At 38.3% G+C, this 144,179-nt stretch overlaps 2 protein-coding genes across 2 annotated transcripts; both read right to left on the reverse strand.

Moving 5' to 3' along the window:
* Positions 1–347: 347 nt before the first annotated feature.
* Positions 348–76,848, reverse strand: col11a1b (collagen, type XI, alpha 1b). Its single transcript, XM_057334854.1, has 67 exons — positions 76,507–76,848; positions 68,309–68,473; positions 66,557–66,770; positions 65,083–65,245; positions 52,802–52,927; positions 50,221–50,319; positions 47,935–48,015; positions 44,268–44,573; positions 42,957–43,016; positions 42,485–42,526; positions 42,265–42,327; positions 40,652–40,726; positions 40,152–40,235; positions 38,319–38,375; positions 37,709–37,762; positions 37,399–37,452; positions 36,856–36,909; positions 36,381–36,434; positions 35,579–35,632; positions 35,419–35,463; positions 33,813–33,866; positions 33,688–33,732; positions 32,639–32,692; positions 31,590–31,634; positions 31,029–31,082; positions 30,680–30,724; positions 30,301–30,354; positions 30,168–30,212; positions 29,127–29,180; positions 28,925–29,032; positions 28,554–28,607; positions 27,736–27,789; positions 27,458–27,502; positions 27,318–27,371; positions 27,175–27,219; positions 27,030–27,083; positions 26,790–26,843; positions 26,299–26,352; positions 26,049–26,156; positions 25,820–25,909; positions 23,978–24,031; positions 21,065–21,172; positions 18,930–19,037; positions 18,329–18,382; positions 18,032–18,085; positions 16,704–16,811; positions 14,458–14,511; positions 14,287–14,340; positions 14,147–14,200; positions 13,956–14,009; positions 12,582–12,689; positions 12,446–12,499; positions 12,156–12,209; positions 12,003–12,056; positions 9,498–9,551; positions 8,684–8,791; positions 8,469–8,522; positions 8,328–8,381; positions 7,263–7,370; positions 3,751–3,804; positions 3,619–3,654; positions 3,484–3,537; positions 3,107–3,356; positions 2,818–2,930; positions 2,648–2,716; positions 2,262–2,495; positions 348–1,988 (listed from the first exon to the last, which is right to left on the reverse strand). The coding sequence occupies exons 1-67, from the start codon at positions 76,619–76,621 to the stop codon at positions 1,842–1,844; spliced, it is 5,442 nt and encodes a 1,813-aa protein (XP_057190837.1). The 5' UTR covers positions 76,622–76,848; the 3' UTR covers positions 348–1,841.
* Positions 76,849–87,846: 10,998 nt separating this feature from the next.
* Positions 87,847–90,201, reverse strand: amy2a (amylase alpha 2A). The gene is made up of 10 exons (XM_057334388.1): positions 90,034–90,201; positions 89,769–89,915; positions 89,484–89,681; positions 89,169–89,399; positions 88,945–89,078; positions 88,743–88,865; positions 88,563–88,662; positions 88,351–88,472; positions 88,144–88,269; positions 87,847–88,036 (listed from the first exon to the last, which is right to left on the reverse strand). The coding sequence occupies exons 1-10, from the start codon at positions 90,199–90,201 to the stop codon at positions 87,847–87,849; spliced, it is 1,539 nt and encodes a 512-aa protein (XP_057190371.1).
* Positions 90,202–144,179: the final 53,978 nt, after the last annotated feature.

Consider the following 144,179-nt stretch of genomic DNA (forward strand, 5'->3'; position numbering starts at 1 on the left):
CCAGACATGGATTAGCTTAAACCAGGACTAAGCCTTAGTTAAATTAGGATATTTAAGTCATTTTTAAAAACATAATTTACAAAAAAAACATTACTGGTGTACATCTTGAGACAAAACAATCACACTTATATATTTTAAGAAATGTCATTGCAAGTTGTTTTCGATCAAGAAACTTCTAACATTTAAGTTAGTCTGGGACTAGGTTTAAACCCTGTCAGGGAAACCGCCCCTAAATGATACAGTTGAAGATGTTACTGCATTAATAAAACCACTTCTAACTAAACACATTTCCATCCCTCTCTATTAATTTAGAGCAAAACTGAAACAGAGCAAATTATCAACTGGAAACGTACCAATCATTTATTCCACATCTTACATAAATTATAAGTATGTTACACAGATATGCGTTGTGAGTCTACTGTCATATATTTGAAGGGTTTTCAAAGACACAGAACACAATGGACGAAAAAAGCAAGCCATAAAAAAACAGCTCACATACCCGCACAAACCTGAGCACATTTTTACCACAGAAAGTTTTAAATATGAAGCTCTAAAATGCAGGCTTTAAAACAAACAGCATAGCAAAAAGCATGAATGAATCACACAGGAATGATTCACACTAAGAGTAAACAAATATCACTTTGAATACAATACTGTCCAGAACTCATATCTAATACCGATAAAAAGTTGATGAAGCACCTCAGAACTGTTTCTATTTTTAAGGAATTAATTATAGCACAAATAACCAAACAAAAAGGTTAACAAACCCATTTTATTTAAAATATTCCGGTCTCAAATATATAAACTTGATCATCCAACCAAGGCTCTGTATGTACAGGGTTGAACATCTTTGAATTTGACACTTTACGACACTGAGGTATACTGTGAAGAAATTCAATCAGACATCATGTTACTCTTCATCAAGTTTCTTTTGTATTGTGGAGTTATTGATTACCACAGCATCATTGCTACCACTTGTGAACATCAAACGCTAGTGGAAATCTGCAGACTTCAAAGAGACAACACAGTTCCTTCATTCTACATTAGACACAGCTAAATACCCATAAATTCCTGGATAGAGTGGAGACTCCTAGTGCTTCAATGGGTCAATATTTACAAAAACAGATGCTTTATTATTACAAAAATGGATGGTTTGAAATGCTTGCTTTTATTAAGTTGACAGGGACACCTTGTTAAGAATGCTGTTTTACTGATCGTTTCCAAACACGAAAACAGATACCCAGAGAAGTCTCTTTAAGGATATCAAATATTTCTTCAAATCAATTCTGATACATGCAAGGTTTTAAAGGCAAAAAGAACAGTATTGTACAAAATAATAATTACAGTTTTAGCAAAAATGCACTTTTTTTAATAGCACCATAGGTGTTTGGGTGTTTACAACAAGAGCACACCACCGTGGTTGTCTTTCACCGAGCAGCACCAAGAGGAAGATCCATAAGGAATATAGGAACTAGAAGTAGGATTGGGAATTAAATCAGGATTAAGGGTTTTTAAAAAAGTGGTGCTGATATCAAGGTTGGAACGGAATCAAAAAGTGGTGAATAAAAATGGGTTTGGAAATGGGGAAAAGAAATCCTACAGGTTCTAGGTTGGATGATGTGGTGAGAAGATAAAGGAATGAAACCTCTTTCTTCTCCTAATAGTGCGCCACGGTCCACCAGACAGTTCAAGTCCTCTCTCACAATTTTACAAGGGTTTCAAATGCTCAATGAACATTTCAGATTACACAGTGAGGGTGCTGGTGTGTATTTGTGGCGCAAGAAAGGGGTGGGAGGCTCTTGGCTGGCCGCGCTCCTTGACCTTGGCCGTGGTGGTGTCCTTTAGCCGAGGAAGCAGACAGGGCCTACCTCAAAACCAAACCTATGATTAGCATCCCCAAAGTCATTTAACATGACGTCGATGATGGGCACCTGGTCGATGCGAGGAGTGTTAATTTCCATCACGGACTTAGAATATCCCTGCCTCATCTGAAACAAAGAGAACACATATCAGAGGAGAAGACATATTAGTGACCACAGTTTTATATAAAGACTATAAATTTCATGTGCAATTTTAACATCAATTTAAAATGTAAATTCTGTATCACTGGGAAAATTCAGGTCACCTAATCTAAATATAGCCATCAAGGTATATGCAAGTATTTGGATTATTTAAAGCCACACTTAAAAATGGATGAATGTCACCGCATTGGCTAGAAATAATGAGTAAGTGAAGTGTGTTCTGGGAAGGAGCCGCCTCACCGAGCAGCCGTCTGAAAGAGCCTTGATGAAGGGGTTGTTGTCATAGGACATTTCCTCATCATTAGAGCCCAGGAAACGCAGCGCCTTGTCATAGCTGTCGGCCTTGGCGTCATACCAAGCCACAGACTGATGGCATATGTAAGTAAAGTTCTGCCGGGCAGAAGAGCTGAGCAACTTGAGGAACGTCATCTGGACCGAGTTGATGGAGCTCTCCTCGACATCCACATAGGACAGCTGGGGCAGAGAAAAAACATCATCAAACATCATCTCGCTTATAATATTGGATAAACTATTTTCACTTTCTGCAGCAGAGACCCCAAACCAAGCTGCTGAGCTTTAATTCAAACTTTAGGAACTCTAAAAAGGAAACGAGACGAAGCACGTACGATTTTTCCACGCTTGAATTCACTGAACCAAGATCCGGGCGACTCCTTTGGCCAGTTTGATATTCTAACCTAAAACAAAAGGAAATTTTGTTCAAACAACTCACTGTGATGAGAAAGTGATTTTATATGCAACTGATCATGAGATTTAACAGAAGAAGTGTTTCTCTCACCCCCGAGGACTTCTTATCGGGGTAGATGCAGGTTTCTCCTCCCGCTGTGAAATTACAGTACACTTTGAAGGCATCTCCTGTGCATCCCATATTGGGATCGATCCAGTATTGTCCTACAGTAAAAACAAGCAAGTTAAGAAAACAATAAAGAGAAAAGTTATGTATTTATCTGCCCTATGGTTGACTATCAACGTCAGTTTACACTTATTTTTTTTTCAAATGCTCAAATAAGTTGATTCCTGCCTTCGCTATAGCAAAGTAAACTCATAGACACAAAACTTTCTCCCACCATCTGGGAAGTCTGGCTGGCTGAGCTGCAGGTCCTTGCAGGTTCTGGCTGGGTTGTCCTGGGTTCCCAATGGGAACTTCATGAGTTCAATGTCTTGCTTCAGGTTGTTGAGGGAGCCAAACACATCCTCCATTCCCCCCATGCCATAGTCCATCACTCCCTCTGCATCGTCACCCTGCATGTCAGGTGACCTCCTCGATTTTTTATTGGCTTGGATGGGGAGGGACTGGATGATGTCAGCAGCTGGACCCTAGGTGATAGACAATTGAAGATAAATCAACATTGGGTCGGTCTCAAATGTACAGTAAACACACTTAGGAAAAGTTCATATGATTTCCAGCAGTGCTCTTGACTACTAAACATAATGTGTCTCTTACCGGAGGTCCTGGTGGTCCAATCAAACCAGGCTCTCCCTTCTGACCAGCTGCACCCTGTGAACACGGAGAACATGGTGATTAACTGAGACATAATTACTACCTCATTATGGAGCTATGGGGAGATTTAGTACTTACATATGATCCTTTGGATCCCTTTTGTCCTTGAGTGCCCTGAAAAAAGAAGAAAACAAGGAACCCAATTAAGAAAATGTTATGGTGGTGAAAAGTACAATATAATCACAGTGCTAGATTAAAGGAACATCTTACAGGAATACCAGGAGGACCTGGGGGACCAAGTGGACCAGAAGCACCGATAGGACCCTGAAATCAATAAATAATAACGCATTGGGTTATACTGTAATACTCTATGTTAAGTCTGCAGTATATCATTAACAAAAAGCCAATACGAGTTATTTTGAGATCAATTTAGTAGACATTTTAGTCTCTACTGTAGGATGTCCATTAACTGTCTCATATGTGATCATCGAACCAAGGTAGGGCTGTGCCGATAAACGATATCATATCGAATCGCGATAGAATGTATTTCAAAAACGATGATAAGCTATTGGCATTTTGACTCGATATGGATTAATTTTACAGTTTACAATTTTACATTTTAACAGAACGCAGAAATAAACACAACAACAGTCAGTCAGCGTGCAGCTTTTATCATTCGCGTAAAAGTACAAAGTCCATTTCATACTGCACTTGGCAAAGAAAACTCGACATGAGGAGGAAAACATTACTGGAAGCGGAAACAAAGGTGAAACTAACCTCGAGTTGTCATCGCGCGGTTTATCAAGTGTCTTGTAATTTTTTTTCGCAATCGCCGGTTAAACAAAACAAACTTGAGGCGCAATTGCAAGCGAGTTACTTCGAAACTCAAGCACAAACGTTTTTATATCCATCGTTAACATATCTGCTAACATGAGCTGGTGCATATGAAACAAAACAGCGCTGCCCTGTACAGATTAGAGATGTAATGAAGTGAGTTTGTGTGCACATTAAAATATTGAACCTTGTATGTAAGATGCTTGCATGATTAAAGAAATGTACTACAGTTTATGTGAGATGTCTTTAAGGTTCACTGAATACATTGAAAGAATCTCACTACTCGAGCAAGACTTTATTGCAGCGTTATGTATGTGCGCAGGTGCTGAGCCAATAGCGTTCGAATGTACACAGTAACGGAGCCCTTTCATTGGTTGAATGTACTGAATGAACACTCCCTTTACTTAACGAGTCAATTGAGTCAAAATGAGACTGAATGAACTGGTACATGTTGTTTATGGCCTAATATCCTCTGTGTTGCAAAAGTGCATTAATTGAATTGAATTTTAACTGGTTAAAGGTTAACTTTTGCTAATAAACTGTATTTAAAATAGATTATTTTAAATACAGTTTTTTAATTAATTATGTATCGAAATAAATATCGTTATCGATCACTATAGAAAAAAACTATCGAGTTTACTTTTTTGCCATATCTCCCAGCCCTAAACCAAGGTTATTATAGTTTATAAAAACTAAAACTATTAGAACATTTCTGCTGAAATCAAATAAAATATGATCTCAAATTTAAACGAAAATTAGAAATGTTCCCACAGCAATAAATAGGTTTTAAGGTTTTAATAATAGGTAATAAGTTTAAGTTGTGTCACTAAAATTACTAACTGAAAACAAATGAAAACTAAAGTAAATTAAAAGCTTTATAAACTAAACAAAACAATACAATAACAAAACGTACAAATGAAAACCGAGAATATAAAATGAAAAGCCAATTAATTAAGCTACAATAAAACTTAAAACAAAACAATAACTCCGCCTTGAACAATATCCTTTTTACATGTTCAGAGCATTATTATGAGAAAAATCTTTCTCGTATGATAAATAATGTATTTTAGGACATTATCATTTCTGTTTTGGAGAATTAGTAATCAATGTATTCATCAGTCACAATGACGATACGACTAAGTGTTTACTTGTAATCAAAGCATCATGTTGAACAGAAACATCATAGAGCTAAATCACAGTGTGTGTAAAGAGCATTCACTCACAGAATCACCCTTTCCTCCAGCCAGTCCCTGAGGACCCTGCAGTCCCCTGTCACCTTTCTCTCCTGACTCACCAGAAGGACCGATAAGACCAATCAGACCTGGGTGACCCTGGAAAACAACAGTAAAACCTTTCAATTGAAGCTACTGTACTGGTGAAGGACACAATTCATTTTGACAAATTTCAATTGTGTCAAAATAGTCCTACTAAAACTAACAATAGTTCAAAGGCTAAAATATGACAATCAGTACATCATACACCAGTAAAATGACTCATTTGACAAACAACCATACAGTATGTGTAATGATGAGAAAGAAACAAAAGCACAATGCTACAATACAATTGATTGTTAAGGCCTGCAATAGAATAACCATTTTAACAGCTGATTTATACAGTCACAGCTAGTTGCATCTCCACAATATGAATACATAATACAGTCTGGCACCTGACCAGGTGTCCCATCATGAAACAGATTTATGGAGGTATAGTGCATTGATTATTGTATTGCTGGCACAGTAAGAGTTTAATCACTGTCTGACACTGTATTTAATCCAGCACTAAGAGGCTGTTTATACCTTGTCATTATATGAAATAGAGATGCCAATAAAGTCAACTGCTCTCTCAAACTTTCAACTGAGCTCAGCATTAATGCACATAAAAGCACTTCCATACAGTTGGATCCTTTCAAAAAAGCTGTTTAAACTGTACCACCCTAGAGTTTATGACAGAACTGTGAAGATATTCTTGAGTCTTGACATATACAGTACTTATAAAATCATTTTAAGATGCATATAGACTTATTTACCGAAATGATCAATTGACATATTNGCTGAGCCAATAGCGTTCGAATGTACACAGTAACGGAGCCCTTTCATTGGTTGAATGTACTGAATGAACACTCCCTTTACTTAACGAGTCAATTGAGTCAAAATGAGACTGAATGAACTGGTACATGTTGTTTATGGCCTAATATCCTCTGTGTTGCAAAAGTGCATTAATTAAATTGAATTTTAACTGGTTAAAGGTTAACTTTTGCTAATAAACTGTATTTAAAATAGATTATTTTAAATACAGTTTTTTAATTAATTATGTATCGAAATAAATATCGTTATCGATCACTATAGAAAAAAACTATCGAGTTTACTTTTTTGCCATATCACCCAGCCCTAAACCAAGGTTATTATAGTTTATAAAAACTAAAACTATTAGAACATTTCTGCTGAAATCAAATAAAATATGATCTCAAATTTAAACGAAAATTAGAAATGTTCCCACAGCAATAAATAGGTTTTAAGGTTTTAATAATAGGTAATAAGTTTAAGTTGTGTCACTAAAATTACTAACTGAAAACAAATGAAAACTAAAGTAAATTAAAAGCTTTATAAACTAAACAAAACAATACAATAACAAAACGTACAAATGAAAACCGAGAATATAAAATGAAAAGCCAATTAATTAAGCTACAATAAAACTTAAAACAAAACAATAACTCCGCCTTGAACAATATCCTTTTTACATGTTCAGAGCATTATTATGAGAAAAATCTTTCTCGTATGATAAATAATGTATTTTAGGACATTATCATTTCTGTTTTGGAGAATTAGTAATCAATGTATTCATCAGTCACAATGACGATACGACTAAGTGTTTACTTGTAATCAAAGCATCATGTTGAACAGAAACATCATAGAGCTAAATCACAGTGTGTGTAAAGAGCATTCACTCACAGAATCACCCTTTCCTCCAGCCAGTCCCTGAGGACCCTGCAGTCCCCTGTCACCTTTCTCTCCTGACTCACCAGAAGGACCGATAAGACCAATCAGACCTGGGTGACCCTGGAAAACAACAGTAAAACCTTTCAATTGAAGCTACTGTACTGGTGAAGGACACAATTCATTTTGACAAATTTCAATTGTGTCAAAATAGTCCTACTAAAACTAACAATAGTTCAAAGGCTAAAATATGACAATCAGTACATCATACACCAGTAAAATGACTCATTTGACAAACAACCATACAGTATGTGTAATGATGAGAAAGAAACAAAAGCACAATGCTACAATACAATTGATTGTTAAGGCCTGCAATAGAATAACCATTTTAACAGCTGATTTATACAGTCACAGCTAGTTGCATCTCCACAATATGAATACATAATACAGTCTGGCACCTGACCAGGTGTCCCATCATGAAACAGATTTATGGAGGTATAGTGCATTGATTATTGTATTGCTGGCACAGTAAGAGTTTAATCACTGTCTGACACTGTATTTAATCCAGCACTAAGAGGCTGTTTATACCTTGTCATTATATGAAATAGAGATGCCAATAAAGTCAACTGCTCTCTCAAACTTTCAACTGAGCTCAGCATTAATGCACATAAAAGCACTTCCATACAGTTGGATCCTTTCAAAAAAGCTGTTTAAACTGTACCACCCTAGAGTTTATGACAGAACTGTGAAGATATTCTTGAGTCTTGACATATACAGTACTTATAAAATCATTTTAAGATGCATATAGACTTATTTACCGAAATGATCAATTGACATATTGTTTGAATAACTGTACTCTATGTATTAAGATATGAATCTGATCTTTAATTCAGTAACACCTCTATAACGATTGTAGTTTCTTTGTACTTTATCATTGATATTTATTTCCATTTTATTTCTATAAAAAACACCAGAGGACTGTAAAACATCGCGAACAACAGCAGCAGCATTGATCCTTGATTTCAAGTGCTTTATTCACCTTTTACATTTAAGAGACACAGAAGATTTGTTACAGCATACCTTCTCACCCTTAGTACCAGGATCACCCTTCAAACCCGGAAGACCAGGAGGACCCTAAACATTGTCGAAACAGATACATGTTGTCATTTCTCAGCTCCAACATTAATCTGAGTAAACAAAACGATACAGTTATTCTCTTACCAGTGGCCCAGGAGGACCATCTCGGCCAGCGGCACCAGGAAGTCCCTGCTCACCCTGAGACAAAAAAAAAAAACAATAACCACAGCAAATATTAGTACACTGTACACAGATTCAAATTAAACTAAACGGGATGATTAAAAGTCAAATGTCCATGTGCACAATTTTGTTAACATCAAATAATTACACAGACTGTTTGGATAAAACCAGGAGCATACCACAGGCCCAGGGATACCACGTAACCCCTCAGCACCAGACTTTCCAGGAGGTCCCTGCGGGCCCACAGGCCCAGTTTTGCCCACTAGTCCCTCTGCTCCTGCTTCTCCCTGTGTGAAAATAAAAAAAGCAAGGCATAATATACAGTCAATCTGTCATCATTACAAAATAAACAGCATGATCACAACCCCTGGCACAGAAAAGCTACCCAATGAATATAAATCTGAGAATAAACCATTGATTTACGTTTATTATGTGAGAACAGAGCGCTGAGTGAGAACACTTTAATTAGCACAGATGTTATAAATTTAGCAGGGGTTTTGCAAAAATATTTGAATGCAGAATGAAGCGACAAATGAAAATGTTTGGCAAACTTTTCATATTACATTTTTGGTTTGATAAACATGCAGAATCTGTGTAAGGGTCTAGTGTCTATATATCTCTTGTCTGTAGCTTTGAAACCGAGCTTTTGAATGCAATTTGTCGTCTGTCTAAAAGAGCAACGTTGATGTCCACGTCAGGATGGCTAACATGTCGTGTGATCAGATAAAATAATACCATTGGATCAACAAATCTTTTTGAAGAACTAAAGCTTTAAACGTAAGATAGATTTCCTGTCACTTCCAAGGACTGAACCTGAAGTCCGGGATTAACTTGTTTTGGCATCCAATTAGGCTTTGTTGGGGTGAAATCTTGAAATTTGGGATTTTGAAACACTCTTTCTGCTGAATGTAATCTCTCTCAACACTAAGACAACAAATCAACAGCTTGATGTTCGTTAAGCTTGTTGTTTTAAATAACTGATAATAGTCTTACCTTTGCACCCTTCTCTCCTTGTCTGCCTTCTGTACCCGCTGGGCCAGCAGGACCCTTGAGGAAAAGAAAAAAGACAATCAATAAAACAGTGTAACGAAAGGTCGCCCGACCTTTTTATGGGTCTTGTACAATTCTGTGGTGCTATTACTGTGGTCATATTTATTTTCATGTAGCATCAATGTTTTAGTGTATATTTAGCTCAAGTACATTTTGAGATGATATCATTAATTACGATATAGTGGTATATTGCAAATAAACAAAACCTGTTTACATTTTCACGTATTATAAAATTATCATATTATTGTCACTGTCAGAAAATTCTAGAAATTTCTGTGGCACAGGGAAGGTGGGATGAAGCGTCTGGAACTTGGTTCGTGAGGACAGTATTAGTCATAAAAGACAAAAACGATCAAATGTACACTTCCGAAGTTTTGGACCACTCATTTTTAGTAACTGTTATGTTAAACTGTTGTTTTGAGCTCAGTGTTGTGCCAGTACCTTGTAATATCTGCGTACGAGTAATAATACCAAAATATATAAATGTGTGAAAATATTTTTTATTGCAAAGCTGTGTAGGACAAGAACTATATCTTGTATCTTATTTCTCTTACCCCATAAGCCCCATGACTACATTTAGATACATGCTTAAAGAAAAACAAAGCTATATTTTCCACAAGTAATTCTCAATATCTTATGCAGTCTGCTTTCGTTTTAAAGACATTATGAGATTTGCTTTCTTGTAAAACATGACAAGGAAACTGATTTAGAAAAATAGAGATTATTTCGCAGGGTATGATACAACATATCTCACAGCACCACAATTACTCATAAAAGTTATGAACAATTATATACTCATATCACATGTTTTTATCTGCCTCCAGATTTACTACGATAACAACAGGGCAGCACGCTTTCTCTTTTCACTCAGTTCTCTTTACACATCAGCCGTCTATAACAGCACATTTTTTGCAGGCAGCTTACAGGCATCCTCCAAGGCACAAGACATGCCACACGTAAACATGTTTTTCCTAACATCTATTTTAAATCTGTTATGAAGTCTATGTTTAGACCAGCTCATCTATTCGATTCAGAATAGTTCTCTTCAGAGGTAGCAGCAGTAATGGCTAATGGTGTGGGAAGACGTCCAGATACCAAACATTACCATCTCCACCTTTGTGAACACTATTACTATGATTATTTAGATAAATCGGAGCTCAACTAGTGAAACTGATGTATTTGATAGCAGTGTAGGCACAAACACAGAGCAGGCCGAAATGTTCCCTGAAGCCCACAATCAATATGGGTGTGCACATTTACATTCAGCACACAGAAAAGCTGAGCTCTGGTGTGAATGAATCAGTTTCGCACACAGACCAATTTCAAGTTGTAAGCAAGTCGGGTAAAAATGGAAAGCCCTGTAATGCATTTTTATTGCTATTAGCTCACGGCTCTGCTGCTACGGGAAAATTCAATATTTCAGACTAAAAGCCGAATGTGTCCATACATTAAAAGCATCTCAATTTGCTTCCTGGCAAACACATGGCGATAACCCTCACTTTAGAAAAGCATTTAGACCAACGTTTGAAGTCAACCGTAAAATGAAATCTGTTTAGAATCCATCTTAACCAGAAGTAAAAATTCAATTCTTGAGAAGAATATTTCATTATTGGCACCGTGTTGTACAAATGCTAGTTGTGTAAAAACCAGGAAACCTGTGATGGTTTTCACATTAAATGCATCGGAACACAGAACCTAAGAGAGTAATCTATTCTGAGTCAAGACTTGAGAATGACACCACGGTTGACAATGACAACTTCATTTCCTTTTGGCTATCAGCCTGCTGTCATTCAAGCAACTTTGGTCAATATTCTATTACAGAACTGTCTAAATGTCAACTTCAGCTCTTGCCCTTAAGGAATGCAAGCGGATATGAGGCCTTTTTTTCGACATTGGTTTGATGCTATGCAGATATTCTCAGACACACCGTGCATTCTTTACACACTTGGGAACAATTTGCAGTGGGAAACGAAGTCACAATAAAATCCTGACTATGCTGTGCTTTTAAAGATTTATTGTTTGTGCAGTTCAGACGTGTTAAAAATAAATTTGATCCTCACAAAATATACTTTAATGGAGACCCGTAAACTCTTTTGAAAATGTGTGACTCAGCAGACTAGAAGGACTAACAAAGAGGCGATTTTTACATTTTCAGAAGAAATGTGATTGTAGCTTGAATGGGCAAAACAATGTGGTTGCCAGTTTTTTTCTATGTGACTGCCAAAGTGTTTTGAGGCTATTTTACTTTGTTTAATTTTCACGTGTGTGTGCTATGGTGTCCTGGTGGTTGTTAGTTAGTCATGCTATTCTAGTTTCTACATAGTGCCTTTAATAGTGTTTGTTCCAGTCCTGAATCCCAAGTGGTGCTACGGATGCTTGTCTCAGCAAACACCTTTAATAAATGAAAATGAACAAAATATCTGCTGGATAACAGGTTCAGACACTCACTCGCTTTCCGGGGGGTCCTGGAGGACCGGCTTCACCAGATGGACCGGGTGGACCCTGTGATGTGAATTCAGCACATTAAGTATCACACTGAGAAACTTTCATTATGGTTTGAACATAAAATATGATCCTCAGTATGAGTTCATTATCACTCACAGGCTGACCGGCCTCTCCATCATCTCCCTTGTCTCCAGGAAGACCATCAAGTCCCTGTGTGAAACAATTCCACTATAACATAACCTAAAAGCTCTGTATCATTTGTAAACACAAAAATGAGTTAATCTCTGACGCTTTTACAGTATACTGCATTATTAACCCATAAACATAAAGGCAGGCACTTATTAATGAATAGTTCCTCATACATTTGTTATGACAAGAGCACTACTGAAAATGCATAGAGTTAAAGCATAATATCTTGTGTCTGAAAGTCCTAACAAAGCACTTACACCAACGCCCGGCTCACCGGGTGGACCTGAATCTCCAGGGAAGCCATTAGGTCCCTACAATGAAAATTAAAAGAATGAGCAATTATTCCAAAGTATCACTTTAGTTTACAGTTATGACATTTTTTCTGGGACTCACTGGGTTTCCTTTAGGGCCGTCATCTCCAGGAGGTCCTCTTGCACCGGCAGGTCCTGCAGCTCCAGGAGGACCAGCTTCTCCTTTCTCTCCAAGTTCACCTTTGGGTCCCTACAAAAGAATCCAACAACTACTGTACCTTCATGCTGTTTTCCTCCTATAATTATGCTCATTAATACCTGTGTAGTTCACAGTTAGAGCTAATGTAATGTTCAACTCAAAAGGTTGATTCACTTTATGGCCATCACACTTTATAGGTAATGGTTAAGGTTGTATATTCCATAAAGGTTAAACTGTTAAATGCTATAGTACACTGCTGTTCTTCAGTATTCCTTATACAATTTTATATTTGTATAAAATACAAATGTTTGACTAACACAGTCAAAAGAAGACTACCCACTATTCTAATCACTATATAAGGCTCAGATGAGTGTAAAAAATTCTTCAGCCCTTTACCTAGCAAAAATCACTTGGAATACCTGGAAAAGTAATGAAACTCTTCTAAACTAGGCACATGACATGTCATTCATGTCTGTAGAATGCAAGGGTGAGTTGTTTAATGTTTATGTTTAAAGGCATAGTTCACCTAAAAATGAGGATCATTTAATTATTTACTCAGCCTAATGTCATTCCAATCCTTTGGAATCCGTTTCATTCTTCTGCAGAACACAAAAAAAAGATATTTTGAAGACCATTGGTCACCAAACAAAATTGGTCCCCATTGACTTTCATTGTATAGACACAAAACCACTAAGACATTTCTGAAAATATCTTCTTTTGTGTTCCACAAAAAAAAAGAGTCACCGGTTTTAAACAACAAGAGGTTGAATCATTGACGACCGAATTGTTTTTTTTCAGCATTCCTTTATGGATGCTAGCAAACCACTAACCCTAAGCATAAGCAAAAACTAAAAAAAACACTAAACACAAGGTGTATGTGTAAGCAGAAAGCTACGACAATGAGAGTCCTTTTAGTCTGAAAACACACTCTGACAAACAGACAAACATCAGCATTTAAGATGCTGATATCACATAAACAGGCATGTGCGGCGGGCAGTAAACGCAATAATGTCCCAGGGTGAAGAAGGATGATGACAAGAGCTGCCATCTGAAATGCAAGTCATGTTCACCTCAGCATATATGAGCTAAAGGAAACTATTCACTTGTCCTTGAAAAATGAGAACAAATAGAATTAATTCACCACCAAGGACCTTAACAACCCTGACCTCTCTGTCCTAATAATATGTTTATGGTAATGAACATTTTGTAAGCAAACAAGCATTTCTGAAGTTACAGTGTATTTTCAATAGATAAGATGCAAGTCAGATACATCTGCTGAGCACTCGGGAACCATGCTTAACACAACCACATACTTACTCCTGTACCGGACTCTCCAGGTGGTCCTGGGTTACCTGCCTCACCAGTTTCACCCTAAAGGCAACAGACATGTTAACATAGTCATAAAAGAAATCAGTTGTACTCGATCATCAGTACAATAACTATACAGTTTATGTATATTCATAAAACGAACAAAACTATTTAAGATATCCATCTCAAAGCTTTCACACCTTTTCGCCATTTCCACCCATTGAACCGATACCGCCGGGAGGGCCAGGAGCGCCCTGTCAAACAAAAAATGCAATTGAGAACGGTCTGATTGACTCTGATGTTTCTATGTGTAACACAGTATATATTGTGGTTAACTCACATCTGCTCCGCTAGGGCCTTGAGGACCTCTGGGACCCGGAGGACCAGGTGGACCCTGTTAGACAAACATTAGAAACAGATCAACAATTTGAGACAGAAACTTCAGCACCAGCGCAAACTTGATTTGAAAAGTTATTATACTGTAGAGAATGTAGGGTAACTATGAACTCACCATTGCGCCAACATCTCCATTCTCTCCCTTCTCACCGGGCGGGCCTGGCAAACCCTAAAAGAAAGCAAATGTAAATCTATTATCCAGTAAATTATTTTTTTAATCTGGTAAAATATTTACAGTTATCTTTTACAATCTGAAGATGCAAAAAGAAAAGGTTCCAAGTTTTAGTTACAAAAAAGGACACAATGTTTTCTCTAACCCAATGAACAACATGATGATTTCTAATAACAATCAGTCTCACAGTACTGGATATGAATTTACAGCTTTGAGTGTAAACACTATTAATCATATAACAATATTTTGTAATTAGCACTAGAAGGAATCTCATGCTAATTATCACATTTGCATTTGGGTGCTTATGAATGTGAGTGTGACCCTGATGCTGCGTTGAAAATATGCGACACAAAAAGAGGCAAAGCTTGGCAAGCACTTCATTTTGCAAAGTAATTGTGCATGACTAAAAGGGTTCAAGAGTTATTCAGATAATTATCACCCAACAATACCGACACGCACATCTCTGTTGTTCACAGTCGACGTATTATCTGCTTAGAAAGCTGTTCTGGGGCACCAGAAAGGCTCTTTTGTACCAGATAAAGCACATCTTGCTCCATATTTGTTAAGCTGTTGTGATAAAATGTAACTTTTAATTTTACCAACAGTCTGCAGAGTCGGGGAGGTCAATAAGTTATATTTACAGTCCCTTTTGAAATCATAATGAAATGTCTCCGTTGCGCTATCTGCTCATTATTAAGTTATTTGAAACTTGAGAGAAAACAAATTACTGCAGGATGGTTCATTTCCTTGCATTAAAAATCATTATCAAGGAGGATCAGTCAGAGGCACTTAGCTATTGAACAAGGAGACGCTGAGCAAAAACAATTATCACAGTCGGGATGAATCACTATTGCTATTACTTTTGATTAGCAGTCAATTGCTCTGAGTGACTTCGTGGTATTGCTGTGCTCAGTAACAGCCCCATTCTCAGTTGATATTCGCTCTCTTATTATTCCATTAAAGGTAAAGTGTGTCATTTCACCCATCTGAGTTTAATACGCACAGGCACCTATAAGTAAGCCATAGACAGGAAGATTTTCCTAAAAAGATCTTCATAGACTGGTGCAGGGATGACATACTTTTGTAGGCCAGTCGGAAGTCCCTCGACCGAAAGCCTATGCATTTTTGCTTAACAAATGTTTATAATGTCAGATTAACACAATATTCGCTATGTTTAAAGCCGAAATGCAATTGGCAGAAGGAAAAAGCTAACACAAGGCTATAAACAGACTACACTATAGTCGCTCGATATCAACGTCTACCCCACCAAGCCAACCAAGTTTAATGTCATAGAATATGGTTAACAAAACCCTCTTAATATTTTTACTTATTATAGACATTTAACCAAAAAACCATAAAAAAATCCATTGACTTTGGTGCGATGGAACCAGAAGGGCTAAAATGCTAACTCGCTTCTGGGTTTTGCATACAAAAATAAGTCATTCCCAAACAAAATGGCTGCTGCTCTCCATGTTATCCAGATTATGTTTTTTCATTGGTTTTGTCAATAACCAAATTTTTCTATAAATCATAGAAACAAGTACTTAAAGGCAGGGTGTCCGATTTCTCTTAGCCATTGTTGAGGTTCAAATCACCAAAACAGACACACCCCTACCCCCATCTTTAGCTTTCGTCAGCGTTCGGCTCGACTAATGTCCGTCCTGTGCACTGTACACCTTACTGGTGATTGGCTACAATCGGCCCAACTTTGTCTAAACAAGTGTAATTCGGAAATCGGACACCCCGCATTTAATGTATATAATTCTATAAACAAATTAAGACTAAAATAACTAGTTATGAATAGTAAATGACAGTAACTTATCAACTGTTGGACCGCTACTCAACAAGACATCAAAGTGTGGTTAGCCAAAAGAAACTTACAGACACAGATGCAGTACATACTTTATCACAGAAACATTTAGGTGTTAAGTTCTTTAAAAATAATTTATATTTTCATTATATGATTTTGCAAAAAAATATCAATTAGAAAATGTACCATATACTGTAGAGATTCAAAACCTGACTGAAATTAGTTAAAGATGGCTGTTGCTCTTCTTGCTCAACTATCTTTCCACTCTTTTAATTAGTTAATGTACATGTAAGATCCATAATACTGTACTGTAGATGAGCCTGAATGTGTAACACCACATAAATCGCATAACCATAAAGTGTAGAGATGATCACTGTACCTGCAATCCGATGGGACCGGGAAGACCTGGGAAACCACGAGGACCCTCATCTCCCTTCTGTCCAAACATTCCCTGCTGACCTCTGGGACCTGACTCTCCATCACTTCCCTACCCAAGACAACAAAATCAGACAGATATAACATAACCTTCAGAATGAGAGATGACATAAAACAAAGACACAAGCATAAAGTAACAACATCAAAACATAATGTGCCAGACATAAAGGGTGGTACTGTCTGGAATCTGGATATTCAAAAGAGTCCATGAACGCTGACCCTACTGTAGTTTCTCATATATCTCAGTCTGACAAGCATGAGAATGAGATCTTCTCAAAAAAAGAGTTTGAGAAGTTGAAAAGATGTGAAGGGGGTGACAGTGTGCTGACTGCTCTACAGTCAGTGGAAAGGACATGTGCTACTTGACAAACAGCCATTTTTACAGTTCAAACGGACACTGAACGAAGACTCATTAAAGAGATGTGTCATAATAGCACAGCCTGTGAAGAATATCTTTTGATCATCAGACTGATAGGTCGGGGCAGGAAATGATGGGAGAGTTTGTATTGGAGACTATGAGGAGATGAAGTATTGATTCATCTACAGCAGCGGTTCTCCAACGGGGGACACAGAGACATAGTAAGGAGGGCATGTACGTATATGTTACCAGTTCCATATTTTTTTTATTCCAATTATATTATTCATATTATTAAAAAGACTTATTGATAAAAAAACAAATACAAAAATCCAAAATTTAGTCTTTAAGTAAAACATCTGAACATCCTCCAAGAATCTTCCTCACATAGCTGCACAGAATAGGTGTAATTATCAGCTTTTAGAGGGCTAATGAGGAGGATGCATCAAAGAAACGGCGAGGCCCAGCTGCGAGAGTTCTGCTCGAGTCAAAAACTTGAAATAATCAACTATGTGCCACCTGGCCTAGACTACACGCTCGCTTCATCAACACAGCGGGCCGCTCAACGCAGACCAAACTGAGCGATAGTAAGCACTTACTCATTTCACATACACGTATCCAAAGCAGCTTACAGTATCCTTGTTACAGGGACAATCCCCTTGGAGCAACCTCAACCTGTAGTTACGTAAGTGCCTTGCTCAATAATGGTGGTTCATGTATTGGACCCTTGTGGAATTCAAAGCTACAACCCTTAAGGTCTTAGCAAATTGTTAACCACCAGGTCTTACAAGCTCTGCGTAAACAGATACTGTCAGGTATGGCCTATCAGGAGGACAACTGTATAGCACGTGTGAAATTGACTGCACTTACAGTGAAGTGAATATGATAAATGGTCAAATTGGACACTGAGTACTTACAGCAGGACCTGGAGCTCCAATGACACCCTGAGGACCCGATGGACCTGGGGGACCCTAAAGCAACGGACAAAAAAACAAGATCAAGAACTGATCCTCAAGTTCTTTAATATACACACCACAAAGAGTAACAAAAAATGCTGAATTTAGTAAAAATTGAATTTGTCAAATTTCAGTTGTCCAATTGAAGTTAATAGTCAAATCAAAGTATGAGTCATACTTGAGTGTAAAAATAACAAATAATTTGAAGTCTGCTGAAACTGAAATATTTTCCATGAATTGTACAAAAAAGTAACTCACGTGTTCGCCTTTGTCACCTTTGCCTCCCTTCTGACCCGGCTCACCGACCTCTCCCTGTGAAAATTACAATTTTAAACAATTGCTTTTCAATACTCGTTTCACTTCAAGTCCTGTTTAAAACTCTTTCTGTGTGCCCGGTCATCAAAAATTTTCAAGGTCACTTTAGCCTCAACAGCACAGTAAACAGTACTCCTAAGAATTTCATTTGAACAGTAAAACCAAGACCTTAGGGTGTGTTTGCAATTAATTGATTACTTGGCCCCTCCGACACCGTTGGCGCTAAAGCCGAAAAGAATAATGTGTCTTGGGACGTGATGAGGATGCAAAAAAGCTGCTCTACATTTAACAGGGAGCTAATAGATTCTGGAATACATTACTGACAATTCAGTTTCTTAGCCCTGAGCTTCTAAAGCATGTTTGTTGATTTTGATGTGCATGTGTGGTACTGTGCAAGCGTACATGAAGCAAAAATAGTCTATGCACACAGCACTCGTTGTGTTATGTTATAGTGATAAAAATGAACTCCGTCTGTAGCATCATTACACATGCACAGAGATGGGATCATTTTTAAGAGGCAAACAGTAGGAATAAAGTACCGCACCTTGTCACCATCCTCTCCAGGTGGTCCCTGAGGTCCGGCTGAGCCCGGGAGACCAACTGGACCTTGGATGCCATCTCGACCAGCGGGACCAGTAGGTCCTTTTTCACCCTGTACAAATGTAAGAAAAATATGTTTTGCATAAATGACTATTAAAAGAAGCAAATTAAGAACCTACTAACACCTCTGCATAAAAATCTATGAAAAAATGTTGTAATTGAAACCAAGCAGACGAGTATGGCCGGCAAACAATTGATCTTGGCTGATCAAAGGGTGAAGTAATTAAAAAGAAGTGTTTGTTAGGTTGCTGTGTAAAACTCCCCAAGCTATTGATGTGTTTATTGAAAAGATAAATTGTAATGAACTTAAACTCTCTCCCTGTGGCCCATTTTCCCCACCAGAATCTCCAGACTGTCAGGGTGGGGGTAGAGGATGCCAGAACCCAAGCGCAGGCAGAAAGATGGACACAGGAACTTTATTACAAATAAACACAAAACAAAACCCACAAGGGGGCAAACGACAGTAACAGGAGAAATGATAACTAAAACTCGACAGAACATAGGTTAACTGAAAAGTGAACCAAAACTAAAACAACACTTGACACGAACTATAAACATACACTTACTAAGACTAGGCTTGACTTGACCGAATTATCACAGTCCAAGAAATGATGAAACGTCATGCATTCCATACACGCAAAACAAACCAGCACAAGACAGCAAACACAAGGGAATTATAAAGGGAACCAAATCAAGAGGGGAACAGGTGTGGGGCATGAAATAATTAACAATCAATAATGAGGAAACGAGAGGGCGGGGACAAAGACAAGACCGGAGAGAGCGCATGCTATGTCAACCAACAATAACATGCCTCTCTCCACACAAAACAAGTGGTTCGCCATGATCCTGCCACAAGATCAAGAAAGACATCACAAGATGAGGCAGAATCATGACACCAGACATTAGTGCATTGCTTAACCTATGTATCAACATATCTGATAAAAGCTCAGTTGTGGTTAGGTTAAAATAAATTAGGACACCTTGTACCATTTTTCTCTTTCACAAAGGTTTTCCAGAATTTAATTTTAATTCTTAGTCTCGACAAAGGCTGTCAACGTTAACGCGTTAACGTATGCGGTTTTTATTATTTTTATTAACGTGTTCAAATATTTAACGCAATGAACGCAGCATCCGTTTATTTCGTCATCCTTTGTCTAGTGTTACATTATATAATCACGCTCTTATTTATGTAAAGGCCTTTAAACCATTTAAGCGCAATTTGAAACAGTTGCCTTGACCCGTTCAGTATAGATAGACAACTTCTAGCCGTGGGATGCGGCAGAATACAACGCGACAGCGGTCCCGTCTGGTGTATACAGTCGCGGGCTAAAGGCTGCGTCAGTGAATCTCTGTTAGACAGCGCATCAGTATTAAGTTCTCTTTCATGCTTGAATGAACAAAAACACACAAGATTATGCCAGAAAGTCTGTTTTGTCTAGCATTTTCATAAACACAGATTTCAACGTGTTAGATAAAATCCTAAATGAATGCAAAGAGTTGTGAAAATAGGAGAGGGCGTCAGATCTGCGTAGAGCGGCAGCTCTTTAAGGTGACGCAATCTTAAACCTGCTGCTAGGACTCCTGTCACTAATGTTAATCAAAGAACAAAAGAAAAGAGGAATTCAATGTGTTTTGTAGCTTTAATTCAGTATTTAATTTAGTATATATCATTAAAGACTGTAATGTGTTTGAGAACTCAATTCAATTTCTGTATATTTCCTACCTGTTAGACACGATAGCTCTCAATTATACTGTACTTCAATGTTGAACGGCTATAATTAATGTTAAAATAAAGAAAACATTTTTTAATAGAGACATCAGTTGCAGTACTATCAGAATGTTGCCTTTCATTCATAAAATGTTGTTTTTAAAGAAATCTATTGTTTCTACATTAATTTGGAGATTAAATGTGAAATTATTAGAATGTAAAAGTATATTTAAAAACATTATTATTGTTATGTGCGATTAATCGTGATTAATCACAGAAAAACTGTGTGATTAATCAGATTAATTTTTTAATCGATTGACAGCACTAGTCGCAACAAACAAGCTTGCATTATTTATGTTCAGACAACTCACCGGACCACCTTTCTCTCCAGCGGGTCCTGGGGGTCCCTGAGGGCCATTACGTCCTGTTAGACCGATGGGTCCTCCCGGTCCAGCTGGTCCTCTCTCTCCTGGAGAACCCTGTGACAAACATAACTCATCATAATCAGTAATTAAAGGCATAGTTCACCCAAAAATGAACATTCTGTCATCATTATCTTTGTTATGTATAACACAAAAGGAGATATTTTTAAGAATTTGGGAAGAAAGCAGTTTGGGGCACCATTGACTACCATAGTAGATTTTTGTCCTATTATAGTAGTCAATGGTGCCCCAGAACTCTTTGGTTACTAACATTCTTCCAAATATCTTTTTTTGTGTTCAGCGGAACAAAGATATTTATACAGGCTTGAAACAACATGAGGTTGAGTAAATTATGACAGAATGTTTAATTTTGGATGAACTATCCCTTTAAATCTGATAACAACAGTACCATAAATGAGCCTTTCTTTGTTCAGATCACTTTTAAAAAGTACTTTTCAAGCTGGTCCAGGTAATGTTCATGAGTGTTTTCAATAGTAAACAGCCTTGAAAACTGATGAGTGCTGTTTTTTCCACAAATGGTTCATCTTCTCCTATTATACTGCGATTCTTGAAACCAAATTACATTAATTCATTAATAAGCTAGTCTTTTTTGTATTAAACGAATCCGATACAGACTTTAGTCTCTTCAGTAAAAAGAGTTTCACCAACAAACATATGTTACAACCACGGAATAGATGTTCTGTCAATCTGTTTGTTTTGTCAGACTGATGGGTACAGAGAGACTCGCACCTGTCCAGATTGAAAGAAGGATCTCTAAGGGTCTGAATTCTGGTTTGAAACCAGCATAAAGTGTGCATCATCTTCAGAAACGGTCCATTAGTGCTATTAGCGTGGAAGGAACAGTACTAAAGAGAGCTCTCAGAGAGAGAGAGAGAGAGAGGGAGACGTATTTACGGTTTAATTAAAGGTAATCCAGTTGCTTCCACATGCTAAAACATACAAACATCATCCGGCTGCATTAGTCATCGGTGATAACACCTTCAAATATAATAAGGCCAAGGTTGCTGTGCCCCACACAGCAGCACTATTGTTTCCTACATACAGATCTTTTTTCGAAGAGACAACCCAAGACAGGACCAATCACAATGTGTAATTTACAATGTGAATCTAGGTGGATTGTAAAATGATCAGTGACATCGGTTTTCCATTTCGCTTTTGTAAAAAACTTTAAGGCAAATAAATGTTTTTTTTCTTGCAAATTTTTGTGATGCCCGGTATTAAAAATTCAGTTCAGATGTCGTGTACTGTAATCCAGCATTAAGACTAACACAACACATTATGTCCAGTCAGAAAGGCTAATACCAAACTGACACAACATACACACACGAGTCACTGCTCATCCAACATGCCACCACAAACATCCTGGCAAACAAACTCCACAAACAGACTCAACTCTTTGTTAGAAGGTTCTCAGAGGAGATGTGCGCCGCGGCCTGTTACTCAACTCAGACACCTGGCAGGAGGTCTACTTAGGCAAAGATAACAGCGCTGATTGGCGTGGGTGGGCCACAGACTCGAAAACCTTCTGATTTCAGATTTTTCTAGCCGGGCTCTACAGATGCCTTTATACAAGAGAGACAACGAATCCCTGAAGCGATCTTCCTCCAGCTGAAAGGAGTTTCACATACGCACAGCTGAAGCTTTGATGGTTAAGCTGTACCACTGTGCCTTTGCTGCATTATGAGCGCTGACAGAAGACACAGCAGATACTTTCAGAGAAGATCTCACTTCTTTACAGAATGTAGCTCTTATGGATTTAATTTACTTTTTACAAACACCATGATTGTGTTAATGTCAACTATTAACGCAAATTTTGTTCAGCAAACATAATTAACTTTACAGTATATTGTATATTTCATTTCACACTATAAACTGCCATACATTTGCAGCAGAAAAAAAATGAAATAAAAAACAAATTTATTATTTATAGGTAAGTGTTTAAGTACAATTATCACTTTTGTTTCATTCTTTGAACTAGTGACAACATTTCTACAAAATTACAAATAAAAATGTTTTTTTATTTGCAGAAAATCGAAACTGGAACTATTCAAGAAATGTTTGCAGATCTTGAATACTGCAAAGAAAACAAGTTCATATCCATGTTTAAAAAACACAGTACTAATGTTTTACATGTATTTTAGGATCAGTTCAAAATGAATATGGAATAAGCCTCATTTTCCACAACTTTCATGTGTCTTTTATTTCATTCCATAGATTTGTTTCAGTTGAAATCCACCAGACGCTGGACTTGAATGACCACAATAGATGCAATAATGTTTATTACAGGCAAACCTGGAGTGATCTCTTTATTTGATCTATGGCTGTATATTTTCATTCATTTTATTTTGCTTCTATTCACTTGCACTATTGTACAGTATATTTCCTTTGTTGTTGTTTACTCCATAATACATTCATTATTCATAATCACACAAAGTATACTTTATGATATTCCACTGAATTAACTTATAATTAATTCCCTGAACCTCAGTGTCTGTGTTTGTCTGCTCCACTCAGGGTGCATGAAATGGAAATTGCCCACCGGGGATCAATAACGTCAAGTTTTTTCTGTCTTAATGTATATGACACTAAATGTAATTTCCTAGCATACTCACGTATGATTCAAATGTAATTGTGGTCTTACTGATTTGGCCTGACTCACAGACTGCGTGGGATCCGATCACACACTGCAAACTTGGCTCTCATTGCCACCATTACCGATCATTAAAATCGCCACCTGCTGACTAAGCCCCATCCAGAATTTGCCTGATGTCACTTTAGTAATAAAGAAAAAGTCAGCCGATTGACCATTTGCATAGTTTCCATGGTAACGCAGGTACTTACAAAGGGACCGGGTGGACCCTGTGGACCCTCGCCTCCCTTCAGGCCAGCTGGTCCCTGTGTGTGTGTGAGACAGAGAAAAAATGAGAGACAGTGAGGTTGAATTCAGTAAACACTAAAGCAGCCCCATGTTCCCCAGTGAGAGCAGTGCTGCAGTATCTGTCACAGTGGCATCTGAAAGTCTGTGTGTGCGTGCGCATGTGTTGGTGCTAGTGTTTATAAAACTGGCAAACGCACTATTCCCTACATCAGAAAGTGAGCATGTGGTGCCAGGAACGTCTCAAAATCACTTGCCATCAAGGCACAATGTGAGTCATTAAAACTGAAAGTAAACATCAAAACAAATGACAACAAAATCAACTGTATCTGACTTAAATCATTTTGCCGTTGTGGTTAAATATCACTTTGAGTCACAATCTCACAATGATTAACTGAAGAGACAGCTAATGGGAATCGATCAATCAAAGCTAACGCTATTTCTTAAACTAAAAGCATAAAATAATATATTCTGTCCAATGTAAATATTAATAGTAAAGGAAAAACTGCTTTGAGTTGCCCAGCTGTGACGTTAATAGGCCTATAGAATACTGAATCAGAGCTGCGAACTACAATAAATATGTCAAACTGAATCTCTGATCCAAAAGCAGGCCAGATCTATACTGAAGTGCTCAGCACAAACAGTGAGTTTACACCTCAGGTTGTTTATCATCTAAAGGGACTTTTACTTCATCATTTACTCACCTTCGAGTTGTTCCAAATCTGTATAAATTCCTATGTTCTGATGAACACAGAGAAAGATATTTGAAAGAATGCTTAAAACCAGACAGATCTTGCCCCCCAATGACTACCATAGTAGGAAAAAATACAATGGTAGTCAAAAGTGACCCAGAACTGTTTGCTGTCCTACATTCTGTAAAATGTCTTCTTTTGTGTTCTACAGAACAAAATAAATGATAAAGTAATTTTTCCTACTATGGGAGTCAATAGGGGGCAAGATCTGTCTGGTTATAAGCATTCTTCCAAATATCTTTCTATGTGTTCATCAGAACAAAGGAATTTATACAGATTTGGAACAACTCGAAGGAGTAAATGATGACAGAATTTTCATTTTTGGGTGAAGTATCCCTTTAAACTCCTGAAGTGCGTGCTCATGTGTGTACAGGTCAGTTCAGCACATAGCCTGCTTATGCAATCCCAATACAGTGGCTTAAACCCACTGATATAGAGAGTGCACACGTGTGTTAAATGTGTTGACAATACATGTCTGTGTGGATGTCTACATGAATGTCATTTATATCACATGATCTCCATAAGCCCTGAGTCTTATTCAGTTGTTAAGTGGTGACGTGAGGAATACTGAACTTCCGGTTCCAAGCATCTATTCATTTCAAGCAGGACTGCAGCTTAAACAGCTGTTAATGAGCACTGTTTACTCATCGCATATTTAAGCGGAGCATTAATTAACTCACTGTATACACTACAGTCTCCAGGCTTACGGAATCTCTGACGTCAATATTTGAAAAAAACTATGAAAAATAAATCACTGACTGGCCATGTGGGATTTCGTTACGAAGATAAAGGTTAGGATCGTGGTTTACAGCTCGCCATGAGCGTACAGTATATTAGCATTTTTTGTTGTTTGCCTGTAGCATCTTATTGAGCGTTTGGACCCGGAAACAGTATATGACCTTCCATATATGGTGGTGCGTTACGTCAGACTAAACAACCGAATAGTGATGACTGTGGCCGCTGCTGAGACATTCATCCAGTGTGAGCATTTGCAAGAACACCAGGCAGCTAATGGCCATTTGGCAAGGTACGTAACATTAACTTGTTTGTTCTTACCGCTGCACCAGGAAGACCCCTTTGTCCTGGAAACCCTTTCAGCCCGGCAGGACCTGGCTTCCCAGAAAGCCCCATAGGGCCTGGATCACCCTTCAAGGAAAGACACAATAACAATTAGCCTTTTGACTTCAAACAACCAACCTCTACAGTTACTGTTTGTACGCCTTTTTGACTGTAGAATAGGCACATTCTGCTCAAAAGTAGGATGAAAATGTTTAACAAACTCTACCTTTCCACCTTCTCTGCCAGCAGCGCCAGGAAGACCTTGCTCTCCAGGGGGCCCTGGTGATCCGGGATGGCCTCTCTCTCCAACAGGACCGGTTTCTCCCGTAGGGCCCTTTAATATTTCAAAATCAACAGTTATGAATAAACACCAGCTTTTCATGTCAAACTTTGGGCCAACTTCATTTGGCCAACTTTTATTAAAGCAATGTGCTGTTATGTTCTACTTGTATAATACAGTAATCGTTGTAGTTTACCTGTGGGCCAACAACACCTCCAGGTCCAGGAGGTCCAGTCTTTCCTTGGAAACCCTGTGGTGAGGGTTAACATAGTCTTTGTGAATTTACTTTTGCAATTTATTGGAGTAATCACATATCTGGAAGTTAAACTAGAACTGTATGAATGGACTCCTAAGAACATCCAAACAGTACTGGAAATGTCAGCACATAAAACTGTCTACAATGTAAGAGTTTCCATCATTTTAGTTTCATCATCCATTTTCATTAAATTAACCAAAGAAAACTTGAGTATTGTTATCTTGAAAACCAAGAAAGGTTCAAAAATAGTGAGGACTCAATCTATTGGACATTCTTTGATTAGAAACAGACACAAAAGCTTGCCAAGAACAGTGTGATTCCTTGACAATGTCGGCAGCAAAAATGTAATATCACATAAAAACTGTCGACAACATATTTTCAACACCTTTTTACTCCAAACAAATCATTTGTGAGGACAAAAAGATACTCACAGTCTCTCCTCGCTGCCCTGGGTGACCGGGCAATCCATCCTTTCCAGGAGGTCCCTGACGGATAACAAGACATCTTATCTTACTTCTCACACGACAGAGATGCTTTGATAGATTAAACCTTTCCCCTAAATTTAAGACCAGTTTTTGTTTTGTTGTTTAACAGATCTGGCAAAAACAGTCCAAGGGTAATTAACAACAATGAAGTTATCAAACAGTTATGAAACTGATGATATCACATACAGGTGGGCCTTTAGGGCCTGGTAATCCAACAGGGCCCTGAGGTCCTTGGGGTCCCTACAAAAAGGAAAAAAAGTTGATATAAGATGCAGTGAAATATTTTTGTTACGTAAAATGTGTGACAAGAAATAATTTAATCATCACTCACTCTCTCTCCAGGACCACCAGGTGGTCCGTCATTTCCAGATGTCCCCTAAGAAAAGAAAGACAGTTGACGATTCCTGTTGTAAGAATGCATTCACAGAAAACTGAGAGAAATGGAATTGTGAATCATGATTGATGAACTCTGACCTTTGCTCCAGGTTTCCCGGTTGGACCTCTGGCACCTCTTCCACCACGGGGACCCTGACAACACGACATGAAAACAACTGTGTATGTAGACAGAATAATTGTTTTTTATTTCAAAGCTTCGAAGTTGTTCTCTGACATACCGTTGGACCTCGCTGTCCTCTTGGACCAGCTTTGCCAGCAATACCCTGCAAAACCAACCCAAAAAGATGTCAGAGCTGTACATCTATTAAACCTCACTGGTGTAAGTAAAACTGCTGAGTCACTCAAGTAGTCTGGCAAGCTAACATTTAAAAAAAGATATACTACAGTAAAAGCTACATTTTATGTAACGATTCAATAACATACTATACTTTCTTCAGAGGTAAATGTTTTAGTGGAGGTTTTGAACAATACATTACATTGAATTGAACATACATACCCGTCCTCCTTTCTCTCCATTGGCTCCAGGGAATCCAGGGAAGCCATTAGAGCCCTGCGGATGAAGACAGATCATTAGATCTTTCCTGTAGCTCAGTGGTTAGAGCATGACACTAGCAATGCCAAGGTGGGTTCGATTCCAGGGATTGAACGTCCTCAGAAACAAATGTAAAGTATCATGCAATGTAAGTCGCTTTGGATAAAAGCGTCTGCCAAATGCATAAATGTCAAATGTCAACGTAGACACTTTTCAGCTACAACACGTCAAAAACATCCAATATCTGTCCCCACATGTTAACCCAAAAGAGACGTTTGTCTTTGATCAAAAGTGTGGTTGTGTCGAAAAACAGAGGGCGTCCTTGAAGAGTAATTCCACAATGTTGAATGCTAATGCTAACAATGTGCAGGTGATACTCATGGATCTAGAGTTGGTAAACAGGAGGGGTGAGTGCTTGTTAGCCCAAAGACAGCAGATGAAATTGAAGGTCACATTATTTGTGTAAAGCAAAGAAGGGCACGCACCCAGCTTAACAAGGGATACACATCAGTAATTTATTTCACGGGCCAGTCGACTGCCCGAGATAATGACACAAGTCAAACAGACAACTGCAAATACACACAACAAAAATTAAACACTGAGGGGTTGACAGAGCCCTGAAAAGGCCTGAGAGGATGTCAAAACACCAGCAATGCCCAACAAAAAGGGAAAAGAATAGGAAACGGTTAAATGCCCTCATAAAGCAGAGGTGAAACAAATAAGATAGTAGAGACCTAAATGATTTTAGTTATAATATAAGTGAAAATATTTCAATGACTTACTTTAGGACCTTGTCTTCCTATGTATCCAGGCAATCCTGGAACTCCAAGTTTTCCCTACAAAATGAAACAAGAAGAAACTCTACAAAGGTCTGCATAGCTCAGGCACTATACAAAAACAAGTATTTCACCACCCTGAACAAATTACAAAATCATATGAAAGCTGTAATGAAATATTTGGCTGACCTTTAGAAAAAGTCTGCAGAACTCACTTATGAGTTATGACTCTATATCTTATGTCATTTCTGTTTTAATTCATGCAATAATAATGTATGACATGCTAAAAGGAAAGGAGTGTTGGCTCTTTCCAGCGCTGATCGTTTTATAAGCACTTTTCCATGACATTCAACATGACCGTGTTTTTTGAAACCTACCTTTTCTCCAGCCGTGCCCATGGGTCCAGCCTCTCCATTGGGACCTGATTTACCTTTCGGGCCCTCTGGTCCGTCTTCTCCCCTGGAGCCCAGCACACCAAACTCTCCCTAAACATCAACAACAATGTACACATACTGAACTCAAACCGAAATAGGTAAACCTTAAATCGAAAAATAATAAAAACATGTCCTTTTTACACACCTTGTCACCCTTGATGCCCATGTCACCTTTAAACCCAGGAAAACCATCCTCTCCCTAAAATCAATAGAAAACAGATCATTTATTTATAAACCTAAAAAAGGTCTTCAAAACCTAAAACCTAAAAAAGTACTTCACAAGAACATTAAATGGCTTTTTCAGCTCACTGCTGACATCTAGTGTTCATGTAAAATTCTTGCTCACACTGGCACTGAAATAAAATTAAATCACAGGTATGACTGCCAAAATATTTATATAACAAGCAATGAAATGGTTCTTGATTTTTAGTGTCGAATTTGAGACACAATATTTCATAACTGCGACATCACATTTTGAACATTAAAACTTTTGGTGTTGATTCTTGAGTGTAAGAAATGCTGACACCTGGTGGTCACTGCAGAGATTACAGCCAGAAGCGCAACAGCCTCTCTCAACGCTAATTCTACCACAGGTGATGAATACAATGCTGGTATGTTTTCTGCTTATAACAAATTGGGTTATTGCAGAAACAATGTTCTTTGACCTAAGATGTAATAATAGGCGTGAAAATAATTTACTCAGGAGTTGGTAAACAAGTACAATATAAGGAGTAAGTTCTTGGCATTTATACCTGAGCTGCCCACCTTAGTTTTTTTTATTTGTAATAAATGATTGAAGAATTTGGCAGATCCTCAGCTCCTGTGGCCTCATGGGATAGAATAATGCCCATGCAATGCATGCTGAGAAAGTTTGCCGCAAGCAGTAGACCATCCGGTCCATCCGATTTTTTGCATACTGAGGTTTTGAAAATGCTACTCATTACGCATATTGATTTCATACAATATAGCATGAAAGTAGGTGATTCTGGATACAGGGTAGCTGATTTTACATCATTATATAATAGAGCTCTGCGGTGATGTACTTATTAAAGACATTACAGTGCAGACAGTCAATGGCTTTCTACTCGCAGAGCTGTTGGCCTGTCATCTGTGTTCCTCATTTCAGAAACAGACTAAACAGCTCCCAAATGGAGACTAAACAGAATAAACAGAGTAGTTTGCTCACCTTTTCACCTTTGTGGCCCTTCAAGCCGCGGACCCCCTCTGCACCCTATATTAGACAGAACAACGAAAAAGGTGTAGTGAACAAAACCAGAGCACGACATGTTGAAGTGATGAAGGGAATACAGACTGTTTACCTTTACACCTCGGGGGCCGGGATAGCCAATGGACCCCTGGGGGCCTGGGTGACCCTGCAAGTAGGGAGTAAAAATAATATAACTAAAACAACTCAAATTAAATTCTCCTCTATTAAAATAATGTGCCACTTAAACTTTAAGTCTTGATAAAAGACAGAAACAGCTTTAATTGTGCTAGCAAAATTTCTTCATTTTGGAGCTGTCAGTCTTTAACCGACTTTCCGTTCCATCAGCACATTCTGTACAGAGCTTCGCTGGGCTTTTAGACAGCTGCAAAATAACACCTTAAGGGTGTTCAGTGGCTTTGCACTTGAAATGTGGTCAATAACTGGAACTCAGAGCGACAATTAATTTTGGGACACGCTAAAAATATACTCACAGCTGCTCCCTTCTCGCCCGCAGGACCTTCTTTTCCAGGATGACCCTGTTCAGGGATCACAAACAAAAGCATCGTTATTTTGAGTGCCTGCAATACTCTGTGTTCTTCTTTACATAACAAAGTCTGTAAACTTCAGCTGTTTATCATCTATGGATAGTGTTGATTTGATCATTTCACAGCAGAAACACACTGAAACGCAATGTGATATCCTTTTTTCCTTCGAAACACTGAAATCTGATTCAACTTATATATTAAGCTCTTAACTCATTTTTAAATGTATGATATGTATTCTAAAACTTTTACAAAGTGATTTAGAAGAGGTGGGAATAAAACAAAATAATCCACTTACAGGAGGCCCATCTGCCCCACCCAGCCCTTGCAGCCCCTGTTTCCCACCGGGACCCTTTGAGAAGGAGAGAAAGCAACGGTTAAAGCAAGAAACGGAGGAAAAAAGAAAAAGAGGGCTGACAAACGCTCACAATTAAGGTGGCAATTACTGGTGTGCCCTCGCGATTCATTGGGCAGCTTTTATAAGCAGCCCAATCCTAAAGCACTTCATTATCTTGGTTTTCCTCTCAAAAGAGATCTAATCATACGTCTGGAAACACTCTACCGCTCCACTCCTGGAGTCACATTTCAAACTCTCTGGCCTCTTTCCAGAAGCCTTGACAAAACGCTTGTCTGAGAGACTAACCAATGACAGTTATGTGTGTAAGCATATCTCCTGCTTGTTGAAGCATTAGCCAGTCTTTATGTGTGTGCTTGTGTGGGGTTTTCCTCAAATCAGCAGTGATCTTCTAGCAACCTACAGCCTGGAAACTGAAGAGTCTGCTGAATCGTTTATAGGGTTAGGGCAGCAATGCGCCGTCTGTAATAACAAAGAGGGCGGCCGACTCTCATTCAAACTCACTTTCTCTCCAGGTGGACCGATCGGGCCTTGAGGACCAGGCAGACCCTGAAAGACAAGATTTCCGAAGTCAGATATACTGCGGTGATGAAAATACAACATGGAGTTTTCAGGGGTGAGGAAATCTGATAGTAAAGATTATATTGGAAAAAGCTGAGCGAGCACCACTCAGTCAAATCTGAGAAGGAATGTCAAACAGGAAACATGTTCATGTGTGTGACTCGTGCGAATCCTGTAGGTTACAACAGTGCTAAAGGCCCCGCAGTGTGAAGGGCCCTTTAATAACCAAATAGCAACTTTAGTAGGGATAGTTCACCCAAAAATGAAAATTCTCTCATCATTTATTCACCCTCTTGTCATTTCAAACATGCATCACTTCCTTTCTTCCGCAGAACACAAAAGAAGATATTCGGAAGAATGTTGGTTGCCGAACAGCGCCGGCACCCATTCACTTCTGTTGTATGGACACAAAAACCAATGCAAGTGAATGGGTGCCAATTAACATCATTCTTCAAAATATCTTCTTTTGTGTTCTGCGTAAGAAAGAAAGTCATACAGGTTTGAAATGACATGAGGGTGAGTAAATGATGACAGAACAAACACAACAAAAAAAATACTTCAAGGTAGGCGAAAAAAACTTGCTATTCAGCAACTATTTGTAAATGGTAACAAATATTACTATTGCCGTCATAGCTACATCTGTAGCCCCATGATGATGGAAATTTTTTTAATTTTCCTTAAGCAGGCATTTACCCCATTGTACCCTACTTTCAAAAATGTGGAAACAGATGAATGCTTCTAGCTCTGCAGCTTTCGTCACTTAATTTTTTTGGCCGCTTAACACTGTCTCTTTCATTCACTGGCAGTTCATTAAGTTTTACATTAACTGAATTCAAGAGAAAAAGTGGAAAACAAAACACAAAAAGCATTCAAATCTAAAAGGAGAAATATTTGATGAGAAAAACACATCAGGGCCTTTTGAAACAAACAGAGATATATCAGACGGATATACGGATACATATAGAAAATGTGACACATGGGATGATACTCACGTGTGGACCGGGGTTACCCTGTTGCCCAGGGGGTCCAGGTTCTCCTTGAGGACCCTGTTGAATTAAATGGAAACACTTCAGTACGTAACATTATTATTACTACATTTTTATTATTACTACACTTCACTGGTCCTATGAGACTGACATTTTATACAGATATAAAAAAACAGTCTCATCGCAAAAGCCCAATACTTCAAAACTGCAAAAATATGTAAAACAACAGACATGTGTATATTGCATGCCCATCTTTTCCATTGGCCTTCCTTACTGAATTATGGAGCCGGCTGTAATAAAATCTATTACAGCCTCTTTAAACCAAAGGAAAACATTTAAAACTGTAGATGGGGATGAGAAACTGGTGAATCTAATAACAAACTGTGCTAAGTATGAAAAGCAGCTGAGATGTTGAGTTTTGATAATGAATATAATAAGATAAGTTAAAGATGCAGTGTGCAATTTTTTGGAGGATCTATTGACATAAATGCAATATAATATACATAACAATGTGTTCAGGGGTGTATAAAGACTTTACATAATGAAGCGTTATGTTTTTATTACCTTAGAATGAGCTATTTCTATCTACATACACCACGGTCCTCTTACATGGAATTCACCATGTTGTTTCTACAGTAGACCTAAATGGACAAACTGCTCTACAGAGGGTGTCTCCTTCAGCAAAGACATGTTTGTCCTGTATCAGCCTCCGTAGTGCTTCGAAAGGGAGGGGATAGTGAGCTGTTGGTTGCAATTTGCAACCTCACCACTAGATGCCGCTAAAATCTCAACAATGCTCCTTTAAATAAAACACTTCCAGATCAAAGATCTCACCCCTAACTCTAGCATTAGCCCTCCCCTGTCAGTGTAACTCTTATCTAAATAGCCTCTTTAGCGGTGACCTTTTCTCTGAACAATAAATACATTTAGAGAGGTCAAGGGATGTCAGCTAAAGAGAGTTAACAGGAAAGTCTTCCACTGAGCTTAGTAGTACCGATGAAGGCTCATCAGTTTCTTACAGCATTTATTAGGAAGGGAAGAGTTTAAATCCTTACCATATTTCCCTTAGGGCCAGGTTGTCCATCCAATCCAGAAAGACCCTGTATTTAATTAAAACAGTGTCAGTGCCATGCAATGTAGACAGTTATAATTAAAAGAGTTTGATTTTTATGGTACATACATGCTGTCCAGAGGTACCAGGAGCTCCTCTCGGGCCGAGCAGACCTCTTGGACCCTGATGTTCACACACGCACGCACGCACGCACACACACACACACACACACACACACACACACACACACGCACACACACACACACACGCACACGCACACACAAGAGCATGTAATGAGAATCTATTTGGCAACCAACACTTAATAAGCAGCTGGGCAATTCCATGCAAATGTTAAGCTTACTATGGAAAAACTAAGATTTTACTAAAAGTTTTTACCAAACTGACAGCTCAGTTGTTAATATTGGGTTTAAATACCCATGTGAGGTCTCTCTTAAAAGTTTTTAAAGCATTTTTTTTAGAGATGCAACCATACAACATTTCTCTACCGATACTGATAGCCGATTATTCAGAGATTCTGAATGTTAATAATTCATATAATGACTATTAATATTGAACATCAAACTGGTGATGTCTCTTTACATTTTCTAAATGCAGAGCACAAATGCATTGCATTTTCCTGTCCACGTTTGATTGACAGAATATATTGGACCTGATCATCGGCTGTTTTTAAACTATCAGCCAATAGTGTGAAAATTTGCTTGTATCGTCCAATACCGATTATCTCTACTTTTTTATTTTTAAAGCATGATTTTACTTAATTTCCAGAATTGTCAAATACATAACAATCCATATTCCTCATAAATGGGTAAATTAAAATTAAAACAAATATTTTATGTTCTATGAAGAGCCATCCCTTCACCATTTGGGTATTATTGCTCCTGGTTTGTACATTTTAATTCACAGAAATTATATGTATCACACTGCTATATCTTTACTCATTTCACGCTTGAATTTATTAAAAATGAAGTAATAAAATATTTCAAAACTATATTTTGTGTCTACATTATTTACTGGCAAGTAGTCGTGCAATAAGTGGTTTCACATCAGGGTCCTGATAACCCTATCAGAAATTATTATGACAACAACTGGCTGGAACATTATCTGTTGAGTTGAGTTGATCAGTATTGAGTTTTTGCTGTAACATTTTTAAAAAGTGACATTATATTCATAAAATAGCCCAATTTAACGGGAAAGTACAAGCTAATTCCAGTCATATTACATTTACATTCTCAGAACAATAAAGTCAATCTCAACAGAACAAGCTTTAAGAAAAGACACCCTGCAGCTAAACATGCTTTATATTACTTGATTCAAAATGGTTTAGGAACAAATATGCAAAACAGAAACAAAGGCATTTAGGCAGTAATTTTTGTATTTCTATCAGTCGTGGGTGCTTTAGTAAGATTCCACATCTTCAGGGCTAATGCTGTTATTTGTTATTTCTCTGCTGATGGAATATTTAGTCAGAGCGTGAGTGGCGTACGTGAGAACCTTAGTGTGCCGTGAGAAACACAGCAAAAGAGAGAAAATAGAAAATTGCAGTTCTAGGTTCCTGCATAGAGCTATTAACTCAATGAGCAACAAATATGGAGATTTAATGTGAAAATTTGCAGGAAAGAGGAGGGTGGGGCGATCGTTCAGAAGAGTGAGTATAGTGGACACTCAAGGACTTTTAGGCTGTTATTCTGCTGGAAATGAGGATAAAGATGCTTACACTCTCTCCTGGCATTCCCCTCTGTCCAATCTCACCATCCTCACCCTGCAGACAAAAGTGCAAACACAATTATCTACGACGCTGCAGCCCAATGCCACAGTATACACCCTACAAAACAAAATACATACAATCCCAAAATAAGATATTATGAATAACCCACCCTTGGTCCGTCCTCTCCCGGAGAGCCTGGCAGACCGATGTGACCAGCCTCACCCTGAAGCGAGAACACATGAAATGATAGAGGATGAAAAGTGTAAATGTATCATTATCGTCCATGCCTGCCTTTGGCTCTGTGCATTGTTAGGGCCCGTGACCACTATTTATAAGACTGCGTCTCTATAAGAAGAGGCTATAACATAGTGAGGCCTGTAATTACCCAGGGCAGGATCAGGAAGACAGCATTCGGCTAGAAATACACACAGCTCCCTGTGATCACAAGCCATTTTACAGTGAGCTAGCTCAGGCTATGCAAGCCACACTGCTGTGCCTTGAAAGGGCCTTCTTGCTTTGCCAGACAAGCATTAATGTGCCAAACAACCCCCTTTCCCCTTAGCTGAGCCGTCACCGGAAGGAGGGCAACATCTCCTGCCGCTATGTCTGCCTGTCAGCACCCTAAACGAAACTTACAGCGGAAGACGTGGAACATTATAAAAATGTAGTCTGCTTCGTTTTTTGGCGAACGCAGACGAGAAGCTGTTCAAAAAAGAGTTAACAAATAGTTTTCTGTATGAGGGCTTCCTTTGAGGAATAAAATAAAAGCAGACGCAAATTGTTCCAATAACCATAAAGCGCTGTTTGGGTCAAGCTGAAAGTTTGATAATTGAGCATTAAAAACGTTTTTCTCAAGGGTGGCGGCCAAGCATCCGCTCTGCTGTCTAAAACAATTGTGTTTGATATCAAGTATCACTACAATGGCGAGAAACTAAGTATGATTTTTCTTAAGAAAAGCATTTAGAACTTACCCTGTGTCCTTTCTCACCAGGTAGACCGGGAAGTCCATCAAATCCTCGATCTCCCTATTAAGTTTGAGAATAAAATATGCAATGTTAACGTATACATTGATTCATTATATTTAGAACTTATTTACTGAATTTAAGAAGAATACAGGAACTATATTAGGAAATAAATACACAACAATGCTGGTCCAACGCTGATTCAGAAGAACTTCCTTTTAACGGTACACAAACGTTTTAACCAACAGAACATTTATAACTGAATCAAAAAGATTTCAATATTAATGTAAGATCAAAAAATAAAACAAAAGAAGTGCTTTTGGACCAGCGTTTACATTTTGCACAGTGGTCTCTACATAATATTTAAACAAATCCTCTTACGACAAGAGCACTCACCGCTCGAATCAGAAATAGCAGTTTTGAAATCATGATCAGGGCTGAATGTTTGGAAAAATTCATGTTTTAATGTCAGAGGCGATTTTACCTTTGTCCCAGCTTCACCCGGGATTCCTCTGGCTCCGTCAGCTCCATTTCGGCCCTGTAAAACCAGGGCGCATCTTCAGCAAAGCTATGTGCTATAAGCTAGTTAATGTGCTTAACATATGTTTAAACAATTGTAAAATCTATGAGACAGGAGATGCCGTTAAGTGTTTGAGAACACCCCAAAACAATCTAAATAAGATGTGTTGAGTCTATGGTGCAGATGCGTTTTGACTTAATGCGGCAATTTGACTCATTAATAATGAAACTGTGAATAAACTGTGTCAAAGGAGAATCTGAGGAACTTTTGGCAATGTCACGTCTGAAACTGGCAGGTGTGAATGGGAAACCTGACATTCTGTTAAGCTGTAACAGGTAAATTAAGGTCAAAGCTAATAGAAATAGTGTCATGGAAAATTTGGCGTACATTGGAGAGTGAATTGTATTTTCATGATGTCTTTGAGCAGCAGTTTTAGCAGATGTATTAGCTTTGTGCCACAATCCTACCGATATATGGAGGGTTATATTGCATTTTGGACATTCGTACCCTCTTGCCTAGTTTTCCAGGTAGTCCTGTAGGGCCCTGAAGTCCTCTTGGTCCCTTAGAAAACATAAAACTTTTTATAAGCAAAGCATCCGCTGCTAAATAACAGCACATAAATCACTGGAATAAAGTTAGCAAAATATCATGGCTATTTTCTGAGCTGAATTTGAGATAAAATCTATGTAATGGATTTAAAAACAGTAAGGCACACATTAACTAAGCTTATTAGTGTATTCTTAAAATGTCATCATTTAACATACTGGAATTACAAGAATGAAAGACACTGAAATAAGTCTAAAATGTAAAAAATCACCTGTGGGCCAGAATCTCCACCGTCTCCTTTAGCACCAGGTGCACCAGGAACACCCTGAAACACACAACCAGACCAGTTTTTTTTCTCACACACCTTTCCAAACATCAATATCATATCCATGGAGCTGTGTTTGGGTATTCAACATGTGTAACCCAAACACAGCTCCATGGATACGATATTCCGCTGCCATTGTTTTTGAAGGTGCATTCAAGTGGGAGGCAGGTGTGGAAGAAAATGAGACATTTTTGAGGCACTTTAAGTATAAAAGTGATGAAAGTTATATGAACTCTGTAACTAATAAATAAATTAAGGAAATATTATTAAACAGCACACAGTCTGACACTACTATATTAGCACAAAAGAACTGTTCTTTTTTGCTCATAAATCTTAGCTATGAATATAACACATGTGCCTGTCAATGTTTGCATGATGACGTCAACGGGCCAACGGAAGCTGGCCTTAAAATCAATGCAAAACAGACGATACGGGAAAAGAAAAGAGTCATTTGAGAAGGTAAATCTTGGAATGTGACTTTTACATCATGTGTGTTTAAGTAACAGGCTGGTCATCTGTGTTCCTCATCTATAGACGTTACAGACGAGACACTCACCAAAGGGCCAGAGCGTCCTGACAATCCCATTGGACCAGGTGGTCCTCTCATTGTCAACTGCAGGGACATAACAAGCAGTCAGAACACTGACAGAACATTGACAATTCCTCCAGATGGAATAATGGCAAACATGACTTCATCACTGAAAATAAAAGGTTATTTTTCAGCGCAGTTAAGCTATTGGCAAGTGGAGCTGCATGGTTGAACAATATTATAAAAAACTTTAAACCTGCATAGTGGTTTTAACAGTCTCTTGAGAGCTGAATTGTGTTATTTCTGTGCAACTGCTCTCAGCCAAATGCAACTGAAAACATAACAATTGTTTGCAAACAGCTTTTCTGACAACGCACCTAACTTGTGTTGATCAGATCAACAGATAGCTCCACCCCAAACTCATGGTAATGTGTATGCAAATTTTGCTGTGCTGGGGTGGACTGGAAATTTCAATAAGAGAAATGTTTGATGTTGCAAAATTGCCAAAGTTGCCTATTTTTAGGGAAATCAATATACTAATGCCACGTATAAAGTTATCTCTGCACATTAAGGTCGGACAGGAAAAATACTTTAAATATATAGGGCTGCCTCTAGGGTTGCACAATGTACCGGTGCTACGGTGACATTGCATCGCGATATTAAAGCTTCAAAATACCTGCGATGCCGCTCTATTTTTTAAACAGTGGTATCATATTAAATTTAAACAATTACATCTGGCTTTTACCGCTGTTTCTTTCCTAAGAGAATCAGTGTTTTGAACGACTCGGACGAAATAATGATTCAGTCATTCATTCATCAAGACACTTACTTCGTTTTGGACGAATTGGTTGAATCACTGACTCAGTAAAAAATTGCTGCCACCTAGTGGCCGTTTTAGTTTCACATTTAAAGCTTAACATTTCCCTTTATAAACATTGCTGTATAAATAAAATTTGTTGCACTTTTCACTTTTCAAACGGCTGTAACTTCTGAACCCATTGATCTACAGAAATTAGCACATGTCATCCACTCATCACACTTATCGCATTCCATGTGTTACATTGAGACTCCGCCCATTACAGTAGCGGCCATCTTGAAAAGTACAGTATTGCGTTTTTTCGTTACTAGTCCTAGAAATTGTGATCAATTGTTATGAAAATTGGCTCACATAATCTTTGGACTGAGCCGCACAGACGTAACAGAATTGTGATTTTTGCTGTTTTTTAAAAGTTATGACGTCGCAAACTTTTCAAAGTTGACAAAAAAAGATCTGAGGCTGTATCTCAGCCATTGTTGGATCTATCAGTATGAAACTTTGCACGCTTTATCGACACCTCAGACTGGGGGTCCGTGCCAAAATTGGCGATAGCGATCACGAGATTTAAAAGTATGGCTATTTTGCTCGTAACTTTTTAAATGTTTGTCAGAAAATCATGATCTTGGTGTTTACGGATTCCTCGGGTCATGCCGGATCGCATGATTATGATTCTGTCATGACTGGATGATTGGCCTGTCCGCCATTTTTACATTTGTCATAAATCATAATATCTCTTGAACTGTATGATATATTGGCACCAAATTTGGTAAGCGTCATTGAATTACTATCCCGAACATCAGTCAAATTCATGTTTTTTGCTGATTTTAGGCAAATTTTGAAACGGGTGCTAAACAATTTCAATATTATCATATATGTAGTATTAACACATTTTCAATAAACATGTTTTTTTATTATCACCGGTATACTGTTACACCCTTATTTTAACATAAAAATTACACACTTCAGCATTGACATTTTTCACATACACTGTTATACTGTAAGTATCACATTCGTTCTCATTCAAAAACAACAGGTGTTCTCACCCGGGCCTGGGCGAGGATAGCTTGGGCCTGAGCTTCCTGTGCTGTCACCACTGGACCTTTCATAGCTTCTCCACCAGCTCGGAACTGTCAGAGAAACATTCACAAACACAGAAATAGGTGGTTTATTTTAGTACTTTTACTACACTCATGAATTTACAGGAGCAGCTGGACTCACTTCAACATACAGTGGCTTCAACAGCCTTGTTATCATGGCTTTACTTTTGGGTTACAAAGTGGCAGTTTGTATTGAGTTACAGTAGTGTGTACAGTGAGTACTATGGGGTTATAGGGTGAGGTTTGGGTTATTTGCAGCTGTAACAATTCATAACCCAATTGATCTTTTACATTCACGGTAATATGTCAGATGTTAGAGGAATGTGTAATTTGCAGTGGATACGAGATATGTATGGAGGATTTTCTAACAGGAGTTAGGACAAGGGGCTGGGGGAATCTGGACCCTCATCAGAATCATTAGAAATGTATATGTTGGACAGGCTTACCGGTAGCATGAGGATGGTGCCAGAGGGCCCTGGAGCTCCATCTGCGCCTGGCAAACCAGGACGACCAGGAGATCCCTGAGAGAGAGAGAGAGAGAGAGCAGATGTAAATGAGGCATCCAGCGTGTGGGAAATGCATACAGTGAATACATGGGTGGATAAAAAGGAAAGTATAGGCGTGGAAAAAGCCTCAGAGATTGTTTCTGTTTCTTCCTGAAGTTTTAAAATGAATCGCTAGAAGTACAAAACCAATCCATAAACCCAAATATTTAAAGAAACAAAAGCTTGTGTGAATAGCTTTGGAATCTGCATGCGAAATACTGTGTCCTTTTCGAAAACTGCACCTAAACACCGGAGGATTTCCAAAGCGTTACTTGCACCCAAAAACAAAAATAGCTGTTCGACTTAAGCCTGTCATTATCCCATAATTATGCATTTAGTTTTATTTCCCTTTATATTTATACTGAGGCTTATGTATGTTTCGTGTTGTTTATAGTTCATTTCATTGCACTGTTTATTTGTGTGTGTGCTCTTAATGAGTCTGACATCCCACAAGAAAGCACGGATGATTATAATGCAAACACACATATATGATGGAATGCTGCTTGAGTAGTTTTGCGAAGGGATCTCTTTAGCAGTCACGCTTCTTTCTTAAACGGTTCACTTTAAATCGTTCCCATATGATGGAGTATTTGCATGTGTGTGGGAGTATATCGCAAGCTGGGCAAATATCCTCCTGTATAACACGTATACGGACACCTAGAGCTCACAGGCTTCCACATACGTATATAGTGGTGATGAAGTTTTTGTGTGTTCTTGTTAAAAACCTCTCAGGCAAAGGGAAGTTGCCATCATTGTTAATTACACTGGAGTTTTTGGTTCATATACAGAGGAACTGAGGGAGATCAAAGGTAGAGTGGGAAAATGTTTCCCCTCATAGACAAAAAGCCCTTTGTATTTGAAGACGTAGGACACTGGTGGTGGAAGTGCTGTCTGTTTCCCAGAATGCACTGGAAGGGTTAACCCAGTGGGAGATGCAAAAGGAGGCCAAGCTACATCACAGTAAAGAGAAAAAAAGTCCAGCTTTTTGTTTGCATTGGGAATATCTATTCTATGTGAAACAATCAAGCGAGCACATTTATTATACAACACAAAAAAGCAGTTGATAAACACTGATATGTGAGAATAAGTATGTGTTAATGTGAAAGAGAGGTTACAAGGTTTCTCTCCTGCTCTGGTAGTGTTATGAGAGTGAGGTTTTACAGGCAGATCTGGTTTCTCCGTGGCCTCCTACATCTTTCAAATACGCACATCTGCTCATTCACATAGTTACGACATGCTGCTTGTCATTGCCTGATTCTGTCAATGCTTCCGAATACTTTACTAGTTTACCATTTTAACATTGTCCTGACTGCAAAGTTAGATGCTACTAACTCTTCTTAATAACGTGATAAAAGGGTTGTGAAATGTTCTGCTGAAGCTACTGTTACCTGTAATTTCACTGTCTACATAAACAAGGTGTCTCAATTTAAGGAACAGACCCTGATTTACGCACCACATTAACATATATTAAGTAGCACAGTTAAGAGATATTTTATTTGCAAACTGTTACTTACTCTCTCACCGGAATCTCCGTGGGGGCCTGGGGAGCCTTGTGTACCTGGTGTGCCAGGGAGGCCCTGTCAAAGACACGCAAAACTTCAAATGCAAAACCCTTAGAAACACTCACACCAATTTATGCTAGTCTTTCTGGCGGCGGCTAATACATTTTCCACAGAGGTATTTTTTCCCACAGAGTTTCTGTATGTGTGAAGGGTGGAAAATTGTAATACTCACGGCGGGCCCTGGTGGTCCTGGGGGTCCCTCTATAAGCATCCCCTAAAAAAGGGGGAAGAGAGAGAGGAAGAAAAACATGAGTACGGTAGCGTACTGGGAAGGCTGTAAATTTCTGAATATGAGCAACACGGAAATAAAAAGAAAATCAGGTAAAGAATGAAGAGGAACTGTAAAGATGTGGCTCATTTAGTATAAATGACCCAACTGATCAATTTTCACTATTCATTGGTAGTCATCGCTGTCAAAAATCTGATGATTCCTTTAAAAGCTTTAATGTAATAAGACATTTTCCTGGACTACTACCATCTTCCCGTCCCATATGTCAAGTGAAAATGACACAATGTTTAGTAGGTGAAGTGGCAAACTTTGCCATTTTAGAAAAGCCACTCTTCAGGGGTACAAAACATTATTATTGCATTATTTGTAGTTTCATTTGGTCCTTGTAAAAGCCACTTGCAGAACGTTTACCTACCGGCTCAATGACTGCAGGTTCACCTTTTTGCCCCTTTTCACCACCATAGCCGCCACCAACCTACAACACAGGCAAAACAAACTGTGATTTATTGAGGGGGAAGCTATATTCCTCTAGACCACATAACTGTAAAACAGTACATTAAACACTACAGCTAATGCCCAAAATGGACTACATCACTCTATAAAACCAAGTGGTGAACAAGCACATGCCCAGTCACTACTCTGAGGATGATTAGAAATGAAAAGTGAACTCTTTTTACTTTTATGTCCTCTTGTAAACAGGACTGAGCAAACAACATTAATTTTAAGAAAAGCTAATTGCTACAGTATATTTTGAGTTAGAATTGTAATAAACCTGCATCATCTTGACCTTAAAAATAATTTAAAAATAAATAAATTGTTTTTAAATAAATAAATGTTTTTAGAACTGCCATATGAATTATGCATGATAACATGATAACATGTTCCTGAATATGCATGAAAGGTTCAGTGTATGAAATTTAGCGGCATCTAGCAGTGAGGTTGCGAATTGCAACCAACGGCTCACTCCACTGCTCGCCCCTCCCTTTCGCAACAAGAAGGCTGACACAAGACTAAGATGTCATCATGTTTTTGCTTCTTTACCAAATGAGATAATGTATTTACGAAATGTACTCGGTTTGTCCGCATTCTTTACCTAAGTTCTACTTCCTTTAATTTAAATTAGATTTAAAATTCCACATTCTGTTTGCAAGGTCAATTAAAATTCATAAACCTACTGTAAATGGAAGTAAATTGCCATTCTCCATTAATTCTGAATAGCGCACTACCCAAGACCAACAAGAAAAGTGCCCTGTCATTTGAGTATATTTATACAGCAATTCCACATAAGCATCGTCCAAGATATCCAGTGCTTTAGCGAGTGTGTTTTGTGTCTGTAGACCAGGATGATACATGTACCCAGGAATGAAGAGAAAGAGCAGAAAGCCATTGTGGTCAATGTGTGCTTGTAAGTGTATTCAAGTGTCTGTGTGTGTGAAAGAGTGCTTGTGTTAAACTGTGAAAATTACAACTCCACAATAACACATCTGACATTTCATTTCCTGAGTTCTACACAGCCCAAGTAAAATGGGTAAAAATGAAAGCGTTTCATGTGCTCCTGCATCAGCGAGAATAATGTAAATGACAGTAAGGTGAAAAGGATTTTTAGTAGCAATCTGGAGCATTAATATTACAATTATATACAGTAGCAGCAATGAAAAACAAGATTCCAGAGAATTTCTTGCCACGCAGTCAGAGCAGAAGAAGAACTGAAATGAAGAAGACTTACGTTGCTCTCTGTGACCTCTGTTTCAGCGGGTCGGCCTGGACCAAACTCGTCCTCATAAGCAGAACTGGTGGGTTTGGCTCCATTCGTATTGTATTCATAGAATGAATCATCATAATGGTTGGGGTCTATCTCTTTTGCATCATATTCATTAATGTCATATTCCTTAAAGTCCTGAATGTCACCCTCATTAGTGCTTTTGGACTCAACAATTTGCACATTTTCATTGGGGCCAATAGTAGTGTCAACTCCAACTTCTTCTGCTCCTGTAGTGTAGTCATACACTATTTCCTCCTTGTTTTCTGCATTCTGTCAGAGAGTCAAAGCACACATTCAATCAAACTAAATTTTACAACTCCTAAAGCGACCATATTCATTGTCTGTTTATATTTCAGAACTGCTTTACAATTTACAATAAAACAGAAGTATATGTTCGCTTTTTAACTTTTGACACTAATATTGAAGTTGTCTTTTGAACCCACTGAACCCATTATAGCAGTAACAGCGATAATTTCAAAATAATAATTAAAAAATAATGTTTTTGAAATGTTAACATGTTATGTCACTTAAAGCTAATTCACACTGATTTTCAAAGTCTGAAAAAAGATTGTGTATGATACAATCTAAATATTAATAATCAACAACAACCAAAAAGTAAAAACTTTGCTCAAATCTTTTCAGTAAAAATGACCGACCACACTAATCTAGCATTTAAATAATGCTACATTAAAGTCCCATTTTACACCGCGCCCTAACCAAACGCGACGCAACGACACGCGATAAAAGGTATCTTTTCCATGTTAATCAAAGGTTTTGTCCTAACCAGCCAGGGCTGCGCGACGAGCAATGGCCGTTTCTATTTTACAGGGCTCTAGAGTGCGACCTAATTTCTCAATGGTGCGACTAAAAAAAATCTGAGGTCGCACCTGTGCGACCAGCCGTTCGAGGGGCAAAAAAGTCTCTGCGAAAGTCTCCCTGTGGTTCAACAACAGACACATTAGGCCCATATCGTGGTCTAAACCAATCAGAGATAGTGAAGGGCGGACCCCCCTCTGATTGGCCGTGGTCCAGATATTACTGTACGTGTGTGTACGTTTGAAAATGCTGTGCTGCAGTCAGACAGAGAGGTGAGGAGCCTGTAGGCCCATCAGATAAACAGAGTGGATGTAGCGCGGATGATGAGAGAAGATGAAAAGAACGACTGACAACTTTTTCGTTAAGAATGTTAAGTTAAGGCCTGATCCATCCGAAAATCATAACCAATGCTCTGACACGCTAGACAGCGACTAAATGGTCTCATTTTGCGACAAATTTCCCTGCCAGTGCAACAAGTTTTTCTTAATGGTCACACCGGTGCGACTGTCAAACTGATCAATATATAATTTTTGCGTATTATAAATTTAATGCGCAGAAATGTTATATTGCGCAAGCTGCGCATTCGGTCACTCATTTTCGTCTCCCCTCCTTCAACCATTCATTTATCTATCAATGGCCCCGCCCCCAAAGATGTAATTCGCGGGTAAGAGGCGAAGGACCGAAAGAGCAGACGAGTGAAGCGCTCAATCTTGCAACTTAAATAAATATGCAGAATACAAGAATTTCCCCTGCTAAGGTACAAAACAGCAAAGATAACGAAATGTGTTGAAAGTATTTTATGCATGTGAAGCTAATGCAGGAAACACGTGTTTAAACTTTAAGCACTGAACTATTGTGTAAAGATCTCTAACAATACTGCAAAGCATACAAAACGTTATACATCACGCTAAAATACTATTTATTTGTAAGTCGCTATTGATAGAAGCCAAAAGTGTATCAATGCAGCTTTCATGAAGAATAATCACTAAAAGCCTTCAGGTCTCGCGGGATGTTTGAGATATGCGCGCGCCCAGAGAGTCAGCACAAAATACTAAACGGAGTTCTCTTTCACACCTTCTTACTCTGAAACGGACATATTAACACAAAATAACCTAAAAGTTCCCATATTAACAAGAAACGTTGTAAAGGTATTCAGTTTCGTGACCAAACAGTTGGGAAACAAAACACGTGTTTCAGTATATTGCGCGAGCTCTTAAAGGGGCAGCAGCATAATAAAGATCTCTGTTTATAATGTTCATCAAACAACAACGGACGGGCCCAAAAACACTCACTGATATTAAAGGAATTGTGTTCTCTTATAGGAGTCGTTCACAACAAATAAAGGAAGAAAGTAGCTTTAAGAAACATGTGCTTTAAATATGGTAAAGTGTCGAAAGAGAGTTTACATATACAATAAAAATAATTCAATCATAAACAATGATTTGTATTAATTTGTAATTGATTTATTAATGTATTAAACACATTTTAATGAAGTTTTAGTGATTATTTTTTCTTACCTCACCCCACGAATCTGGTGCTATCAAATTAAGGGCTGGTACCACCAACTGAATAACTTGGTAGCACCAGTGCCACCTCTCTCAAGTGTTAGTCTAGAGCCCTGCTTTCTTGTAGAATTGTGCTTCAAATAAAGAACTTTATGTTGACCAAATTGTTAGTTAATCATTTACAAGTCAATATTGCCTATATGGACAGCGATTTTAAAAAAAAGTGAACTTGTAAAACTGCGGTGTTAAATGCGATGCGGTTGAAAATTTGGGTGCACCTAACTTTTGTGCTGGTGCACCTAAGAAAAAAAGTTAGGCGCACCAGTGCAACCAGTGCAAAAAGTTAGTCTAGAGCCCTGTTTTAGGACAGGCTATATACATTTGATTACATACATTTAGATTCTGAAATTATAGCATAGCTTCCGGTGAGGCATCACTGAAGTCATGAGAACAGGATGCATCTCTCTGCATGTGCACTCTTCAGCTGCAGCGTGAGAGGGTGCGTGGACAGAGAAAAACTGTTCTGATTGGCTGTGTTTTGTGATTAATTGTCGCGTCCAGCCCCTTTTTCGTGTTCAGTATGGACAAACAAATTGCTTATCGCAGGAGTCTCATCGCATCGCGTTTGGTTAGGATGTGGTGTTATGCTGCGTCTTTCGTGCTTTCATCTATGAATTACGCTATAACAATAGCTTTCTTATTTCAAAGATATTTCTCTGTCTCACATTCTTCCTCACGCGGGGCCTTTATGCAGTGAACAAACGCACTTAACATTTCTCCTGTTAATTCCAGTCTTTGTGTTGTATACTAGAAGTGGTTTATGGGGTTGTGTCAGCCCCTCTAGGTGTATCATTTAAAGCAGACGTTTGGCCTTGACAGAGACATACTGTTCCAGTTAAATATGGCTGTTCTTCATTAAGACTTCATTTCTTCATTTATGCAATGGCTTAGAAAAGATTGTGATGGAACAGCCAGACTTTGAAAATAACTAAAGGAAGGAAAGTTGCAATGATTTCAGTGAATTTAGTTGGACACTGTCTGTTAAATGGCACAGCGATTTTTATTTGATTTTGTGTACCTATAAAAGTCAGAATGATGCACAACCAGACAGTTCAATATGAACCACCTCAAAAAAACGAGAACAAATGCGACATCTTAAACATGGTTATCTGATTACTATAGTAACATTTTTTGAACATAATATTAATTTCTTAAAGTGCAAAACTTTGTTATGTGGAACAAACTACCAAGTGCACCTTTAAAATAGTCAATGGAAAACAATATTTGTATGGGAGCAGGGAGATCTTTACCTCATTAGTTGGAAGAGGAATGGAAGGGGCCTCAGTGCCATAGTCCTGTTCAACATAGTAGTCAGCATCAGCAGTGCCAGGCTGTATAAACATTAAAAAAAGGTTCATTTAATTTCAAATAGAAACAAATCCAATTTAATCTTAATATGTTAATGTTCATTTACTGGTCTTGCTCAGAACGGTTTATTATTATTTGACACATGAGCAGGGTCCAAAAGTAACATTTGCCAAGCTCTAAATGTGAGTAAAACTAAATTGGCAATTAAATAAAATTGTGTTACTCACAGGTTGGAAACTGTACCACAATGCATGTCTTAAATTGCTTTATTTCGAGTCTGACCCTGACTGATATAAGTAGGGATAAACCGATCTATACATTTAGTCAGATAACAATAACTAATAATTATTTAACAATGTAAGCCAATAACCGATATATTGGCCGATATACATATGAATATAATTTTTTCTGAGCCTGAAACAAAAGGCAAATATTGGACTGCTTTTATTTTAAAACATGGTAACATTTAGTTCTCTTTTTTCCGAAAATCATGTACCATACCTACTTTACTCTAGTGAAAGATTTTTTAACATTTTAACTTTTTTGGTATAATGTTTATTTAATAAACAAACTATAGATGTTCTTCCAGTGCAACCCAGAAAATGTTCTCAATAGCCACAAGTCTAACAGGTCTCAAGACAGAAATCATTTACTGTAACCATAGGAAATATTTATAATTTATCGGCTTTAATATATCGGCCCAATTTTATTATCGGGCCGATAATGCTAACATTAAAAACGTTGTTATCAATATAGCAGATAATATATCGTGCATGCCTAGATGTAAGTGATTAAAATTTCCAGTAAAGAAAAGATCTGTCACAGCCCCAGCGACAGTAGTTTACCTATAATACCTAAATATTTGTTTCCTTCAGACCTCCATGTAGCAACACAAGATTCTTTATGTTTGTGATAACTCGGCATTTACACATACATGCATATCGTCGCTGTCGGGCGGAAACCTCCTATGTCCAAATTTGGTCAATTTCATATTTTTTCACAAATCGATGCTATTGGTCAGTCCCCATGTGGGTCTGTTATTTTTACAAATTATTAACCAATCTAAAGTGTTGAAAATAGCTTGAGAGCAAATCTCTTAACTCCATTGGACACTTCAACTGTCTGAGAAGTCTCGTAACTCCACCTCTTCTTCACTCCGCGGGAGCTTCTCGGCATTACGTCTCCTGATTGAAAGTTTTTTAGACAATAACGAGTGAAAATAGTTAGGTTAGATACATTTGAGTAGGTCTGTTTTGTTAAAAATAGATAGCTGTAATGCTTCGGTGCAGAAGGAAGTCCATGAGCCACGAAGGTAAATTTGCGAGCAGATTCGGTTAATTTCCGCCTATTAGACAGCCTAGTCAGCTCATCGTTTTTTGTATTACATCACTTATAGTTCTTAAACCTTTAAAATAGAGTTTAGGAAGATGTATGTAACCACAGTCGTTAGCTTTGGTTAACTATTGAAGCCTTTTCTCTTGTCAAGAGGCTCAACGCGACCGCCGACTTTATTTGCGTGCAGATTAATTTCCGCCTATATTAGACAGCCTTGTTTAATGTTTTATTTTGGTATAGCATCACTCATAGCTCTAACGTTTAAAATAGAGTTTAGGAAGATGTATGTAACCACAATCATTAGCTTTCATTAGCTCTTAAAGCTTCGTCTCTTGTCAAAAGACTCAACGCGACCGCAGACTTTGATGAACACTGCTGGAAACAGCGACGTCTGTGTCCGTACCATTCTTATCAATGACAGAGTAATCTCGTATCTCCCTGCTCCCAAGTAATAAACCTTGTATCTCCGATTAAACATGGTTTTGGGGAAATGTTGTGTTAATGTTAGTACACAACAGTATATGATAGCAATATAAGGTATAATACCAAATTTAACGATACAATGTTTAATAACTCAAAAAATATGCAGTTTTTTTAACTTCCTGAAAAATAATGGTTTTGGAGATAAGAGGATTCCGCCTGACAGCGACGATATACATATTTATAAACATATGCATGCATGTATGTTTTCTTTTTACCTGTAAATAGCAGGTACATTTTAGACTTTATATTTGACTCATGAGAGAGATGTCATGAGTGAGGAGAGTGAAAGCAACAGAGGGCAATAAAACAGGCATATAAATTAAAGTTCACAGAGAGTGAAAATGGGTGGGCAAAAGAAACTGTCACAGTGATTGACGTGCACCCGGACCATACAGATGAGCAGTGTTTACCTTAGTATCAATATGGACCTCCTCGGTGGGAACATCAGTGGCGGTCAATTCTTCTGTGTATTCATAGAACTCATTATAATCCGTGTATTCAGGATTAAACTGAGAGGGAGGATGCATGTTAGAGAAAAAGATATGAATGCCATTATAAAGTCATTATATATACAAAAAAGAAGATGTATAGTAAGACAGATGACTGCCACGTTACACAAGATTTTTTGTGTATGCTGTTAACATGACCAGTGAACTACAAACACTTTTGTAGTTCAAAGCACAACTGTCATGCTGTCTAATTCGATCCTCTCCATCTCTTTAAATTATTATCCCCATCAAATCAATGGCTAACAAGATCAAAATAGCAAATTATCTTTAAACAATGCCAAGCAGCTTTGATTGATTTGATGTCTTGTATGACATTTTGAACAAGATGCCATTTAGCAGATGTTTTTTCATCCAAAGCATTTTACAGTACAAAATGCACAGATGAAAAGTTTTGAGTAATGATTCAAGGCTATAAGGGAACAAATGTTGTAAATCTCCAGAGTCATTTTGGTTTCAGCATAAGAAAGATAGACAGAAGTAAACAGTGTAAATTATGCTTGCCGTCAGTGAAAACAATCTGGGAATCAAAGGATTCAACTTTTGAACATTAAAATGCACTTAAAGGTCATGTTGTCAGGATAAAGCTAATCTGATGATGGTATCCTAAAAAGTTATTATGCAACCTATCTGCATTTATCTTCCTAAATATCAAGACACTTGCTATATTATCAGCCTCAAAATATTTAACTAAAGTTGAATTTATAATTTGTGTTGTTGTATTACATTGTATGCACAGAGTTCTGTAATTTACAATTGTTTTACTTTCACATAATTTATGATTTTAATGAATAATTCTGCTTAATACAACTAACACAACCGAACACTATCAAGTTAGTATCCAGTTAAGTTAAATGACCTTAATCCACTTGCATATAAAAAGTATTTTAAATTAAAAAATGTACCTAAATGCCCATCAATACCCTGATTTAACAAAACAGCTTTTGTTAAGCAACCAATCATAAACACACACTTTATATTCTTTCCGACTCTGATAGGGTGCACGAGCCCAAAGTGAGGCAGAGCAGATTAAGTTAACAGGCGTTCTGTGACATGCCTTTGTCCATCAGAGAGATGAATTTAAATCCCAGTGTAGCAGCTGAGCTCATAAAAATAACAGGGAAAAAAGTACTGAGGATTGGTGGACTGGCCACGTTCCACTGGCTGCAGAATAGAAGCGAAGGGAAGAACCATCCAGCTGTGAGTCAGTTTACGCCATTAAACGGTCTTGCCAAGATCAGAGCCTGCCATGGCTGTGGGCAGCGAGCTGGATGAAAGGCATAAATAGCGTCCTGGGCCATTAAAAACGCATACCCGTTTCACACACGCGTCTTAAAGCATTTGGTACTGCACAGAGGAGCGTACTGCAGTGGGACAGAATGGTCGTATTTCCAATGCTCTCTGCTCTTCCTAATAAATATTTCCCTTTAGGCCATTGTTGGGCTTGACCCCATAATTGCTGCTTGCAGCTATATCAAATATAGATGTTAGACTGATGCTGCACTGAGTTATAGTACTAAAAATGTAAAGCTTGTCACAAATCTGAAAATCTTGTGATTGTATGCAATTGTTATCACTTTGGAGGGATTTCCAAATCTGTCCATTGGCTTTGTTTTAGAATATGCGATGAAACTACATTTTCCATCTCCCTGTTGTGATGTATTTCTCAATCCCCCGTGCAGCAGTTATGGTGATTTATCTTTACATTACAATCAGGAGTCCTTTAACAGCTGAGACGCATAACTTCACTTTTCCAGGTATTCCACAACTAGCTATGGAGGGAGAAGCTAGGCTTTCCCAGCAAGCATGCAAGAGTCATTAAAAGAAAAATATCTTCCACGCCACTCAAGAGTGGGCTCAGACTCTGTGGCAGGGGGAAAAATAGTTTCCACTGTGAGCTCACTGGATATTCCGTGAAATATGCTTGGAAAACACTGACATACTGAAAAAGATGAAATATCAAAATCCAGACAAACCGCACTATATTTCAATGTGAGATTACCAGGAGAGTTTAATCGCCCTGGATCAGTGATTCCCAACCAGGGGCACATATACCTCAGGGAACCTTTAAGAAAATAACAGCGTTGAAAGATTTTGGGAATTAAATCATTTTTAATTGTTAAAAAAAACTCTTTTAAGTTTTAAAGCATTTTAAAAGAACGTTTAAAAAAAACAACAGCTTTACTTCTCTCACACAAGCTGTGTATACTAGTGAATACTCTCAGCTGACATGGTTGGGAAACACTGGTCTAGAATCATAATAAATGAAATACAGACCGCTTTACAGACCTTCAGCTCAGGTTTGCACCATAACATTGTACTTAATCCTTAATGCTGATTTATCATTTTGATTTAGCATCATTTCTGGGACCTGAACTAAGAAAATCCCAGAAAGACAGTGTAGGTAGTTGTATAATCCATAAATATATAATCAGACACATCAATTTATCATCATCATCACACACACATGCTCGTCTGGGCTCACCTCCTCCTCGGGTTCCTGAGCCTGTGGTGTGTCCTTGTGGGGAGTTTCGCAGTCAGGGCTGTAGTGTTCACAGTAGTCGTAGGCGGCACGGGGGTCCGCCACCAAAAGGAGCTGCTGGATGTCACCCTGAATAAAATGCACACAATAACAGGCATTTATCATCACAAATATTCCAGATACATATACTGTGAAGGTGCAGTGTGTCATTTCAAAACGGCATTGCAAACTGTTTGTTTGGCTATTTAGTACAGGCCAGTAAGCCACTGGTGGTAGATGCTTAAACACCATTTGGTGTTAGAATCTGATCTTTCAAATGTAGCTGTGGATTCTAATGAAATCAATTTTAGTCAAGAAACATTTAACAAATGTTTATTACATATTTTACATTCACATCAAGCACATTCATATTGTGCTTTTTTGTACATTCTATGACTACATTGTGTATTGCTCGTGTATGTAATGCAATCTGGGAAAACCCATCGGATGTCGCACTGGGACGTTTTCAGGAATATCCAAAAATTTGGTTTCATTAAATTATTATGTAACATCTTGTCAATCATCTCTGAAAATATATTGGCAAATTGCACAAATATTGACTTTTAGTGGCAAGCTGATTTTTATGTTTTTGCCCGATAGAGGCCCATAGCTTTCTCTCTCTTTTACAAAGACAGTTCACGATCAGACAGATCAAAGTAAACAAAATAACATGCAGAATGAAGGTGTATAAATGCACATACAACGTTATTGTGAGATGGCAGAGCTAGCCGTTTGGAGCACTATGAGTTTTCCCTGAATTTTTTTTCTGAAAATCAAAGCGATCAGTCGACTAACTCCATAACTTTTTGTTACATACAAGGTATGAAAGAAATAAAATCAGATTCGAAAAGGACTTGAAACCAGCTTTTATATGGTATCGAAACCTGTAAAATGTAAAATTTCACCCTGTGATGGGTTTTCCCAGATAGCGTCACATATTGTACATGCTGTCCAATGTCACCGCAAAAGCACCCAATTGTTGTTGGCAAATTCCTTGTGAGCACAACTTACTTGGCCAATAGTCTGATTTTGCTTGTTTTTTTAAATAGAAAGGAATGTTTATTTATCAGTTGCAGAAACAGAACAGATTTTCTTATTCATTAATTCCAATAGAATCGTTGAGAAAAGCTCATATTAAAAAAAAACTTAAACACAACAAAACCATTCCTAATTCTCCACATAACAATAAACAGCTGCATCACCACAAAGACACGGAAACCTCTTGATATTGGACTAAATCAAACAAGCATGTGTCTGTGTGCCACGGAGAGCTATGTGCGATAACATCGGCAGCAGCCTCAGGGAATTGAGTGCTAAACCCCCGTGCTGCTGCGAGACGCATTCCCAGGCTCACAAACCCACTCACAGACAGGAAGAGGGCAGACGAGCTGCTCAGCTGAAAAAACAGGGAAGAGCGAAAGCATTCTGAAACGCAAGCATTGCTGCGCGTGTACGTCGGGAGTCGGGACGGGCGGTAATCTGTATCCCATTCAAAAAGCACTATTGTGCTCCACCGTGAGTCACATTTCACAGACCGGCCCTGCTCCAGCGACTGAGGAATGGCAAGAAAAATAATCAGCGCCCGCTTATGTGAAATATCTGAGACTGTCTGTTTTTCATGAAAATGTTGGAGAAGGAAATAAGACCCCCGCTCCCACCTCGACACAAAGTCCAAACAGCCGCCCTATGCAAACCTGAGGAATTTTGAAGCAGGAATTGGTGAGAATGTAAACTAGTGCAGTAGCAACCACAGAATACCTCAGATGACCTTTGCTGACCTGGACATGCAAACCCAGACATAACGTCTTAAAGGAGCAATGAATTAAGACATCAATTTTAACCCGTGCTTTTGTTATATAAGTGGGAATCGTATTCAAGCAAACATCCTGTAAGTGTCAGAACTGAAAATGCCCATGTTACTGAAATTACAACTGTTATTGACACCAGGCCCAGCGAACGCCAGGTCCTGGAATGCACTTATCTATGACGTCATTGATAGGTTGAACACCGCCTCCACAGAAGAATAACCACGACTACTTCTCTAGCCCCGCCCACTGGTTCGCGCATGACAGTACTGAAGTAATACAAGTTGCGCGGAACCAGATAGAGCGAGCAAGCAATAAACATGCCGTTAAAGATCGTAAAATATTTTGCAGTCAGTGCCTGGTTGTGGAAGAACACAGTCGCTGCATAACCATCCTTCGGATTCAGACATTAGTAATGCGTGGCTGAAGTTTATTTTTAAAGACATTCCAGCTCACATGGGTAAAAAATTACCGCAGATTCCTTTGTGAACAAGGCACAGGTCGACACTGGATTTGCAGAGAGACTAAAATTAAAAAGCAGTGCTGTGCCGTCAATATTGGATCCGATAGAAAAGGAGCAGCAATCTTATGTGAGTACAACATTTTTGTACTATGCGTCACTATTGCTTTGTTAGAGATCGCTTGATATGCCCTGAGCCCTATTCGCATGGGATTAGTATAACCTGGGGACCTCTAGTCATTTGTAATAATTGCAGAGGTTGTCTGTGATCTTAATCCCGTGCAAATCGGCCATGTCTGTAATTTGTAATAATTCCCCCACAAATTACCTACCATATTTTGACGAACACTGAGGTCCTGTGATAATATTAGTCCCTTACGAATCGGCATCTCTGTGATTTGGCAGGCTCATATATAATTTTTCAAGGTTTTATCAACCGTTTGCGAATAATGGAGGCTGTTTTGAAGTGTTTTGGTATTATTTCGGGTGCTGGGTCATATCCATAAATTACCGGGAGTCTCCCATTTGTTTATTTATCATGGAAACTCTCGTAACATTTGAGACCCGCGATCGCGGTGATCTTCTGTCCGGTTCACAATCACTGGTCTCAAATGCTTACAGGTACGGATATTATTAAACACCATACAACTATAGGCTATACAAACTATACGCAAAGCCTTGCCATCACATCCGGGAAATAAGTCCCGGTAAGTAAATTTGAGTAAAATCTTATATAATTAATTTATATATCACACGAGGTCCCCAGATAATACTAATCCCATGTGAATAGGGCGAATGTGTAACCTAACGTACGTCTCTAACCAAATTCACAGAAGGCTCCAACTAAGTTTACTATGCAAACTACTATCCAATCATAGCAGTGGGCGTTTACTTCCAAGTCTTCAATGCGGCACGCCCATTAAAACCGAACGTTTGTCGAGCCGGCCTCAAAAACCGGGTAGAAAATAGCCTATCACTTATTGATTTTGATGTTTTTGAATGTAAAAAACCACGTACACGTCATAAGTAGACCTCATACAACAGTGTAAAACAATAAACAAGCCCATTTTATGACACCTTTAAAACTGGTAAATATAACTGGTAAAAGGGGATAAATAAAATCCTAAATTATTATTTCTAGGTTTTGATTGATGTGTAAAAGTCGAGCCAATCAGGGTGGTCAGGGGGAGAATACTAGCATGCAGACTATACTAAATTAGAGTCTACATCTGTATGAGCTTTAGCACTGGAAGACAAAAGGACACTTCCTGCTAGCATGACCAATAAATCCACATTTACGGTTAGGAGCTCTGACAACTCTCTGTACAACAAACATCTCACATTTAGGTACCAACACACGTTGATAAGCATTGACTGAGATTTGGCTGATGCTCAGAGTACGCTCACACAAAATTTTGTCATTGGTAGCGCCATGCTGTTTTGTTACATTACCGGCACTGTGTTTGCCATTAGACTTTTTATGTACTTTTTTACTGTCAATCATTTTTGTTAGGGCTATCAATCTTTCTCAAGTAATATATAAAAAACAACAGAAAAAGGAGTCAGAAAGTTGAGACAAAATTCCTGTCAAAGAGCTGACTTGACTCCTGGTCAATTGTCTGGGTGGAGGAGCAAGAACAATTTTGAACTGGATGAAACCAGACAGTAAAACTGAATACTTTTAGAGGATGAAAACAGTGTGGGTCTCCCAAAATACTGTACCAGTTTAAATTAAAAGATGCTTTCCCAGAAACATGATACAAACCCTACATAAGGTTACCTGGCTGTACAGACATAAACCATTCCTGCTGTACAGGAGAATTCAAGAGCCACATTTGTTAGTAAATACAATTTTCAACGCCAATTACCAAATGAGTAAACATAGCTGTACGGACCATAAACATCTTTCAGGCAAATCCATCACACACATCTGACCTACTTAAATGAATATGAAATAGTGCTGACCCGCTACACAAGTCAAAACACACACTACCGTTTCTACCTCCTCATTCCTACTGAGCCCCATCCAGTGACTTTCTATCACTGGATTAGAGATGTTATTCTTACTGTTTGGCACCTCTTACTTACTACTGAGAATCCAGATAACATACAGTACTATCAGGGGTTTATACTGAGCAGTGAGAGGGAGAGATATATCGACTTTGAATAGTTCAGCATCCATTGGGATAGACCTACAAGGACTGCTGCATATTATGTTGATTCATAACAGAAAACTATTCAAGGAGAAAAAGTCCATTTACAGCGACCTAATTTCAGAAAATATTGAAGAAGCCAAAACTTTCCAACAGCAGATCAGAATCCAAATCCTCACCATTTACTTGTTCTGATTTTGTTTTCCTTGCGTGCGTTACATATAAACGTATAAGTTATACATGCTCTATTGGATCGGTATCTTAGAGCATGTGAAATGGAAACTAGAAGTAAAATGGAAGAAAATCTAGACAAAAACAGTAAAAAATCTAATAAATAACCATTCAAACAGTATATCTTATTTAATCTAGGAAGGTTAAGGGCATTTATTCTTCTTGTAATTATAATTACAATATATTGATATATATAATAATTACCATTGCCATCTGTAGCATTCTTGTGCCCCGCTGTGTTAATAATAAACACCAGATCACTTGAACGTAATCTCCTGCACAAGACTTTCTATTAGAAAGGTATTGAAAAAAAATATTTCATGAATTTATCAGCTCTGAATTTATCAGGTAAAATATAGATTTTTTTAGCAAAGCAACACCAAAGGTATCTTTGAATCCGATGTCTTTGTCAAAGGGGCTGGGGTACTGAAATCGCATTTAGATGATTTACAAGAAACTACAAAAATGATCTTTAAATTTAACACACTAATATTATGTCAGCAAAAGCACTACTATACTTTATATATGTATATATTCTACTATCAACATTTTACAGATAAAGCTTTTGAATTGAGGGTTTTCACTTTGTTTAACTTTACATGAATTAAATTTGCTCTAACACACGCAGTTTCTGCCAATCTCATATTAATCTTGAGTATTTATAGAGTAGAATTGCATACTTCGTATCTTTGAAGAGTATTTAGTTTGATCACATTTATAAAAGATAGACACAGCTGTACGATTATTCTGGAAAAATACGACCTCCTGGGGGTATGTGGGGGGAGGAACTAAATCACTAGCATACAATACATCATCGCCAAACATTATCCCTGCATAACTATTGATTCACTATAAGTTTGTGTTGTTTACATTACGCACGTACACACCGATTGCCAACAAAACACAGACATATGACTTATGTTCATGTCTGGTATCTTTTAGCATTGGGACCGCGCCATCTATCAGTTTCAAATGATCTCCAAATCCAGTGTTATATCCACCTATATCCATACATTTATATAACATCCATCACTGAAATGCCGTGAACAAACAAACACACATCGACTTCTCACTCTATCGCAAGAGTATAACAAGCTGCAGCTGCAGGCCCACAGCGCAGCCAATCTTGACGCAGCACAGCCAGTCTTGATGGTAAGCGGGTCTTCCTCGCTCGTCAGTTGATGAGTGGGAGGGCTATTTCTTTCGCCTTGCCGTGGGCGTTCTTTTCCGGAAGAATTGCCCAATAAGGGACTAAGAAACGTTATTACGAAACAGATTTTCATGTTCGAAAAAAACTTTCCGAAACCTATACGAACGCTGGGGGAGTGTATAGAGCACAGAAATACTACGTCATACGTCCAACTCGTTTTTTGACAAGTTGACCATGTTAAGCATGAGAAGCCAGCATGTTTAACATTGTAAATAAGTCAGAATGCATGAAACACCGTTGCATGGCCCCTTTAATAAAGCAAAGCTGTAATGGAAAAACGGCTAGAGTAAAAGCCCTCAAAGGGATTTTCATCTACAGCAAAAGCCAACTCATTCACTCTTTGTCTGTGAAATCCAACCAGTGTCTGTAAATGATATCCAACCAGTTTCATCACCACTGGTGTTAATGCCCCATCCTGCTGTATGAGACACCATGTGATAAAAAAAATCTGAAAGCTTGGTTCATTATGTGTCCACTGAGACTCTACCAGAACGAAGGCATCCTAAACGTATGTTGTTATCCCTGTCAGCACTGCATAATAATAACGTAGGGACCATAGATATTCTTCTGACCTGCCGCAGGAAAATAGACCAGAAGATGGACCTTGAGGTTTTTAGAATTAACAATGTATTAAAGTTCAGGTCCTGAATACAGTATAATCAATGTTTGCATAATCAATTTTTGAAGGCCCGCGTGGAATATTCGTACTTATATAATAAGTATACTTTTTATTTGCTCATGCAGAATTTAGGTGAAATGCAAAAGTGAAAACACACTTTCCCTTAAACATACATTTCAACCTATAATCTTGAACAGACATATTTCCTAGACCTCAAGGCAGCAGATATCTCCCCTGACACTTTACCCTACAGATAGTCAGCAGGAGGCTTGAACAGAGGATAAAGCAGAGAAAACATTTATCATGGAAAATGCAAATTCTTCGAAAATTGCTCAAACTGATCGTCAAAAGCCGAAAACACTGTGTTTAATGCACTATAAAGATCATATTTCACATTTTCATTACATGCAGACGTCCTATGCGGTGATGTCTGGGTAAACGCTTATTATTAAACAAGGGCAGACAGATTCCACGCACACTTTCATTCAGGACACTAGCGTTCGAAGACAACTTCGAATAATGGTTTAAACATTAATATGCCCAGTGCGCTTGCCATTCCATAGCAATCCTCCAAACAGCAGCCGCTACAGAGTCCTGAAGCAGCCTCCAATGTTACCATATCACTCCACTGGGAACTGTTAAATAGTAAAATATGTTTCCCAGCAGTGAGTGGGACAGAGGAGGAGGCCAGTCGGGGGGAGCATACAGAGAGATAATAAGTGAGAAAGACCAGGGGTGTTACAACGTAACATCTTTGGGGAAACTAAAGCTTATATGATGAAATCTATCGGCGTATGACATTAAAGTACCATGAGAGTGATTCAAGTGCAGACTGCTCCGTGCATTTAAAACGCTCTCGCGGTACTTTAATGCAATATGCCAAACAATCTGCGCAACCCTGCATTAAGCTGAACGCGTCTGTTCCTGAAGACGATGGTTAGCTTCTTCAGTTGTTTTATCAGAGTTGGGGCTAAACTCGGCAGGAAAATGGATCTCGTGGGCCGGAGTTAAGAACCACTGGTCTAGAATGTCCAAAGGAGGTCTGTCGTCTGTAAGGTGAAAGAGGGGGATTTGATCACATTAAAGTGAAGTTATACACAACACTTTCTAAACACATGGATATCAAAACAGCAGAAACAATAAGAAATTGATCTTTAGGTAGATGCTCGGTTTAAAAAAAATAGGTAACTATGAAGTTTTAGAATGAGCAAAATCAAGATGAGTTCTCATATCTAGATGACCTAGCTAGCAGCACACATGCTATTCCACAATCACTTTTCAAACATGATCTGAAAAACCCCCACCAGCATATGTTGTATTATGGCATCCCATGGCTTCACCATGGGATGCCTCATCCAAGCTATTTAACAACTGTACTGTTGATTAACCAACTTTGTAAACCAACTTCACTAAAAGACAATGATGGAAAACTTTACCAGATAACATGAAAACCTTGGCTTTGCATACCAGAATCAAACCAGCATAAACATAAATAAACCATATTTTCAGACTTATTAGAAGATAAATGAAGCTCTACTGGACAATCCTGAAAAATCACAGCTTCTTTTTAAGTTATCATCATGGATTATTGAGAGAAAACTATTATTGTAAGTACTTCATGTGACTTTCAACACAAAGAATGATGTGGATGCAATATCTCTTAAACAGCTGGAAAGCCTTGGACAGGCACACACGGATCATATTTTCCCCTCAGTCGCAAGTTCCAAGTTCACACCTGCTTATGCTATCTACAAAGGCTGCAAACACAGATGCTCCTTCATGAGGTGCATACTGTAGTTTCCATCAGTCTTAAGAGCTGTTCACACACAGAAGAGACCACAAGTCATTCAAGGTGATCGTTGATGATGCATTGAGGGTGTGTATAGTGATGTGACAAAGCGTACAAAAACTTCTTGCAAATGATCAGCAACTGAATATAGACATTATAGTGCACATAATGTAGTATGATTCCTGGGTGATACTGTAGTTGAGCAAAAGATAGGTAGTCGGCAAAAGATTTGAGACATTATTGTTAGAGACCCACAGTAAAAAATGATGTGTGGAAAACCGCGTTTGGAATTGTTGGCTTTTCTACAACGGACTGAAAAATGACTGCAGTGTATAGATACAAATCGTCCCTTAAAGGAACAGTTCACCCTAGAATGACATTTTTGCAATATTCACTCACCCTCGTGCCATCCTAGGTGTACATGTCTTCTTCTGGCGAACACATTTGAAGTAATAATAATAATAATAATCCAAATCCTGGCTGTTCCTGGCTTTGTAATGCACTCTTATGAAAAAGGTGCTTCAAACGGTTCTTCGATGCCATAGAAGAACCTTTTGGTTTCCTTAAAGAACCTTTAACACCTGAAGAACCTTTCTGTTTCACAAAACGTGACTAAATTAGCTCAAAATAGTAATCGTTTTTGCTCACAAATATATCGTTTTGTGTCATGAGACATGTTTTAACCCTGGATGTGTAACCATGGAGTTTTGTATGTACTTTGTATTACATGTATGACGGATATATGCACTTTTTGGAGCTTCAAAAACTGGGTCTCTATCCAGTGCCATTACCAAGCTGGGAAGAGCCAGGATATTATTCAATAAAACTCTGATTATGTTCGCTTAAAAGAAGAAGGCTTGAGGGTGAGTAAAATATAGCCTAATTTCAGAATAACGAATTCCTTGTCATAATAATATAAAGTTGTTCAAAATTTCAAGAAATTGAGCCCACCAATAATGTCAGGGCAACCATCAGTAAAAAAAGTCTTCAAGTGACCAACACTGCAGGAACCTGGAGACCTTCAAAGCTAAAAAGCACTAATTAGAATAGCATTCCCACATCTACTTAATACCAATCAATTTTTAGTTGAAAGCTGTGCAACTAACTAAAAGTGATGTGATAAGGGAGATGGTCATGACAGTTTTCTCTCTCTGTAAAACAGACACTTTTTAAACTATAGAGCATTTGATCTGGCATGCAAAAGCTGAAAAGTGTATGTGTCTCAGGTTGCTTGTGACTGATGATTTGACATGATGTTTGAAAAGCTGCAGTGGGTTCTGTAAGTGAGTGTCACGGATGCCATGGACAAATGAGCATAGAAAAACCTCACCTACAGTTTTGACATAAGACAATGATTTATACAAATAGATTTTCATATTTCTTAAGAATCTCAAGCCAGAATGAAACAGCCTGATTGTTCTGCACTTAATCAAAATGATTCAACTTGATTTTTCCACCCGTACAAAGTCCAACACAAATCCTTGAAGGAGCACCAATTTAGAATGATAGTGACATTTTGGACTTCTTGCCAGCGATTCTCTGATCTGTGCCAAATCTCACAGGACAAGTCTGATGGGCTTGCTAAACCTGGCTACTACCTTGGCCGAGAGTGGAAAACAACTTGGAGGAAAAAAGAAATGAAATGAGCAGACAATGTGAATCTTACCAAAATGGACATTTAGAAACAAGATTTTGTGTATATATAATTATTTTACAAAAGCATCAAAACTGAAATATATGGGAAACTTAGTGGCATTCGTCAACATTTCTCTCTGAATTTCCCTCTGCATTATCCCAAAACCATGAATGCCTGAATTCCCTGATGTTACTTTAAAATCCGGAAAACCTTTGCTTGCCATGTTTGTGTACAGTAAGTTGTTACCTTTTGCTCTCACACAGATTAAACAAACTCCACCTAAACATGATCCAGCAAAAGTATGTGCAAACACTCAAAGGAAAGCGTGGAACATCAAAGCCACAAATTAAATTAAACGACAACAAACACATATTATGTCATTACTGCATTAAAGACATCTGGGGGGCCTGCAGTGGTCAGAGTTAGAGTTATTTTACCATGCGTTGAGTGCTGAATGTCTGCTCATTACATAATTAAAAGTGACTGTGTATTGTAAATGTATCCTGAATACATAATCTGCGTCTGTACCCCCATTGTAATTTTATAAACCCTCCATATAAGCACAAATCCTATTATTACAATTGCAGACACAGGTTTGATAAACCATAGTCATTAAGTCTGAGGATTTCAATAGAAAAAAATCATAACGTGAGTCACCACTATGAAATACAGCTAGCTAAAGGAAAGACAAAATGAATCTCAAATACACCAAGTAAACAAAATCATTTCTTCTTGGCAGTGCTAAACAGAAAAAAATCATCCTTGATCCTTCAAATTCAGCATAATAAAGATCTATGCCAGTCATTCATCCAGATTGACATTTGGAAAACATTTTTGACGGAACCATTAAAATGATTTTCTATCAGATGCAAATATAAATGCTACCAGGTAGGTCATCCACCAAACTGCATTGTTCTTTATATAGAATAATTCTTTATGTATCATGCACCAATTTAATCTACTGTTTTCACAAGTGCTCATATTTTGTGTTACACATCCTAATACACTCCAACAGTATCTGTGTGTGTTATTTGACATAAAAGCAAAACAAAACACATAAAACGTTTATTACACAGCGCTAAATCTCATTACCAAGGCTTTTGTCAGATCAGCGCTTTCATCGTAATCACATCAAGTATGAAAAACAGTTCTCCTAATTGAAACATCTGTGTTTATCATTGGGCAACAATATTTTGACATAGTGCCCAACATTAGAGGCATTCATGCAGGGGATGTGGAAGAATTGGGATTGAAAAGTTAAGTGAGTGTTGAAAATGAGCCCATTAAGTATGGCAGATTTCCTTTTCAGGTTGTATATTTTGCAAGCCCAACTTCTCTGACTTACTAGCACTGCAGCAGGAAGAAAAGGGGAAGAAATGGGAAACGAATTTCAAAAGATTCCTCTGCTCTCTGACATCTCCAACCTGGAGTCTAAATCTTAGCATGCTGTTCTTATAAGACAACATTCCTTCAGCTGACATCAAAGACAAACTCTGCAGATATTGTCTCACAATCGGCCATGCAACATTACGTAAGACTGCTGTATTTATTTAAAATGGCAAAAAGAAGTTTGTGAATGGAATACTTAAGGTTTTATTTATAGCTTTGTGTAGTATGCTACGTTAAAGTACTGTGATATTCATGTGGATGCTTATATATACTCTGAATTGTCTGTCAATTCAGAGTATACATACAGCATCCACATGAATATCACAGTAGGCAGTCCATACTGAACTCCTTAGATTTTTACTCTTGAAAAGCTTAAGTAAGCTTAAGTATTCAGTATCTATTAGTGATTAACGGGTAAATAAACCCACTGACATGCCCTATCATTTGTAAGTGAAACACTATCTGACAGGGCAATACATCAAAACAGTCTGCAGCTTCCTTCATAGATTAAGCCATACCGTGCTGACTAAAAGGATATGTTATGCCAGTCTGTTAGACAGTCAGCCACAAAAGAGCATGCAGCTTAGCTATGATAAAACCAATTGCTACTGTAGAACGGACTGTAGAATGTATTTATTGCCAATAAAAAAAGGCAACTGTTACTATTGTGTGAGCCGCAAAAAAATGCCAAATAAAGAACTTCTGTTTACTATATTCTGAGTAAACACTGTGTAAAATAGCCTCCATAAAATGAATGTCATTTCAATGCTGTCATTTAATTTAAATCTCTAATTCTAGGTTTCTAGGAAAAATCTTAATGCTACAGCATATAATGATATTCTAGAAAAATGTGCTTCTAATTTTATAGCAAGAGTTCGGGCAGGCGTCCCAATGCATTTGCCTATATAGTGTATAAACCAGCAGCTTTATATAAAAAAACACGATCTACTTGCCTCAAAAACATCCTCATCCAGGATTCTGGTACCGAAGACAGCGATGCCATTGGTGTTAATGATTGCGTGGTCATTTCTGTTGAGTGGTTTAGTGATCTTCTTCTTACAGTCCACAATCATAGTGACAGTCTTTTTCTCTATGCTAATAGCCACACGGTGCCATCTGTTGGGGATCAATAATAAGAAGAATACATGACAATTGTGATTTGTTCAAATATAGTGGAGTTTAAATGCATGAGTAAACATTGAAAACCTGCAATCTAAAATCTAATTTATACCTGAAAATAAACTACTATTTTAAAATATAAAATAAAAAGCATTTTAAAAGAAAGAAATAGTTAAAACTTTTTAATACTTATTCAGGTGGAAAATTCTAAAATCTTGGTAATATTTGTAGGTTTTGCGCTCCACAAATTTATGAAGATGATGCCAGTTCGAGTGCATGTCATTAAGGCAAAAGTAATTTTGTAAGTCATGTACAGTATTTTTCAGCTCAATTGTTACGTTAAATTGTGGCTGATTAAATAAGAAAATGCAACAAAAAATATGTATTTACACTAGCGCCCTCAGACCTTTTGATGCCAGTGCATATTACAGACCATGGTAACATATCTAAAACATATGTTTGGTTCTTTACATTGAGAGACACTACCATTAAGTGGTTGCCATTTTGGCTTGGTTGAATAGGTTGTTCCTAAACAAGATTTCTTAAAAAGAAATGCACCAACAGAATTGTTCATGCCTTTTCAAAAAACGTTTTACTCAATACTGCCTGTCATACTGAATCAATTACAAATATTGCACAAGCCAGGTTATGAAATATTTGTTTTCTTCAATTAAAAAAAGTCTTATTGGTAATCAAAAACACAGACGCTTACTGTCATTCTCTCTTTGATTTAAAAAAATGTTTTGCTTAGCTACAATGGTTACATGGCTAAGTGACCACATTGTTCAATTTCATTTGAGCATCATGTATACATATGATTACAGAGACTATTTTATGATGCAAATGATTAAACCCAGTACACTATTTTCCTGCTTTAAATTACATGTAAGCAAATTATGAAACCAACCCAAATATATTCAAGAGCCATTTGATACAAATCAAAGCTTGTTCTAAATATTGGACCAACAAAAAATGATAGCGCGAACATCTGTCTCTAAAGCGACTTATGCCATACAGGTGCAACAAGGTCTGAAATGTTTTGTGATCTAATCATTTAATCCGCAGTAGGAGGTTTTTATAAATGTATGTGACCAAATTGCATTTGTAGTACAAACACTGGTGCGTCCTGGACAGCATCTACGCATCTGTCAAAACACAGGCTTTAATTTTTTATCTTGTGATCAAATCACCCAAGACGCATCTTAAAATGAGAGGTAACAGGGCCAAAATTAAGCTTCAAGTTAGCAATCTAAACAAAAACCTTAAATTATACACAGATGAAGAACATATGTAATAGAGTCAACTTGCTTTCCATCTGCGAGGTTAATGGCATGGAACAGGGGGTAATCCTCAGGAGCTGGTTTCCCATGCTGATCCTCATACAGAAAGACCGGAGCGCGGCCCACCTCCACACCCAACTGCTGGATGCCCTGCTCGTTGTATATCGACAACAGGAAGGACTGCACTCCCACTTTTGGCTTGATGGTCATAAGGATGGAGAAATCCTGAGGGAACACTCCTCCTGAAGACACAGAAAAGGCATTGTGGTTAAAAATCAGCTGTTGTTGGTGATTCATAAACTTGTTTTGCTTTTCATGAGATGAGCGAAGACTACAGTACAATCCATCGTAACAGCCTTTGTATGGGATGGATTAACCATGAAACAATTTGCCTTTTCTATTGCCACATTAACTTTAAATGGTGTCAGATTAAACAACAAAATACAATTAAACGTGATGCACAAGCACTGGAATGGAACTGAAGTTTAAACTATAGACTGATTTTCATAGAGTACCACAGAGATGATGTATTTTTGTGGGCCAAACCGGAAGTTAGCGCCGCACTGGTTCCCTCGACCGAAAGCCTATGCATTTTTCCCATAGACTTTGGGAAGATCGCAAAAAAATAAGGTCTGTGATTAACAAAGGTTTGTGATGTTTACACGTCTATCAAGATAATCTTTACAAATTAACACAACATTTGTTACTTTTGTAACCTAAATACAATCGGCAGAAGTAAAAAGCTAACATGAGGATATAAATACTACTTTACAGTCGATGTCACCACCATCAAGCCTCTGACAACTTTTTCAAACTTCATTAAAAATGTTTTTCTTGGTAAGTAATTACTCCGGGAATGAATCCACATTCACATTTTTAGAGAGCATTATTTGTGAGATTTTTATGAGCGAAGACGTCTAACGTCCCCACCGAAGGATGCAGTCGCTTTTAGCAACTTATTAGAAACCACCATTTTTAAGACACAAAGATTTGGAAAATCACGGGTTATAACTGGTGTGTTTTATGTCACAGATTAAACGTGAAAACATTTGGAGGTTTTGTTAACCACAGATCTTATTTCTGCCAATTTTCCAAAAACTTCCAAATGGAAGTGCTAAAATGCTAACTCGTTTCCGGGGTTTGCATACCAAAATACGTCATCTCTGCGGTACTTAAGTCACTAATGGTTTTTCTGCCAACCTTTTTTTCTAGTAAAAATCATTTCTAGTACTAAAACCAAACAATTTACAATTTAGATTTATTGGATTTATTAAGAGTTATTGGTGGTAACTGTAATCAACATGTAACAGTTCAGCGTCTACTTACACACAACTTACAAATTTATGTCACATAGCTAAATCTTTCCAAGCCCTTATTAGCAGCAGTTTTTCGTACTATATTGGTTTTACAAGTTGTACATAAATTAATAAGCGACACACTTATCAAAACAGTAGTCAATGCAATGCAAACACTATCAGAAAGCTTTGTGTCTCTCTTAATGGATTGTTTCCTAAAACAATAAATGTGGCTTAATTTCCCTCATCAAAGTCTGGACATCAGACTTCCAGCACTAAACAGTCCAAATGAGTTGAACTGAGACGATCCAGCAACATTATGCATTTCCTGTTGGATGCATTTCAAAGAGACATAAGAAAACACTTCAAATGTCACATTCTCGGATCCTTTGGAGTTGATTTATGACCTTGTCAATGCTGAACCGTTGCTCTAAGTGTAAGTAGTGATGAGAGAACAAGATTTACCACAATACATGCATAGTCACCTGGGAAAAGCTGTTTGGTCGGGGTACTGAGTTGAGCCCGTTTGTCCACTCGGTAGGCAACATCTGGTTTGGATCCTCTCCGGATGGTGCAGAAGCCTTGTGTTTTCTTTATTCCTTCAGGTGAACTTTTAAAATCTAAGACCTTGAGCACATCCACTGATTCAGCTGTGGGGTAGAATGTTGGGAACATCAAGGCGTTTGTCAGTTTGTAATTTCAAAGGTGAGCAAATACACATCATTATCTTCACCACAAGCCAAAATAATATTACAGTCATGTCGAATAGTTTATTGCATTTAACAGCTAGCATTAATTTGGATGCAAATGACTGATGTAACACTAAATGTGGCTATTGTCAACTATTTTTCAAAGAATGGATACAAACATAATTAATTTAACTTGACAAAGTGAATAATGTTGAGTCGCAGGAAGAGCTGACTGGCATGATGATAAACCAATTAGATCAGCCAGTAAACAAAACTCTTACGTCAGATTGGTTACAAGACACGAGTGACCCACGTTTCCCTTGCGCAAGCAACTTGAGTAATATTATCAAAATATAAGAGAATGCAAAACGCAAGATGAAATAAAACTTACATGATTATTTCTTCAAAATATTTCTTCGCGAAACACACTAATGGCCACAATTTTACATATCTTACTTTGCACTTGCAACTATTTTAGCCACTAATTCACCTTCATAGCATGTCTTGGCAGGACTGATTAAAGTTGATACATGAGAACGGCGAAGAAATGAACGCGCGATACTGTTAAGTGTTTGGATAAACCAGATGTAAACAGCGAGAGAGAGCCACACAAGCAGGTGACAGCTTCGTCATCACTTCTGCGTGTGAATGCTCCATGAAGAGTGTGCTCACGTTAAATTGGGAACATTCCTGAACGTCATACTGTATACAGTACATTGAGTAAAAAAAATGCCAGTATTGAAGAATACTGTAAACGTATTCGGGTTAGGGTTGCACGGTGTACCGGTGCTGCGGTAGCATCGCGATGCTAAAGCTTCAAAATACCGGCGATGCCTCTCTATTTTTGAAACGGTAGTATCGTAGTTAATGTTGCATATGCGCATTATATTTATTTCAACACTTACATCTGCCTTTTTGCGGTGTTTATCTCCAAAATGAATGTGTGTTTTGAATGTCTCGGACGAGTTAATGATTCAAATTGGCGATTTGAACGAGTTGGTTAAATGATTCACTAACTCAGTGGAAAATTGACGCCACCTACTGGCCGTTTTAGTTCTGCATTTAAAGTAAGCCTAATATTTCCCTTTATAAAGACTGCTGTATCAATTAAATTTGTCCAACATTTGAATTAGTTCCTACGTGAAAAATGATCTAGTGTACTTTAGTATTTACTACAGTAAACTACTAAAACTCATAGATACTAGTGTTTTTGAGTCTTATCAGAGTAAATATTTAAGTATACTACAGTATTTATAGTATTTACAAATGACTAAATGTAAATGTATTTGCTACAATTTATCCAATTACTACAGTTAATACAACAACATATTCTAGTGCAAAGTATAATACAGTTTACTATAGTAAATACAAATGTTTCATGTAAATCTGTGTTTTTTGTATAGATTTGAATTATATGGCACAGCATCGTGATACTACTTGGTATCGAGATACTTCAGCTGGTATAGTATCGTAAGACATGTTTATGGTACCGTGACAACCCTAATTCGGTTATGTCTTAAGCGAAGGTAAACAGAGATAAAAATCTTATGGGGATGTGGCACTGATCTATATAAATGGATTTCTCATGACGTCATTACAATGAAGCCACCACTCCTTCATGTTGGTATGCCCAAACATTCTATTGAATTAATAGGGAGTTATCACATATTAACGCCAAAACAGTCCCTTACCAGTCCCCATTTTTCAGATGGACGAGACACTAACATATGACAAATGTACTCATTCTAAATATGGATCAATATAGACTGTGTATGTTCTTAAAGTCATGAAGTTTTATTTCTAAACATTTATACCTGACATAACAACAAAACTGTATGCAATACACACTCACGTTAAAGATGTCTATAGATGGCTTTTGTGCTCAAAATAATATTAACATTGGAAAAACAATGAACAATTATTTTAAGCATACATGTAAACTAAAAACGAATCATGTGCATGGTACGCTTTAAAACGGGTTATTTTAGATCTTTATTTTGACTGTAAGTCAATAATGCCCCCTGTCAGTTGGGCACACCAACATGGCGGCGCGAACGCTTCCTTTTTTAAAAATTGTTATTATTATAAACATTTATATTGAAAATAGTACAAGGGATGCATTTCAATATTATGTATATCAATACATTTGTAAACATAATACACAGAAAAAAAATGTAAATCATAAATTTAAATGAAAAATAATAATAATGAAAATGATAAAAAGTACTTGTTTAGCACAGTAAGGGGGTAGAAAGGAATCAATTAAACATATTTCTGTTCACTGGTGATCTAACAATTACATCTAATATTTTGTGTGTTTCAACACTTTTTTTTGTTTTTCTTCAATTTATAAAGGGTTAAACTTAAAAAAAAAAAAAAAATAATATCACCTCCTCCAGTTGGTTCAGCGTTCTATCCAGTTATTTATATTGATCAGTGGGATGTGGGCGACAAGGTAGACTGCTGTCCATATTGTTGTTCAACCAACAAAAAGAAGCCATTTTCACACTCACATTTTTCTTACCTTTACTTTTGATTTATGTAGCTTTAATAAAAAGGTATATATTGCAATTAGGCTATAAAGATTTATTTTACATTTTATTACAATATGGTTATTATTTTATTTCAACGCTTTATGATAATAAATACTTGAAACTTAATCTGTATCTTTGTTGTATTGCTTCTGTTGGTACCATAAACGCGTTCTTGTTTATTTACTGTTTACTTGTCTTTTATAATTGCTCTTTTTGCTTGCTGTGTTATTGGTTACAAAATTGTGGTATTGCAACGTTTTTTCCTTATATATTGTTATTGTAATAAGCCTTTAATGTAGTTATGTATACCATTATATAATCACCCATGTACAGTATAAAAGTGTACATTTCCAGAAAATATCCAGACTTTTCCAAATTCCTTCCAAGTACCATTGGGTTGTTATGTAATTGTATTACAGTATAAAGTTTGAAAACTGGGAGCCATAACAGCATATTGTTAACCTGAAGTAGACCTCTCTAATGCAATAGGGCTTACTTGTCTTTATTTTGCCTTGAGTGATTACCTCAGTTGCACTGTGTTAGGTCTATATAAAGCACCAAAAAATGATGGCGTTTATGAGGCAGATTTTGCTGTCCTTTCATTTGAACATAGACCAATAAAATAAAATCTCCCTGTTTTCCTGAGAGATGTCATTTCGCAACAATGCTAATGCTGACTGACGGTTTTACCATACACTACCTAATTCCCTGCAATTGTATGTCTGCTGTACTGTATAACAGTCAATGAAACAATTGCTCTATTATGTGAAACCTGAGCAGCACCATAGTAAAGATGTGAAGTATCCAAGTGTGATAATTGCCCCCCTGCACGTGGGCTCATCCACAAAGCCAAACATTTCAGGATTTAAAAGTCGCATTGCTCCTCTATAGATATGACAGCTCCGGGTTTTACAAGCCGCTTAATTCCACTGAGCTCCATTTAGGAGCAATCATGTTGATCCCACCAATGTCCTATAACGTGTTCTGTTTTTCTCACCCTGCACCCCACAAATGACCCATTTCTAATGATCCTTAACAAGTATAAGCTAATTCTTGAACAGGCTGAGAGATTTACAATATGATGCTGATTTAGAGTCTTGTACTGTAAAGTGGACTGTATCACACTGATTTATTGCACTACTTCAGCCTTTAAAGCTTCATCTTTGGTACTGTTTGAAAAGCAAAGTTCTCAGTCACTCCAGACTGATGAATGAGAAGATACACAGGGTGTAGGGATTTTTGAAGTATCACCTGGGCTACTTATATACATCACTGTCGAAACTCTCTCCCTGAGACGCAGCTGTTCGTCATCACCACCATGAACGCAAAGACGGTTGGACAGTGGGAACTAATACCGAAGCCTAGAGATTGGTCACTGAATCTCAGGAGATAAAGGAACAGCAACAGAGGCTCAGTAGATGACTCGCACAAAAAATAAAAAATGTCTGACTACCCCCACCACCAGAGACTATACAAAAACATCAACGTCAGGTCAACTGAACATATTTGTCTGCTGGTCAGGCAGCAGACAGGAAGTATCTTTTTCAAAGCCCTAAAAATAATAAACCATGCATCCAAGAATGACTTGCAGTTAAGACTCATTACTCACTCTCTTTGGACTTTTCAGCAATTGAATGGATTTCTTGAGTTTTCAACAGGGTTTTTATTTTCATATGGTTTGACGTCACAAAAGAGCTCACTTTCCATCATATCCCACAATACTAGGCCTGGGAAAATACTTTAGAAGAATTATACTTCGAAGTCTTTTTTTATACTTTTGCCCCATAACAGTGTGTGTTATAAGGCACAATAAACCAGTAAGAACATTATAAAAGAGCTGCAATTGTTACCACACAGACATTTGGTCATCAAAGCCACAAAAGGTCTTACTGATTCAAATCCTCACATATCCTGCAATATATTTAGCATAAAAAGCCCAATCTGAAAATGTATGTAAGTACAACTTGACAGATCTTTTTGTCATTATTGTCTTTAGCCATATGGCAGAAGCCTGTGAGAAGTGCTGATTTGGTAGTTTCTGTGCCGCATATGTGGCCAGGAGCTGAAGGGTGGTGCTTTTTTAGGTTTAGTGAGCATGCAAAACACATTATGGTGTCTGAATGGCACCACTTTCAGAAAAGTCTAACTTCTATCGTATTAAAATAAAGTATGAAACATTTGCTATAATTAAGATTAAAAACTTTAAATTTATACAACTTTTTTCTGTAAATTATATTTCATTCATTCTGCTGTATATAGCACATACCTTGTACTACAATAGTCTATTCTTATTTTTTACTTGTACATATTTACATACATACATAGCTTTACACTCTCTATATCTTTATCTTATGTTTATTGTATTGTATTTCTTAATTTTTTATACCCATAGGCCCTTATTTAAATCATTGTGTACTGTATTCTATTGTGTTATGGTCTCTGTGTACTGTTGTTGCTGTTTCTGTGTTCTGGATGCTTCTGTCACCAAAACAAAATCCTTGTATGTGCAAACTACTTGGCAATAAAGCTCTTTCTGATTCTGATTCTGATTCTGATTTAATTTACCAGCATAGATTTTCTGTAAAGTGTATGAATCTGTTAAACAATGTATCTAGATGTATACTACAGAAAGTCTGAAACAGAATGCCAGGAAAACTTTTTCTTGATAAGATTATAACAGCTGAATGCAGTAAAGCTTTACTGCGTCTACATGTATGTGCATGCTTGTGAGCGTAATGATGCGGTGAGCTCTTAATGTAGCTTTGAGAAAACAGTCTCTGAAGAGTTTCCATTCAGTGTAACCCCCATTGACAAAAAAAGAGCAGCTCTCTGTGTTATCATTCTAAATGAGAAAGGGAAAAGGCATCCAAACTAGTAAAACAGAAAGTAATAGTCTATAACTCTTATGAGCCTCTTCCAGAATGCTGTGCTACTGTTTTTTCTTGTCTAAACTTTAAACTAAAGGTCTCTTTGTGCTCGTCAGAATGCCTCTCAGCATTACTGCATAGTGCATACGTAAATGCCTCATATATTCCAGATGTGGAATTGGAAGGCACAGGACCCCCCTCTCACAGAAGCTCTTAAAGGGGTCATATGGCGGAAGTACGTGTTTTTCTGTGTTTTTGGTGTGTTATAAGTTGCCCATGCATGTATTAGACACGTAAAATTGCACAAATGAAAGTGTGGGAACAAAAGATGCATTCTATCTAAAAGAGAATGCTCACCCAGACTTGCCTGAAACGCCTCGTGTAACCACACCCCGGCGAATCTACGTAACTTCGTAACATGATTTGCCAAAATCTACACATAGTTAAGGTGGGCGTAATTGTAAATCTCATTGTATCGTCTGTCAGTACAATTGCTTTGGAACCTGATGTTCCGAATATGGTAAGAGGCGTTACATTTCCGTCACACGCTTGCCGTATTCAACCAATCACTACACACTGGTTAACAGGCCAATCATAGCACACCTCACTTTTCAGAGCCATGAGCTTTGTAAAAAATCAGCGCATTTCAGAGAGGCGGGGCAAAGAGGAGATACAAACATGCACGGTATGTGGAAAATACAATGTTTTTTAAACTTTAAATGGTGTATACATGCGTTACATCTAAAACAAACAATAATATTTGTTTAGCCGTGCAATATGACTCCTTTAAAAAAATCAGTCAGTATCACAAAACCATGAAGGCAGCAAATAAGCACATATTGTTATAATGCACTTTAACATAATGTAAAAGTGCTGATTATTTTTGATAAACTTTCTTATTAAATTTCCAGGCAGCAAATAATAACCAGACAACAAAATATGACAAGATTCTAGCAGAATAACAGACTTAGTGTCCCGCAGGGGTTTGCGACCATGGTGCCGCTCCTTTCTTCTGAATCATTCTGGTGTGGTGTCCAAATACTGGAGATGCACTAGCAAAGCACCAGTCAGTCAACAGAAATTGTAACAAAAGAGGTAATCAATGAATGAATAGCCTAAATAAAATGTCTCTCTATTCTTTCCCATTAACAACAAATGCAGAAAAAGGTCCAGCCCTTGTGTATGAATGTCATCAGTTCAACACCACCATGTGCCACTAAACAACCTTTTCATCATTGGATTTCCCAGCAGGCGTGGCCAATATCTCACGTGATGTAGGAGATCTTATATGACTTGCGAAAGAAATCAGGGCCAGGTAGCTTTCAGGCAGTCAGAATATTAAACTAAAACATTTAAACCGAACACCTATCCCCCAGCTATGACATGGTAAAGTGCAATGTGCTAAATACATTATCTGCATGTTACATATAAAAAGGCCTTCTCGAAAAAAAAACACAAAGGAAAATGTTCCCACTTCACCTCACTGATTGTTCTGTTTGATTGTTCTTGCTTAGTTTAATCGGACAAACATAAGACAAGCATGCGTAAAAACAATTAGCTAGTTTTTTACAAGTCAGAAGTGCATCATGGCTGAATTTTGGCTTGTTCTTAAATCACTATATACTTTTATTCATAAAATGTTGCTGTTGATCTAACATTTAAACGATGGATGCAAAGCAAGGTGTGGACCTATGAAGATGGACTTTGAAAAAGACTTTAAATATATGTGGCACTTTAACACTTGACCAGATAAATTGGCATTGAAATGTATTTTGCTCTCTCTCTCTCTCTCTCTCTCTCTCTCTCTCTCTCTCTCTCTCTCTCTGCCTGAGCAATAAAAATTCCTAATCTAACTCTGTGCACTAGAGTGCCCCACTGGTACTTGTAAGGTAGTGCAGTTTTCATGGTAAGCAGAATGATGTCTCACGCCTTCACCAGAGGGTCACATATAGCCTAATGTAACAGTTATTATACAGAATGTCGTTTGACCGTAACTGTGATGAACTGTTGGGGTATTTGTTTAATTAGGCCTACTGTAGATTTTAGGATCTGACCTCAAATTTGATTAATATACGTAAAAATCTCAAATTTCCGTGTGATAATGTAACTGAACACTAACTAACTAATTGTTAGAAAAGACTATTGATACAAATGTGCACATTAGGAAAACAGAACTTTGGTGAAGTTGGTGTAGCCTACACAAAACTTAACCAAAAAAATACAATATTATAAAAAATATTTTCATTAACATCAGTTGACTGATATTAAAAAACGATGGAATGTGCTGACAGAATATTTAAGCTATTTCCTAAACAATTACTCTGTAATACTCTGTGCCTCAAAACTTGATGGGATGCCTACCTACAGACCATATTCTGAATTTGGGAAAGTGCTCCAAATGCTGATTAGATAGGCGCATCAGTAGGTTTTGAGACACATCCAATATATGCTATTCATTTGTTATGATATTTCGACACTGAGAAGCGCACCAATATTTTAAGCCCACTTTACATTAACAAGGTGTATTGAAGGCTGACATCAATGAAAGCTGGCGACGATGCTCTTTTGTCGTTTTTTAACACATTTTACATACCTGCTCTCACATGTGCCGTCTGCAGGACAAAGGTTAGACTGATCATAGCGGTGATAGCGGAGTTCCTGAGCCACTTTTTCGTTTTCCATCTCGTGGACCACCTTTCCTTATCCATGACCGGCGCCCTCAACTGTGTCAATAAAACGCGCGTTTTACTTTAAAAATTCGTTCCCTTTCACAATCCAGATTATTGTGATTTACGTTTTCTGAATTGCCATGAGCGAAAAAATCAATAGGTTTCTTCGTGAACAAACTCCTCACTCCCTCCGCCCAGTAGACAGACTGAAGGTAAACGGGCTCTCATGAAAAAAAGGAAACCCGTTTGTTCCCCGTAGAGCTAAAGTCTTTTAGAGGGTTGGACATGTGGACTAAATCTGACCCGTGAGGAAAGCGAAATTAACACGGGAAAAGCAGCGGTTTTGGAAGACCCACCCATTATTTTGGTGCGTGCTTCAAAAGTTTTAAACAGTTCCCCGAAAACTCAGAGCTAGGTGTACCTACACATCATGCAACATGGAAATATAGTCACTGGAGAAGAAAGTCACATCATCCACTGGAGAAGAAAGTCACATCATCATACTGGATTATCATCCTGCATCCTTTCTTGACAATTGCAGTGCTAGGACTAGATAAGGACTATTTGCACATCGTTACCCATATTTCATTTTTGATCATTATGATGATGAATGATGTTGATGATTAATATTGCAACTGTTGGTATTTTTACCTTTACATTTCGGTAATATTTAAAAGATTTGTATTTTTTATTTAATGCAAACTTACAGAAATGACATTCTACTACACTGCACATTTGTGTATGGCTATAATAATACTTCAAAAATGTAACCAAAACTTGTGATGGCAGGTAGACCATAGTGGAATTCTACTCAGATGCAACTTTTCACGGGAAAATGTATTTATAAGAGACAAACACTTCAAAACATGTTTTGCCCATGTGAAGTGCTGGCCTGAAGTGGCCTGTTTTAAATTCTTCAAGATGTAGAGAATGCCAGACAAAGCTACCATCACCATGAATGAGAGCTAGAGACGAGACTTCAAGTTGGAATTCCTTCCAGATAAAGAGTCTTTGGATTCCTGTGCTGCAGATGTCTGATATTCATTTTTAAAAGTCATTACACTCTCTCATTGATGGGCAGGTGGCATTCATATAATGCTGCAGTCAGCTTTTTCCGGTCTAAACTTTAGAGGCACAATTGACAGTATAATAGCCTTAATTGACACTGAAATTCAGAACACATTTACCATCATCTTGTGTTTGCCCATAATAACCCATTCCTTTCAGGAAAAAGTAGAATGCTTGGACAGGCAACAGTTGTTTGTCAGACAGTTGTCTGTCCAACTGCATTCTATGAGTTTTAGATTATTGAGTTTTAGAGTTTTTAGAGAGATTACTGTTAAGTTAAAGTACTTAACAAATCTTAGTTAGTGCGACTTAAATATTTAATTTATCCTTTTTATGAAATTAAGTAGACAGAACTTAAATAAGTACCAAAATTGCATTTTTAAGTTAACTAAACTAAATTATTTCGGTTTCTTTATTTTGCATATTCCTTGGTCTTAATATGCATAAATCAAACACCTTAACTTATGCAATCCAAAATGAGCAAGAAGAGACTGATCTCAGAAATGGCATTAGCACAGTTAATGCTCACTGGTAACATAACACATGGTGAAATGTAGCTTCGCAGAGACTAGGCACATGCACCACTCTTCTAAACAATGCTAACCACAAAACTGAAAAATATGTCAAACTCTTCTAAATATCTAAGAGAAGTGAACATTAAACTCTAACCAAGTCTTTAACTTTACTAAAAACATAAAATAATCATATTTTTTTTAATTTACTCTGCAGTCTGACACAAAGCATGCTGGGAATTGGAAATCCTTCTTGACCAATTGTTGAATTAACATGTTTAAATTAAGTAAGGAGCAAATAATGTTTTTGAGTTTTAGTCAAGTTAAATCAAAAATAATCATTATACTTTACTCAAAAGTAAAAAAGTGTTTCACGAACTTAAAATATTTAAGTAAGTAGAACTTTTTTTAATAAAATTAAGTTTACATTACTTAATCTGTTTGATTATTTTGAACATTTGGGTTTACAGTGTACTTTACATGGAGTATGCACCCTAGACTTTCACTCACCACAAGTGATGTGACAATAAAAGTGATTTGATTTGAATGCAGAGAGAAACAATGAAAGCAAGTGAAACAAATAAATGACATCACAGCATATGTTTCTTAAAAATATAATGTATGTAATATAAAATGACAGGCTTTTCGCATACAGATGAGACAGGGCTATGTTTTACATATTACTGAAAAAGATCACAGTTGCAAAGTAGTTGATTAGTCTGTTTGTAAATGCTAATTGTGTCAACTCTCAGCCTATATTTGTTACTTATTCCCCCAAATCTTTCTCATGCTTTCTCTCAGACAGAAAAGAGAAAAAAACAATAGAACAACAAACACACTTTGCTGGGACATGCAAAAGAGTTCTTAAAGTGATAGTTCACCCAAAAATGAAAAAATCTGTCATCATTTACTCACTCTCTTGTCGTTCAAACCTGTATCACTTTCTTTCTTCTGAAGAAAGTTGGTAACCGAACAGCGACGGCACCTATTCCTTCCGTTGTATGGACACAAAAGCAACGCAAGTGAATGGGTGCCGGTTAACGACATTCTTCAAAATATCTTCTTTTGTGTTCTATGGAAGAAAGAAAGTCATACAGGTTTGAAATGACAAGAGGATGAGTAAATGATGACAGAATTTTCACTTTAAGTTTAAGCAGCTGTAAATGTAACCACAGTTTTTTCCAGCACAGAACACACAATTTTCAAAAAAAACATATGTTTATAATTGTTTTTCTATAAACCATGTAATTAAGAAGTCAATGTACATACATCTATTGTATAATTATTTTATAAAAAGCATTTTAGACATTGTAAGACCTTCAACTTTGATGTTTTTAGACATTGGAAACCTTTCAATTTGTTTGCCTAGTTCAACATACAGTTCAAATGTAACCCCAAAAAAGTCTCTCATGCCAAACGTATTTTATGTTTGCTCTTCAAAAGCATGAATTTAGAGGTTTGACTTTCCAAAGGTTTTGAGGCGCGAGTCAAGTTTTACTCTTGCCGCAGGACACACATTATATTCTGGTCTTGGTCTGCTCCGCTTCCCTAGATCTTGACCTTAACGTTTCTGTTCTCTAAATTAACATTACAGTTTGACTTTTGAGGCTTTGTCCTGACTTCTGTCTTGGCTTGATGATAGACTCTGAGGTTTGAGACATGGCCAGTTTCGCTGTGCTGACGCACTGCTGGTGGTTGCATTACAAAGCTGTTAACCTGATGGTTAACAAAGATTAAAAGGGTTAATACAGTCAGTTAGTCAGTACTGTTATCTGATAATAGCGTCAAACTGTTGCAGGGAAGCAGGCAGAACTTACAGTAAAACCATGTGATAGGTTATGGATGACTGGCTCAACCACAAGACCCTGGAATGTGCTTTAGTCTGAGGATGTATTTATTTACTGAACAGCTTAATACAATCCCTTTTTTATTGATGCAACTATTTAAACGTGTTCAGACTATTTGTAATCATATTTGTATTTTTAAATAAGAGTCATTTTTGATCTAAATATACTGTGCATGTGTTTCTATTGAGCCTTCAATGGATGGGTTACTTCAAAGTTCTGTAGAAATTGAATCTTACACATGCAACTGACACCATGAATTGATGACAGCCTGTCTCTATACCGTAACACATTGATTGTGTATTTAATTCTTTGAAATACACAGAAAATGCATACTTGGAACAAGCATTAAGTTTTGGAAAGACAGTATACCGTACATTTCATAAAACCCAGCTCCCTTGTTTCCAATACTCAAAGCTTGTGCAAATCTTACTGAGTTTTTTTTGTTACTGCCTGTTTTTCATTCAAACTGATACTTAAAAGTCGATAGCTTAAATCAATAAATCGTAACCATATACAGCACCATAGTTCAAATGCAACGTTTTTCCACTTTGAAGGGAGTACTGTGCTTTATTGTCTGCATGTTATTTATCAGCGTTTACTGAGGTTTTATCTTAGTCCTTATTTAGTGCTCTGTTAGCCTTTTGTTTTGACTATTTTGCCTTTGGAAAAACATACAACAGTCTTTTGATTTGTAGTTCAATGGGACACTGTTGTGTACAAACAAATGCACTATAAACCTCGTTGAAATGATGAGAAACGAAAAGCATGACAAAATATTCAATGCGAAAACGGTTTACGATAAATCAGTGTGATTACCCGCAGATTTTCTGCATGTGCTCTCTACATTAATTACAGCAGTGCGTGTTCCCAGTGTAATTATTTTTGAAATGATCACACACATAAGTTTAAACAGCTTTGACTACAATAGTGTCAACCCACTGACATCAACCACTGCAACAGATAGATGAAACATTCTGCATCTATTAGCATTGGCCAGTTTCATCTGTTTTCTTAGGTGCAGATATATAAGGCCAATAGCTGAGGTGAATCGCGGTTCATACTTGGAAGTTCTTTGGAAATGACTAAGAACACCACAAATATGTCTAAAGTTAAACCACATCAATCTGGAGGAGTAAACCCTACTTTATAAAATTTTCATTAGGTTTGTTTGGTTTTGCTGATTAATATGAAACCGGGCTGCTTGAAATTACATTGAAAGAAAATGAAAACACAGCAAAGTCGAAGGTCCAATGCACTCAGTCAGACTAGGCGCTTTGTAAACAGCATACCCCCATTAAACCATACATGATCAACTTCAGGGTCCTTTAGACTAAACAGGAAATACAAGAATGACCAGTATCCCGTGCAAAATAACCCATCCTAGCATAACAATTTTAAATGCTAGACTTTAAACACTGACCAATAAAACATATATTAAATATTTTAATACATTTATTATATTTTTAATAGCTAATACCCCATATTTACAGCAGGACATATGTGACCTTGTCTGTGAATACCAGAGTAAAGTCTCAGAATCTGTAATTATGACATAATGGGCATCAAAGTTTGATTTCAACCAGTAATTTCACTATTATTTCAATTTTTGACATAGCCTCACTCAGTTAATATTATACATCATTAGGCTATACGTACAATGATTATACATAGAAAACAGTAAAACACAAAAAAGAACTTTAGCTGGGTTTGTACAGACTTGGTCACAAGCTATATGTGTTCTTAACTTTGATTTACACGTTTTCTGAATCACCACATTAATGATGAAGTGTGATGTATAGCATTTTATAAGGTCTAATACTTTTATTTGCACCATCAGTGTTCATTTCTCTCTTATTGACTTCTCAAATCAAGAAATATTCTTTTGATATCGGTTTACACTTAGCAAATGTAAGTAGGAATGTTAATAAGATGGCCTTGTGATCTCTGTGTCAGACAACAATACACAAACTGAAAGATGTCACTTTCTCTCTGCTCCAGACAACATCAATTAAAAACATATTGCTTTGATTTTCTTTCCAATTATTGCTGTAAATCCAAGCTGAGGACCAGAGAAGCAGCTCTGGCCAAGGGTTCGGAAAAACACATGCACTAGCCGCGCCACAATCATATCAGTTTCAGTGGAGCTGTGAGTGGTCATCTGCAAACTGCAGATACTGTAATGAGGTAAAAGAGAATGTCCATCAGCAAAAATCAAACAATTGTGGAATGTCTGATATTTGGACCTGTGACAGTGATCTGGAGAAAACTACTAAAGAAAATATTTCTGATATATCAGAGAGGCTACAAAGAACACATTTAGATAATGAATGATGCTATGACAAATGCAGAGATTGTATAGTATGGCATGACATCACAGCAGTAAATAATGTGATGATGGCAGGAGATCTATTTGAATGCTGCCCAATTCATCAGCTGACATTTATCTGAAGCATCTGCTCCTAACAGTTTGATGGAACAGTCGGAAGAAATCACACAGGTTTTCCGTTGTGGTCTTTTTTTACCAGAGCAGTTAAAGTTATGTTTCCATTTTGAATTCCTGATGATCCACAGAGCTACAATTGCATCAATAGTTGAGTCATATTCACATATTTTTTCTAGATTTCTTGATCTGGCCATCGATAAGACAGGATTATTCTCTTCCTCATGAAGCCATATTTCCAATGATCTGTTCTACCCGATCATTTGAATTTATTTGGTGACCTGGTCACATCGACTACTAATGGAAATTACCAATGAAATATAAGAATTCTGAAAGATAGCAAAACATGCGAATAACTGAAATAATGTGACCAATATGGACACAGCAGCATTACCATATGGCCTTCTGCCATGCCAACAATTTGCTGACATGTGTCGGATAAGACAAAGCTCTGATAGAACAAATGTTACAGATTTAAAATCTACGATGGGGAGCAGAAGCTTATGGAGCATATCTGGAAGTTGTTAAAAAGCAGGGAACACATTCCCTTATGTGGAATCAGTTTTTTCCATAAAGAGTGTCATTGTTTCCATATAGACACCACCGTTTTTTTTATTATCTATATATGTGGTCTCTATTTGAGATGTTCAACAATGAAACGATGAATGCATGATAATATAGGCCATACATACATTTTAGATGTTGAAAAGCAGAAAACTACTGTAACAGTTGTCATGTAAAAATTACATATTCTTCGTGTTTTTCTAAATTTGTGGTCTTTTTCTGTTATTTGACTTGCCATATTTCACACTAAACCTCCCCCAAAAATATTTTTTTTGGCAGCTGGGGCACCAAAAAATAACATGAAATAACATATTTTATTTCTGTAAAATTATACATAATTTGATGTTTTTACTGTATTTCAAAAATACTTGAAAAATTTACATTATGTGTGAAAAAATTGTAACGTGAAAAATAACAGTAAAATTCTGTAAAATTATTTTTTTACAGTGTGGTTTTTGATGAATATTGGACATATTATTAAATGCTTTACATCAGGAGCCAAGCTTTTATGAAGCCAAGCTTTTCCATAATGCAAAAATTATATATGCTAGAGATATCTTTTTGTGGTTTATGCTATATACATGACAAATAAACAAATTAAAGGGTTATTCTTATGTGCTCTATATGAGCAGAGAGCTTTTCAGAAAACCCTTTAGATCTGATAAATGTCTTGAGTTTTCTGCTGCACATGCTTTTTCTACAGCCTACAATCAAAGCACTGCAATTGGTGGCATGATGTCAGAGAAGCCAACCTTCAGTTAGTCGTATGAAACCACAGAACCATATTCAAGCCCTGTGGCTTTGTCGAGCTCGCTTCAAATACATGCCACACTTGCTTAATGACGGTCTTGGATGACGGTCTTGGTCTGCGCTTCAACGTTTCAAAATTTCTGCGACGGACGATCTAGCTAAAAAAAGTCAATGAGTCAATGAATGCCTCGACAAAGATGGAATACATGTGGTCGGTTTAGTTTTGATGTCTTAAATATGCTTGGGAACCCCGCAGTCATGAAAAGGCATAATGTCAGGGGGTGCAGTGGTTCAGTGTGTCAGTGAAGACACGCAAATTGCTCCGTGGGTTAGAGACCTGCCCTATGGTGCCAAGCTAAAGAGTGTTTGGCATGCACTAGAAAACACCTCCCAAGAACCTGGCAAGTTCTGAAGTTTGTTGAGTTAACAAACATAGTGACTTCCAGATGAGTCAGGGGGAAAGGGGGTTTGGAGAGCAAATTCGTTTTTTTTTTTTCTTATCCTTCTGGAGAAAGATAACAGAATCTTTTATTGCCTGATGTAAAAATAACTAAACATCCATTCTTGAAAAGCAGTCTAAGGAATTCTGTTTACCTATAATTATATCATATGGTGTTTTATTGAGTGGAGTGTCCCCTAGTGGAAAGAGATGGTACACTTATGACTGAGCTTCTCAGACATTTTCAACAACAGACAACATTTCAACCATGTTATCATCAACAGCAGATTCCTTGCATCATCAGTGTATTGTCTCCAACACACTTTTTCAGTAAGACTTTCGGTAAGTGGAAAGAAAAGTTTAGTGCATTTTTGTGTGGTTTGGAATCCCTGTCTGGCCGCAGAGCCAAGACAAGCTCTTTATCCAACTGTACCTCCTTCTCACATCTCTGTGTCTCCTAATTCTTCCTAAGTTAACTTCCTGGATCTTTAAGGCCTCGCTCAGGACTCTCTCCCTTTCACGCAACAATTAGTTTAGTTTTACATAAACATGACATAAGATAGAATGAGAATTCTGTAAAAATAAGGTATTGGCACACGTGTTATCAACATATGGTGGCAGTCCCATGCCTCTAACTGACCCTGACTTTTAACTGACCTTCACAAAACTCTTCAAATGATCTGTTTACAAATCGAACTGAACCCGTTTTTGAGTTGAACTCATAGACTGGTCACAGTGGTTAACAGATCACTGGAAAGCATTAACAGAAAATAAAACCTTATGATAATAAAGGCTAAAATAAAAGTCATGTGCACTTTAATCACACTTTATGGTGCCTTTGTTTATTCAATATGTGAATAAATCCAACAAAAACAACTCTCCTTTTGTGTTACACGGAGAAAAAAAAAGAAATCTGTACAGGTTAGGAACAACATGTGAGTGAATTATGGATTTTCATTTTGGGGTGAACTGTCCCTTTAATGTCTCTGCCACTGTGCAAGGCCAATTTTTTTTGTTATCATTGGCCAATATAAGCGTTTACTGGCAATTTGTCTTTCAATGAGCTACTCTTTCTTTTTTAGATCAAAAGAAAGCCAAACTCAGAGAAGACAAGAGAAAAAGACACAAAGTAAAGAGAAAAGTAAAGAATTTTAGAAAAGAGGAGAGGAGACTTCTTGTCTGCACCAAGCAATTTTAATTTTTTTGGTAGCAGACTGGAGAGCTCTGGTGCCACTGATTCCGAGAGAAACCTCTCTTGGCTACCGTTATGGCAGCGGGTTTGAGCAGAATGGAGCCAGGTGAAGACAGAAAGTTGGTCCAAAAAATGTAAAACTGTGAACATACTGTGAACTGTATACATGATCAAAAACAAATAAATTCCAGTCACTGAATCATCTGGTCAGGTTCTGTTCACACCCTTTCCACTCAAGACAAAACGTTTAAGTCTCGCTTTGGAGTTTGACTAAAAATGTGTTGGATTTGCACAGTGAATATATAAACATTTATAATAGTATGAATTCAGGTACAAAGTCTTCTCATAGTCATCATTTTGAATTCCTGTCTTATTTCAGAAGCAGAAACTTAAAGCAGCACTCTTAAAACGTTTACAACAAAAATATCAGAGAGCAGACAGGGAAGATTACAGGTTATAATTTAAGTCAAAATGGACAAAAGCTCAGGGAGGATACTAACCTAGCCAGTTGAAAGAAGATGAGTCACTTGATTTTCTGTTAATCTTTATCCCTCTATAAATTATAGCCATACAAAGATAGTATGCAGACATACATTACAATATTTGTGGTTGTAAAATCTTAATACATGAGAAGCTTTTGTTTTGCTTTTTAATGGGGCATGTGGCAGGCAGCAAACACACAATGTGAGAGCTGTAACAAAAATGAAAAGTATAATCATTTTATAAAAAGTCGGCAGATTATTGCACGAAACCCTTTAACAACCTTTAATGCATTTTAACAATCATGTGAGCCAAAATGTAGTTTAAATTCTCAATGTTATTTTGATTAAAATTTATTTAAGGTACGTTTTTCACAACCCTGTTTCATGGTTTAATATGCTACTGTATTTGCAACCCAGAGATTAAATGATTTGCTAATTTGGTCCAATACAAACTTTTATAGGCCACAACACAAAAGTGCATTTAAGCATTATTATCATTTATATATCTAGATCAAATGCATAAGGGAATTGTCCAAATAAAAATTAATTTAGCTGACAACAATTTGTTATACTTTATATCACTGGGGTATAGACGCATTCTTTGACAGGAGAAGAAAGAGACACAGGGAATAAGCAAGATGAACAGAACGACATGTCTTTATGCTTGCTTGCCCACGAGAGAGACAACTGTTTCCCACTGACTGTGAAACAAGATCATAAAATTGATTCCATCTGTACTCTCGTGGATAACTTTCCATCCGCAACTACGTGCTTCAGCCCTTAGTATCAGCCCTAGTATCTTCCCCTCATTTACATTTACATAAGCCTGCCCACCAAAAATCCATATCAACTCCCAACTATTATCATATTACAATGTTTTCCATGGTTTTCTATATCCTTTTGAACATTTTCTTCTTCATGCTGTAATGCATAACAATCCTGTTCCCTCTTTATCCAAAAGCAAAAGCCTGTATATACGTATACAGAACATCATGCCATAATATTTTTTATGCTGTAGATAAAAAAAGTCTTGATCCTTGTGCCCTAATAACTTATTTCTCATTAAACTGAAGCATTCAGCATGGACAACTGACAACTTTTAATGTGCGTTGAAGTTCCAAAGCTTTTTTGGGACAACATGAGAGAAACACTTTAGTGTTATATATAACACTATAGCACACTGGACTCATTTTGTAAAGATCAATGTTAATTCCATCATTTCACAACAAGTTCTTCACTCGTGGATGCTGTTCTTAGTGACTAAAACACACCCAGATGTCAAATGAATGGTTTAGAGTGTTTAGACATCTCATCCAGACACTGATCACTGTTCATTAACTTGCTTCTTGTAGACCTGCAAGGTTGGTTTGATTAAATCATATCCGAACGGCATTATAAATTCAAAGTTTAGAAACCAATGCAGGTTATATTCTGGTTACTGTATGTCCTTGTTATGCAGCCTGTAACATTGCCTGTTGTCTCATGGTGGTGCTGGTGCACCTTCACACAAGCCTATAATCTTCCATTTTAAATGTACAAGACAATACAACTGATCAACTGTACTAAGGAAGGCTATAATCTAAATTAAGTGAAAAAAATGAATTGTGTCATAATGATAATGTATGGAATCTCCTGAAGCATGACCTTGCATTGATTTGTCTGTTAAGATTCATATACCTGCCCTATGATTTCACGCTACGTTTCCAGTTGGGTACACCCTAAACAAAGTGTTTGGTTATAATAATAATTATTAAAATAATCATCTGATTAATAAAAAAGATATATACAATTTTTAAATTATTAATTTCAAACTACTGTGACGCCAGAGACTGCAGTGTTTTATATTTCTTGTACTATCAACAACTGTTTTAAGTTACATTGAAAGAATTGTGTTTTATGTTTACATTCAATAAGCCTGAACACTTTTGGGTTGTTCTGCATTATTCTTTTATTTTTTTAATCTGCAATCTTTACAGTTTTGAGTTAGCATGGAAGGCAATGAATGGGTCTTCGGCCGTGTGACTGATTTTAAAGTGAGCCCGTCCATCTCCTCCCACCTGCACCTGCTTTCCAGTGCATCCACTTCCTTCCTTCTGACCAGAGATGACATCGCAGTAGGTGCCTTGTGGCATGCCAGTGTTTAAGGTGGCGTCCAGATCCCTAAAGAACAAAGTGATTGTTGTAAATGCTGTAATACAGTTTAATCTCTTTCATTTTTTTCTTGAAATAAAATACACATTTTTCATTAGCAAGCATCAAGCGCTTACCAGCTGTCATTGTTGATGACAATGAACCCACGATTACCACGGCCGAAAGCGATCTGGTTATTCCCATTGTCCCACCAGTTAGAAAATGGCTGTCCATTAACAACATTACGGAAGATCACCATGTTCCTTTGGAGAAAATTTGGGTTTTTACTGTTAAATTCCATGTGCAAACCATCTTCACAATGAAAGTGTAGGAACTCACTGCACCTGATCTGACGCCACCTGTGTTCACAAACCCAGTTATCTCCACAAGTAGAGTCTGGGTTAATAGGAACTGGTTTGGTGGATCCATCACCATAGCTGGGCGGTCCCATCCAGTCATTTGTGTCCTGGACAATGAGAAGGCGATAAAGAAAACATCATATGGATTTCATCTAAAAAAACAGCTTAGCATTCATAAAGCCTGATCAATCAATCACCTGTCCATTGACAATGTTGCGGTTCCATCGGTAGCTGGACATAACTCTTGTAACTCCATACGGATGAGCCAACATCAGGCCTACAGCCATTTTGTAAAGTCTACAGACAAAATAAATATGATGCGTTACAAGCAACAAATTGAGTTTATTATGTGTAACCTGTTCATGTCCCAAGTGTACCTGGCATCCCAGAATGTGAGAATGGATGCTCCACCAGCTCCATGTCCTCTCTGGTTATCATGGTTGTCAACAAATACTAGGGCTTTATCAGAAGGCATCATACCCCAACCCTCACCCCAGTTCCTGGGACGATAAGCAGTTCGATTAAACAATAAAATTCAAACTACTCCGTGCTGATTTCTTTTCATAGTAAAAATCTTACTTAAGGAAGGACAGTTTTTCATTATTCCATTTGCGAATCGCAGTGCCAAGCTTAGCGCCATATTTGAACTCAGTGACCCTTCCAAGTCCATAATACTGATTTGATGTGATGGGCTCTCCGCCAAGATCAATAACCTAATAGAAAAGTGCATTATGACTCAAACTATTTGCCACCTTTATACTGGTGTTCTTCTATTAGTTGTTAAGTAAAATGAATAAAAATACCTCTTGGTAGATGAAAGATTTGGATCCAGAGGGAAACCACTTAGTGTTGAGATTATGGAGTCTTCCATAAACAGCAGAAAGATCACCAGGCCACATGTGCTTACAAGCGTCCACTCTGAATCCGGCCACACCCATGTCAATAAGCTTGTTCATGTAGTCCGTCACTTTACCTCGAACATAGTCCTTCTCCAAAGCAAGGTCCAGAAGACCAACCAGACGACAGTTTCTTACCTGCCAACATGATGAAACATGCGGTTATCAGATCTGAAACACAAACTAGGATGCAGTTGAAGTTCAAAATAACTTTTCTATTACTTGATTGACATCGTTGTAATTCTCAATGTTTCCGCTGCCGGTGTGGCATTTTCCGTCGTTGAAGTCCAAGTTTGAGTATGGAACTGAAGGGAAATCCTTTTTGTTGGCATTAAAATATGAACCACAGCTGGAGTGTGTACCCTCTCCACCACCGGCTCCACACATGTGGTTGATGACTGCATCTACATAGATGTTCACCTGTTAAAACAAGCAATTAAAGGAAGTCAGAACAATCAAGTCTGATGAATCTGAAGACCCGGTGTTGACATACATAGCTATATTTACCCCAACGTTGTTGCATCTCGTGATCATATCTCTCAGCTCATTTTCATTTCCTGATCTGGAACACAGTTTATAGCCGATTGGCTGATATCTCTGCCACCAAGGATGCGACGGGTTTGTTACGATAATGCTCTCACTTGGAGGGGAGATCTTTAAACATGAAACCAATATTTCAATATTTCATCATTTACAACAGAATATGCAAGAAAGTATACCTGTGCTTTCATGAAATACGATATGCTTTCTAATGCTCTAATCACGTACTGACCTGAACTCCACCAAAGCCGTTTGGTGCAAGATATCTCTCACATTCTGCAGCAATATCAGCCCAGCGCCATTCAAACAGGTGGACAATGGAAGTTCTTCCATGTTTTGTGTTAGGGTTGAACTGAGCAAAGCTCAGCCCGAGCAGCGCTGCCAAGATTAGAAGCTTCATCTCTCCTTGGTTCGAAGAAAAACCAGCTAAATGTCAAGTTGTTCAGACGTTGTATATATACACAGAGTAACGTTTTTCTCTGTCCAATCACCACGTTTAGAATGACTTACAACTGAGAACTGATAAGCACACGTGTAATGTTCTCACAGTCCTTACATAAATCTCTCAACTATAGGTAAATAAAAACATTAGGAAATGTAGTAGAAATACTTGAAAGTAAAAATACATACATTCTGCTTACCAACTGCCAATAAATGCAAAGCAACAATTAAAATGCAAATATCTCTTTTTATTGTTCCATTTTAACTGTTTTTCTTTTAGTTGTAATGAACTAAGTACATATAAATTATATCCCTGTAAAAATACGAGTATATGCAGGGTTAGGTATGTTTTGATGCTGGTTTAACAAGCTTAAACCAGCTATGGACCAGCACATGACCAGCTTAAAGCAGCACAAACCAGCATCAAAACATACCAAACCTGCATAAGCTGTTTTTTCAACAGGGATACTTTCAAAAAAGTATTACATTACAGTGAAAAAGTAATAGTGTAGTACATTTTAGAATGTACCAAACAAAATAGCTCCAGTGCACGTCATCTGTGGTTATCGTGATGGTCAACAAACACCAGAGCTTTATCAGTAGACATTTTACTCCAACATTTACCCAGGTTCACGGGACTATACACACACACTGTTCATTTTGGCTTGCTAGAACTGATGTGCAAATAAAACTGTTGCTTTTTTAATTGAGGTAGGAAAGTTTTTCACAGTTTCAGTTTGTTTATGTAATCATTACACACCACAGTAAAGTGATTTTACCTTTCACTCAGGTCATTACAGTGGACAGCGACAGTATCTCTTCAAACAAGACGACTTAATTACAGTTGTCATTATTTCATGCATGAAAAAGTGACGTTTCTTATTCCAATATAAATATGCATTTTATTATCAAATTTCAACCCAATATGTATCAATTTCATAAGTGAATTAGACAGAACTACGGAAATACAGCTTTCCTTATTATGTTCCCAACATGCAATAATGACATCATTCATTATTACATTGTCACTGTGTCCAGAAACCATAGCCCATAGTTCTACTAAAAAGACTCGGGAGGCAAGAATGTTTGACAATGAACATTTATTAAACAACTGATCAGCGACAAGGTGCGAATATGGTAAAATATATAATTCTTAGTCGTAGGCCCTGACCTATAGCTCGCATCCAGAGGGTCAAGAACTCCTGCACTTCCTGCCTGAAGATGAAGGCAGGGGCACGGCCAACCCCTAAGAATTGTCGAGGACTTACCTCTGGAGCGGGGCCTACCCCCAAAGAATTGAAGCAAGAAATTTCATACCCACCGGTTGAAGTTTCTTGAGGTTCCTGAATAACGAGATTAAGAATAAAATTGTTAGTAAGACACCAATCGTAAAATCCACCGAGCCGTGAGTGAAGCTTCGTCATACTCTAGTGAACCTTCATTGTGTGGAAGACATTTGTGGAAGTGGGAGGCTGTGAGGGAGCGAAGAGCCATAAAGGTTGGTATGGTTACTAGTAGAGGACTATTCTGAATCTCCCGTGGGGATTATAACTATGGAAGGCCTCGATAGGCTTTTAAAGATCCGGTGTGGAAATCATATTCTCTTTGGGATCACAGCCTGTTTGGAAACTTGTCTGTTCAACGGAAGAACAGATTGACTCATATCCACGAACGCCATGAAACTAGGGATGCACCGAATGTTCGGCAACCGAACATGTATGGCCGAAAATAGCAAAAAAACTCAAGTTCGGTGTTTGGCCGAATATGCGAAATAGCCGAATACATTTTACCGAACATGACTTGTGATACGATCAAGCAGCAACCAGCGCAGAGAGAGAGAGACAGAGACAGAGACAGAGAGAGAGACAGAGAGAGAGGCGGAAGCGGGCTGTCTGACAGTAATCTCGCCGCTCGCGACATCCTTTGACATCATACAGTCATCGCGTGCACACAGTTCCCTGTACTAAACAACTTGTCAAAGTATGTTCTGTGCATCCCGGCCACGAGTGCACCTTCTTACAGAACAGTCAACTTTCGTGGGCGGAGTTTGGAGGAGAGACGTGAACTGAAATGGTTGTCAGTCAGCATCAGTCAGAATTGCTTGCATTGGATGTTTTTTTTCTTAAAATCATTTTGCAATGTAGCCTATAATAATCCAACAGTTTTCGTTTATTCGTATTTTTATCTTATAGGCCTAATGTGGAATGACAGTTTTTAATGAAGTGTTTTGTTGTAGGGGTACAGAGTAACTTACATTACATTCTTTTACCAGTCAGTTATAGGCCTAAAGGCTATTCAATTTAAATTTTTTGTTTTAATTGACTTTGTTTTGCTCAATATTATTTTAAGTTGTATTGTATTTTATTGAAAAGCAAGACAAATTATAAAAAGCACATTTTGACCATTCAGTTTATGCAATAGTGAAAAAAATGGCTAAATAATTAGAACATATGCAAAAAAACATGTTCGGTGTTCGGCCTTCGGCCAAGTGTTTGATTTTTATTCGGCTTCGGCCAAGAATTTTCATTTTGGTGCATCCCTACATAAAACCGTTGGAATAAACAATATGAAACCATGCAGACTTTATTTGAACAAGCAGTGGTGGGAAAAGCAACGAATATCAGTACCAATTCCGAACATCCCCTTTTTTGCGAAACGCCAGTTACTGCCATCAGGAAAGAGATTGAGAATGTGTCATGGTTCTGCCTCACTTAGTCATGTTTTTCTTGGTCCTGTGGCAGAGTCATGACAAAGCCTTTGGTTATGTGTGGAGAGAAACATATTATTGTCCTTTTGACAATAATATGCGTTCTCTCCAGTGTCTTGTCATTGGCCCCGCCCCTCTCGTTTCATGTATTGCTTCCCTGCCATGTCTAATGTTCCTCACCTGCCCTGTGTAATTATCCCTGGTTTGTCTCTCCTTTAATATGCCCAAATGTTTCTTTGTCCTGTTGCTCGTGGATTGTATGTACTTGTACCCGTGTACCCTTGTTGTAGAGTTCGCCGTGTCTACCCGTGTCCTGCTTCCTTGCCTTGTCTGTGATAGTAAGTCTTGTGTGTTACCTTGCCCTGCCCTTGTTTCCTTTCCATGTTTGTAAGACGTTGTGTCGTTGTGTTTTAGTTAGATTTTAGTTGTTTCTGTCTTTACGTTTTGCCCCCACGTGGGAAGTCTTTGTTATAATATATATATATATATATATATATATATATATTAGTCTTGGTTCCGTTTTCCCCCATCGAGGGTGTTTTGTTTTGCTTTTTTAAAATAAAAGTCTTTGTTAACCCCTTCACCACCACTCCTGCCTGCAATTGGGTTCTTTCCTCCAAATCCTTGACAGAATGCCAAGGTGTAAAACAAATAGATTGATTTTTCATTGTTCCTGCCGCGATAAATTGTTGAATTGTACTAAGGACAATGAACACATAGCACTTTACAAAAGACAAATTTCCCTTCGGGGACGAATAAAGTTTACCATAACCTTTAACTACAAGAAGTCTTCATAATAAAAAGAAAATACAAGAAAAGTCATCATAATAAAATTAAGATTACGTTAACTAAATTGAACACCCGAAATAAAACAACTAAGACAAAACGAAATTGAATGCTTTAAGGATCAACTGAAATGTAGACAATTAAAGTAAATACAAATGTAAGTTAAGCATACGCTAATTGGTTAAATAGGACTATGTGTAAAGCACCTTTAATGACAAGAAAACTCATGAACGAAACAAAATGCTGATTATGGTAAGAGTTTATAGATTGATGCAAAGTAGTTGATAGTTTCCATTAAAGTGAGTACGTGTGGTAGGTGATCTAGTGTGTTTTAAATGACCCATTGTATGAAAGTCAAATTTTAGTGATATAATCTGGTCCCCGGTGCCTCTAGCAACCCAGAAAACGTGAAAAACAAGATCCCAGTAACTTTGTTTTGGTAAGCCTTTCACTGCAAGCATGTGAGAAATCGAGTTGTTCAGATTTCGCTCCTGATGTGACGTAGACGCAGGCTCTTATAATATTACCGCCCCTTAATCTACACAGTTCCACCCACGGCGCTGCAGCCATTGTTGTTTTCACAAGCGACAGCAGTGTACGTGACGCCATGGCTAAAGTTTGTGGACAACATGCAATGTGGTAAATCATGTACCGTATATATAAGAGGATAACGTTAGCATATGATAGCGAAGGGAGCTAAGTCAGTCACGGGCTAAATAGAACATTCAAAGCCAGTGTTAAACTTACTCTATATTTATGTTATTTGGCAAATGGGCTCTTGAGGCCTCTTTACACAGCAAAGGCGGCACAGAAAACGAATCTGAAGCGGCATAAATGTGTATTTACACAGACCGTTAATGCGGCTCTAAAGCGGCATAAATGCATTTACACAGGAATTAAAATTATGAGAAATAATGCTGAACATAACCACAAAAGCACAGTTCTAACAATATGCTATAAAATAATGCCTTAAATTAAACGATATAAACTAAAAAAAAATACTGACACTAATAATAACAATGCATACTTTAGGATAAAAACAATATTAGGATATAAATGCAACATTTTAAATGAATTGAAAGACGGCAAAAGTTGTTTTAAAGAGCCAGAAAGTCACTGTCGACCAGGTAAATGAACAGGTCCGGTGTTACAGTAAATGTTACCAGATCGTTTTCGTGTATGAAATATTGTCCTCAATTAGATGCTTTTGGATATGTAGGCTAACGACAAAATCATTTGTCGTTATATTTGTCGTATTGCATTTCAATCCTATCCGGATGAGACCCAAATCATTTACGCTCCTAGGGTCGGGCATCTGTGCACAAGCGCTACTGTCTTCATACTGTCCTCACTTTACGATCTGGACCGAAGCACACTTACATTATTATGATGCGACTGTTTTGAGGTAAACGGTAAGAAAAGCACACACTCTCTTATCACAATATAGAGTAATGTTAAGTTTGTGATTAATTATGTGTTCGACTTCGGGTGCACTGTAACTCATTATCATTTAAAGAAACATGCACCAAAACGGTTTGTTGTGAGCATAGTCTCGCATAGCCAGACCTTCATGCTGAAGGTCTGGTAACTTTGGCCACTTTTATTGGTCAAGGCCCGCCCAAAAGACAATATGACTGACAGGTGAAGCTACCAATCCAGTAGTTTTGTGCTGTGTCATGTTTAGATGCGTGGAAATGTCCCCACAATAACAGACCGATGTGCAACTAGTAAATCATTCATTCACGATCGTCTCCAAATTTACTTTTACAATGGCGCTTCAGTCCCAGAGCACCGGCTAGCAAAACACCTAAGAAATCGGTAGGAAACATATGTAGACTTTGTTTAGTTTTAGAAACTTTGAAATGATCTAATAAACACCGATTATTTCGTGGACATGACTCTTGACAAAGCTGAATTTACGGTCGTGTAGGAGGAGTTTGTTGGCTAGATCCACGACACAAGTTTGGCGATTTGCAGCTCTTGTTGGAGTTTGTTGATGAGGTACAGCAGTGTTTCAAAAGAGGTAGTACGACTGAAATTGCTTGTAATGTGACACGCGCAATAAAACAAGAGAGAAACGGTGTGCAATTCCATATCCAGTCAGCAAACACGTTAAAATATCTCCTTTAGACTCCACTAAGTACCTCAAACAAAACTCTTGGACGTCTTTTAAAGAATCTGTACTATGAACATCGCATACTTTAAAAAAAGCAGCGTTTAGTCGGTCTTGATGAACGCTCATTGTCACTGATGTAACACAGAAGCTTTCTAATTCGATCGGACTGCTTTGTTTTGTTTTCTTTTGTTTTGACTGCTGTTAAAGAACCCGACACACACGTCTCCCGGAAATCCTGTGGAATTTAACCAATCAGACAACGACTTCGAACTCGTTGAAGTGTTTCCAAAAAAGTGTGCCAAATGTATCAGACGTTCAGCCAACGGATCGTGGGCGTGACGTCTGAGGCTGAGACTACTGTGAGCATAGCTGTTTTTGACGAGGCAAAAAGGGTTTTGTTTACACAGCCATTGAGTGTTTTTAAGCGAAATATGTTCCAGACATTTCATGAAAACCCTACTAAATCATACCAACTTGTTGAAAGTGCTCATTTTATGAGTCCTTTAAGCGGCACGAGATAACACAATTGCAATGACCTGTATAAATGTAAGTAGCGTCTATTTACACCGAGTACAAATAGCTGCCTTGTTGGCAGAGACTATTTACACTAGCTCTGCCCACCAATATGTGATTGAAATGGAGAAAGTGTAAGATTGAAACCATTTCAAACAGCGACTCGAGTGGCATAAAGTGGAAAGACTGTATAGCACAGCACGGGAGACCGGGGTTTTAATCCCACTTTAACCTTTTTTATTACTTTACAGATCATAAAGGCATTTGTTTTCAATAAAATTGATTTAAGACTTAAAATTCATTTTTATTCATAAACAAAGGTTTAGGGTAAGGCTTTAATATCTCAATAAGTTGCCATCATTTTAATAATTTTATAAATATAATGATTTACTGTCTGTTATTACTGCATAATGTTTAATGCACAACAATACTGAAGTGCAAATAGTAACATTATCTGCCACTATTTATAAGTAAAAAGCATCTAACTACTATTTCTACTTAATCCAAAGAAAATAGGCTCTACAGCTATTTTTGGTTCATGTAAATAGCATATCGCTAAGAAATGCTGCTATTTTCACTTAGTGTAAACAGAACTTACTGCTATTTAAATTTAGCGACAAATGCCATTTACACTTAGTGCAAATGCTGCCATAAATGTATCATGGCGCCCAAAGAAAGAGCACGGAATGACAGTGAACCAGATAATGAAGCCGATTACAGACGAAATAAGCCCTTTTCACAATGTGTATCATAACATCTGTCTTGCAACAAACAACAACAAGAAGAAGAAGAACTTCCGTTTTGCCGTCGTGCTGAAATTTAACAATAGAGAGAAAAAAAACTGACAGAACACGTATTCCTACTTATTCTAGCACCTTCACTAACACAAAAAGAAAACAAAACACTTACCTTCATAATCAAACAGGTTGTCATGAATTGCGTGGGAGAAGAACCCAAATGCAGGCAGGCAGTGGCAATGAAGGGGTTAACAGATTTATTACAAAACAATGAACAGAAACAAAACACCCACGAGGGGGTAACATGGACACGACTAAGGTAAAAACTGAAAACAAAACACTTCCCTTGGTGGGGCAAAAACAATTGGACAAAATAACTAAACTATGACATGACACAACGTCTAATAACAGGCAGGGAACAAGCACAATAAAGCACAATAAAACACAATACATAGGCACAGAGAACACTCACTTTGAGAGGACTGGGGCACGAACGGACACACATACACAACGTAGTACAATCCACGAGCACAAGACAAAGAAACAAGAGGGTATTTAAAGGGAAGACAAACAAGGGATAACGAACGAGGGCAGGTGTGGAACATAAGACACTCGGGGAAAGATAACAAGGAAACGAGAGGGGCGGGGCCAATGACGAGACACTGGAGAGAACGTATATTATTGTCAAAAGGACAATAATATGTTTCTCTCCACACATAACCAAAGGCTTTGTCATGACTCTGCTACAGGACCAAGAAAAACATGACTAAATGAAGCAGAGCCATGACACAGGTACTGTTCAACGAAGAATTTGTATCCTTTCTCTAGCTTTGATCTTGTCGAGCATCTCTCTCGTCCCACTCTGCTTGTCACAACGTTGTACATCATCTAGACATATTTGTGGCAGATGTGCAAGGGACTTGGTAAACCCCATTCTGAGGCGCTAGCGAAAGTAACTTCTTCTTCTTGAGCTTTACTGGCAGTTGGCAAACCAGCTTATAGGTGCATTATCGCCACCTTATGAACTGGAGTGCTAGCGGAAGTAATGATACACTGCTTCGCACCAGAACGGAAGATGCGTGACGTCATGTGAAAAGGGCGTATTATCGACGTCGGTGAGAAAGCTTTTGAAAATAATTTTAATAAGACAAGGAAAAAAGATTCGCGGGCGAACAGTCTTGCAGGTGGAGCAGCGAGCGCACTCAGCGCAGTCGATGTAAAACATTCGAGCAACAAAATATATAGGCCTATGCTTTTTACAGAGATAAATGCATACTGCGCAACCAAGAATTCTCTGGCCGGAGAAGCCACTACAGAATTTTAAGTACTGACCAACTTAACGTTGTAAGTAACGTTAAAATAAGGCTTGACGTAGATTAAATTAAAGTAAAATAGTGTTCCCCCTTTTCTTGCTACAATCTGCCATCATAATTAAACACCACGGTTAAATTGCAGGGAAGCATGATCAATTTTTCCTCCGATTTACCAGCATGGCATGATGAATGCCAAAACAATATGACATTTTTTGAAAAGAGAGGTTGCAGACTGGGAACAACTTTAAAATCAACTGTCACAATCTCCAAGCCAACCATTAGCTGAGGCCGCTGGAGGGAAAGTAATAAAAGCAAGAATAACCTTACCCGTTTTCGATTTTCTTAGTTGGTAAAAAAAACACGGGGATGGACAGTTATATGAAACGTTTTACATTTCCCTGCGCTGCTCAGCTCTTCGGATGTAAACATGCGCCATACTTGAGACTATTGTGATCACGTCTTATGCACGCTTTAAATTAAATCGAAATTGATGGTAGCCTTAAAGGAGTCATATTGCACGGCTAAAACAAATATTATGGTTTGTTTTAGATGTAACGCAATGTGTATACACCATTTAAAGTTTAAAAAACGTTGTATTTTCCACATACCGTGCATGTTTGTATCTCCTCTTTGCCCCGCCTCTCTGAAACGCGCTGATTTTTTAAAAAGCTCATCGCTCTGAAAAGCGAGGTGTGCTATGATTGGCCAGTTCAATAGTGCGTAGTGATTGGTCAAATACTGCAAGCATTTCATGGTTCCAGAGCAATTGTACTGACAGGTACGCCCACCTTACTTGCGTATACATTTGGCATCAAATCATGTTACGAAGTTACGTAGATTCGCCGGGGTGTGGATACACGAGCCGTTTCAGGCAGGTCTGGGTGAGCATTCGCTTTTAGATAGAATGCATCTTTTGTTCCCACACTTTTATTTGTGCAATTTTACGTGTCTAATACATGCATGGGCAACTTATAACACATCAAAAACACAGAAAAACACGTACTTCCGCCATATGACCCCTTTAACAAACGCTGTATATGGAGTTGGTTCATGTTATAGCACTTCGAAACCTTTAAACAAATGAACAGGAATGTCGGCTGCTTCAACTGAGAACACAAACAGAGGGTAAGTGGCGATTTTATAGAATCTAGTGTTAGATGATGATTGGTTAGGTAATGATTGATTAGGTCTATAAGTAGTAAGTGACGTAAGATTGATTCTTCCCAGCAGAACTTGCTCTGAAGCTTACATTTCCACCTCATACATCAGCACAAACCCATGAGGTACTGCTGTAGCACTTTCCTGTCTTTCTGATCATTCTGAAGGCAGAAAAATGCTGCATCTCTTTCTCAATAACAACGGATGAAATAAATGCAAGCTTGGCCGTTGCCGTCCATCACTCAGCATGATGGCCAATAATGACCTGTCAGTGATGCTGGCCACACATTGCAGAACAGAACGCAGCAGGTCTGCAGGGGCCTTCTGTTTTAACAAATGCTGATATAGACTAGTACACCCAAAGGGCCTGAGATAATGCATAATCTATTGCCCGCTTCACACCAAAAGTGACACAAACATATTCCCTTAAACAATATTCCCTAAACAGCACAAAGACCTGCTTTTGATGAATCTTAACTGTGTATAAATGTCAAGAAGATTCTAACTTCATGTGATAAAATTATAGAGAAACCCACAAAGCATTGCAATAATGAATCTGTGAAACTTAAATAACATCTGACTGTTTTGGCAGCTCGCTTTGTTCAAATCCCCCCAGGATTTAAAAGAAAAGGGGCTCATGCCATGTATACGTTGTAATGTGCCTGATAAATATATTACTTTTGGTAAATTTACTGTAACTCGCACACACACACTCTAATGCTTCAGTTTTACTCTTAGCTCTGGTTATTTTCACTACAGTGCCACAACTATATGCAACTATATATTATATATTACTTTCCAATTGAAAACATAAAACACTGTCCTTCGATAGCTTCACAGCAATGTGGTCGTCGCGTCAACAGTCCTAAGGCCCGTAAGCAGTCTGTCTTTCTCTCACCATCACTCTGGCCTCACGGTGTTTATATGCGGTCTCTCCACGCCACTTACTGAAACGAGACACAGGTGTTTATTATTTGCACTTGACCCACTTACTCACCGCTCGTCTCCCAGCTCTCTCTCCCGCTGCGGACCTCGCTGAACCACGACCCCCTCGCCACATAGACATCTCTTCTTGGATGAAAGAGCATCACCTAAAATTCAACCTCTCCAAGACAGAACTCCTGGTTATACCGGCCCACCCATCAATTGAACACCACCTTACCATTAAGCACGGATCCTCAACTATAACACCCACCAAGTCTGCGAGGAACTTGGGGGTGATGTTCCACGACCAGCTCAAATTCACCTCCCACATCGCAGGAACCACTCGAACTTGCAGGTATGTGCTCTACAATATCAGGAAAATCAGGCCGTTCCTGTCGGAGCATGCCTCTCAGCTGCTAGTCCAAGCTCTGGTCATATAAAGACTGGACTACTGCAATTCTCTACTTGCCGGCCTTCCAACCAATGCAGTACAGAAAGGGGCTGCACGTCTAGTTTTCAGTCAACCTAAAAGAACCCATGTAACACCCCTCCTGATTTCACTTCACTGGCTGCCAGTTGCCGCCCGCATCAAGGTTAAATCGCTGACACTGGCCTTCAGAACGATAACGCAATTTTGCCCCTTTACCTTAACTTACTGCTCCAGGTCTACATCCCCTCCCGTCATCTTCGGTCTGAAAATGAGCGACGCCTGGTTGTTCCATCACAACGAGGCACCAAATCGCTTGCAAAAACCTTTATTCATTCTCTCCCTTGTTTACTCCAGCTTTACTCCTCCTAGTAGCATGGCCTTGTAAACTAACGGTACTGTTTAGCATGTTGACAAAATGTTATATGCTCTCCTACTTGTAAGGTAGTCTGCGTCTGCCAAATTAATAAATGTAAAAATGTAAAATGTAACTAGACATAACCAAAGCTATTTGGCATGAAACACAGTTCAGTCTTTGATCTTGGTGAGACATTTTCTTCCTGTTTTTTGGAGCTTTCATGCTGCTGCCACCACATCGGTTTCACCTGAGTGCAGCTGTGGCAGGGCCGTCAGGGCAGCAGGGGCCCAGGGGGCCACCCTCCGCGCCCCGTCACACACTCAAGAGCTCGACATAAACACACACACAGACCTGAGCTCAAGACATGAGAGCTCAGACAGCAAAGGTGACATTCACCATGCCATCCCACTTTGTCGTCATGGCAACTCTGGTCTGATGACAATCTCGAAAACAATACATATTTTTATATACAAATAAGCACAGTGACCAAGTCTCTCTCTCTCTCTCTCTCTCTCTCTCTCTCAATAAACATATAGATGTATTCACATTTAAATATGCATACACAGAATATATACTACATGGGAAGTTCCATGCAAATGTCAACCTTACCATGAAAAATAAAGATTTTACCAAAGTCTGATATCTCAAATGTCAATATGTGAGGTTTGTTTATAAAGCAATTTTTCTTTTTTTTTTAACTGTTCCATGACGGTCTCTCACTCATAAATGTGCACATGAAAATTAAAATATAACTATTTTATGTTCTATAAAAAGTCACTGCTTCTCTATTTGTTGGTGTCACGGTCCCACCGTCTTGTTTATGAAATTCTAGTCGTGTGGTGGGATCGGGACAGAGTTCTTGGGTTTTATGTGGGAAGACAATGAGATGTTTATGCCTCTCATGTGTTTTTCCAGTGTCTCGTCTCTGTTCCCGCCATCTCGTTTCCTCGTTACCCTTTCCCGAGTGTTTAATGTCCCACACCTGCCCCATGTAATTATCCCTTGTTTGTCTTGAATATATATACCCTCATGTTTCTTTGTCCTGTGCTCGTGGATTGTACTGTGTGGATTATGTTTGTGCTCTCACCTATGTTCCTGGTCCTTGCCCTGTTCGTGTTTCGTGAGTTTTGTGTTTTATGATTTAAGACGTTTGGTCGTGTCCTTTAGTTTGGTTTATGTGTCTTGTTTTCATTTTGCCCCCTCGTGGGAAGTCTCTTGTTTTAGTTATTATTCTTAGTTTCGTTTTTTCCCCCATCGAGGGTGTTTTGTGTTGTGTGTTGAATAAAGTCTTTTTGTTAACCCCTTCACTGCCTGTCTGCGCTTGGGTTCTCTCTTCAGCTACGACATTCGTGACAGTTGGTTGTGTTATTTATCTGTTTTGTGCATTTTAATTCATAGATATCATACAAAGTTATTAATCTATAATAATGTAAAATGTAAAAAATGTGCTTATTTTTCCTGATTTATAGACTCCATCAACAGGCGTTTAAGAAAACATAAACAGGTATATGGTAGTATATACAGTATATGGTAATAAATACATTCACTGAGAGTTTATATTTCATGTTTTGACTGCAAATGTCACATCCATAACCCTGGAATTGGCCATAATAAACATAATAGCAAGAATTTTATGCATAAAATTGCTTTATTTATAAATCAATCTGTGGTTTAACTCCACCTTACTTGTCCCTCTATTTGTTAGATCTAAATTCAAGCCACAATCTACATTCAAACGATTTGTTACATCTTAAAATTCCTCGGGTCCGAACAGAGCTGGGAGAAAAGGATTCATATATAATGCTTCTTCTGCATGGAAAAATTTACAAAACATTTTAAAGCTGACTGTACTTCCGTCATTAAATGAGTTCGAGGTACTTTTAACAAATGATGTGGTTTATCCCTTGTTATCTTGTCGTTGTGAATTATGATTCTGTAATGTGTCCTGCTGCAAATGTGTTTATTTGTTATATGTTGCTGCCGCCTTAGCCCGGTCACTCTTGTAACAGACTTTTTAAACTCATTGAATTTTATGAAATATATAATAAAATATGTGCTCTTTTAAAACAGAAAGACTACTTCACCATATTCCGGTCAATAAATTATTGAATTGTCCTGCATGAGTGTGAGCTGGACAGTGGGGAGAGCTGTACCGTCCGATTAGAGGCTCAAGTGTCACTGTTGCAGGTCGCTTGGATTTGTCATTTTCGCTGATGCTTCTTGACATTGCCGTCAACACTGTACCTTGTACCCACACCTCCATCGCTTACTCTATAATTTATTATGCTCACAGTGAACTCGACTGTCAGTGCACATATGGTAGACTGCCTGACCAGAAACTTTTCCCCCCTCTCGTTGTCTGAAGGAAGACCTGCATAACCACTGCAAAACAGGTTTTGCTTGTAAATTCAGAACATTTTGTAAAGAATGTTAATCTAGGCTACATTATTATGCTTTGAAATGAGCCATCTAAATAAAGTAATTAAATTTCTTCCTGCTCTACCCTGTTACTCTCTGTACCACTGTGAACTATGAGTAATACATGATGAATTATTACAGAAAGTGTATTGCTGTGACACTACAGTGTCCATATAACTGCTGTGATTAAGCAGGCCGAACGCAATGTCTGTGTGTAACATATGTACACAGGAAATTGTGTGTGTGTGTAGTTAGGGGCGGGGGTGTTCAGAAGTCTTATACCTCCCACTGGCTCTGGTTTAATTACATCATCTGCTCGATTTCCTCCTTTACAGTCACCACAGGGATCAAAGGTGAAGTGAGGCTGATCACTGAAAAAAAGAAAGAAGAAACAGCAAAACAATATTATTATGTTTTTTGCTTTTAAAATGAACTAACAGTAAAACTCTGAAAACACTGCGCCACATCCAGACCATAAGAAATGATGGATGAGACATGCAAACTGAAAAAGAGATCACATTGTGATTTCATCAAATAATAAAAATAATTTAGACCATTTCCAATTTTTTTAGTTTTTCTAAATTTACTATAAATACGTATGTGTTTTGGTAAAATTATCATTTTTGTTTTATTCTGTAAACTAATAACAATATTTTTCCCAAATTTCAAAACATAAATATTGTTTCTATTTGTTTTTACTTGAAGAAAATGAAAACTGGAGAAACAGGTGAAAATAACAGAAAAGTTTCTCTGTATTTTTTCAGACCTCAAATACTGCAAAGAAAACAAGTTTATATTCACTTTTAAGCAATACAACAGTAATATTTGTACAGTTGTTTAGAAAAAGTTCAAAAATATACCGTATATGTGACAACCTTGATTTTTATCACAGTTTACATGTGTCTTGTCATGCTGTCAGTCTTTCACATTGCTGCTGGATGACTTTGTCACTCTTGGGATTAAACTAAAATTTGGAATGGTCTATTATTCAGTTATTATATTCAGATAAAGCAATGTAGTAATATACAACAACAACATTTTGTATTTTGTTTAAATTATAAGACCTCCAGGGTTTGATTCATTAATTGGGGGGTCAGACCCCCCCAAACCCGCACTAACTCTTACCCTGGGAAGGGATGCCGTAAGAGCTGTTATCGGTGTTAAATAGGCAGTTTACAGGCTATATACTTGACATGATGATTGATGGAAATCGCTCCTGACAACTTTAAATTTAGAACTTCATATGTCCTGCCAAATGTTTACACATGCACACAACATGTGTCTGAAATATTTATAGAAGCTATCAACAGATTTTTTTCCCATCTAGCCACGCTTTTCCCCTCTTAATTGTTTGAACAGCCGTTTCCATGAGCTGTTTGTTGACAGCCGACAGCAGCTGATATGATAACACCGCAGCGTCCAAATACAGGCACTAATTCAAATGTGTTTATGCAGTAATTGGCAGCAATGTTGGAGGCGGACCCTGGGCCCGGTTCCAAATGCTCCCGGGGCCCGATGAGCCAGCCGCACAGCGAGCCACGATGAGCCGTAGCAGATGGAAGGAAGCATGAGTGTTGCAGCGTGCAGCTACCCCTGACTACATCACAGCCTCTGAACTCATTACCCATGTGCTTAAAACCACATCATCCACTTCTGTGAGATGATATTCCATCAGTGCACATATACGTATTGTGAGGTGCTTACTGATTGTTTTTATACTGCAATAATTTTGACTTCTTTTGTCGTTTTCATTATTTGTATGGCATTAAAAGTAATTATGTTGAAAAATGTGTAATATACAATAGGAGACATTTGGGATTGCACTCTGCTCCCACTCTGGTATGAATATCAGTCCATTTTAAATCATAGATGATCATTAGTTAACATAATTGGAGCCGGTGACAAAATAGATCAAGCTCATACTGTCGCTACATTACGCTATGAGCTTATTGTAACTATTTTTTTGACACGCACAATCAATGACTTTGACGCCACACTGGAGCCAAGGATGAAAGAGTTAAATATTTATGAATGTGTATAATCACAGAAAGCCTATCGGCAGGTGGATAGATTTAAACACGGTCTCATAGTTCAGGAATAGCCTAGAGTCAACTTTATTTATTTTTTGACACCAGAAAGATGATTACAAACTTGGAACGTAATCTTGCAACGTAACAGAATCGTGGCATTCAGGGCACGTTCATGTTAGTGCAATATATCTTCATATGAATCACATTCACATGTTTGGGATACTGTTTTAAGGTTATATGACAGATATGAAAAATAGTTATACCTGGATTAACAAATTAGTTAACATAATCCTTAAAGTGTATCATCAGATAAATTAGTAACTATGAAGTGCTTTATCAGCTTTAAACAGTATCTCTAACCTGTCAAATCTACCATTTTCAACGTGAGGGAAGCCAACAGAAATGTTTCAATAATATATGACTCCTTAAGGCCACACTATACATTAAAATTGCATGGAAGGGTCCACTAGTTTTAGAATGTCAAAACCTGTTTGTGACCCATCTATCCAGAACACCGCGTACTGCAGTTTAAAACTCACAGAAATCATTTCACCATCACCATATGCTCATTCTAAACACATGTAACCTTAAAGGGGTGGTGCAAGAGTGTTTCATGCATTCTGACCTCTTTAAAATGTGAAACGTGCTGGCTTTTCATGCTTAACATGGTCAACTTGTCAAAAAACAAGTTGGACATATCACATAGTATTTCTGTGCACGAACCACACCCTCGTAGGGTTCGTATAGGTACATTAAATTCCCTTAGGTAACAATGTTTCTTAGTCCCTTATTGGATAACTTGTTAAATGTTCAAATGTTACATTTACATTTAGTCATTTAGCAGACGCTTTTATCCAAAGCGACTAACAAAGCGTTCAGGGAGAAATAAGCGACATGTCATACAGGAGCAATAATACAATAGGTGCTAATACAAAGTTACTAGTTTCAACAAAAGCTAGACCAATACCTGTTGAGAGAAAGAGAGAGGGTTAGTTATTTTTTTCTCATTTGTCTTTCAAGTATTCACAGAAGAGATGGGTTTTAAGTAGTTTTTTGAATGTTGTGAGAGATGTGGTTGACCGGGAAGGAGTTGTAAGGAGAACGAGCGGGAAAGCGATTTACTGCCCTTATGAGAAGGCAATACAAGACGCCGCTGGTTTGCTGAACGCAGGGTTCTTGACGGGGTGTAGGAGTGTAGGAGGGTGTGAAAGTATGCCGGTGCAGATCCAGTGATAGTTCTGTAGGCAAGCATTAGTGACTTGAATCTGATACGGGCTTCAACCGGTAGCCAGTGGAGAGAGATGAAAAGGGGTTTCACATGAGCCGTCTTGGGCTGTTGGTAGATGAGGCATGCTGCTGCGTTCTGAACCAGCTGGAGTGGTTTGATAGCCTTTGCAGGAAGACCAGCAAGGAGAGCATTGCAGTAGTCCAACCTTGAGATTACCAGGGCCTGGACAAGGAGTTGTGCCGCATGCTCAGTGAGATAGGGTCTAACCTTTCTAATGTTGAATAAGGCATATCGGCATGACCGCGTTTGTCTTTGCAATTTGATCATTGAAGGACAGCTGTTCATCAAATATGACTTCGAGGTTCCTGGCTGTTGTGGAAGGAACGATTGTGGTATTGAAAAGTTGGATGGTGAGATCGTGTTGCACCGTGGGGTGTGTAAGGTCGGAGCCAAGATGTCCCGACCAGAGATTATTCTTCTCCTGAGAAACAAAGAACATTTCTAAGCACAGTGGAGAACCTAGGCCAAAAGGGTGCCCCTTCCTGAAAGAACAACGCATCAAAGATCATCTTCTCTGGAAAAGGACAGCGAGCATCTCTCAGTACAGTGAGAGACCAAAATAACACCTTCCTTTGAGAAACAACAGACTCCCTCCAGTACAGCAAACTCCCTACTGAGATAACATCTGCATCTCAAACGACGCATATCAGTGAATCACAAATACAGACCTCACCCTGTACCCCCAACTGTTCCTTTCCTCCCCTCTCACTCAACGCAGGACACCCAAAAGCTACACAAGAAAAGAACACGGCACATACACAAAAAACATACACGTTTGGTATCATCCAAAAGGTCTCAGTGCAACTGGTACAATGGTCTCACTCCCATAACAACAATGTAATGACAAAGTTTTGTAAGAACTTAGCAAACTTCCCTCAGTGCTGGAACATTTCTCACACATTTGGTAACCTTCACCAATCACCTACTGTATGCAGATTAAGTACAGCCGCAGGGATCACAAGACCCAATCACAGCCAAATTCCTAACTCTAAAGAATATTTACATAATGCTTTGTTCTGGTTTGGTATTTAAGGGAGGTTGACAAAAATATCGGGGAATCTGTAGCCAGATCTCCCGCACAAATTCCTGTGTGTCGTCTCTTGCCAGGTATGCAACTTTGAACTTCTCTTTGCTTTATTTCTTATGATTTTCTATTATTTGTTATTGAATTATATTGATTGCCATTGATTATTGAATTTAACCTTGAATTGGATTTTGAATTATGCTTCCATTGCCTGGCTAATAAATTGTTATGTTTGAATTCATTCTGTATTGTTCTGAGTTTATATACTGTACTTTAGTAGATCACGCTATATCCTTTGTTACAGCATATCTACTTTCGGGTTAGTGACGGACTAGAATCCTGTATTAGGTGGAGCATTGGGCATGCCAGCTGAGATTCTAGAGCTCCGGCTAACTACTTGGCATTAGTTTAAGTGTAATTAGACCGTAGGGGCTATCGTTTCCGTTTAGAACAGCACATATGTTGTCTGACCAATCTAAATAGGGCAAGTCACCAAAACCTCTGGTTATTGTAATATTATTCTAACTAAGTGTACATAGGAAACTATGGCATGATTATATAAAGCTACCGTCAGAGGAAGTAAGATTGGTCTATTTATCTCTATGGAGTGGTCATGACCTCTGGTTGGAAATAATCATTACTTTAATTAAGTTGTCATAGTTAAGGGGACTAGATCAAATAATGTTTCAGGAAGTGCTGGTTGGAGACGGCCATCTGAGCATTACTAGTCATAGAAACCTCTGGCAGTGACCAAGACTGGCGAGTTTGTGACCGTGAGATCCGCGTATAACGGCCGGCGCGAGACTCTAAGCGACATTGAGAATCGGATGAAGGAGTGTAATTTAGAATAAAACAGAGGAATCAGACATCTGTCCAAATTTCACAATATTAATGATAAAAGTTAAATGTAAACTAAATGAGAAGTCGAGATATTATTAAATTGGAGTCAGATAAAATAGAGGTAATTAAATGAAATATGCTTTCATTCAATTACTGTTTCACTAAACAAAGTAAGACAAGAACACGCGTGAAGCCTTCACCACGCCTCTGGATTCCGTCATTGGACCAGTGGGTGGTGCCTCACAGGTGTGCCGGAAACACAAGTAGTTCTGTCTTGGCAGGATTCAGCTGGAGGTGATGCTCTTTCATCCAAGCTGAGATGTCTTCTAGGCTGTAATGCGAGCTGCTGCAGTGGTATATAAATTTTATATAAATGGTGGATATAACACTGGATTTGTAGATCGTTTGAAACTGATAGATGGTGTGGTCCCAGTGCTAAAAGATGCCGGACATGAAATGCACGCGGTAAGTGAAACTGCATCAAATGTCTGTGTTTTGTTGGCAATCGGTGCGTACGTGCATTATATAAACAACACAAACTTATAGTGAATCAACAGTTCCCTTTCAGTCGGTCTCTCGACAGACTGGGGTTTGATCTTGAGAACCTATCATCTCCAAGAGGAATTTAAAAACGCCAATGAACTTGGCGAATGGCACGCGCACGCCAGTCTCCGCCCTATGCATAGGGGTATAAAAGGAGATGACGACGCCCATTCATTCATCTTTTTGTTCTTCGGAACCTTGATTGACACTTGGATGTCAAGAGCTTTATTCTCTCCGAGAATCTCTCCCTGCTGGATTTAGGATGCATGCAGCGGAGTTCCCTCTTTTCACAAGCGGACGTCCCCTGGGCGTTTCGGCAGCGAGCCGCAGATATTTCTGAAAGAGCAAATTTCCTCTCACAGAACGAGCCGAAGATATTTCTAAAAGAGCAAATTTCCTCTCACAGTCTGCACTGTCTTCGGGCATGTCTCGCAGCTGTGTTCTTGGGTATGACAGACTCATCCCCGAGTCCGACGGGCACGACACCTGTATTGCATGTTGGGGTTCCAGCATGCAGAGGCAGGGCTCGTCGATTAAGGTGTTGCGGTCACAGTTGGCTACGTTCTCCGGAATGTAGCCGCAACCCTGTCTGCTTCCCGAGCGTCGACTGCTGCTTTGGCGAGGTCGATCGCTTCGGCGAGCGGCGGGAGTGATTGGAGATTCCCATGGATGTCACTCCACCAGTTTCGGCTCGCAGACCAGCCGTGCCCCGGCACGCTCACCTGGCTCATCCCCAATGGGCGGTGGTGTACCGTCCCATAGCGGGCAAACTCGACAACAGGATGAGGATGAACTTTCTGTCATAACGTCGGACAGCTACCTCCTGACATCGGATGCAGAGACCCCTTGGAGCTCCCACCCCCGGGCGGTCGAGCACAAGACGAGGCGACGCAGAGATGACAGACATACTTGCCCGGGCGGCCACGAGCGTTGGGTTGCAGTGGCCCCGTCCTCACCGGAACGCTCTAGGCTGGACCTGGAGGTGCATGAGGAGCTCACAAAGACGTGGAATATGCCGTTCGTGGCGCGTTCCCGTCTGACGGGCTCAGGAGCTGTTATTTCCCTGGACGGTGGGGCAGGGATATGTCGACGTCCCCCAGGTGGAATGTGCAGTCGCGGTGCACAGCAGACGCTGCCACTTGCAGGGGTCGACTAAGGCTTCCTTCCAAGGCATGTTAGCTCTTTGCTAACTTACGATGCTGTGGGTTAAGCTGCCTCCGCCCTCCACGCTATGGTGGTCTATCAGGGTCATAATGCTGTGGCGACCCATCGGGTCATCAGTCAAAGCGTTAAGATCTAGTTTATGGGAAGACCGACCCGGCTGCACACCGACCTTGCGTCCATGTTAGTGGTCCAAAGGAGACATCTGTGGCTCAACCTTGCGTAGTGAAGCTCAGAAGGCTCCAGCACGGCTGCCTTGGCGTGGATCTATCCAAGGGCATACATACACAGCAGATGTCACAACTCGCCCATAGCCTCCTCTGGAGTCAGCAGGTGTTGAAGTCCCTGCGAGCCACCTTGTCCCGGGCAACCTGAACCAGACAGCCGAGGTGCTCTCTTGTCAGGTGATGTTCTACGGAGAGTGGCGGCTCCATCCCAGCGTAGCCGGCTCACGGGAGCGGTTCGGCCAGGCACAGGGGGACCTGTTGCCTCCCCGGACTCCACCCATCACCATTTTGGTATTCCCTGTATGAGGATTTCCTCGGCACAGATCCCTTAACCCAATGCTGGCTGCGGGCAATCGGAAGTACGCTTCCCCCAGTGAGCCTCCTTGCACAGGTCCGGTGCAAGGTCAGGGAAGGGCCTTACGGGCCCAACCAGACTTGGTTTTCAGGGCTGACGCCTCTGACGCTATCCCCCCTGGCCAACTCCCCTGATGAAGCAGGGGAAGGGCACAGTGTGGCACTCTAGACCAGACCTCTGGGACCTCCACGTCTGGCCCCTGGAAGGGGCGAGGAGATTCTGATCAGCCTGCCGCTGGCAGTCCTGGTGTTCTTCCCGAAGCGAAGACCCACGAAGATGCCCGATCGCGTCAGTGTTGTCCCTCTTGGAGAGACTCGAAACCAACCTCTCCCCGACCATGCTGAAAGTGTATGTAGTCGCTACTGCCACTCATCACGATCTCGTGGAGGGTAAGTCCCTCGGGCAACACGACTTGGTCACCAGGTTCCTTAGGGTCGCGAGAAGGGTGAATCCACCTCAAATGCGCTCCGTACCATCTTGGGACCTTAATGTAGTCCTACAGGGTGTTCCTATGGCCTTTTGAGCCCCTGAGAGATGCCAGTCTTCCTCATTTTACGATGAAGTAGCTTTGATGATGACGATGATTTTACGCTCCTAGTGGCGCTCGCTTCCATCAAGAGGGTTGGGGACCTCCAGGCGTTCTCCATGTCCCACGAGTGCCTAGAGTTCAGGCCGGGCGATTCTCACATTATCCTGAGACCCCGGCTAGGCTACGTGCCCAAGGTTCTCACCACTCCCTTTCAGAACCAGCTGGTGAGCCTGCAGGTGCTCCCCCCTGGGGAGGAAGACCCAACCTCCACGTGTTGTGTCCAGTACGCGCCCTGCGCCTCTACTTGGACCGCACACAGAGCTTTAGGAGCTTTGAGCAGCTCTTTGTCTGTTTTGGGGGACAGCACAAGGGGAGAGCTGTCTCCAAACAGAGATTGGCGAACTGGATCTTGGATGCCATTGCTTAGCATACCGGTCTCAAGATCGCCCGTGCCCGCTTGCAGTGAAAGCCCACTCCACTCGGGGTATGGCCTCCTCGTGGGCACTGGCTCAGGGCGCCTCTCTGGCAGACATCTGTAGCTCTGCGGGTTGGGCTATGCCCAGTACCTTCGCAAGATTTTACGATCTCCACGTGGAACCAGTGTCAGTCCGTGTCTTACACGCTACCAGCAGATGACACCAGCAACTGGGTTGGGCGTATGCACACGAAAGCGCCTTCTCCCCTCTTCAGGCGAGTCAGTCTTCTATTTAGCTTCCCTACTTTTCCCCCACAGGGCGAAGTATAGGCATTCCATCCATCACCAAGCATTGACAATTGCGGTAGCAGACCGGATGGAGCGGCCTGTTGTATCAAGTCCGGTAGTTGTAGAGTCACTCCTATTCAGGTGGACCCCTATACTTGGACTATTGCACCATACGTAGTGACTCATTTGCAGGGTCGCCCCTTATCTTGATTACTTGATTACCTCACTCTTGGTTCCCCTGTCGGTGAACCTGTGACCTCCCCCCGGTGGGTTACTCCACCTGGTTTGTATGCCCCCTACTCGGGCTGGCGCATTATATCTCCACCGGTGAAACCATGTTGGTGTCTCCACATGTAACCTCCCCTTGTGGTAGGATGTGGCCTCCGTAGCACACTCTTTCAGTAGAGAGAGCAGTGCTTCCCAGTGTTCCCTTACGGTACCGGGCGGCATCTCGCTAATAGAGAACAACGCCATTGCCCGTGACGGCCGTCGGTCCGAGCCTCTCGGGGTATGCTACTAGTTACCGATCCAACTGGAAGATTACGTCTCGAGGTAGCTCTCACTTGTGACTCGCTAGTCCAGTCAGTGTCGCTCCGCTTGAGTTCGTGATACAAACACAACGTCGAGAGACCGACTGAAAGGGAACATCTCGGTTACGACTGTAACCTTTGTTCCCTGATGGAGAGAACGAGACATTGTGTCTTCATGCCACAACACTTCCCTGGCCCGCTGCAGCGACCGGGAGATGTCTCTCAGGTTCCTCAGCCCAAAATATGAATGGGCGCCGCCATCTCCTTTTATACCCATATGCATGGGGCGGAGACTGGCGTGCGCATGCCATTCGCCAAGTTCATTGTCATTTTTAAATTCCTCTCGGAGATGATAGGTTCTCAATATCAAACCCCAGTCTGTCTCTCAACACAACGTCTCGTTCCCTCCATCAGGGAACAAAGGTTACAGTCGTAACCGAGACGTTATGCAGACCGATTTCAAATCTCCCTTACCTGTCAAAAATACTAGAAAAAGTAGTGTCCATTCAGTTGTGCTCTTTCTTACAAAATAATGACATACACGAAAAATTTCAGTCAGGCTTTAGACCGCATCATAGTACTGAAACTGCGCTCGTTAAAATTACAAACGACCTGCTTATAGCATCAGATAAAGGTCACATCTCACTCCTATTCCTGCTTGACCTTAGTGTTGCGTTTGATACTGTAGACCATAACATACTTTTAGATTGCTTACACAATTATACTGGTATTCAGGGACAGTCACTACAATGGTTCAGATCTTACTTATCAGACAGATATCAATTTGTCCATTTAAATGGGAAATCATCAAATCTAATGCAAGTAAAGTATGGATTACCTCAGGGATCGGTTTTAGGACCCTTGCTATTCTCCATATACATGCTGCCCCTTGGAAACATTATTAGAAAACATGGAATTATCTTCCACTGTTATGCAGATGATACTCAGCTATATACAGTATCTCATCAAGACCAGATGATTCCTTCCAGCTATCCAAATTGGCAGAGTGCATCGACGATAAAAAATACTGGATGACTAGTAATTTCCTTCTTTTAAATTCTAATAAAACAGAAATATTACTTATCGGACCAGAGACACATAAAAAGAATATTTCGGATTATAGCCTGAAAATTCAAGGCTGGACTGTTACTCCAACAAATACAGTTAAAGACCTAGGCGTTATATTAGACAGCAACCTATCATTTGGAAATCACATCTCAAATGTTACAAAAACAGCCTTCTTCCAACTTAGAAATGTTGCCAAATTACGAAATATTCTATGTGTTGCTGACGCAGAGAAGCTTATTCATGCATTTGTGACCTCAAGACTTGACTACTGTAATGCACTACTTAGTGGTTGTCCTGCATCATCAATAAACAAACTACAGTTAGTTCAGAATGCAGCTGCCAGAGTTCTAACCAGGTCCAGAAAATACGATCACATAACCCCAATGTTATCATCCCTTCACTGGCTACGCATTAAGTATCGTATTGACGTATTGAGTTCTTTTAATTACTTACAAAGCCTTAAATGGTTTAGCCCCTACCTACTTAACAGAGCTTCTATCACATTACAACCCATCACGCTCTCTAAGATCTCAAAACTCTGGACTTTTGATAACACCTAGAATAACTAAATCTACCAAAGGGGTACAGCTTTCTCATACGTAGCACCTAAACTCTGGAATAGCCTTCCCGATACTATTCGAGGGTCAGACACACTCTCCCAATTTAAATCTAGATTAAAGACACATCTTTTCAGCAAAGCATTCACTTAATGCATAATATGCTAAATAAACCACCGGGAGACTGCATTTATAAGATATTATAGAATGATATTGCTTGTTATATAAACACCATGCACTGTGCTGTGTTTCACCTTTTTTGTGTTTTTCTTATTTTCTCCTGTAAAGCGGCTTTGGGACAATGCACATTGTGAAAAGCGCTATATAAATAATATAAAATAAAATTGAATTAAATATAGACCTGCGTGTGCATGCGTGTGCGCATATTTATAAGATGATGCAATTCTGACTTGGGAGTACAGACATTTGTTTTGTATTTAATTTCTTATTTTAATTAATCTTTACTATTTTCATATATTTAGTTTATTAGTTATATATTATATCATTATATTTTTTATATTACTTTTCATGAATGTTTGTCGAGTTATCTGGGAATTTCAAGCTTCAGTATCTGCTTCTCAAAAAGAGCATCAGCCAACTACAGGGGATACAGGGAACAACTCCAAATCACTTTAAAGCTTTTGTATTTGGTCATTCTTGCAGGGTGGACAGTAATTATTCAGTTTGACTCCGATCAAATCAGATTGAATTCCTTGTTTGGAATATGCACTGCATATACAATGCTGGGCTTTGAAGATAAATTTAAATGAGTCAGCCTTGATATTCAGAAATGTATAATGCTATTTAAATTATAGTTTCTATATTTACAATATTAGTAAAAAATTTAAGTTTAACACATTTCTCCTAAAATCAAATTTAAGATATCTGGGGCTGGTTGCAAAAACTTCTTAAAACTAGTCTTATAAGTTAGTCATCATTTTTTTAAGCCAGGTATAGACTAATTGCCCTTTGGTTACCCTACCCTATTACCCTAAATAAATACATTTATTTCATGCTAAGTACATGCAAATCCATTTACATCTTATGTACTTAATGAAAATACACTGCGATTGTACTTGTGGTATACTAAATTGGTATACTTAAAGTCTGCTAAATTATTAACTATTTTTGTACTTAATATACTTTAATTGTGCAGAAATAATGCTGAAGTCCAACTAAGTGTGTTTTATTGTGCTAAAGTGCAACTATTACAAGTATGCGTCAGGAACACTTAAAATATCTTTAAATATATAAGATTGATTTTATTTATTTATAAAACATCATAAAATCCTTATCAATTAGAACACATTAGAACATATTTTTATTCAAACACGGGCTTAATATGAAGAAATGTGCTTTGTGTATAAATAGTACTCCAAATAAAGTTTAATTATAATTTTATATCAGTAAGTCATGTCAGTACATTTAAACTATACTTAGCATGAAATAAATGCATTTTAAATAAACAGTTTTTTTTTACTAGGGCAACTACTACATGTTCTTAAGTAACTATTCAACTAATTATATGCAGCTGGCACCAGAAGACCAAAATTAAAAATGCGCAGAAAATAAGTTTAGAACGCTCATTTCCGTACTGACATGGTTGAAACCTTTTGATGCACAATCACTGTTTTAGACCGACTAAATGTAATACTGGATAAGATTTCCGTTTGTACTGAATGCTGCCAAATCTACTGACATCTCGTTTGTTCCCGGTTATAAACGGGACCTGTGTGTAAATGATGAAAAACGGAGTATTGGTAGCTCCGCCTTTGTTGGTTCTGCTTTCCTTACTAGAGAAGCACGCGGTGCCTCGAATGACTGGAACTGCACTGCGCTGCGCTGCACGTCTACCAAAACACTGCTTCTCTTAAACTTTTAAAAGGACAAGCTGTTTAAACTTGACACTTGCACGCAGCTTGTGTTTCTCTATGCTATACTCGATCCTCCGCACCGCAAGTCTTCATGTGCGTACGCAAGTGCACTTCCCAGCAACCTGCCAAAAACCATAAACTCATTTGCGTCTATTTTTGTTTCTCCTAAGGAATTTTAGGAAAAATATCTGATAAACTGCTGACGCTTAATCAAGAAACATAGGAGAATCACAACTATGTCTCCTGAGCTTTGAAAAAGCAACCAATGAGCAAAACATTTTTCCTCTGGGCATATTTATGCCTACTAAAATTAATCAGCTTAGGGAAAAATAAAATTATAGAAACCAAATTGGTTTGAACATACTGTACATTCCAGTCATTTTGGTCACAAAATTATGTGGTACATTATGAAGACTTTGAAACATTGTATATTGTCCGAGAGTCGGACTCGTGACCAGAAGGTTGCCGGTTCGAGTCCCAGGGCCGGCGGGTAACAACTGAGGTGCCCTTGAGCAAGGCACCTTACCCCTACTTGCTCCCCGGGCGCTGCAGTGATAGCTGCCCACTGCTCTGGGGGTACGTGTGTTCACCACTTGCTGTGCGTGTGTTCACTACTCTCTGGATGGGTTAAAAGCAGAGGTCACATTTCGTTGTCTTGTACTTGTACATGTGCAATGACAATACATTTGAATCTAAATCTAAAATTACAGTAAATTACTTTGTTTTGTTCTGTGCTGCTCTATTGCTTTATTTTATTACTTACTATTTAAAAAAGATACATTTTGATATATCATAGCATGTCAAGTTTTATTAAAGCTTAAACACTCATAAAAAATAAAATGTCTAAAGGGTTCTTCGCAGTGATGCCATAAAGGATTTTTTATTTTAGTCAAAAGTTCTTTAAAAGAATTCTTAACTTTTTATACCCTGTAGAACCCTACTGCACTCCAAAGAAGCTTTTTTGACACCTTTATTTTTAAATGCACTTTGCTGATTGGTAAATGATCTCTTTATAGAATGTATCTAAATCAAAGTGACAGTGCCTTTCTCAGACTTTCTGCTGACAGCTGCACTTCTGTGTGGATGCTGGCAGCTTGATTGATTAGGTATAAGAGGACTGGTATCTCAGTGACAGGTGTCCGAATAGAGAGATGTCGGGGCAGAGTTTGCTGGCAGGTCACTGGCGACGCTGTTCGTTTCTGAGACAATGGCAATCCTTGATCCACTAAATACTGTACACTATAGGTAAAAGTCAAACGGAAGATTTGTTGTTTAACAATTACACATAATACCCGGCCTATGCATGGCCTTTAAAGTCTACCATTTCCCAGTACAAAGATAGGGAAACACCCAGTTTAAAACCGAGAAGCATGCAATGCATTAAAAAAAGGCAAGATGATTAGATTAATCAAATAAAAAGAAAAAATGAAAATGAAAATAAATATGGTGCAGCAAATGCGTGAGGCAATATTTCTGTCTCTTAATATTCTGTCTCTGTCAGCATAATGTATGGGGTCCATATGGTTATGGCAGGGCAAGCTGGAAAGGAGTTAAGGCAGTGGGATACGACACACATTTTATTGAAAACTCACGATGGCTCCTGCACACCTGTACTAATCCTCTAGAGGACTAATGTAAATGTGATTCAGCTCCAGAAAATCAGCTTAGAACAGGCAGATATGATCCACCCATTATTGTTTGAATATGGATCAAATGTGAACTGTGTTACATTTGAATTTTACTATTTGTTTACAATAAAATTATATAGCCCTGTTTAGAAGAGATTTTTGCATAAACAGCAGAGACGCAAGAAAAAAGACGAAATAAGGAAAAAAAGAAATGAAATATGAAATAAAAAGGAATTTTTGGTATTAATATGAAATACATGATTCTTGTATATAGTACTCCTACTCAAATGTACATAGTAATCATTTATGAAAATGAATACCAATATAATCTTGAATTTATTTATTTGTGTAGCACTGACTGTGTCACTGTTTCACTGATGTCACTGTTGGGTCTAATCATAATATGTTGTGTATTCCTTCATTATACAGTGTTGTAAATTATTCACAGTCCTTCAAGAGCTGAGAAATTTGGTTTACATTTGTGACAGATATGATAATCTGGTTTGTAATGAGATACTTTTGAAATTATTTTGAAAAAAGAAAAACATTTTAAATTCCAGCTGTTGAAAGAGTGACACACACACACAATAATTCATGACTGAGTTGTTGTCAAGAAACTTGGCCTCTGTCTCTGAGTATAATTTTTTCTTCAACCCAGCATTAAAATCCATTAGTATTTGGAATTTATTTTCTCATTTACAATGAATTTGCTACCATTCATTTTTAGCACAAAGAGATAACGATGAAATCATGAAATCTTTTGTATTATGATCTATAATATCAAACACATAATATCATGTTTGTACACTGAATAATGTATACCCAAAACACTTAACCAATGAGTATAGCATTGTTCTCTATTAGATATTATGATGGCCATTAAAGAGATGGTCACTCTGGGATTTAGAGGTAATTAAAACGAGTACCCAGAATTCATTGGGGTGTTTATCTTGCTGAGATATTTTTGCCTTGATGCTCTTATGTCCTGTACAATTTTACTGCACAATGTGAACTTGATCTTCAGCAACACACACACAAAATACCAGACAACCAAAAACTCTGGACTGCAGTCCCAACAACATTTCAAATATTTATTACAGGCTCAACCTGAGATAAAATGTTACCCAACTGGACTGAAGCACTGCGATTTGACTGGTTACGCCTGAGCGCCCAAGGTCGGGTTTTTGAAAACAGCATGTTATCAGAGCTGGGAAGGGTAAACAGAGCAAATCTTCTCTGCAAGGTAAAGCCACTTGGGAGCCATTACAGGCTTCAGATTGGAGTGGCTTGTCATGCATTCTATTCATACTCTCCACCTTCTTTTAAATAATGTACATCTGCATCAGCTGAGTCTTTTTATTTGCCACAATGCATGTAGGGCAGTGCAATGATTAGAGATTTTCCAAAACTTTCCAAAGAATCATGGAATACATTGGAAAAATTGTAGACTTGCATGTGATAGTACACACAGATATATTGTGTTTTCTTAATGTCTTATTTCTTCAAATGTGCTGATTCTGCACCTTTCACTACATTACCCACACCACAACTCCAAATATAAAACCCATCTTCTCAGAAAGGTGACAAAGGAACACAAAGGGAATATATGATCATGTTTCTCATTATCCATGCTGAGCCTCAGAATCAATGGCTTCCTGAGCAGCAGATGAGCGGAGGTTCCATCTGCAGGCCATCTCAGGGATGTGCTTGATGTTAATACCACCTGGGTGAGGAGATGAATCAGCAGCAGCGCTGCAGAGACCAAACTCTGATCTCATCCCACATAGGTGATACAACTCTGTTTCCTGATGAGATGAAGACACATTGACCAAGGTCGAGGAATCCTGGGATCACATGGAAATAGTAAAAAAGGCAGGGGATATTTTATGTCTAGAGGAGTATTTATATATTTATTTATTTCTATATTCTTTCTATAGTACAAAGGAAAAAGTATTTGCTTTTTACACACAAGTGTGAAAAAGTTAAGATTTATTTGTTTTATATTCCATTTTTACATACTTAAATTATTAGATAATTGTTTATTGAGCAGTCAGGAGTCAGGACAGTCACACCATAGCGTACCTATATTTGTAACTGAAAATGCAATTAAATAGATCAATATGTGTTTGAAGAAAATGTAATAGAAATAAAGCTGTTTTTTAAGTGCAAAAAGGATGCAAAAAGGCAAGAAAAATGTCACATCATCTGCTCAACATAATCTGTTGAATATTTTTAGACATTATCAATTTTAAAATTCATCCCCTGCAATAATATCGCAAAGGGGTCTCTCACAGGAATTACAGTAGTGTAATGCAAAAATGCTCTGTGTAAAGTGTGGTGAAGCAGCATTGTCTCTCACAGAATCACCTTCAGAACCATGGAGAGCACCACCAGGGAAGGCCACAAGGGAGGCTGTTCAGGACCAGGGACAGCTCTGGGAAAGACAGGTGGAATCACTCTCCCCTCTGACGAGGAGTCGCAGGTTTGGACTCAGCCACAGCATAAAAGAGAAAAAAGAAAACACAGAAGTGTGTGTGGCTGGGGACTGAGTTGACAAGAGTGGACGGTCCATACCAGGAAAGAATTTACCAATCTACAGTCCAAGAATAAGGAGAAACCAGCGAGAGAAGGAGTCGTGAGTAGCCTGTACTCCCCAACTAATTCCTCTCTTCTGCTTCCCTTCCAGACCTAACGTGAAGATACAAGAATCCCCAAGAGGAAGAACACACCTAAGTTACAATTTTTTCCCCATTCCCTTCCCTCTCCTTATCTGAAATAAAGACTTAACGTTTCAGTTTGACCAAACTACTGCCTCTTGCCTTGTATTTTTATGTCAGGACTTGACATATGGTGGAGAATGCGAGCACTTACTGCAATATTGAGCGCTCAAACCACCCTGAATGCAGCCATCACCGAGCTTTGCAGAAGGTCCGAAGCGCCGGGTAGGAGTCCACAGGCGGATGACATCAAAGTACCGCGAGAGCGATACGAAACCAAACATTTTATGTTTTTTCGAACGGCTCTCGCGGTACTTTGATGTCATCCGCCTGTCGGATCTTGCGGCGCCACATCAAGTCGAACAAGCCTATTGTTTGCGTCTTGCTTGCGTAATCTTCCTTTTGGCACACACAAGCATCATTACTGCCACTCGCAGGACAAACTGTGCATTGCACCCGAAATTGCTCGGTTGTGGTAAAAAAATCCAGAAACGATTCCAGATTTAGTGGCCAAGTGTGCTGACACAGGGGCACTGGCCCCCCTAAATCTGGAATCGTTTCTGGATTTTTTTTACCACAACCGAGCAATTTTGGGTGCAATGCACAGTTTGTCCTGCGAGTGGCAGTAATGATGCTTGTGTGTGCCAAAAGGAAGATTACGCAAGCAAGACGTAAACAATGTCGAGTCTGTGCGCCTTCAGCAAGATTACGTCTACATCATAAAGGTAATGGAAATATTTTTTAAAAATATAATCAAAATGCATATCATTACACATCATATTAAAATACTGACCTATATTTTCTGGTGTTGCGCATGTTAAATCTACATATAAAGCAGTCGTGACTCGTGCCTATACAAAGAATCAGCTGCTGCCAGAGAATGTGTAACACACTAAAGAAATTTTATTTGTTAATGAAATGATCAAATGCAACTTACATTTATTGGGGTGAATGTTTGATAAAATGCACTTTTGCCTTATAATTAAAATAAATGGTCTGTCATTCCCAAGGAATTAGCAGAGTTCAAGTAATCAATACAGCTAATTCTATACTGTCCTGTATATTACTTGTGGTGTATTTGAGAGTCGAGTTTCATTTACGCATTTTCATAATTTTCCCATTTGCAGTTAAAATGAAGAAAAAAATTCTAAGGACATGATGTCCTTTTTTAATAAGAAAACTAAAGATAATAGTCAGTCAAGGCTGGAGAAAGAAGATGCTTCTGAAAAAGAGTCAGAAATGCACAAAGCTTAGAGAATGAAGAAAGTCCAGAAGAACAGGGGACCCATCAGCTAGGTGATTTAGTTGTGCAGAGAGACAACTTTTGTAACCCTGAAATTCCATGTGAAAAACATGAGTTTTTACATGAGTACACCACCTGACTACACGCCTAGAACAATTTCAGCTCAGGCTTTGTGTTGACGGTTTGCTTTGCTCTGTTCTCTTGTGTATTTCAGCATGAGTTTGAACAGCTGTGTATCAGGGCTGTTTACCTTACTTTGACAGGCCTGGCTAAGAGGCAGTTTAACTGAAAGAGAGCTGTTTGATGAGCATATGAAACAATGGGAATTGTAGGCACAAACTGCCGTTTTGATTTAGGGGTGGACATTAAATAAGTGGCAATATGTAGAAGAAGATTAGCCTCACTAAACATTTTAAACAAACTGAACCTGACAACACAGTGTAATACAAAGCAGTTGTTGTGCTGTATATACAGAAAAATAAGTCAACCTAAATTCTGCAGTAATGCATCTTTAAAAATGTTTACTGTTTATATGTTTTAACATTAAAGGTTTTTGATATATGTCTCAGCTGAAAAAAACAATAGAACCATGCCAGAAACACAATAGAAAATGGAAATTGTATTGGTTTTAACAGAAGCTATAACGGTGTCTACTGGTATGTGATGGATTCTATTGGTATCTGGCACATCATTTGTAATGGTTTTAATGGAAAAAGCTAATGGTTCATAATAATTTTATTTAACTAAAAAACTATTACAATTTCTGTGATGGTTTTTATTGGGGTTCTATTGTTTTTTTCAGCAGGTGTATTTTACAGTATAAGCTACTGTAGCACCAAATAATTGTAAAACTAAAATCACAAAATCTTTGTACTTTGACTTTGAGAACATACAGGTCTGTTGTTTGCCCCAAGTAAAAAAGCAAAACATCCCACATTAACACATCCCAGCCAACTCCTGCCAATTATCAGCAAAATATAATTACATCCATTCTGCTCCAGTCAACAGTGAATCTGTAAATAGCCTCACTCTTTTCATGCTAATCATTTTTAAACATACAAAGTTCAATCATATTTCATTCCTCTATTTCCATGGCCTTGAAATCATTCCCTGTGCTCTGTCCAAACATTGGTCACGTAATCCTTACTTTGTTTTCATAAGGCAGTCGGCCTAGTGCAGGTGAAAAGGATTAATTCCTGCTGCCAATCCAGAACACCCAAGGAGACAGACCTTCACACTCCCCCCTCCCTCACCTGAAGCTGGATATCATTATGATCCGGGATCAAGCCCAAGCATTAACCACCAGAAGGCATTTCTTGATTGAGTATTGACAATCCGCAGCAACCTGCAACTTTTTCGGGATTGACTTGTTGTTAGTTGATGTCTGTCAAGGGATCAAGTGAGCGGATGACGGCTGAGTATCTCTTTCTTTTTACACGCTTTTTTGGAGGTCACATAATTCCATAGGTCTATTAAACAATGTCAATGTTGTTTAATTGATGCACTTGTGTATAATGTTGTAGAAATTTTGTGTTAGTCTAAGGTTGTTAACATGCACTATATACAGTATGCCTGCACAAAGTGAATTGTGATTGGTTGGTTATATACGTCGGTCAAATAGCCTCTTGGCCGGTCCAGGTCTGGCTACGTGCCACTACTGTATAATGCACATATTATTACTCTTTCAAAAAAACACCAAAAAGTACCATACAACCATATATTACCAAGATAGCAGTTTGTAAAACATTTCAATACAATCACATGGTCAGATGTAAATATTTTCAATACATTTTTTTATGATCAGGATGTTTTCACTATTTGTGTAGTATTATAAACCGTATACTTTTGTGTTATGGGGTGTTAATAAGCTGAAGGACATCTGAGGGCAAACCTGTTCAGCCTCTGTCAGCTCCCCCTCCCTGGCTCCATTACGCGACTCATTTTGATGCGGCTATTGCATCTAGTGAATTACAATTGGTGTTGTGATGATTACATTGTTGGACAGAGATATGCTCATGGCCTGGTGATCCCAGCAGTAATCAATATCCTTATGCAGCCCCCTTTCAACTCTTGCATGTAAAACATCCTCCACCCCACGTCGCATTCAACCTCAAATTCATTCCCAAATACATCATGACCCTGCATTATCCCCAGACTGGCCTGGAACTCTGTCTTCTTTTAAGTACAAACCTGTGGCAACACTTTACATCTTTAACACAACTGGGGAGAAGGCCTTTCGTGATACTGCGGTTGTTGGTTTAAATCCCAACAGTACATTTGTTTAAACCTGTACTGGTATATTTAGCCAAAAAATGCATTTTGTTAAAATTTTCTGCATCACAGTCTTCATCTTTTAAAATGTGGATATCACAGATTGCTACATCATGCTGTTAATGTTAATTTAATACTGTGGGCAAACAATAAAAAAAGAAAATGTACCTGTACTGTGACTGCATTGGAATGTACCAAAAGTCAATGTAAGAAAAAGTTAAAACACAATCATAAACATTGTTTGTACTTTACAGAATTCAACTGCTAGTAGTTTCTAATAATACATTTCAATTTAACTATATACATAATATATTATATGTTTCTAGAAACATTAGATTATATTACTGTGCAACCTACTGAAATTAGTTTTTCATTTATTTGTATTTTATACAATTTACTTTCATTTTATGGACTATGGTGGAGTAACACTTTTCCCAGAATTCTTATTTACAATCAAGAGACTCAATCTGTTTTGGTCATATTTTGTTCATTAAACTATCTGAATAAATAATGTAAAGATTGTATCGTGATAGAGCAAAGTGACATTTGTGACATTTGTTGTTAAATTCCCTGTTAATTGATTTCTTTGCAAAGTTGGTTAAATGTAATCTTAGGTTACATGTAAACAGCCATTAATATAATGGACGATAATGCCCTAAGCATTAAAAATTACTCATAACCATGAATGTTTCAACAAAGCCTGGAAAAGGCTTTTCAAAATATGCTATACTGCAAAATCTGGACAGTGATGCATCTCATCTTTATTCGTCTGACACAGATGGGGTTTTTCTGCTAACTGATTATATGACAAATTAATTGGCGAGCACATGACCAAGGTTTGTTAATGAGAAAATCAACACGTACGATTCTGTGGATTCAGCAATCCAGATCTCATGCACAAACACTGCCTTTAGCACACAGCGCCTATATAATCAGGAAATCAATAACGCTGTTGATCCGTTACTTTCAAAGCGCAGTTGAAGACCTCAGAGCCACTGGAGCAGAAAACAACAATCTAAATGGTAGAGCAATCTGACATGGTCTTCAGCCTTTTAGTTTATTTTCATCTATCTGTGATGTCGACTCAATTTTGTTCCATTAAATTTTCAGTTAGCCCTATGATTCATTTCATTAAGCTTGCATTGGCGATGGCTATTCTAAGTGTGCAAAGCCAAATCTAGATCTCTCTCCTAAATACACACAAACAAAAGAATGTTTTTTTAAAGGAACGCATCTTCAATAGGGCTCCCCTGACAGAGCATGTCTCATTGCCGTTGCTTACCCACGTGTATTTCGAACAGTTCAGCCATCATGTTCTAAGCTTGATCTGTCTGTTTGAAGATCCACTTTATGGTCAATATTCTGTGTGTTCTTTGCTATTCTCATTGTTGCATTAGGAGCAGCCAAAACCTAGAGTGCAAACAACAAATGCACAAAAATAACCGAGAATGTTTGGTGCAGTACTTACAGGGTACAAAGTGAACATTTTACAAGCGCCAAATGAGAGAAAAAAGCTTTGGTGAGTAAATACAAGTTACTAGGCAATGACGGTTCATTGTGACTATGACTTCAAGCTAAACCTCTCAGTTTGCGCTGCGCTTTTTCAAACCATTCCTGAGCGCCGTGTAATGCTTTTAGACGCAAATATGCATTCTGTGCGAACCACTCCTAAGTCCTGTGTATTTGGGCATAGTTGCAACACTGTTCTCGTAAAATATGTGATGCCAGGGGGCCTTTGAAACGTCCGTGCCCAGGGCACATCAAAGTCATAATCTGTCCCTGGTTCACTCCGCTCTGTGCCGCTGTGAACTAAAGAATGCGCTAAATAACACAGCCTGTCGCCATTTTCATAATACGAGTTTTAAAGAGGACTATAAAGCGATTTCGAATTCCAGTACAGATTACATGATTACTCACATTTTTTTAGGGGGGCTAAGCTAGAAATTTAGGGTGGCTAAAGCCCACCTAAAAAGGGCCTAGCGACGTCTTTAGTTTGATCAGATTTATAAAAGATAGGTAAGCTGTACGATTATTTCCGATAACATACGACTTCCTGCACGCATATGAGGTGGATGGAACTAAAGCACGTGCCAACAAGACACAGACATATGACTCAGTTTCACTTACTGATAGATGGCGTGGTCGCAGCGCTAAAAGATGCCGGACATGAACCGCGGTATTCATGTCCGGCATCTTTTAGCGCTGGGACCACGCCATCTATCAGTTTCAAACGATCTCCAAATACAGCGTTATATCCACCGTTTATACAACATTCCTCACCGAAATGCAGTGAACAAACAAACACAGCTGAAATTTGTGAACGCAGTGGTCTCTCTCTCTTGCTACAGCTGGTTGATGTGTGCGCATGCTCCTTCTCCTGCTCTCCCTGGTTGACGCGTGGGCATGCTCTTTCTTCTCACTCTGGCGGGTTGACGCGTGGGCGTGCTTTTCCGGGAGAATTGTCCAATAAGGGACCGTTGAAAACAAAAGAGAAGTTGTTACGAAATTGATTTCGATGTTTCCTATACGAACGCTGGGGGAATGTATCGAGCACAGAAATACTACGTCATACGTCCAACTCGTTTTTTGACAAGTTGACCATGTCAAGCATTCTGACTTTTTAAACGTAACTTGGTAAAGAAGTCAGAATGCATGAAACACTGTTGCACATCCCCTTTAAAGTAGCAAAAACAAGAACTGTTTTAAAAGTCATGTACATTGTTACGGCATAATCTAATGTGCATTCGGGTCAATCAGAAATCATGACAAATAAAAAAAAAACACAGATCAGAGATAACTCGCAGTGCCATGTAAAGAAACAGGGCAGGTGATGAGAATATTTTTCAATGAATGTGCTGCAGCAGCTCTGGGTTTAACACAAGCTCACTAAAGCCATGAGCTCCTACTGTTCTCTGGCTATAGCGACTGACCGAATGGATGGTCTGATTAAACCACTCAGCAGAGAGCTTAAAACAAATCACACAGGGGATATCATGGGCAGCATTCATAGAGAAATTCATTCATGAAGAAATGAAAACATCCAAAACTGCAAATTCTGCTTTTATATTTCTACTTACATCTGGCATTTTGACCAGAATGGTTTCCACCAGAGAACCTTGTGCTTTTTTATTATAAAACCAAGATAATGAAGAAAGGGGTGAAATGGGAAAGTGCAGTCTAGGGCCAGATGATGCTGGAACAGAACAGAGCACGTTGTCTTTGAGGCAAGTTTGGGAAGTGAAGTACGAAATCCATTTTCATGAAGGTTTCAGAAACACAAGGGCAGGCAGCTGTCGGCAAGCATGCACTGTAGAACACACTGCAGTATACATGGAACTAGGTTCTGTCCTTTTAGGATACAATAATGAAAACGTACTACCATTAGTAATGTCTTGTCATGCCTTCAGCCAGATGTGCTCCTTTAGCAAACACTGAGACTGCACATGGTTTTAAAAGAAATTATCATTTGTTCTCCCCTGTCTTCATTGTTCATTAGGGTTTTACAGTAATACGAGTTTAAGATTTAAATTGAAGGATAAATGTTTTATGTTATTTTCATGAACTTGGGAAATTTACTTGATGGAAAGCAATTACTACAGCTAACAGAAAAGTGGCTGTAATGTAAAGGTTCTGACAGTAATTCAATGAATTATTATGACATAAAGAAAGCATTTATACTGTACTGTATATATCTAGGAGGAAATACACAGACAAATTCTTCAATTAGGGTTTTTTACTGACTGGATTTAAAGGGACAGTTTACCCCAAAATAAATATTCTCTCATCATTTACTCACCCTCCTGTCATTTTCAGTTACCAACATTCTTTAAAAGATCTTCTTTTGTGTTCTGCAAAAGAAAGTCATTCATGTTTGTAATGACAAGTGGGTGAGTAAATGATGACATAATTATTTGGGTGAACTATCCCTTAAAAAAGCACAGTATGAAAATGTATATGTAGCGAGGAAGGCGGGACGAGAGCCGTGGGGCAGGAAGGCGGGGCCGGTGGCGTGAGTGATAATGAGTATCAGCTGTACGCGCACCGGTCCCGCATGCCTCACGGGGAGCTAGGGAGCATAAGAGGACGAGCGACGGGACTGCCGATGAGAGAGGACCGGGCCCGGAAGTGTTAAGTTTTGTTTATGTTCGTGTGGCCGGCAGTCGTCCGTGAGGGGCTGCCGGCCTTTAACTTCTGTATAATTGTTTGTTTATTTTTGATTAAAGTTTATTGTTAAATGTTCGCCGGTTCCCGCCTCCTTCCTTCCTGTTCCCACGAACTTTTGCTACAGTATATGTTAGTGAATTTGAGAACCGGATAGTAAAATGAGTTTGTGTACAATAAAAAGATCATTAATAATAAAAATAACTTGGAGTTTAGTGTACAGTAGTTCACCATGTCAGTTAACAACTCGTGTCATGGAGTGACCAATAGTTCCAAACACTGCACTGAAGCCCATTCATTTTAATGTCTCCCAAACGCTTTTACTGTCAGTGTTGGGTATAACTAGTTACTAAGTAATTAGTTACTGTAATTTAATTACTTTTCACTTGAAAAAGTAAAGTAAGGGATTACTCTTATTTTTTCTGTAATTTAATTAGTTACTTTTGATGTAATTAAACTAAATACTTTGTGTAATATATGTGTGTGTAATAGTGGAATTAACATCAAAATTCAAAGTCTAACTTTAAAATGAATGCTTTAATGTATAATTCTCACATTTGTAATACTTTGGTCAGTTAATAAGAGTACTTTATATAGTTTAATATTATTTATTTGAATGAATTAAAAGAGCCCTTTCATGCCTATCCTTGAATCACTTAATTCAATTCAATTTTATTTATATAGCGCTTTTCACAATGTGCATTGTTCCAAAGCAGCTTTATAGGAGAAAATAAGAAAAACTGAAAAACACAAAAAGGTAAAAAAACAGCACAGTGCATGGTGTTTATAGAACAATCAAGATTATTCTAGTAAATAATATCTAATAAATGCAGTCTCCCGGTGGTTTATTTAGCATATTATGCATTAAGTGAAAGCTTGTCTGAAAAGATGTGTCTTTAATCTAGATTTAAATTGGGAGAATGTGTCTGACCCTCGAATAGTATCGGGAAGGCTATTCCAGAGTTTAGGTGCTACGTATGAGAAAGCTCTACCCCCTTTGGTGGATTTAGTTATTCTAGGTGTTATCAAAAGTCCAGAGTTTTGAGATCTTAGAGAGCATGATGGGTTGTAGTGTGGTAGACGCTCTGTTATGTAGGTAGGTGCTAAACCATTTAAGGCTTTATAAGTGATTAAAAGAACTTTAAAGTCAATACGATACTTAATGGGTAACCAGTGAAGGGATGATAACATTGGGGTTATGTGATCGTATGTTCTGGACCTGGTTAGAACTCTGGCAGCTGCATTCTGAACTAACTGTAGTTTGTTTATTGATGATGCAGGACAACCACTAAGCAGTGCATTACAATAGTCAAGTCTTGATGTCACAAATGCATGAATAAGCTTTTCTGCCTCAGCAACACATAAAATATTTCGTAATTTGGCCACATTTCTAAGGTGGAAGAAGGCTGTTTTTGTGACATTTGAGATGTGATTTTTAAATGACAGGTTGCTGTCTAATATAACACCTAGGTCTTTAACTGTATTTGTTGGAGTAACGGTGCAGCCTTCAATTTGCAGGTTATAATCCGAAATATTCTGCTCACGTGTCTTTGGTCCGATAAGTAATATTTCTGTTTTATTAGAATTTAAAAGAAGGAAATTACAAGTTATCCAATGATTTATATCGTAGATGCACTCTGCCAATTTGGATAGATGGAAGGAATCATCTGGTCTTAATGAGATATATAGCTGAGTATCATCTGCATAACAGTGGAAGCTAATTCCATGTTTTCTAATAATGTTTCCAAGGGGCAGCATGTATATGGAGAATAGCAAGGGTCCTAAAACCGATCCCTGAGGCAATCCATAATTTACTTGCGTTAGATTTGATGATTCCCCATTTAAATGGACAAATTGATGTCTGTCTGATAAGTAAGTTCTGAACCATTGTAGTGCATGTCCCTGAATACCGGTATAATTGTGTAAGCGATCTAGAAGTATTTTATGGTCTACAGTATCGAATGCAGCACTAAGGTCGAGCAGGAATAGGAGTGAGATGTGACCTTTATCTGATGCTATAAGCAGGTCGTTTGTAATTTTAACGAGCGCAGTTTCAGTACTATGATGCGGTCTAAAGCCTGACTAAAATTTTTCGTGTATGTCATTATTTTGTAAGAAAGAGCACAACTGAGTGGACACTACTTTTTCCAGTATTTTAGACAGGTAAGGGAGATTTGAAATTGGTCTATAGTTTCCTAGTTCATTGGGGTCTAAGTTTGGTTTCTTGATAAGAGGCTTAATGACGGCCAGTTTAAAGGGTCCTGGGACATGGCCTAGGTTAATTGACGAGTTGATAATGTTATAAATAGGCTCAACTGCAACGGGTAACTCTTTTAATAATTTAGTTGATATGGGGTCTAATAAGCAAGTTGTAGGTTTAGATGTTGCAATAAGTTTAATTAAATCTTCCTGCTTTATAGGTGAAAAACACTGTAGCCTTTCTTTTGGGGCGATGATTGGTACTAATTCATAGGACAGACTTGAAGGTTGAGTTTTTACTATTTTGTCTCGTATGTTTTCAATTTTCTCTGTAAAAAAATTCATGAATTCATTGCTACCAAGGTGCGGCGGAATAACCAGGTCAGGTGATGTCTGTTTATTTGTTAATTTAGCAACTGTACTAAATAAAAACCTTGGATTGTTTTTGTTAGTTTCTATGAGGTTACGGAGGTGCTCAGCCTTTGCTGCTTTTAGTGCCTTTTTATAACAGTTTGCACTCTCTTTCCACAAAATTTTAAATACCTCTAATTGGGTTTGTTTCCATTTGCGCTCCAGTTTACGTGTTTCTCTTTTAAGGGCGCGAGTGGTGCTATTGTACCATGGTGCTACGTTTTTCTCATTAATCTTTTTTGACTTCATAGGTGCGACAGCTTCTAATGTATTAGAAAAAATAGTGCACAATTTGCTGGTCATGTCATCGAGCGATTCTGTATTTATTGGTATGGTTATTAAAGGAGTCAGATTCAGATTTTCTCATCCTCCGAATTATACTTATCAATGCTGTTTTTATTATCATTATCATTTAAAAAAATGCAGAAGAGGGTTAGAACAGAATCTTATTTTTAATATGACCAAACTAATTTTTCTACAACAGCAAAGACAGCAACATCCCCAGCAGCCCCCTCAATATCAGCTAAAATATTTGGAAGAATGTCAGTAACTAGACAGATCTCATCCCCCATTGAATCCCATAGTATTTATTTTCCCTACCATGGCATTAAATGGTGGATGTGATCTGTTTTGGTTAATAACATTCTTCCAAATATCTTTTGTTGTGTTCAACAGAACAAAAACATTTACACAGGTTTGGAATAATCTGAGGGTGAGTAAATGATGACAAAATTTTCATTTTGGGGTGAACTATCCCTTTAAGGTTAAACTTTATTCACTTAAGTTTCTAATCCCAGACTTGTTAATAGGTGCAACTAAAATATTTTAAAACTTTTAAACATTAGAATAGTCTTTTCTGTTCTGTTTCTTTTTCAAAATAGCATCATGGCATTTGCTGCTTTAACAATTACAGAAGCATCTGTATTGATACACTTATCAGCAAGGAATGCATTGCGATATACAGTATTGCTGTGTTGATGTTTTGAGCACAGATTTAAAGCCTTGTTCCATGTGCCCCTTTTATACTTTGAGCACCTGCCCCTTAAAAGGTCTCTGCACAGCCCTGGGGCGGTCCGTCCATTGTCTACTCTGCTTTTCGACTCCAGCTCTCACAGTATGTGGTTCCAAAACTGTCATTTGGGGAAGGTCACTTGCACCGCTGTTGCGGTGCATTACACGTAAAAACAGTTTATTCATGTGACTAAAAATGTCGTTTGTTCATTGGTTTACACGTTTTTGAGCTTGGACATTGGATGCACAAGCAAGCACCGTGAACGCGGATGATGCATGCATCTGGACTCGCTTCCGCAAATATAACTTGCGTGTGAGAAACGGGACATGGTGAGAGAGTGGCACATCCTGCATTTTCCATGTGGTGGGGATATGTTCCACCCGCAAATTACGCCTATGCAACCAAACATTTATATATGAGCACCAAAAGCAACATCAAATAATGACAAAATGCTGCTATACATAGTCAACGTAGTATTCAGTGTACACAATGTGCTAATATATTTAGCTAAATTTATGCAAATATAGTTGCTGTTGTTTGTCCCACTAAAATCCATTTAAATAGGTTGACAGCACGGATTTGTTTGGAACTATTGACTGCTCCAAGAACCATGTGACCACACGGCGGTGAGTTCGGGTGTCGTAACTCTGTTTTTCAAAGGCTCTGGAATTCAACTGTTGTTTCTACAGTAGCCCTAAACGGACAAATGCTGTACAGAACGCGTTTCGTAAATATGTTATCTTCGAAAGGGAGGGGTGAGCGGTGGAGTGAGTGGTGCATTCTCTCCCCACTGCTCTTCTCCCTGTACACCAATGATTGCACTGCCCAGGACCCTTCTGTCAGACTTTTGAAGTTCGCAGACAACACCACACTCATTGGCCTCATCCAGGATGGTGATAAGTCTGCATACAGACAGGAGGATGAGCAGCTGGCTGTCTGGTGCAGTCAAAACAACTTGGAGCTGAACACGCTTAAAACAGTGGAGACGATTGTGGACTTCAGGAGAAACCCCCCTGCACTCCCCCCTCTCACCATCATGAACAGCACTGTGGCAGCAGTGGAGTCATTCAGGTTCCTGGGCACCACCATCTCTCAGAACCTGAAGTGGGACAATCACATTGGCTCCATTGCTAAAAAAGCCCAGCAAAGGTTGTACTTCTTACATCAGCTAAAGAAGTTCAACCTACCACAAACTCTATTAAAACAGTTTTACTCAGCTGTCATAGAGTCTGTCCTCTGCACATCCATCACTGTCTGGTTTGTTTCAGCCACAAAGTCAGACATCAGAAGACTACAGAGGACGGTTCGGACTGCTGAGATGATCATTGATGCTCCCCTGCCCACCCTCCAAGAACTGTATACATCCAGAGTGAGGAAAAGGGCTCAGAAAATCACCCTGGACCTCTCACATCCAAGCCATCATCTCTTCACAATGCTGCCGTCTGGTCGGCGCTATAGCACTGAGCACCAAAACAACCAGACACAAAAACAGCTTCTTCCCTCAGGCCATCTACCTCTTGAACAGTTAAATGTTTTTACACACCGTGCAATTAATACTGTAACTCTGTGCAATACTAATTAAGTGCAACATTAATTATATACTCCAGATAATACAATAATAAAATCTATTTTTTATACAATTTTTCTGTAAATTATATTTCATTCTGCTGTATATAGCACATACCTTGTACTACAATAGTCTATTCTTATTTTTTACTTGTACATATTTACATACACACATAGCTTTACACTCTCTATATCTTTATCTTATGTTTATTGTATTGTATTTCTTAATTTTTTATACCCATAGGCTTATTTAAATCATCTGTGTACTGTATTCTATTGTGTTATGGTCGTTGTTGCTGTTTCTGTGTACTAGATGCTCCTGTCACCAAAACAAATTCCTTGTATGTGCAAACATACTTGGCAATAAAGCTCTTTCTGATTCTAATTCTGATTTTATACACTGGACCTAAGCAGCTTTTAATAGATGCGGTAAATTACTATAACATATAACCTTTTGCTTAGTTTTGCAACAGTTGCGCGGTAATGACAGATCATTACAACATTTAATCACTCTAAATAAGAAGAAAATGTCTTCTTGACAGTAATAAATGCACTAGGGCTACCTCTTTGCAACACTATAGCAACTGTCACAGTATCATTATTTAATTATCTTAGACGTGTCCAACAAACAGCTACAGAATAATCACAATAACAAGTTTCTCTCGGGATAAAGGAAACCGGTTCTGATCACGGCAGACTTCATTTCAATAAAAAACAGCCTGGTTATAGATGGCTAGCCTTGAGTCAGGCTTTATTAGACAGAAGAATAATCATTGTTGGTTTATGAGAGCTTTCCCCCATAATTAGTTTATTAATATAATCAGCTGCCAGCCTCTCAGGCAGCTTCATGCAGCTTAGATTAAGATTGCTAAAGTGAAAAAGGAAGAAAGCAAAACTTAATTATATTCATTAATAATCCTTGCATGCATTTTGAATGAGAAAGCGAGCCAAACAAAATGAATAGGCCAGGCATAAGCAAAGCAAAATATGTGTAAGTCTATGAGGATGCTACAAGATATTTTACAATTATGTTCCCCTTTATTGGCTGCTTTGATTCATTGCACCATCATCTGAATGAAAAAAGTTATCTTTCACATACTGTACTAAAACAAAAAAAGTATTTTTGTGTGGTATATTACTCAAAAACACACATGATGTTTTTATCCAAATGACCTTGTTGGAAATTTTATTCATGTATGAATTAAGCAAGTATTGGTTCACTTTACAAATCCACAACTAAACCCACCACCTACTGTATACTAGCTATAATCACAGAAATCTAGAACTGTGAAAAGAACTGAAGCAATAGATGAAACAAAATCCAAACCATATGTACCATACGGCTTAAACACACTGTCACTGTGGCGTACTGTAAGAAGTATTGGCTCCATTCAATCACAGACAAAAGCACCAAAATGAGGGAAAACAGCACGTCCAGCAGATCACAGGAGTCAGGGATATCAAAGGGGTGAAAACCTGAACCGCTTCATTCTGTGATGGTGAGGGCAGATAAAAGTCACTTTCATCAGTGCCACTTAAACAAAATACAGGGCCACTATACTGGTACCCTCTTAACTTAATTGAGCATTTTCAAACTCCTAATGTTTCTGTGCCTTCAAAAGCTTTGCCTTCCATCACGGCGTTCGAGCAGACGATTTATAGAGGCAACCGGAAAAACAACCCAAACCGCAACCAAATGGTCTGCCCTGTGCATATCTTTAAGTGATGACTTTAGTGGACTTGTCAAAGTTTGTTATGCTCTGCACACAAAGGTTTATTGGACGTTGATTTCCCATTATCCTGTGTGAATGGAGCTATAAAGGACATGAGTGACTGGAATAAGGCGGTGAGTGAGTGCAGAGGGAGGCACTGAAGGTGAGGGTGAATAGGTATGCGTGGCAGCTCTCAGGCAGTCGGAGAACTCTGGGAAGAGCCTAAGGTGTTTTTCTCTCTCTTTCTCTCTCGGCTGTACCCCTGAGACTTCCTCCTCCATCCTCACATTCACTCGGCCTGCCTATTGCAGCCCTGACAGGATGCGTTTGCCATACACCTGCATATACACTCGGACAAAAGACTCTCTCTCATTAACAAAATTAACATAAAACAATGCTGTACCATCTTTTGTACTCACGTACCAGTCAGAAGCATAAAATACTATTACTCTATACACCATAGGTGCACAACATTGGAACATATAAACTAAAGTTGAGCTGTAACACAACAGAAACAATCCAGAGCATAAGAAAACACAACTGAATTTGGATAACTTAATCCAGTTTAGTGGAGCATCTTCTAATTTTTGAGCACATACTGTATTCAGTGTGCTGTAGCTTAATTTTTAATGGGTTGCGCTTTGTTTTGTTTTGTGAACTTTTTGTTTGTGTTAAACACTTAAAAATAAAAATTCTGTCATCATTTATTCACACTCATGTTGTCCAAAACCTTATATTATGAAACCTTATATTATGATAGATATTTTAAGAAGTGTTCGAGAAAGAAAATCATACAGGTTTTTAATGACATGAGGGTGATGAAAGTTTTAATTTTGGGGTGAATTATCCCTTTAACTGTTTGAGTCGGTTTTTGTAAGAATAAATTGTATAATGTGTGAACATACAGCAGGTTAAAATCCTAAAACACATTTTTGGAATGGCCAGCATACAGTGTGGGAACGTCTTTCATACTGTTTGAAAGACATCCCAGGTGAAAATCTCATGAAGTTGGTTGAGAAACTGCCTAAAGCAGTGATATTCACTTCACTGAACTTCACCAGCAAGTGGGCAAAACTGGAAAAGTCTTTTGGGTATGCAAGACAAAGCACAATAGTTGTCAACAAAAGGCTTATGGCTACAGATAACAGCTCAATGTTATGGTATAATATTTGTTCACTTCATAACCATCACTTCATATTGTTCATACCTTTCATTTCTTATTTATCATGAGAAACATTTCCACCTGCAGGAAACCTTTTTATTTTCAATGTTGTGTGATATTTTTGTTTCAGAATAAGAAAAGCAATCAGAAAAAGGTACAGAACTGGACGCTACCCGCATGTGATCTATAATTTGCTAATATTTGTAATCTGATTAACATTTTTAGATTGTAAATAATAAAATTAGCAATCCTATCTGTGACTTTAAACATTTCAAGATGGGCAGATTTGCCCCAGTGGTAGTCAGTTGACTAGACACTTGTAGTAACGCCAACTTGGTGGCCCATTCACACCAGGAATTATAACAAAAATCTTTTTAACTCTGAAAAGACAGTCCACACCACAACTAAAAGAGACCCAGAGGAACATTTTTGCTGTGCTTGATTTCAGCTGATGCATTACGAGTCAGGGGTATATCAATTTTTTTTTTCATTTACAGTAATGGCCTTCAGAAGCTATTAATTCTTCCCTTCCTATTTTTCCCAGCAGACAAAAAAAATAATAATAACACTGATCATCCTGTTCAAAAGTATACATACGTACCCATCTCGTGTTGAGTTATTTTACATCTGTGATTTTTTAAAATCTTTTTTAATAGTTATGTGTATGCATCTATAAATTGTTGTCAGTAGATCTCAAAATCATACTTGAAAGGGGTAAAAGCAAAGAATGTGCAGGATCTTTTAGGTGTCTCATTACTCTTCTCTGAATACAACACATGTGAAAGTGTACTAAATATTGTTTGTGTGTCACCTCTTGCCTTCTGTCGTTTTTTACAGGTAAAGCTGTCAGTGTTGTGCCACAATGACCTTTGTCTATATTTTCAAGGTCAGAAAATACAAGCAAAGCTTTCCAAGCTGGATCAAGACACGATGAAAGAAGCAACGTAGTGACCCCTTGTCTCAATGAATAAGAGATAACAAAAGCATTCATTATTCACCCTGTGCCATGTTGAGATTAGATCATGACACACTCCTAAAATGTGTAACGGCCAATGAATTTGGCACATGGGACTTGTCTGTTTTCTCTGAAAGATCATGTTTCCTCTGATTCAGCTGATAAAACTCACGCATACATCTATCATCAAACATTACTGAAGGCAAGAAAGAAACCTATTTGTATTTATGTGTTTCTAAAATACAATAATTGTGATACAAACTACATCTTTCAAAGGTTTAAGATAACCGCATGAATTATTTCTATAGTGTGACTCTGTGGATCAGTCAAAGTTTGCAGTGTGGACCAACAAACAATCCAACATGCCACTGTATGAGTATGAGTATGCCATGAGTATTTTCGGTATATTTCACCTTCACACCTCACCTTCTTCATGTGGTCCAGTTACGATATCAGTTTAACACTAATCATTTACTCTGAATGGAGGAGGTCTGAGGATTTGAAGATGTTATCATTTGCTGAACAATTATTTGCTTTCCTTCTGCTGATAGCACCATTGATCAACATGTCGTTTTTCATGTTTTTAACATGGACCCTAAACATGAAGATCAAGAATCTTTTTATGTCTCCCAAGAAAATAGGATGCCTTAAGGGCGAGTAAAACATGGGGAATTTTTTAGGGGGGGTGAAATATCCCTTTAAATCATCAAACATCGCTACGAAAATATATGGGAATCTGTGACACTGTATATAAAATCTATTTAAATATCCAGTCATAATGTCAATTCAATTATTTACAATCTCTCAAGTTGCGTTTTCAGTCATCTCAGTAGAACTTGCTTTTCATGAATTTTTGTAATGAGGAACTGTTGTTAGTGATCATTCTGATTATACTGTACATTTGGGCACTTTGCTTTTTGAAGTAAAGCTGATTAAAGTCACTTTTACCAAAACACAGATTTGTCTACTTTGGTTTGACAACAATCACCAAAAGTTATTTCAAACAAACATCAGAAGGTCTATTTGATCTCAGAACAGAAGAACAAAGCAGACAGGACCATGATCGCCCATGATTAGGTCATGAGAGTACTTAAAGGTCATCATTTGTCCTGTTTTCGACACAGAAACACTAGCTGAACCCTGTTTCAAGCACTATATGGTATCAGCATTGCCCCCTTATTCAATGTGACAACCCTCATTTTTGTGCATGTCTTTTATCTGTGGTTCAACCACTCAGAAGTCTCTGACTTGAAAGAGAATATGACAGTATTCCAATTTCACATTTGATCTCTGAGCTCAAGCACAAGCTTATCTTATCTTTATACCAAACCCTCAAATCCGTTACCTCACAATTCTGTTAGAGGGGGGAAATATCTGACAAAGGCATGATTGCTGTTAAAGTAAAATTTCCCCTTCATTTAGGAATTTATCTTGTATAAAGGAATATTTATATTTGCTTTACTGGAGAAAAACAGTCATGTTTATCAATATTGTCAATAATACAACAGATACTGTAATTAATGGTCTAATGTGTAATTTGTTTGAAGGATGTATGACAGAAATGCAATATAGTGTTAAGAAGTGTTATGTATACCTTAAAATGAGCCATTTCTATACACCGCGGGTCCCCTTACTGTACATGGAATTTGCCATGTTGTTTTTACAGTAGCCCTAAACGGACAAACTGCTCTACAGAACGCGTTTCATAAATATGTTATCTCCTTCGGGAAAGAAGCGGAAACAACGACATCTTAGTTCTGTGTCAGCCACCGTAGTGCTTCGAAAGGGAGGGGTGGAGTGAGCTGTTGGTTGCAATTTCGCAACCTCACCACTAGATGCCACTAAATTTTATACACTGGACCTTTAAGGTTAATGGTTGATGCTTATTTGTAACAGTTTACATTTGTATGTATGTATGCATGTCCAATATTTGTTTTAAATGCTTTATCAGGCTTGATTAAACCATCAAAATATAAGGTGTATGATATAAAATGGACAAAATACCAAACATATTAATGGCATTGGACACAAGTATTTGGCACAATGGGGGCACACTAGAATGGGGGTTTTATTCAAATAAACAAAAACATGCACAGAAAACAAAAATAAATAAGGCAAACATGAGCCCAGTCCATTGACACTATTACAAACTATTTACATTATATTACATCAAAATTGTATTTAAATGATGATTTATTTATTTATCAAATTTCTTCACTCATGAAGTCCCTCCTGTCTACAGAAAAGTCAGTTTGATGTGGTGATGCCAGGCCAAGAAATCATTCAGCTTGATTCAGCTTGTTCTCAACAGCACAACGTCATTATAAAAAAGGTGTTTAAAACACGTGTTAAGTTCCTGAAGTAATTTATATCAGCTAAAAGAGGGTATAGCCTGTAGTCAGATTCAATTCATCACCCACTTGTGAAAGAGCAACAGCAAAACAGTCCACCCTTATGAAAAATGAGGCTGTCCTGTGTGCAATCCTCAGTCACCATATATTAATAGATTCATAATACAGCATCATACATCCAGCTTTTCTGAATTGATGCTATTAACCTTGTAATGGACCTACTGTCCCATCCTTTACCTTACTTGCTGCGTGGTAACCATGAGGACAAATACAATTCATGTAATTATATGCAACAAATTTTGTGAAATATAGTTCAATTTTATCAACACACACACCTACGCAACACTGCAAGATGCAAATCACATTGACATGGAGGCCTTAAAAAGAATTTACTAAAATTCAGCAACCTATTTAATAGAAAGCGGATTGGAAGCCTTTCTGCAGGAGTTGTGTTTAAAACAACATACATCTCTGCCCCAGGAGTTGCAGCTTGTTTTTAGATGCTGTTTGCACACATGAGAAGGTGGAAGACTGAATGCTAAGATGCCTGCAACGCGCTCGTTTCCACAGATGCTCGCTCTGCACGCTGTCAGGGTGAGACTGTCGGTGGAAATATTCGCTCCCTCAGGAGCTAGTTACAGAACAAACAATATAAGCCCAGCTACCTTAAAATGGCATAAACAGCCATCTACTTGAGCCTCAATATAGTGGGAAGCCCTCCAGTAAGCACATTTAGAGTCAACGGGGCAAAATAAACCATGTTTTTATACTAATAAGAGAACCAACGAGCCGGATTTTCCGGTGAACTCTGTATCACTATGGTTATTTAGACATTAGGTAAGAGTTATATTAGTAGAGAAAGCAATTAGTAGGTGCAAAGTAGGTTTAATGTTTCATTTATATATATACGCAAAATACATAATAAATATTGCAGCTGTCCTTCAGAAACCTCAGATGACCAAATTTACTGTTTTTTACAGGAAATGGAAAAACACGGTACTTTTTAAAATGATCTAATACTGTGCTGTCAGAGTTTACAAGCACTTTTTAATACTTCTATTGGTTAGATAATTGCAAAACCAAGTGACAAACATAAAGAGTGACTAATAATAATGATTTATGGCAAAAATGGAGATATGAGGTTTCAGAAGGACAAAATACAGACAAATCAAGATCTATCAAACCAATATATTCAACAACCATAATAAACATATATAGGGATAGTAGGATATAGGCACTTCTCTCCAAGCTGCATTAAATTACAGAATCTTCTCTTTCCCAAACAACTCTTAAATTGAAGAACTCTGTGACTGAAAAGAAGTAGAAATAATAAAATATAACTAAACATGTCACTTAATTTACCTTTTTCATTTTTGTACTCATCTCACAAAAGTCTAAGATAACAATAAAATAGCCTACTTCAACTTTATTCTCGTCTGTTTGTGTTTATGAAACTAACATTGCTTTATTTCATTTTTTTCTGAAATGTAAAATAAATTGTCTTTATCTTGTGTCTGTAGTATTAAAAGAAGTGGGTTGATTTTTGCTGCAACTTCAATAAAAAAGTTAAAACTCTTATAAGTGAATTATACTCTAAAGATGTATATGTATTTGCAGTTTTTTTGTGTTAGTAAAGAACTCAGTCAGATATATATCACATATATTTTTTGATTTATTCTTTTTTTTTATATTTTGGATTTTTAAAAACAAGTAGAAGTCGTGTTTAATGTCATTTTACCTAGGTGAAATGACCACAGTTTTAAGGTAAGACAAGGAATCAGGTTGAAAGGAATTTACGTTTGTTTTACACAGAGTGAATGACTTCAACGTGAGTTTAGCATGTGTCAGAGTTTATCATCACTGTTAGCATACATACCCCATGTACGGAGCAGCGAGAGATGAACTACAGCAGGGCTAGTCAACTGGCGGCCGGCGGGCCAAATGCGGCCCGTCAATCATCTTTACCTGGTCCCAGTGGCGCCCCCGGCCCCCCCAAAAAAGTAACTGGCACCCCATTGGCCCCCAACCAGAATGAGATTTTTAAAATATATATTTTTTTATATTAGAATAATAGTATTAATATTTATTAATTAAAATGTACATTATCGAAGCACTATGTAAAAAAATAACTTGTATAATGTGTGTAGCGAGGAAGGCGGGGCGAGAGCCGTGGGGCGAGTAAGGCGGGGCCGGCGGCGTAAGTGGCAACGAGTGTCAGCTGTGCGACCGCCGGTCCCCGCATGCCTCACGAGGGAGCTCGGGAGCATAAGAGGACGAGCGACCGGACCATCGAGAGAGAGGACCCGAGCCCGGAAACTGTTAAGTTTGTTTATGTTTGTGTGGCCGGCAGTCGACCGTGAGGTGGCTGCCGGTCTTTTATTCTTGGATTATTGTTTGTTTATTTTGATTAAAGTTTTGCGAATGATCGCCGGTTCCCGCCTCCTTCCTTCCCTTCTATTGAATCGTGTTACAATGTGTTATGTAGAATACGATCTCAACCCCTCCTCTCTCGTTTAACCTGCGAAACCGCGACTAATGTCGTCTTTACACAGCAAACGCGGCACAGAAATCGAATCTGAAGCGGCTTAAAATCACGAAAATGAGTATTTACACAGAGCGTTGATGCAGCTCTAAAGCGGCATAAATGCATTTACACAGGAATTAAAATAATGCGAAATAATGCTGAACATAACCACAAAAACACAGAGCGTTAATGCAGCTCTAAAGCGGCATAAATGCATTTACACAGGAATTAAAATAATGCGAAATAATGCTGAACATAACCACAAAAGCACAGTTCTAACAATATGCTGATGAAATAATATCTTAAATTAAACAATATAAACTCAAAATATATATATATACACTGACACTAATAATACCAATGCATACTTTAGGATAAAAGCAATAATAGGCTATAAATGCAACATTTTAAATGATTTTCCTAGCTAACAAACACTCTCGGGCATCTCACCGCATACTCACGCCAAAAGTTGTTTTAAAGAGCCACAAAGTCACTGTCGACCAGGTAAATGAACAGTTCCGATGTTACAGCAAATGTTACCAGATCGTTTTCGTGTATGAAATACTGTCCTCAATGAGATGCGTCTGGAAATATAATTAAAATCCTGCATTTCAATCCTAGACAAGACCCAAATAATTTACGCTCCTAGGGCTGGGCATCTGTGCACAAGCGCTACTGTCCTCACTTTACATCTGGACCGAAGCACACTTACATTATTATGATGCAACGGTTTTGAGGTAAACGGTAAGAAAAGCAGAAACTCTCATCACAACACAATGTTAAGTTTGTGATTTGTTAAGTGTTCGACTTATGTGTTCGACACATGCGTGTGTTGCGGAGACCCATCTGATAACACGAGAGCTTTTCAAATAACTCTGCGACACTGCATAATGTCCGACAAACCTAATATTTGAAGCAGTTTGAGACGCACAGTAAAACATGTCTGCATGTGATCCTGTCACACATACCGGAAGTTTTTTTCCACGAAGGAGAGGAGCTTAAGGAGGAATTTAAACAATGTCATGAGTTCAAATAAAAAAATCTGCATGCCGGGCCTGAGTCACAAACAATCATACTCCAAACATTTTTCTAAATTGTCACGGAATACGTGGGAGAACCCAAATGCAGGCAGGCAGAGGTGAAGGGGTTAACAAAGAGGATTTTATTCTTTTAACAAAACAAAAGGGTACAAAACAAAACACCCTCGATGGGGGAAAATGACAGGGCACAAAATAATAATACAAACAACAGGACGCAAGCTAACTGATACTAAACTAAAAAAATAAACACTAAGACAAAAACTAGACTGAACACTTACTACTGGGTGGGGGATTTCACAGACAACAGGAACACAGCGCACATGGCAGACGAAGGCACTCGACGACACCATACACAACATAATACACCAGCACAGGACAATGAAACATGAGGGTATATAAAGGGAAGACAAACGAGGGATAATTACACGGGGCAGGTGTGGGACATTAGACATGAGAGGAAAGCAATACAAGAAACGAGAGGGGCGGGGCTGATGACAAGACATGAGAAAACACATGAGATGTCAAAAAACAAACATCTCATGGCTTTCTCACATATAACCTAAGGCTTTGCCATGGCTCTGCTACAGGACCAAGAAAAACATGACTAAAGGAAGCAGAGCCATGACATAAATTAACTTTGAAAAGAAACGAAACGAAATAAATGTAATTTGCCATTAAAAACTAATCTAAACTATTTTAATGGCTGAAAACGGTCTCAAAATTTACATCCTGCATTCAAACTGTGCCACAGCCTGCCTGAGTAAACAAAAATACTCCAAACATTTTTCCTCATTAAATC

This window comes from Triplophysa rosa, linkage group LG5 (genome assembly GCF_024868665.1).
Source record: "Triplophysa rosa linkage group LG5, Trosa_1v2, whole genome shotgun sequence".
NCBI classification, from domain to species: Eukaryota; Metazoa; Chordata; class Actinopteri; order Cypriniformes; family Nemacheilidae; genus Triplophysa; species Triplophysa rosa.

Coding starts and splice junctions, on each gene's coding strand:
- amy2a (XM_057334388.1), bottom strand. CDS start 90,201: ATGAAGCTTCTAATCTTGGCAGCGCTGCTCGGGCTGAGCTTTGCTCAG. Junction 89,079..89,168: donor AATCTTTCATCTACCAAGAG/GTATTTTTATTC, acceptor CTTTTCTATTAG/GTTATTGATCTTGGCGGAGA. Junction 88,866..88,944: donor GAAAAACTGTCCTTCCTTAA/GTAAGATTTTTA, acceptor TTATCGTCCCAG/GAACTGGGGTGAGGGTTGGG.
- col11a1b (XM_057334854.1), bottom strand. CDS start 76,621: ATGGATAAGGAAAGGTGGTCCACGAGATGGAAAACGAAAAAGTGGCTC. Junction 40,236..40,651: donor GCACCATCCTCATGCTACCG/GTAAGCCTGTCC, acceptor TTTCTCTGACAG/TTCCGAGCTGGTGGAGAAGC. Junction 14,341..14,457: donor ATGGAGATGTTGGCGCAATG/GTGAGTTCATAG, acceptor TTTGTCTAACAG/GGTCCACCTGGTCCTCCGGG.